This window comes from Pseudophryne corroboree, chromosome 2, assembly GCF_028390025.1.
Source record: "Pseudophryne corroboree isolate aPseCor3 chromosome 2, aPseCor3.hap2, whole genome shotgun sequence".
Taxonomy (NCBI): Eukaryota; Metazoa; Chordata; class Amphibia; order Anura; family Myobatrachidae; genus Pseudophryne; species Pseudophryne corroboree.
This window is the reverse complement of record NC_086445.1, coordinates 681,325,323-681,469,501: the sequence shown is the minus strand read 5'-3', so window position 1 is coordinate 681,469,501 and position 144,179 is coordinate 681,325,323.

The window sequence follows — 144,179 nt, the reverse complement described above, 5'->3', positions numbered from 1 at the left end:
CGTACGCATCCACACCAGTTCCTCTGTTCCATGACTAGGACATACGCATCCACACCAGTTCCTCTGTTCCATGACTAGGACATACGCATCCACACCAGTTCCTCTGTTCCATGACTAGGACATACGCATCCACACCAGTTCCTCTGTTCCATAACTAGGACATACGAATCCACGCCAGTTCCTCTGTTCCATGACTAGGACATACGCATCTACACCAGTTCCTCTGTTCCATGACTAGGACATACACATCCACACCAGTTCCTCTGTTCCATGACTAGGACATACGCATCCACACCAGTTCCTCTGTTCCATGACTAGGACGTACGCATCCACACCAGTTCCTCTGTTCCATGACTAGGACATACGCATCCACACCAGTTCCTCTGTTCCATGACTAGGACGTACGCATCCACACCAGTTCCTCTGTTCCATGACTAGGACGTACGCATCCACACCAGTTCCACTGTTCCATGACTAGGACATATGCATCCACACCAGTTTCTCTGTTCCATGACTAGGACGTACGCATCCACACTAGTTCCTCTGTTCCATGACTAGGACATACGCATCCACACCAGTTCCTCTGTTCTATGACTAGGACGTACGCATCCACACCAGTTCCTCTGTTCCATGACTAGGACATACGCATCCACACCAGTTCCTCTGTTCCATGACTAGGACATATGCATCCACACCAGTTCCTATGTTCCATGACTAGGACATACGCATCCACACCAGTTCCTCTGTTCCATGACTAGGACATTCGCATCCACACCAGTTCCTCTGCTCCATGACTAGGACGTACGCATCCACACCAGTTCCTCTGTTCCATGACTTGGACATACGCATCCACACCAGTTCCTTTTTCCTGCTCTCTCTCTACTCACAGCTCCAAATTCCTTTCCCCTATCCACAACACCACAGACCCTCCCCCTCCGACAAACTGATTCCCCTTTCTGTCTCTCCTCCCCTTTCCCCACAGGCTCCTCCCCCCACCCCGGATTCCCTTTCTTGCACTCTCACTAACCCACCCCAATCCACTGCATCCCCAAACCAACACTACCCACCACTGGATCCCCTGTCCTGCTGTCTCTCCCCTCACACCACCACCCCACCCACATCTGCAGCGGCCCTGACAACCCCCCTCACTCTCCCACGCCAGTTTTCCTTGAGTGCTCTCTCCTCTCACTGCTCCAAACTCCCACCCCACATCCGCTGCTACTGTGTGTTTTGGCCCTGGCTGTGGAGGTTGAGTATGCAGGGCTTTTCAGGTCTGTGCATTTCCCTGTATCTATTTATATGTGCATCTATTTATATGTGATGTAGAGCATTTATGTGTAGGGTGCAGACCATTTTTATTTAAAGTGCACAGTATTTACATGTGAAGTACAGAGGCTAACAATATAAGGTGCAGAGTATTTATGTCTGGGGTGGAGAACATATCTAAATGAAGTACATAGCATTTTTGTATGGGGCACAGAGAGGTTATGTGTGGGTGCAGAACATTTATATATAGGGTACAGAACACAGTATTCTGTCATACAAAACAATTATGTGTTTGGTGCAGACAACTCATCGTTATATTATTGTACTGTATGGTCATATTGGGGGTGCAGTGAATTAATAAGTATAGTTCATGGTACATTTATACACTATGTAGACAAAAGTGATTGGACACCCCACGCCAGCAAAATGGTGTTCTACTGCAGCAGACATTTGTTCGTGAAGGTATAAAATGGGTAGAGGGGCACTGATTAGATCATTTGCAAATTAAATTGCTTGCCAGTAGGAGCAATGCTGATGTTAGGAAATCCAATGTGTCTTTTGTCATTAGTTCATGGAAGATGAACGGTTATTGCAGGAATGCACCTCGCCCTTGAAGACCCCCAAAACTGCAACCTAGGGACTGGAGAGTGCTAACCAGGGAGCTGCAAAGGAACAGGTGTCTTCCCATGCATACTTTACCATTGCACACAAATTCCAAATGGCCACTAATAATGTGCTGGTTTCGGCAAGAACAGTTTGTAGGGAGACCCATGCACATGGATATTATGGGCGAGCAGCTGCTCATTAACCTCTAATCACAAAGAAGAATGCAGCCCAGCGCTTATGATGGTGTAAAGAGGCCAAAAACTGGACAGTGGAACAATGGCAGCGAGTGTTATAGAGTGGTGAATCACTGGCCCTCATTCCGAGTTGATCGGTCGCAAGGCGAATTTAGCAGAGTTACACACGCTAAGCCGCCGCCTACTGGGAGTGAATCTTAGCTTCTTAAAATTGCGACCGATGTATGCGCAATATTGCGATTACTAACTACTTAGCAGTTTCAGAGTAGCTTCAGACTTACTCTGCCTGTGCGATCAGTTCAGTGCTTGTCGTTCCTGGTTGACGTCACAAACACACCCAGCGTTCGCCCAGGCACTCCCACCGTTTCTCCAGCCACTCCTGCGTTTTTTCCGGAAACGGTAGCGTTTTCAGCCACACGCCCCTGAAACGCCGTGTTTCCGCCCAGTAACACCCATTTCCTGTCAATCACATTACGATCGCCGGAGCGAAGAAAAAGCCGTGAGTAAAAATACTTTCTTCATAGTAAAGTTACTTGGCGCAGTCGCAGTGCGAACTTTGCGCATGCGTACTAAGCGGATTTTCACTGCGATGCGATGAAAAATACCGAGCGAACAACTCGGAATGAGGGCCACTATTTACTCTTTTCAGATCAGATGGATGTGTTTGGGTTTGGCAATTGCCAGGATAATGTCTAATGCCGAGTCTACAGTATCTACAATAGAGCATGGAGGTGGTGGCGTTATGCTGTGGGACTATTTCAGCTAGTTTGGCATGGGTGCACTAGTTGTAATTCATGGTCACATTAACTCTGAGAGATGTTGTCAACTCTGATCTCCCTACATTGTGGCAGGTCCACAGAAACATCAAATGTTTTTATGAGGACGACAATGCCACCTGTCATGTTTCCAAGGTGACGCTGGACTGGTATACAGAAAGAAAAAAAAATCCTGTTTATATTCATATATTTTTTCTTATCAGTCTACAAAATTAACCTGAAATTTTGCCATGTAAATGATTAGCACCTTAAAAAAACAGGAAAATTGTCACAAAATCTCCCACTTCTTGATTTTCACAGCCTAATACCCCCCCCCCCCCCACACACACACACACACACACACACACACACACACACCCCACACCCCCACTCCTCCTATTATATGATTACACATATGTACTCTCTGTGGAAGTAGGGAGAATTCAATATCTAAGCAGTGGGTTGGGTAAAAGAAGATATCATAGGAGGAAACAGAAGGGATTTGGTAGCAATGCAGATGTATTTATTGCAAATAGAAAATAAAATATCTACCTATATACAAAACAGAGATAAGAGAGCAGGACTACAAATATAGACATGAAAACATAACTTAGCGGCGTCACTTATCTTATCAGCCTGCTGAAGATTATTGATATAATTCTATAACACCTTGGGCTCTATTTAGTAAACATAAAAAACCTATTTTCTCCAGCACATTTTTTCTTTTCTCCCTATTTATATATTAGAGAAAACTAAAGTGAAGTTGACGATTTAACTGAGTTTTCTCTTCTCTTCTACCCCATTTCCATTGCCTTGTAAAACCTGGGTATTTCCACATAAATGCACATCAACCTGAGATTTTGCTTAGTGGAAAAGAGTAAAAAAAAAAAAACGGGTCCAGTTATCTGGGAATCCGACCCACGTAGGACCCGGGTTAAGGGGCAGTGTAAACAGGTTTCCCGGGTTATCCGACATGGAACCCATATATAGCATGCTGAAAGTCCATACCTCTCGAACCGCAGTGTCCCACAGGCGGTCGGGAGGTGTTTGCCAGAAGCTTCTAAAGTGCTGGGTTTTCCCCCAGCATGACGTGTGCAACTTCCATTAGGGGTGTGGCCTTATGGGAATGAGGCCACATCCCTGGCGCCCCAATCTGCCAGTTTTGTAGGAGTAAGTCCTGGGCCGCGCACATACTGCAGACAGTAGAAAAATCATTCACTGGTGAGCGAGGTGTGAACAGATTTGTAGCTGTCGGCTGACTGAGGGATTTTTTAGCCGCTCGGCATACACATGTGATCGCACACTTACACGGCGAATATACACTCCCCTTGGGGGTCAATCCGACCCGATCGCTCGCTGCAGTTTATCGCAACGCAGCTATCGAGTCGGAACTGAGCGTGCGCCGGTGCCGCAGTGCGCCAGTGCCACAGTGCTCCGGCACATGCTGGACAGCCGAAGGCCGTCGTTCCCTAGCGATCGACTGATTAACAGGCAGAGGCGGTCGCTGGGCGGGAAGGGGCGGCACGACAGCGTTTGGCTGTCATTATGGGGGCGTGGTCCGGCCAATGCAGGCGTGGCCGGACTGTCCGGGGGCGGGCCACATCGGCTGCGTGACATCACATGCAGCCGCTGCGACCAGGGGCAGCGACGTTCAACTCCCAACCAGCCGCAGGAGCTGCGCTGGCCGGGAGTTACTCCACAAGTACAAAAGCATCCCCCTGAATGTCTGGGAACATGATCGTAGCTGTGCTAAATTTAGCACAGCTACGATCAACTCGGAATGACCCCCTAAGCCCAGTAAAATCAGAGAAATCAGCTAAACTATTTATTGAGAATAGAAACTTTTCTCTTCTTCAAATTTTTGTCCAAAAGTTAAAACCATTTTTATATGATGTTATAGAACAGGGGTGGGGAACCTTTTTTCTACCAAGGGCCACATGGATATTTATAAAATCCTTCGGGGGCCATACAAAAATTCTCACCTTAAAAATTACCCTGCCCCCCAGTAGGTCCGCCCCTTAGAGGTACTGAGTGCACGCGCCGAAGGCGCGCATGCCAAAAAATGGGTGTGGCCAATTAAAATGGGACGTGATACACATATGCCCCTAACAGTGCAGTGCCAGATACACATGTCAGTGCAGTGCCAGATACACAATTGCCCCCAGAGTGCCTGATCCGCAATTGCCCCCACAGTGCCAGATGCACAATTGCCCCCACAGTACCAGATCCACAATTGCCCCCACAGTGCCAAATCCACAATTGCCCCCACAGTGCCAGATCCACAGTTTCCCCCACAGTGCCAGATCCACAAATGCCTCTACAGTGCCAGATCCACAAATGCCCCCACAGTGCGAGGTATACAAATACCCGCACAGTGCCAGGTATACAAATGCCCCCACAGTGCCAGATCCACATTGCCCCCACAGTGCCAGATCCACAAATGCCCCCACAGTTCCAGGTATACAAATGCCCCCACAGTGCCAGGTATACAAATGCCCGCACAGTGCCAGATCCACAAATGCCCCCACAGTGCCAGGTATACAAATGCCCGCACAGTGTCAGGTATACAAATGCCCCCACAGTGCCAGGTATACAAATGCCCCCACAGTGCCAGGTATACAAATGCCCACACAGTGCCAGATCCACAAATGCCCCCACAGTGCCATATTTACAAATGCCCCCACAGTGCCAGGTACACAAATACCCCCACAGTGCCAGGTATACAAATGCCCCCACAGTGCCATGTACACAAATGCCCCCACAGTGCCAGGTATACAAATGCCCCCACACTGCCAGATACACATTGCCCCCACAGTGCCAGATACACAAATGCCCCCACAGTGCCAGGTATACAAATTCCCCCACAGTGCCAGATCCACATTGCCCCCACAGTGCCAGATCCACAAATGCCCCCACAGTTCCAGGTATACAAATGCCCCCACAGTGCCAGGTATACAAATGCCCGCACAGTGCCAGATCCACAAATGCCCCCACAGTGCCAGGTATACAAATGCCCGCACAGTGGCAGGTATACAAATGCCCCCACAGTGCCAGGTATACAAATGCCCCCACAGTGCCAGGTATACAAATGCCCGCACAGTGCCAGATCCACAAATGCCCCACAAGTGCCAGGTATACAAATGCCCCCACAGTGCCAGGTATACAAATGCCCCCACAGTGTCAGGTATACAAATGCCCCCACATTGCCAGATACACAAATTCCCCCGCAGTGCCCTCCCACCCCACTGTGCTGCTCACCGCTGCTGCTCCATTCGGCGGCATGTCTCGGGTGTCAGGGGGTCAGGGCAGGTGCCGGTGTGTAGGACCTCAAACCAGCCACCGGTTCGTGAGCCAATCAGAGCCCGCGGACCGCAGCAGTGGCTCCTGATTGGCTGCCGGTCTGCGAGCTCTGATTGGCTCACAAACCGGCGGCTGGTTTCAGATCTTACCTGCCGCTGCTGCCGGACATGTAGCTGCGCTCTCCTCCCTGCCCTGTCAGCTGAGACACGCTGCCGCCGGACTGAGCAGCGGCGTGTCTCACTGACACAAGCGGGTGGGCCGGAACAAACGGCTTTGCATGCCTTATACGGCCCACGAACAGGAGGTTCCCCACCCCTGTTATAGTAGAAGAAAGCAGAGAAGCACACAATTAATTGTGCAGACAGATATAGAAAAAATATCTGAATAAAAATAAACAGGATACTGTATTAAAAAAGGATTTTTAAGTGTAATATATATTTTAGAGATGAGCGGGTTTGGTTCTTAGAGAACCGAACTGTATCGAACTCCACCATTCGAGTCCGGTTCCGAGCCAGGCTCGGGTTTTCCCGCCTGAAACCAGAACGAGGCAAAATGTTATCATCCCGCTGTCGGATTCTCGCTAGGTTTGGATTCCATATAAGGAGCCTCGCTTCCCTGCCATTTTCACTCCGGCATTGGAGAGTGTAGAGAGAGGACGTGTCTCCATCCTCAGTGTCCTCAGTGTCCTCCGTGGTAGTGTCTTGTGCTGTATTTGTCCAGTCACAGTGTTTGTGTACTCTTGCTGCCATATGTCCATTGCTGCTGTGTTTTGCTGCATCAGTCCAGTGGTAGTGTCCTGTGCATCAGCCATCAGTCATTCCAGTGACCAGGCAGTCACAGTGTTTGTGTCCTCTTGCTTCCATATGTCCATTGCTGCTGTGTTGTGCTGCATCAGTTCAGTGTTGCTGTGTTGTGCTGCATCAGACCAGTGGTAGTGTCCTGGCCATCAATCATTCCAGTGTCCAGGCAGTAACAGTGGTATACGCTGCTGCTATATGTCCACTGCTGCCATATTATAATAATAATAATAATAATAATAATATTAACAACAACAACAACAACAACAGTTCCCTTACAGTGTTGCTGAGTTGTGCTGCATCAGACCAGTGGTAGTGTCCTGGCCATCAGACATTCCAGTGACCAGGCAGTCACAGTGGTATATGCTGCTGCTATATGTCCACTGTTGCCGTATTATAATAATAATAATAATAATAATAATAATAATAATAATAACAATAATAACAACAACAACAACAACAACAACAACAACAAGTCCCTTACAGTGTTGCTGTGTTGTGCTGCATCAGACCAGTGGTAGTGTCCTAGCCATCAGTCATTCCAGTGACCAGGCAGTCACAGTGGTATATGCTGCTGCTGTATGTCCACTGCTGCCATATTATAATAATAATAATAATAATAATAATAACAACAACAACAAGTCCCTTACAGTGTTGCTGTGTTGTGCTGCATCAGACCAGTGGTAGTGTCCTGTGCATCAGCCATCAGTCATTCTTGTGCCGCATATTGTGTTATATAACTCCAGAAACATAATGGAGAACAAAAATTTGGATGATAAAATAGGGAAAGATTAAGAACCACTTCCTCCTAGTGCTAAAGCTGCTGCCACTAGTCATGACATAGACGATGAAATGCCATCGTCGTCTGCCAAGGCCGATGCCCAATGTGACAGTAGAGGGCATGTAGAAATCCAAAAAGCCATAGTTCAGTAAAAAGATCCCCCCCCAAAAAATGTAAATGGTCTGAGGAGCAATGTAAACTTGCCAATATGCCATTTACGACACGGAGTGGCAAGGAATGGCTGAGGCCCTGGCCTATGTTCATGACTAGTGGTTCAGCTTCACATGACGATGGAAGCCCTAATCCTCCCGCTAGAAAAATTAATAGAGTTAAGCTGGAAAGAGCACAGAAAAGAACTGTGCGTTCTGAGATGATATCACAAATCCCCAAGGAGAGTCCAAGTGTGTCAGCGGTTGCGATGCCTGACCTTTCCAACACTAGACAGGAAGAGGTGGCACCTTCCACCATTTGCATGCCCCCTACAAGTGCTGGAAGGAGCACCCACAGTCCAGTTCCTGATATTGAAATTGAAGATGTCACTGTTGAAGTACACCAGGATGAGGATAAGGGTGTTGCTGGCACTGAGGAGGAAGTTGACGATGAGGATTCTGATGGTGATGTGGTTTGTTTAAGTCAGGCAGCGGGGGAGACACCTGTTGTCCTTGGGATGAAGAAGCTTATTGTGATGCCAGTATACATACGGACTGTCTGACATGCCTACTTGGATGCTGTCACTCATATAATCCTCCACCATTCTTTCAATGGTGACAGAATCATATGCAGTGACAGTAGACGACATGTCAGTAATCTACCAAAAAAGCCACCTCTCCGGTGTGGAATTATTTCTCCACATATCCGGACAGGTGTCAAGCCTGTGTGTTGCCTCCGTCAATCTGTAATAAGTAGGGGTAAGGATGTTAACCACCTAGGAACATTCTCCCTTATACGTCACCTGCAGCGCATTCATCATAAGTCAGTGTCAAGTTGTGAAACTTTGGGTAAGAGCGTAAGCAGTCCACTGACACCTAAATCCCTTCTTCCTCCTGTACCGAAGCTCCTTCAAGCCACACCACCAACTCCCTCAACGTCAACTTCCTCCTCAGCTAGGAATGTCAGTAGTCCTGCAGGATATGTCACTGTCAAGACTGAGGAGGCCTCTCCTAACCTAACATTCTGTTGCAAAGCAGATAACTGAAGCCTTGACACTTTTGTTGGTGTCAGACGTGCGTCCGGTATCCGCCATTAGTGCAGTGGGATTTAGACAATTGATGGAGGTATTGTGTCCCCGGTACAAAATCCTATCTAGGTTCCACTTTACTAAGCAGGCGATCCCGAGAATGTACAAAGACGTCAGAAAAAGAGTCACCAGTGTCCTACAAAATGCTGTTGTATCCAGTGTCCACTTAACCACGGACATGTGGACAAGTGGAACAGGGCAGACTAAGGACTATATGACTGTGACAGCCCACTGGGTTTGATGTATGGCCTCACGCAGCAACAACAGCAGCGGCACCAGTAGCAGCATCTCACAAACGCCAACTCGTTCCTAGGCAGGCTACGCTATGTATCACAGCTTTCCTTAAGAGGCACACAGCTGACAACCTCTTACGGAAACTGAGGGACATCATTGCACAATGGCTTACCCCAATTAGACTCTCCTGGGGATTTGTGATATCGGACAATGCCACCAATATTGTGCGTGCATTACATCTGAGCAAACTCCAGCACGTCCCATGTTTTGCACAAACAATTAATTTGATGGTGCAGAATTTTTTTAAAAATGACAGGGGTGTACAGGAGATGCTGTCGGTGGCCCGAAAAGTTGCGGGCCACTTTCTACATTATGCCACCGCATGCCGAAGACTGGATCGACAGCAAACACTCCTGAACCTGCCCTGCCATCAACTGAAGCAAGAGGTGGTAACGAGGTGGAATTCAACACTCTATATGCTTCAGAGGATGGAGGAGCAGCAAAAGGCCATTCAAGCCTATACAATTGAGCACGATATAGGAGGTGGAATGCACCTGTCTCAAGCGCAGTGGAGAATGATTTCAACGTTGTGCAAGGTTCTGATGCCCTTTGAACTTGCCACACGTGAAGTCAGTTCAGACACTGCCAGCCTGAGTCAGGTCATTCCCCTCATCAGGCTTTTGCAGAAGAAGCTGGAGACATTATTATTATTATTATTATTACATTTTATTTATAAGGCGCCACATGTGTTTCGCAGCGCCGTACAAAGGACAGTACAGGGGACAAAACATTGCATTACAGTAAATAAATAACAGAAGTAGAGTACAGGTAACAGAGCACCACACATTCTCAAGACATAGTACAGCTAAGATGTAAGTATTGAGGGAGTGATCATCGTACTACTAGAGGCTGGTGGTCATAGATGAAGATGAGCCTTTACTAGCAGGATAAAAATGGTCGTTGAGTAGGGGAGAGCTGTGAGTGAAATGTGTTGAGACTAGGGCTTAGATAACAAGAGGAAAGAGGGCCCTGCTCTGAAGAGCTAACAATCTATTGGGGAGGGGCGACAGACAGATGACAAGAGGTGCAGGCAAGCGGGAGGTAGCCTGATGGCAGTATGCAAGCAAAGCTGAGATGTTCACGGCATGAGGCAGGGGGTGGAGGCGCGGCTTCAGCTCTGGGTTATGCATTAGAAGGGTACGCTTTGATGAATAGGTGGGTTTTTAGAGCCCGTTTGAAGCTTTGCAAGGTTGGGGAGAGTCTAATGGAGCGGGGGAGTGCATTCCACTGAAGGGGTGCAGCACGTGCAAAATCCTGAACTCGTGCATGGGAAGCAGTGACCAGGGCGGTGGAGAGGCGACGGTCATTGAAGGAGGAGCTAAAACAGAGCGATTCCGCTAGGCATGTGGGACTTGTGGATGGAGCCCTTCATTCGCTTAACCAGGATTCACGGGTGGTCAATCTGTTGAAATCAGAGCACTACATTTTGGCCACCGTGCTCAATCCTAGATTTAAAACCTACGTTGTATCTCTCTTTCCGGCAGACACAGGTCTGCTGGGGTTGAAAGACCTGCTGGTGACAAAATTGTCAAGTCAAGCGGAACGCGACCTGTCAACATCTCCTCCTTCACATTCTCCCGCAACTGGGGGTGCGAGGAAAAGGCTCAGAATTCCGAGCCCACCCGCTGGCGGTGATGCAGGGCAGTCTGGAGCGAGTGCTGACATCTGGTCTGGACTGAAGGACCTGCCAACGATTACTGACATGTCGTCTACTGTCACTGCATATGATTCTGTCACCATTGAAAGAATGGTGGAGGATTATATGAGTGACAGCATCCAAGTAGGCATGTCAGACAGTCCGTATGTATACTGGCAGAAAAAAGAGGCAATTTTGAGCGCCTGAAATTTTTCGGGTTTTGTGTTTTGGTTTTGGGTTCGGTTCCGCGGCCGTGTTTTGGGTTCGAACGCGTTTTGGCAAAACCTCACCGAATTTTTTTTGTCGGATTCGGGTGTGTTTTGGATTCGGGTGTTTTTTTCAAAAAACACTAAAAAACAGCTTAAATCATAGAATTTGGGGGTCATTTTGATCCCAAAGTATTATTAACCTCAAAAACCATAATTTACACTCATTTTCAGTCTATTCTGAATACCTCACACCTCACAATATTATTTTTAGTCCTAAAATTTGCACCGAGGTCGCTGTGTGAGTAAGATAAGCGACCCTAGTGGCCGACACAAACACCGGGCCCATCTAGGAGTGGCACTGCAGTGTCACGCAGGATGTCCCTTCCAAAAAACCCTCCCCAAACAGCACATGACGCAAAGAAAAAAAGAGGCGCAATGAGGTAGCTGTGTGAGTAAGATTAGCGACCCTAGTGGCCGACACAAACACCGGGCCCATCTAGGAGTGGCACTGCAGTGTCACGCAGGATGTCCCTTCCAAAAAACCCTCCCCAAACAGCACATGACGCAAAGAAAAAAAGAGGCGCAATGAGGTAGCTGTGTGAGTAAGATTAGCGACCCTAGTGGCCGACACAAACACCGGGCCCATCTAGGAGTGGCACTGCAGTGTCACGCAGGATGTCCCTTCCAAAAAACCCTCCCCAAACAGCACATGACGCAAAGAAAAAAAGAGGCGCAATGAGGTAGCTGTGTGAGTAAGATTAGCGACCCTAGTGGCCGACACAAACACCGGGCCCATCTAGGAGTGGCACTGCAGTGTCACGCAGGATGTCCCTTCCAAAAAACCCTCCCCAAACAGCACATGACGCAAAGAAAAAAAGAGGCACAATGAGGTAGCTGTGTGAGTAAGATTAGCGACCCTAGTGGCCGACACAAACACCGGGCCCATCTAGGAGTGGCACTGCAGTGTCACGCAGGATGTCCCTTCCAAAAAACCCTCCCCAAACAGCACATGACGCAAAGAAAAAAAGAGGCGCAATGAGGTAGCTGTGTGAGTAAGATTAGCGACCCTAGTGGCCGACACAAACACCGGGCCTATCTAGGAGTGGCACTGCAGTGTCACGCAGGATGTCCCTTCCAAAAAACCCTCCCCAAACAGCACATGACGCAAAGAAAAAAGAGGCGCAATGAGGTAGCTGACTGTGTGAGTAAGATTAGCGACCCTAGTGGCCGACACAAACACCGGGCCCATCTAGGAGTGGCACTGCAGTGTCACGCAGGATGTCCCTTCCAAAAAACCCTCCCCAATCAGCACATGATGCAAAGAAAAAGAAAAGAAAAAAGAGGTGCAAGATGGAATTGTCCTTGGGCCCTCCCACCCACCCTTATGTTGTATAAACAAAACAGGACATGCACACTTTAACCAACCCATCATTTCAGTGACAGGGTCTGCCACACGACTGTGACTGATATGACGGGTTGGTTTGGACCCCCCCCAAAAAAGAAGCAATTAATCTCTCCTTGCACAAACTGGCTCTACAGAGGCAAGATGTCCACCTCATCTTCACCCTCCGATATATCACCGTGTACATCCCCCTCCTCACAGATTATCAATTCGTCCCCACTGGAATCCACCATCTCAGCTCCCTGTGTACTTTGTGGAGGCAATTGCTGCTGGTCAATGTCTCCGCGGAGGAATTGATTATAATTCATTTTAATGAACATCATCTTCTCCACATTTTCTGGATGTAACCTCGTACGCCGATTGCTGACAAGGTGAGCGGCGGCACTAAACACTCTTTCGGAGTACACACTTGTGGGAGGGCAACTTAGGTAGAATAAAGCCAGTTTGTGCAAGGGCCTCCAAATTGCCTCTTTTTCCTGCCAGTATAAGTACGGACTGTGTGACGTGCCTACTTGGATGCGGTCACTCATATAATCCTCCACCATTCTATCAATGTTGAGAGAATCATATGCAGTGACAGTAGACGACATGTCCGTAATCGTTGTCAGGTCCTTCAGTCCGGACCAGATGTCAGCATCAGCAGTCGCTCCAGACTGCCCTGCATCACCGCCAGCGGGTGGGCTCGGAATTCTGAGCCTTTTCCTCGCACCCCCAGTTGCGGGAGAATGTGAAGGAGGAGATGTTGACAGGTCGCGTTCCGCTTGACTTGACAATTTTGTCACCAGCAGGTCTTTCAACCCCAGCAGACCTGTGTCTGCCGGAAAGAGAGATCCAAGGTAGGCTTTAAATCTAGGATCGAGCACGGTGGCCAAAATGTAGTGCTCTGATTTCAACAGATTGACCACCCGTGAATCCTTGTTAAGCGAATTAAGGGCTGCATCCACAAGTCCCACATGCCTAGCGGAATCGCTCCCTTTTAGCTCCTTCTTCAATGCCTCCAGCTTCTTCTGCAAAAGCCTGATGAGGGGAATGTCAAAGTCAGAAAAATATCCCTATACACGCTGCCATATTTGCACCTCATGCTGGTCCGTGCTGCGCATGCGTGCGCTTTCCCGTGATAGCGCATACCCGCTGATGCGTGCACCCGCTCGCATCGGTATGCGTATTTACGGTAAAGAGTATGTAGTCGTAGCGAGCGACCCAATCGTTACATATTTTCACAATTAATGTAGTTTGTAGATCATGGTCCCTTTGATAGTTTCTGAAAGTTTAGTTAATATAGAATGTCCCTGAGCTGAGGAATCCCTCTTTGTATTGTGGGAAGGGTCTAACAAGAGTCATGCAGCAGTGTTTGGTACCCATCGGAAGAGTATTTAATTAGCAATATTCCGGTGTTGGTTTGGAGCGTATTAATCGCTCGTGCGAATAGTTATGGACATAAGAAGTTTATGTCCATTTCTATTATTTACTCATACTCAGGTATGCGGCGGGAAACCTAGTTTCCCACCCACCTGAGCTGTTTGAAATCGTCACAGCCCACCTGTATGAATCAACCTATGACCTTTTGTTATGATACAGGGCCGAATTCCGACGTCCAATGGACAATGGGATTGTAGGGACTATGAGATTGCATTGTGTGTGGGGCATAAATAGGCAGGCCGACCACATCCAGCCCTCACACTTCAACGGTTCTCATTGCTGAAAATCGGGTGCTGGATGTCCAGGCGCATGCGATCGTTTACCCTTGTGCGTAAGTTTCTCTCCGAAATCATTGTCTTACTGTGAGCCAATTTCTCTCATCTCTCTCCATTTCTCTCTCTCTCTCTCCTTTCTCTTTTCTCTCACATCTCCCCTAGACTAGTATTGAATTGTATTAGATAGTATTGTATTTTGGTTAGGAAGTCTCTGTTATATTGTAGTGTATCATTTGTACTGTTATCCCCTTTTACAAGTATATTAGATATAATACAGTTAATAGGCTTTGGACCCTAAACCAGTATCTGTGTATTTTCTATAGTGTTAAGTGTTCACTTGAGCGTCGGTGACGCTCAAGCAGCTTTGTAGTTAGTCAGGTTACACAAGGTTGCACTTACACCCTGTACTCACATTAAGGTATTCTGTGCATTTCATTGGTATAAGGTTTAGACATAAAGGTATAGCGTTGTGAGCGTCTGCGCCGCTGGTGATCTCCTCGTGGTCTCGAGCGTCCGCTACGCCATAGCGAATCATTACTCTAGTCATAACCAATAACGTGTTGTCCTGTGATCACTGGGCCGTGAGCGAACGTGACGCTTGAGCGTCTCGCCTACGGCTGAGCGATCGTTACGCAAATAGCGTACCCTTACGGTACTTCTTAAGTAAGCAGCGTACAGTGTTCTTAGACTTCATAAAGGGTTGTTTATACGACAAAGGAATTTAGCATTGTCAATTGGGGACTCGTCCTATCCTTCTCATATCTGCACTAGGTAGATCAGCAGACATTATCCCCCAGCAAAGGGTGGGAGGTTGTCTCGCAGTGCTGACGGGATAAGCGTCTGCTTCGCTTAGATAAAGAGTGCTGAAGGAATCCGGGAACCGGAAGTAAGAACAAAACGCTTGTGTCTTTTAAAACTGTTTTATTTCTCTTCTGTCTTGCGTATACACGCACGCATACATATATATCTGCATTTCTTTTTCAATTTCGTATATCACTATTCCTGTTTGCCAATTTTTATAGTTGATAGAAAGTGCTAAAAGAGATTTGCTGTTATTTCATAGTAGAGGTAATAGTTAAAGTATAGACCAACACACGGCTTGTCTGGGAGATAAGGCAGTCAGTGTGGTGTGCGGTAGATGATCAGGGATCATCTACATTGATAAAAGTAGAAATTGTGTTACGGTGGATCTTTGTTTTGTGTACACGTGTCCCTAACAAAAGACTTGCGTACGCAATCCAAAGGCAGACGCACGCAGCGTACGTTACGCAACGTAGCGTCCGGTTACGCCCACGTAGCTCAAGTCGCGAAAAGTTGAATTAGCGCAAAGCGATAATTAGCGCAAAGGCGATAAGTAACGCACAGCGGTAAATAACGCGACGCGGTAAATAACGCAAATCTATTTTTGGAAAAATCTGAAATTTAGTTTAACAGATCCTGCTCCTAATTGGTAACACAGCTGGGCTGAAGAAAATTTCTGCGCAGAAATAGATATAGAAACAAAAGTGTACATGTGTTGAGTGAGTGTGTTTTTATCACATAAGTTTATATAACTTAGAGGTTGAACCAAAAGGAAAGTCGGGTACTCGTCAAAGGACATACGTGTAAGTGACATATACGGTGGCTAGGGAGGCATCCCTGGTTAAATAATATTTGAGCATTAGAGTATAGCGGACCATAAGGTAACAGACCAGGAGGTCATAAGGTAACAGACCAGGAGGTCATTAACAGACGGTAACAGACCAGGAGGTCATAAGGTAACAGGTTAAATAGACAAAGAGGTCCGCTATAAAGGTACAAGAGGCACAACGCCTGGGGTGTTGGTGCAGAACCCATATAGGCCATACAAGCTCTTGCTGAAGGAATCGCGGCCGGAAACATCGATTCCATTGATCTTTCAGTACATGACAAGTAGTGCTTATGTACTGAACGATTGGACCGCACGTAATTGTGTGCAGTAGTTAGTAATCTGACCTAATACCATTAGAGTAAAGTGGTCACAAACGCTATTTGTACATTCTGACGTGATTTGTGTAATTTTTTATTTTTAAAGGGAAGTTCGCTGGTCACTCAGGAACTATCTAACAACCCCACCTTTACTGGAAAGAGTAAGTGTCCTGCGGGTAACCCTCATATGTTCCAGTAAACACAGGTTCACAGGGGCCCTGAGTTGGGTACAGCAGCTCTGGTTACAGTGATTGCAGTACTGGCCAACGTGGGCGAGAAGTGAGTGGGGTACTTGGTAAACCGCCACCGCCAGCCTGCCCAGGACATCTTGGTTTGTTTGTAAGGGTTCGCTGAAAACCTTGATATAAAGATCAAAGGAGTAGTAAGCAACACCTGCAGATTATGGGGGCCAGTTGTTCAGGTAGGGGGCGATCAACCTCGGTTCGGGTTGATTTAGGGAACCGGCCAGTCGGGTCGGCAATGTGTGAGAAATATGGAAATCACGCTGAAGTTTTATGTGATGAATGGGAGAGAATGACTGTACATGATGGGGAGAAGTTCCCAAGAATAGGTAGCTTCAGCCCAAAAGTGTTACAAAATTTAAGGAGGAGGATATGTCTCATTGAACCAACAAAGAGACGAAGTAAACATTATGATTATTTGCAGTTATGGCAACAGGAAGGTGAATTACAAAGAGATTCAATTGACTTTTCTGACTCTTATCTTGAGGGGAGAGATATGGCAGCAGGGAGGATTGTGGTTGCGGAGAAAAGCACAAGGTGGAACAATAAAAACGCTCTTAGCAACTGTAATAAAGATTATAAGAATAAGTGTAATAAATGTAACAATGATTATTGTAATACTGTTGAATGTACAACTATTAACCTATGCAAGTTGCACCCCATGTCAAACTTCCCTCAGGAATACAAACAAGAAAGTGAGCCCAGAACGATGTCAGCACCTCTTCCAGCAACCATCACAAAAGCCATCCAGGTGGACGCGACCAAATTGGTAAAGGCAATAATCAAACCCCCTAACGAAGGGTCAGGTGAGGTCGTGTCCACAGGTACGTACAATGTTTCATATCACGCACAAACAGATGTACCCCAAAATGTAAGACCAACACAAGATGATGTAACTGAGTTCGATCTGGCCAGGGTGATCTCAGTCCCCAATGGGAAGACTGACGATCAGGGAATCATTCCCGTCAAGGACAGCGCAATGCACTGTCTCTGGTCCCGGACCGAATTGAGATCAATTATGTCTGAATTTCCTGATCCTAGGAAAAATCTAGCCAAATGTCAAAGGTTTATTAAAGAACTAGGAAACGCCACAGGACCCACCAACCAAGAGTGGCGGACAGTGCTGAGGGCATGTTTGCCCTCCAGTGTTGACCCTGCAAAATTCATTGCTGATTGTAAATTAGACACGGAGGTACCTTGTATGGAGGAACACAATCAGGAATGTATTAGGCAGATTAACCGACAGTTAGGAATATATTTCCCAGCCGCTGTCAAGTGGAATGACATTTTCTCCATAAGGCAAAACGAAAGGGAAAATGTTTCTAATTATTTCAATCGAGCACTGCAAATAATGGCTAGAAACACTGGGATCGCAGACATCAAGACAAATGCACAACATAAAGGAATAGCGGTTAAGGTATTAATGAATGGTTTAAAGGATGAATTAAAAACAAAGGTACAGACCACCAACCCAAACTGGAGAGATATCTCGGTGACCGCACTAAGAGAGGCCGTCATTAATCATGATCAGAATATCACCAGATACAGAGAGTCACTAAGAGATAAGTTAATGGCAGCAAATATACAGGCCCTAACCACAAGACCACCCCAACAAAAGCCCCACACCCCTGCGAGAAATCCAGATATGGAAGTCTGTTACAATTGTCATAAAAAGGGACACTTTGCAAGAGATTGTAGATCAAGAGAAAGACAACACCATAATCATGAAATCCAAGGAATCAGGGAAGAACAGGGGAAACGGTTGATGATGATGAGCATCCGAGCGTTTGAGGAGGCATCAAATCAGCCAAGACCCCAGTTCACTGACACTCGGAGAAAGCCAAGGATCTGTTACCATTGTAGAAGAGAAGGGCATTATGCCAACAACTGTAATAACCCACATAAAGTTAGACCCCTAGACCAAGAAATGAGCAAAATTACAACACACACCATTATAATCAGAGATCAGATAGGAGGAATTTTGAGCCACACCCATGATAGGTAGTCAAGAAAGGTGATCATACGACGGATGGTAAGCCTGAGGTAACGGTTAATAAAGTGGGAGGTCATTCACTGAAGACACAGGAATGACCAGGTGAAACGTTGTAAATGTATCAGTGAAATGTTTTTTTTCTCTCTCTCTCTCTATCCCCATCTCTGACGAGTATTGGTAAGAATTCACACATTGCATACCCACTTGGTCCTTGCAGAAGTCTACCAAACCCCAGCATGACCTCCGCCACAATGTATTTCTGGCCAGATACAGACAGTGGAGTAATGCAGGTGCTGGTGGGGAGGGACTGCTCAAGGAGACCATTAGACACGTAGCTATGACAGCCTGATAATCTGACAATGTTTTTCTAATGCTAACAATGTTTTCTTAATGTTGACAATGTTTAAAAATGCTTTGTTTCTCTTTTCTTATTGATGGTTATTGTCGAGTTATGTAATGCATATATGCACATGAATTGTTCTCTATCTCTTTTGTTTTTTTTTGTGTTTTCTCTCTCTTCCCACTCATGTTTCCATGGTTTAAAGATGCTATGTCACCCCTCAGTTGGACCAATGGTAATGCCAGATTTTTGATCCTTACAGAAAGATCGTCGGTTGGGAAGGAATATTGCATCACCAGAATGTTCGTTTGGAAGACTGAGAGACAGCACCTTTGAGAGGACAGCAGAACAAGAAGAACAACAAGACGAGAGAACTTATTATCGTAACAAGTTCTCTCCCCCCTCAAACTGTTTTCTTATGCCCCCTTTACAAATTTCTTCTTTTCTCCTCCTGTAAGATGGACTTGCCCCAAGAGACTGTGATATGGATTTTCCCGTTAACCATGATGTTGACCAGAGCAGTCTGTTTCGGTGAGAGTACCAGTGAGGTCGAGAAAGGATCCAGAAAGGTCCTGATGACTGAGACGGAGGTGTAAATTTCCAATAGCAACCCAATCACCAAGCAAAGGCGAGTACCGGGCACGATCTAACAACCATGTTATCTGTAAACATTTTCTTTGACGGATTGTTAGCTGAAGAAAACTGTATCTGTAGGCTCTGTGATAATCTGGTTGAAGATGGATGCATAAAGAAATGCCAATCCAGTTTTAATATCCATATAGACCGGCATCCATTGAGTGACTATCACTCTTTAGTGGGTAACGTATTAAACCAAACAGATTGTTGGGTATGCTCTCAAGTACCTCAGGGTCATAGCAAATCAGGGCTAGTGCCATTTCCCTTAACGTTAGGGGAGGTACTTGAGCTAAGTGGTGGGAGACCGGTGGACCGGAGGTTTAATATCTCCAGCCCTCCTAGTTTGAAGCTCCACCAATACCATGTGGATAGGTCCCTCTTATGTTTCAACATCTCCAATCCCAGAAAACCGGGAAATTGGGAAGTGTCGTGGAGCAATTTAACCATGACCTTTTCACACAGAGCAGATAGAATGCCTACAGATACAGAGCTGGTACGCCACATAGCCAGTAGAGGAAAATCTTTCCGGTATCGATATACCTTAGGAAATAGGATTACTAGAGTTGGAGAAGTATCACCAGGATACTGTGCACATATCGTACAAACTGATACGTGCCTTAAACAGATGGAAGAATTAGGGTCAGGAGATTTCACCTGGAAGGTTTGTAACATGGTAATGTCCTTCTCCGTCCCATATGTTCTCCCCGATGATGCATATTTCATATGCGGGAGAAAGGCGTACAAGTGGCTTGCCCCAAACTCTGAAGGATTGTGTTATATTGGAAAGGTATTGCCTGAAGTGATGACTGTTACACATGACAAAATGAAGGACATACACCGTGGTGCCCAAGCTCCTTATACTCACACTCATTACGAGCACCGAGTTAAAAGACAACTGTCAGAAAGGTTAGAGCATCCGGCCTCCGATCTTATCCATGAATCCACCGGGATTCAGGTTCTGGTAGCGTTAGATTTCACTCGCACCGCTCGGGGAGTGATGAATTATAGATACATTTCCGCACTCGCCAATTTGTTAGATAATATCACTGAAATGTATGATGACACGTTTAGATACACTGGAAGAGAACTTCAAGCTTATAAAACAGAACTAGTTCAGCATAGGATGGTTCTTAATTATCTTACAGCAGTAACAGGCGGATATTGAGTTACATTGGCAACACAGTACGGCATAAAGTGTTGCACGTATATCACAAATAGCACCGAGGATCCGGTAGAGGTCATAGACCAAAAGATGGACGATATTCTCCAATTGAAGTGGGAATTTCGTCGAAAACACAATCTCACCCTTGCTGCTGTAGGTAATGAGCTGACTGGTTGGGTGTCATGGTTGAACCCGCGAAATTGGTTCTCCGGTTTGGGAGACTGGGCTCAAGGAGTCATAATGGATGTTGGAAAGTTTCTACTATGTATCTTGGGTGTCGTTATATCGATTGGATTGATATTTAGATGCGGGCAGGCTTTAATGAGGTGCAAACAAAGTACAAAAGTGATGAGCTTGAGGAGTGAGGAAACTGTAATTAACCTGGATTTGATTTATGACCCAATGATAGAAACCAGAATGTGATGAAAATGCGATTATACGGTCCGTTTCTTTCACCTGTTTTTCTGCTTTTCTCCAAGATACAAAGACCCCCTTGGACGAGGAAGTTGACGAGACGCTATACAGACAACAGACAAGCACCAAAGATGAAGTTTTGACAACCTATGATATGGACACTTGATGAACTTTGCCATGGATCCCCAGTTTCCCTAGTATTTTTAAACTCACGCTAGCCCAACATTTTTTGTAAATCCGATGGCTCTGACAAAGCTATTTGCTCATGCCCAAGGAGCAATACAGCGCAAAGAAGACGACTCTCAACTGATACCGAACACAACTTCAACGACAGATGTACATTTCCCTGACATAGAATATCATTGCATTTTCCATAAGTGTTCTTTATCTTCATCTCTACAACCCTCAGGTAAATGACACACATAGACGATAGGGAATACAGGCACAGATATCAGCAACCACATACCTCCCCCATTCATGTATCACCAACTAAAATGTGCATCCCCATTTTGTTACAACTGAAAGCCGAAATGAGCTCGGTAGAGTTTGACAGCCCATCCACAGATCCTTAGTACGGGATAAGAAGGAATTCAAATGTATACTTCGCAATACCTCGAAGCTTGATTTACCACACGTACGGCACGATGATACATGACCCTCCAAACATGGACTCATACACACATGCTTCTGCTATCTCACTAGGTCATACCCTCTTCACACCTTCTCCTCTCTCCTCCCTTACCCAACCATGGAAATGAATTAACCCCTGACATATATTTTTCTCCTTTTGAAATGTTTTCAGGAAGTGGCAGTTATTATTGACTGCCAAAGGGTGGACTGTCAAAGTCAGAAAAATATCCCTATACACGCTGCCATATTTGCACCTCATGCTGGTCCGTGCTGCGCATGCGTGCGCTTTCCCGTGATAGCGCATACCCGCTGATGCGTGCACCCGCTCGCATCGGTATGCGTATTTACGGTAAAGAGTATGTAGTCGTAGCGAGCGACCCAATCGTTACATATTTTCACAATTAATGTAGTTTGTAGATCATGGTCCCTTTGATAGTTTCTGAAAGTTTAGTTAATATAGAATGTCCCTGAGCTGAGGAATCCCTCTTTGTATTGTGGGAAGGGTCTAACAAGAGTCATGCAGCAGTGTTTGGTACCCATCGGAAGAGTATTTAATTAGCAATATTCCGGTGTTGGTTTGGAGCGTATTAATCGCTCGTGCGAATAGTTATGGACATAAGAAGTTTATGCCCATTTCTATTATTTACTCATACTCAGGTATGCGGCGGGAAACCTAGTTTCCCACCCACCTGAGCTGTTTGAAATCGTCACAGCCCACCTGTATGAATCAACCTATGACCTTTTGTTATGATACAGGGCCGAATTCCGACGTCCAATGGACAATGGGATTGTAGGGACTATGAGATTGCATTGTGTGTGGGGCATAAATAGGCAGGCCGACCACATCCAGCCCTCACTCTTCAACGGTTCTCATTGCTGAAAATCGGGTGCTGGATGTCCAGGCGCATGCGATCGTTTACCCTTGTGCGTAAGTTTCTCTCCGAAATCATTGTCTTACTGTGAGCCAATTTCTCTCATCTCTCTCCATTTCTCTCTCTCTCTCTCCTTTCTCTTTTCTCTCACATCTCCCCTAGACTAGTATTGAATTGTATTAGATAGTATTGTATTTTGGTTAGGAATTCTCTGTTATATTGTAGTGTATCATTTGTACTGTTATCCCCTTTTACAAGTATATTAGATATAATACAGTTAATAGGCTTTGGACCCTAAACCAGTATCTGTGTATTTTCTATAGTGTTAAGTGTTCACTTGAGCGTCGGTGACGCTCAAGCAGCTTTGTAGTTAGTCAGGTTACACAAGGTTGCACTTACACCCTGTACTCACATTAAGGTATTCTGTGCATTTCATTGGTATAAGGTTTAGACATAAAGGTATAGCGTTGTGAGCGTCTGCGCCGCTGGTGATCTCCTCGTGGTCTCGAGCGTCCGCTACGCCATAGCGAATCATTACTCTAGTCATAACCAATAACGTGTTGTCCTGTGATCACTGGGCCGTGAGCGAACGTGACGCTTGAGCGTCTCGCCTACGGCTGAGCGATCGTTACGCAAATAGCGTACCCTTACGGTACTTCTTAAGTAAGCAGCGTACAGTGTTCTTAGACTTCATAAAGGGTTGTTTATACGACAAAGGAATTTAGCATTGTCAGGAATGACCTGACTCAGGCTGGCAGTGTCTGAACTGACTTCACGTGTGGCAAGTTCAAAGGGCATCAGAACCTTGCACAACGTTGAAATCATTCTCCACTGCACTTGAGACAGGTGCATTCCACCTACTATATCGTGCTCAATTGTATAGGCTTGAATGGCCTTTTGCTGCTCCTCCAACCTCTGAAGCATATAGAGGGTTGAATTCCACCTCGTTACCACTTCTTGCTTCAGATGATGGCAGGGCAGGTTCAGTAGTTTTTGGTGGTGCTCCAGTCTTCTGTACGTGGTGCCTGTACGCCGAAAGTGTCCCGCAATTTTTCTGGCCACCGACAGCATCTCTTGCACGCCCCTGTCGTTTTTTAAAAAATTCTGCACCACCAAATTCAAGGTATGTGCAAAACATGGGACGTGCTGGAATTTGCCCATATTTAATGCACACACAATATTGCTGGCGTTGTCCGATGCCACAAATCCACAGGAGAGTCCAATTGGGGTAAGCCATTCCGCGATGATCTTCCTCAGTTGCCGTAAGAGGTTTTCAGCTGTGTGCGTATTCTGGAAAGCGGTGATACAAAGCGTAGCCTGCCTAGGAAAGAGTTGGCGTTTGCGAGATGCTGCTACTGGTGCCGCCGCTGCTGTTCTTGCGGCGGGAGTCCATACATCTACCCAGTGGGCTGTCACAGTCATATAGTCCTGACCCTGCCCTGCTCCACTTGTCCACATGTCCGTGGTTAAGTGGACATTGGGTACAACTGCATTTTTTAGGACACTGGTGAGTCTTTTTCTGACGTCCGTGTACATTCTCGGTATCGCCTGCCTAGAGAAGTGGAACCTAGATGGTATTTGGTAACGGGGGCACACTGCCTCAATAAATTGTCTAGTTCCCTGTGAACTAACGGCGGATACCGGACGCACGTCTAACACCAACATAGTTGTCAAGGACTCAGTTATCCGCTTTGCAGTAGGATGACTGCTGTGATATTTCATCTTCCTCGCAAAGGACTGTTGAACAGTCAATTGCTTACTGGAAGTAGTACAAGTGGGCTTACGACTTCCCCTCTGGGATGACCATCGACTCCCAGCGGCAACAACAGCAGCGCCAGCAGCAGTAGGCGTTACACGCAAGGATGCATCGGAGGAATCCCAGGCAGGAGAGGACTCGTCAGAATTGCCAGTGACATGGCCTGCAGGACTATTGGCATTCCTGGGGAAGGAGGAAATTGACACTGAGGGAGTTGGTGGGGTGGTTTGCGTGAGCTTGGTTACAAGAGGAAGGGATTTACTGGTCAGTGGACTGCTTCCGCTGTCACCCAAAGTTTTTGAACTTGTCACTGACTTATTATGAATGCGCTGCAGGTGACGTATAAGGGAGGATGTTCCGAGGTGGTTAACGTCCTTACCCCTACTTATTACAGCTTGACAAAGGGAACACACGGCTTGACACCTGTTGTCCGCATTTCTGGTGAAATACCTCCACACCGAAGAGCTGATTTTTTTGGTATTTTCACCTGGCATGTCAACGGCCATATTCCTCCCACGGACAACAGGTGTCTCCCCGGGTGCCTGACTTAAACAAACCACCTCACCATCAGAATCCTCCTGGTCAATTTCCTCCCCAGCGCCAGCAACACCCATATCCTCCTCATCCTGGTGTACTTCAACACTGACATCTTCAATCTGACTATCAGGAACTGGACTGCGGGTGCTCCTTCCAGCACTTGCAGGGGGCGTGCAAATGGTGGAAGGCGCATGCTCTTCACGTCCAGTGTTGGGAAGGTCAGGCATCGCAACCGACACAATTGGACTCTCCTTGTGGATTTGGGATTTCAAAGAACGCACAGTTCTTTGCGGTGCATTTGCCAGCTTGAGTCTTTTCAGTTTTCTAGCGAGAGGCTAAGTGCTTCCATCCTCATGTGAAGCTGAACCACTAGCCATGAACATAGGCCAGGGCCTCAGCCGTTCCTTGCCACTCCGTGTGGTAAATGGCATATTGGCAAGTTTACGCTTCTCCTCCGACAATTTTATTTTAGGTTTTGGAGTCCTTTTTTTACTGATATTTGGTGTTTTGGTTTTGACATGCTCTGTACTATGCCATTGGGCATCGGCCTTGGCAGACGACGTTGCTGGCATTTCATCGTCTCGGCCATGACTAGTGGCAGCAGCTTCAGCACGAGGTGGAAGTGGATCTTGATCTTTCCCTAATTTTGGAACCTCAACATTTTTGTTCTCCATATTTTAATAGGCACAACTAAAAGGCACCTCAGGTAAACAATGGAGATGGATGGATTGGATACTAGTATACAATTATGGACGGGCTGCCGAGTGCCGACACAGAGGTAGCCACAGCCGTGAACTACCGCACTGTACTGTGTCTGCTGCTAATATATAGACTGGTTGATAAAGAGATAGTATACTCGTAACTAGTATGTATGTATAAAGAAAGAAAAAAAAACCACGGTTAGGTGGTATATACAATTATGGACGGGCTGCCGAGTGCCGACACAGAGGTAGCCACAGCCGTGAACTACCGCACTGTACTGTGTCTGCTGCTAATATATAGACTGGTTGATAAAGAGATAGTATACTCGTAACTAGTATGTATGTATAAAGAAAGAAAAAAAAACCACGGTTAGGTGGTATATACAATTATGGACGGGCTGCCGAGTGCCGACACAGAGGTAGCCACAGCCGTGAACTACCGCACTGTACTGTGTCTGCTGCTAATATATAGACTGGTTGATAAAGAGATAGTATACTCGTAACTAGTATGTATGTATAAAGAAAGAAAAAAAAACCACGGTTAGGTGGTATATACAATTATGGACGGGCTGCCGAGTGCCGACACAGAGGTAGCCACAGCCGTGAACTACCGCACTGTACTGTGTCTGCTGCTAATATATAGACTGGTTGATAAAAAGATAGTATACTCGTAACTAGTATGTATGTATAAAGAAAGAAAAAAAAACCACGGTTAGGTGGTATATACAATTATGGACGGGCTGCCGAGTGCCGACACAGAGGTAGCCACAGCCGTGAACTACCGCACTGTACTGTGTCTGCTGCTAATATATAGACTGGTTGATAAAGAGATAGTATACTCGTAACTAGTATGTATGTATAAAGAAAGAAAAAAAAACCACGGTTAGGTGGTATATACAATTATGGACGGGCTGCCGAGTGCCGACACAGAGGTAGCCACAGCCGTGAACTACCGCACTGTACTGTGTCTGCTGCTAATATATAGACTGGTTGATAAAGAGATAGTATACTCGTAACTAGTATGTATGTATAAAGAAAGAAAAAAAAACCACGGTTAGGTGGTATATACAATTATGGACGGGCTGCCGAGTGCCGACACAGAGGTAGCCACAGCCGTGAACTACCGCACTGTACTGTGTCTGCTGCTAATATATAGACTGGTTGATAAAGAGATAGTATACTCGTAACTAGTATGTATGTATAAAGAAAGAAAAAAAAACCACGGTTAGGTGGTATATACAATTATGGACGGGCTGCCGAGTGCCGACACAGAGGTAGCCACAGCCGTGAACTACCGCACTGTACTGTGTCTGCTGCTAATATATAGACTGGTTGATAAAGAGATAGTATACTCGTAACTAGTATGTATGTATAAAGAAAGAAAAAAAAACCACGGTTAGGTGGTATATACAATTATGGACGGGCTGCCGAGTGCCGACACAGAGGTAGCCACAGCCGTAAACTATCGCACTGTACTGTGTCTGCTGCTAATATATAGACTGGTTGATAAAGAGATAGTATACTCGTAACTAGTATGTATGTATAAAGAAAGAAAAAAAAACCACGGTTAGGTGGTATATACAATTATGGACGGGCTGCCGAGTGCCGACACAGAGGTAGCCACAGCCGTGAACTACCGCACTGTACTGTGTCTGCTGCTAATATATAGACTGGTTGATAAAGAGATAGTATACTCGTAACTAGTATGTATGTATAAAGAAAGAAAAAAAAACCATGGTTAGGTGGTATATACAATTATGGACGGGCTGCCGAGTGCCGACACAGAGGTAGCCACAGCCGTGAACTACCGCACTGTACTGTGTCTGCTGCTAATATATAGACTGGTTGATAAAGAGATAGTATACTCGTAACTAGTATGTATGTATAAAGAAAGAAAAAAAAACCACGGTTAGGTGGTATATACAATTATGGACGGGCTGCCGAGTGCCGACACAGAGGTAGCCACAGCCGTGAACTACCGCACTGTACTGTGTCTGCTGCTAATATATAGACTGGTTGATAAAGAGATAGTATACTCGTAACTAGTATGTATGTATAAAGAAAGAAAAAAAAACCACGGTTAGGTGGTATATACAATTATGGACGGGCTGCCGAGTGCCGACACAGAGGTAGCCACAGCCGTGAACTACCGCACTGTACTGTGTCTGCTGCTAATATAGACTGGTTGATAAAGAGATAGTATACTCGTAACTAGTATGTATGTATAAAGAAAGAAAAAAAAAACCACGGTTAGGTGGTATATACAATTATGGACGGGCTGCCGAGTGCCGACACAGAGGTAGCCACAGCCGTGAACTACCGCACTGTACTGTGTCTGCTGCTAATATAGACTGGTTGATAAAGAGATAGTATACTACTAATATTATATATACTGGTGGTCAGGTCACTGGTCACTAGTCACACTGGCAGTGGCACTCCTGCAGCAAAAGTGTGCACTGTTTTAATATAATATTATGTACTCCTGGCTCCTGCTATAACCTATAACTGGCACTGCAGTAGTGCTCCCCAGTCTCCCCCACAATTATAAGCTGTGTGAGCTGAGCAGTCAGACAGATATATAATATATATAGATGATGCAGCACACTGGCCTGAGCCTGAGCAGTGCACACAGATATGGTATGTGACTGACTGAGTCACTGTGTGTATCGCTTTTTTCAGGCAGAGAACGGATATATTAAATAAACTGCACTGTGTGTCTGGTGGTCACTCACTATATAATATATTATGTACTCCTGGCTCCTGCTATAACCTATAACTGGCACTGCAGTAGTGCTCCCCAGTCTCCCCCACAATTATAAGCTGTGTGAGCTGAGCAGTCAGACAGATAATCAGATATATATAATATTATATATAGATAATAGATGATGCAGCACACTGGCCTGAGCCTGAGCAGTGCACACAGATATGGTATGTGACTGAGTCACTGTGTGCTGTGTATCGCTTTTTTCAGGCAGAGAACGGATTATAAATAAAACTGGTGGTCACTATCAGCAAAACTCTGCACTGTACTGAGTACTCCTAATGCTCCCCAAAATTAGTAAATCAAGTGTCTCTCTAATCTATTCTAAACGGAGAGGACGCCAGCCACGTCCTCTCCCTATCAATCTCAATGCACGTGTGAAAATGGCGGCGACGCGCGGCTCCTTATATAGAATCCGAGTCTCGCGATAGAATCCGAGCCTCGCGAGAATCCGACAGCGTCATGATGACGTTCGGGCGCGCTCGGGTTAACCGAGCAAGGCGGGAAGATCCGAGTCGCTCGGACCCGTGAAAAAAAACATGAAGTTCGTGCGGGTTCGGATTCAGAGAAACCGAACCCGCTCATCTCTAATTTGGATGCCCTTGCACAAACTGCCTTTATTTTACCTAAGTTGTCCCCCCCCTCCCCCCCTCCTCCAGTGTGTACTCCGAAACAGTGTTTAGTGCAGCAGGTAACCTTGTCAGCGATCGGCGTAGGAGGTTACTTCCACAAAATGTGGAGAAGATAATGTTCATTAAAATTAATTGTAAATTCCTCCAGGAATACCTTTACCAGCAATTGCCTCTAGAAAGTACAGAGGGACCTATGATGGTGGATTCCAGTGGAGACGAATTAATACTCTGTGAGGAGGAGGAGGATGTACAGTACACAGTGAAAGGGGTGAGGAATCGGAGGATGAGGTCGACATCTTGCCTCTGTAGAGCCAGTTTGTGCAAGGAGAGATTGATTGTTTCTTTTTTGGTGGGGGCCCAAACAAACCACTAATTTCAGCCACAGTCGTGTGGCAGACCCTGTCGCTGAAATGATTGGTTTGTTAAAGTGTGCATGTCCTGTTTATACAAGATAAGGGTGGGTGGGAGGGCCCAAGGACAATTCCATCTTGCACCTCTTTTTTCTTCTTATCATCATGTGCTGTTTGGGGACTATTTTTTTTAAAAGCGCCGTCCTGTCTGACACTTCTGTATATGTCCAGTGGTACTGCCATTTAATTCCAGTGATTTTGACATATAATTCCAGTGATTTGGACGTATAATTCCAGTGATTTGGACGTATAATTGCATTGATTTGGACGTATCATTTCAGTGATTTTGCCATTTAATTCCAGTAATTTGGACGTATAATTCCAGTGATTTGAGCGTATAATTCCAGTGATTTGGACGTATAATTCCAGTGATTTGGACATATAATTCCAGTGATTTTGCAGTATAATTCCAGTGATTTGGACGTATAATTCCAGTGATTTGTACTTATAATTCCAGTGATTTTATCATTTCATTCCAGTGATTTGGACGTAAAATTCCAGTGGGAATTGTTTGTGTCACTTGGCTTAGTCATACAGCTACCTCATTGCACCTCTTCAACATCTTTGCATGAGGTGCTGTATGGGGCCTAGTTTTTGAAAAGTGCCATCCTGTCTGACACTGCCGTATGAGTCCAGGGGTACTGCTGTATTAGTCCTGGGGTAGTGCCGTATAAATCCACCAATTGCAGATTTTTTTTTAAATGACAGGGTCATGCTGGACATGCTGTCAGTGGACCGAACAATTGCGGCCCACTCTCGACATTCAGCCACTGCGTGACACTACTAGATGGGCCAGGTGGTTGTGTCGCTTAGCTTAGTCATCCAGCTACTTCATTGCACCTCTTTTTCTTCTTTGAATCATGTGCTGTTTGGGGCCTAGTTTTTAAATCTGCCATCCTGTCTGACACTGCAGTGCCACTCCTAGATGGGCCAGGTGTTTGTGCCGCACACTTAGCTTAGTCATACAGCCACCTCGGTGCAACCTTTTGGCCTAAATACAATATTTTGAGGTGTGAGGTGTTCAGAATAGACTGGAAATGAGTGGAAATGAATGTTATTGAGGTTAATAATATCGTAGGAGCAAAATTACACCCAAATTCTGTGATTTTAGCTGTTTTTATGTTTTTTTTCCAAAAATCACTCAGATCCAAAACCCGAAAGGGTGGTTTTGCAAAACCAATCCAGATCTAAAACACGAGCGGGGATCCAGATCAAAAACCAAACCACAAAACAATATATATAGATTGCATGGAGGTTTGGACAATCACTGACTTGCTGTTGGAAGGTTCTTTTGGGTTGGAATTAGCCGACTTCATTATCATCTTGAACCTCATTCTACTGATAGTTAGAATTTGGGTAGTCGACTCTAGAGGTTGGAGTGACATTACCACAATGGTGGTTATCGAATTTTCCTTATGAATATCCTTGATTGATTGTCTGGGTCCATCAAAATAGTTCTTTTTGTCATTATTTATCAAAAATCAGAGGTTGACCCACTACTGAGCGGTCTCACCCTCATCAGGGACTGGTTTATAGAGTCAGTGGTAGACTTTAAACCACATTGTTTTCGGGTCACCCATTTGTCCATTTGTTATCTGGACTCTGTGTGACTGGGGGCTTCATAATATTGAACTGCTTTCCCAGTCATTTTGGTCCTTTGCCTGCTTTTATATTCAGTGAGCTTTTTACACAATTTTGGGATTATCTGTAAAAAACATCTGGCACTCGATATTACCCCTGAGGAAGTCCCAGTTAGGGACGAAATGCGTTGGGTTGTGTTCGAGTACTGTATTCCATCTGTATTCTATACTACTAAGGAAGATTTACCACGAATCTCAAGTTTCACTTGAATTTTCCATCTGACAGAAACTGTTTGTATACATTGTCTATACATTCTGTAAAGAGATGTTTATATGCTCACAGATGTTTTATGCTATTGTGGCTTTTATGTATTAAAAACTGAAAGTTGAATCTTTTAAATCTGTTTATTTATGATATACAGTACTATCCATTAGCGCACTTAGACTCTAGTTTGTTGATATATATATATATATATATATATATATATATACACACACATATATATATATATACATATATATATATATATATACAGACCAGAGGAATTACAGCGGCACTCCAGGATTTAGTAAGACGAACAATAATTATATTGTGAAAAAATTATTACAGGAAGCCAATGTTTCGGGGCCCGTAGCCCCTTTGTCAAGGCATGAGTGGCCTTGAAACGTTGGCTTCATGTGATAATTTTTTCACAATATAATTATTGTTCATCTTACTAAATCCTGGAGGGTTGCTGTCATTCTTCTGGTTTGTCTTCATACTTCTTACAGAGGGCACCCAGGTCTACTAACTATTTATAGTGAGTGCCGAGCACCTACATATCATTATATATACATATACAGGTTGAGTATCCCATATCCAAATATTCAGAAATATGGAATATTCCGAAATACAGACTTTTTTGAGTGAGATTGAGATAAAAAAACCTTTGTTTTTGTTGTTTTTTGATGGCTCAATGTACACAAACTTTGTTTAATACACAAAGTTATTAAAAATATTGTATTAAATGACCTTCAGGCTGTGTGTATAAGGTGTATATGAAACATAACTGAATTGTGTGAATGCAGGCACACTTTGTTTAATGCACAAAGTTATAAAAAATAGTGGCTAAAATTACCTTCAGGCTGTGTAAATAAGGTGTATATGAAACATAAATGTATTCTGTGCTTAGATTTAGGTCCCATCACCATGATATCTCATTATGGTATGCAATTATTCCAAAATACAGAAAAATCCCATATCCAAAATACCTCTGGTCCCAAGCATTTTGGATAAGGGATACTCAACCTGTATATATATATATATATATATATATATATATACATATTAGAGATGTGCACCAAAATTTTTCGGGTTTTGTGTTTTGGTTTTGGATTCGGTTTCGCGGCCGTGTTTTGGATTCGGACGCGTTTTGGCAAAACCTCCATGAAATTTATTTGTCAGATTCGGGTGTGTTTTGGATTCGGGTGTTTTTTTTTTAACAAAAACCCCTCAAATACAGCTTAAATCATAGAATTTGGGGGTAATTTTGATCCCATAGTAGTATTAACCTCAGTGACCATAATTTCCACTCATTTCCAGTCTATTCTGAACACCTCACACCTCACAATATTACTTATAGTCCTAAAATTTGCACCAAGGTCGCTGGATGACTAAGCTAAGCGACCCAAGTGGGCGGCACAAACACCTGGCTCATCTAGGAGTGGCACTGCAGTGTCAGACAGGATGGCACTTAAAAAAATTAGCCCCAAACATCACATGATGCAAAGATAAAATAAGAATTTACTTACCGATAATTCTATTTCTCGTAGTCCGTAGTGGATGCTGGGGACTCCGTAAGGACCATGGGGAATAGCGGCTCCGCAGGAGACTGGGCACAAAAGTAAAGCTTTAGAATTACCTGGTGTGCACTGGCTCCTCCCCCTATGACCCTCCTCCAAGCCTCAGTTAGGATACTGTGCCCGGACGAGCGTACACAATAAGGAAGGATTTTGAATCCCGGGTAAGACTCATACCAGCCACACCAATCACACCATATAACTTGTGATCTAAACCCAGTTAACAGCATGATAACAGAGGAGCCTCTAGAAAAGATGGCTCACTACAGCAATAACCCGATTTTTTGGTAACAATAACTATGTACCAGTATTGCAGACAATCCGCACTTGGGATGGGCGCCCAGCATCCACTACGGACTACGAGAAATAGAATGATCAGTAAGTAAATTCTTATTTTCTCTAACGTCCTAAGTGGATGCTGGGGACTCCGTAAGGACCATGGGGATTATACCAAAGCTCCCAAACGGGCGGGAGAGTGCGGATGACTCTGCAGCACCAAATGAGAGAACTCCAGGTCCTCCTCAGCCAGGGTATCAAATTTGTAGAATTTTACAAACGTATTTGCTCCTGACCAAGTAGCTGCTCGGCAAAGTTGTAAAGCCGAGACCCCTCGGGCAGCCGCCCAAGATGAGCCCACCTTCCTTGTGGAATGGGCTTTTACAGATTTTGGCTGTGGCAGGCCTGCCACAGAATGTGCAAGCTGAATTGTACTACAAATCCAACGAGCAATAGTCTGCTTAGAAGCAGGAGCACCCAGCTTGTTGGGTGCATACAGAATAAACAACGAGTCAGATTTTCTGACTCCAGCCGTCCTGGAAACCTATATTTCCAGGGCTCTGACAACGTCTAGCAACTTGGAGTCCTCCAAGTCCCTAGTAGCCGCAGGCACCACAATAGGTTGATTCAGGTGAAACGCTGAAAACCACCTTAGGGAGAAACTGAGGACAAGTCCTCAATTCCGCCCTGTCCGAATGGAAAATCAGATGAGGGCTTTTACAGGATAAAGCCGCCAATTCTGACACGCACCTGGCCCAGGCCAGGGCCAACAGCATGACCACTTTCCATGTGAGATATTTTAACTCCACATATTTAAGTGGTTCAAACCAATGTGACTTTTGGAACCCAAAAACTACATTTAGATCCCAAGGTGCCACTGGAGGCACAAAAGGAGGCTGTATATACAGTACCCCTTTCACAAACGTCTGAACTTCAGGGACTGAAGCTAGTTCTTTTTGGAAGAAAATTGACAGGGCCGAAATTTGAACCTTAATGGACCCCCATTTCAGGCCCATAGACACTCCTGTTTGCAGGAAATGTAGGAATCGACCTAGTTGAAAATTCCTCCGTCGGGGCCTTACTGGCCTCGCACCACGCAACATATTTTCGCCAAATGCGGTGATAATGTTTTGCGGTTATATCTTTCCTGGCTTTGATCAGGATAGGAATGACTTCATTCGGAATGCCTTTCTCCTTCAGGATCCGGCGTTCAACCGCCATGCCGTCAAACGCAGCCGCGGTAAGTCTTGGAACAGACAGGGTCCTTGCTGGAGCAGGTCCCTTCTTAGAGGTAGAGGCCCCGGATCCTCCGTGAGCATCTCTTGAAGTTCCGGTTACCAAGTCCTTCTTGGCCAATCCGGAGCCACGAATATAGTGCTTACTCCTCTCCATCTTATAATTCTCAGTACCTTGGGTATGAGAGGCAGAGGAGGGAACACATACACTGACTGGTACACCCACTGTGTTACCAGAGCGTCTACAGCTATTGCCTGAGGGTCCCTTGACCTGGCGCAATACTTGTCGAGTTTTATAAACATGTGGAAGACTTCTGGGTGAAGTCCCCACTCTCCCGGGTGGAGGTCGTGTCTGCTGAGGAAGTCTGCTTCCCAGTTGTCCACTCCCGGAATGAATACTGCTGACAGTGCTATCACATGATTTTCGGCCCAGCGAAGAATCCTTGCAGCTTCTGCCATTGCCCTCCTGCTTCTTGTGTCACCCTGTCTGTTTACGTGGGTGACTGCCGTGATGTTGTCCGAATGGATCAACTCCGGGTGACCTTGAAGCAGAGGTCTTGTTGAGCTTAGAGCATTGTAAATGGCCCTTAGCTTCAGGATATTTATGTGAAGTGATGTCTCCAGGCTTGACCATAAGCTCTGGAAATTCCTTCCCTGTGTGACTGCTCCCCAGCCTCGCAGGCTGGCATCCGTGGTCACCAGGACCCAGTCCTGAATGTGCGGTCCTCTAGAAGATGAGCACTCTGCAACCACCACAGGAGAGACACCCTTGTGCTTGGTGACAGGGTTATCCGCTGATGCATCTGAAGATGTGACCCGTACCATTTGTCCAGCAGGTCCCACTGGAAAGTTCTTGCGTGGAATCTGCCGAATGGGATTGCTTCGTAGGAAGCCACCATTTTTCCCAGAACCATTTCATTGATGTACTGAGACTTGGCTCGGTTATAGGAGGTTCCCGACTAGCTCGGATAACTCCCTGACTTTCTCCTCCGGGAGAAACACCTTTTTCTGGACTGTGTCCAGGATCATCCCTAAGAACAGAAGACGAGTCGTCGGAATCAGCTGCGATTTTGGAATATTGAGAATCCAAACGTGCTGCCGCAACACTACCTGAGATAGTGCTACACCGACCTCCAACTGTTCCCTGGATCTTACCCTTATCAGGGAATCGTCCAAGTAAGGGATAACTAAAATTCCCTTCCTTCGAAGGAGTATCATCATTTCGGCCATTACCTTGGTAAAGACCCGGGGTGCCGTGGACCATCCATACGGCAGCGTCTGAAACTGATAGTGACAGTTCTGTACCATAAACCTGAGGTACCCTTGGTGAGAAGGGTAAATTGGGACATGAAGGTAAGCATCCTTGATGTCCCGAGACATCATGTAGTCCCCTTCTTCCAGGTTCGCAATCACTGCTCTGAGTGACTCAATCTTGAATTTGAACCTCCGTATGTAAGTGTTCAAGATTTTAGATTTAGAATCGGTCTCACCGAGCCGTCCGGCTTCGGTACCACAACAGTGTGGAATAATACCCCGTTCCCTGTTGCAGGAGGGGTACCTTGATTATCACCTGCTGGGAATACAGCTTGTGAATGGCTTCCAAAACTGCCTCCCTGTCAGAAGGAGACATCGTTAAAGCCGACTTTAGGAAACGGCGAGGGGGAGACGTCTCGAATTCCAATTTGTACCCCTGAGATATCACCTGAAGGATCCAGGGGTCTACTTGCGAGTGAGCCCACTGCGCGCTGAAATACATTGAGACGGGCCCCCACCGTGCCTGATTCTGCTTGTAAAGCCCCAGCGTCATACTGAGGGCTTGGCAGAGGCGGGAGAGGGTTTCTGTTCCTGGGAACTGGCTGATTTCTGCAGCCTTTTTCCTCTCCCTCTGTCACGGGGCAGAAATGAGGAACCTTTTGCCCGCTTGCCTACGAAAAGACTGCGCCTGATAATACGGCGTCTTCTTATGTTGAGAGGCGACCTGGGGTACAAACGTGGATTTCCCAGCTGTTGCCGTGGCCACCAGGTCTGAAAGACCGACCCCAAATAACTCCTCCCCTTAATAAGGCAATACTTCCAAATGCCGATTGGAATCCGCATCACCTGACCACTGTCGTGTCCATAACCCTCTACTGGCAGAAATGGACAACGCACTTAGACTTGATGCCAGTCGGCAAATATTCCGCTGTGCATCACGCATATATAGAAATGCATCTTTTAAATGCTCTATAGGCAATAATATACTGTCCCTATCTAGGGTATCAATATTTTCAGTCAGGGAATCCGACCACGCCAACCCAGCACTGCACATCCAGGCTGAGTCGATTGCTGGTCGCAGTATAACACCAGTATGTGTGTAAATAAATTTTAGGATACCCTCCTGCTTTCTATCAGCAGGATCCTTAAGGGCGGCCATCTCAGGAGAGGGTAGAGCCCTTGTTCTTACAAGCGTGAGCGCTTTATCCACCCTAGGGGGTGTTTCCCAACGCACCCTAACCTCTGGTGGGAAAGGATATAATGCCAATAACATTTTAGAAATTATCAGTTGTTATCGGGGGAAACCCACGCATCATCACACACCTCATTTAATTTCTCAGATTCAGGAAAACTACAGGTAGTTTTTCCTCACCGAACATAATACCCCTTTTTGGTGGTACTCGTATTATCAGAAATGTGTAAAACATTTTTCATTGCCTCAATCATGTAACGTGTGGCCCTACTGGAAGTCACATTTGTCTCTTCACCGTCGACACTGGAGTCAGTATCCGTGTCGGCGTCTATATCTGCCATCTGAGGTAACGGGCGCTTTAGAGCCCCTGACGGCCTATGAGACGTCTGGACAGGCACAAGCTGAGTAGCCGGCTGTCTCATGTCAACCACTGTCTTTTATACAGAGCTGACACTGTTACGTAATTCCTTCCAACAGTTCATCCACTCAGGTGTCGACCCACTAGGGGGTGACATCACTATTACAGGCAATCTGCTCCGTCTCCACATCATTTTTCTCCTCATACATGTCGACACAAATGTACCGACACACAGCACACACACAGGGAATGATCTGATAGAGGACAGGACCCCACTAGCCCTTTGGGGAGACAGAGGGAGAGTTTGCCAGCACACACCAGAGCGCTATATATATACAGGGATAACCTTATATAAGTGTTTTTCCCCTTATAGCTGCTGTATTTTTAATACTGCGCGTAATTAGTGCCCCCCTCTCTTTTTTAACCCTTTCTGTAGTGTAGTGACTGCAGGGGAGAGCCAGGGAGCTTCCCTCCAACGGAGCTGTGAGGGAAAATGGTGCCAGTGTGCTGAGGAGATAGGCTCCGCCCCCTTCTCGGCGGCCTTATCACCCGTTTTTCTGTGTATTCTGGCAGGGGTTAAATTCATCCATATAGCCCAGGAGCTATATGTGATGCATTTTTTTTGCCATCCAAGGTGTTTTTATTGCGTCTCAGGGCGCCCCCCCCCCCCAGCGCCCTGCACCCTCAGTGACCGGAGTGTGAAGTGTGCTGAGAGCAATGGCGCACAGCTGCAGTGCTGTGCGCTACCTTGTTGAAGACAGGACGTCTTCTGCACCCGATTTTCCGGACCTCTTCTGTCTTCTGGCTCTGTAAGGGGGCCGGCGGCGCGGCTCTGGGACCTATCCATGGCTGGGCCTGTGATCGGTCCCTCTGGAGCTAATGTCCAGTAGCCTAAGAAGCCCAATCCACTCTGCACGCAGGTGAGTTCGCTTCTTCTCCCCTTAGTCCCTCGATGCAGTGAGCCTGTTGCCTGCAGGTCTCACTGAACATAAAAAAACTAAAACTAAACTTTTCACTAAGCAGCTCAGGAGAGCCACCTAGTGTGCACCCTTCTCGTTCGGGCACAAAAATCTAACTGAGGCTTGGAGGAGGGTCATAGGGGGAGGAGCCAGTGCACACCAGGTAGTTCTAAAGCTTTACTTTTGTGCCCAGTCTCCTGCGGAGCCGCTATTCCCCATGGTCCTTACGGAGTCCCCAGCATCCACTTAGGACGTTAGAGAAATAAAAATTAAATTAGAGGTGCAAGATGGAATTGTCCTTGGGCCCTCCCACCCACCCTTATGTTGTATAAACGGGACATGCACACTTTAACAAACCCATCATTTCAGCCACAGGGTCTGCCACACGACTGTGACTGAAATGACTGGTTGGTTTGGACCCCCACCAAAAAAGAAGCAATCTCTACTTGCACAAACTGGCTCTACAGAGGCAAGATGTCCACCTCCTCCTCATCGTCCGATTCCTCACCCCTTCCACTGTGTACATCCCCCTCCTCACAGATTATTAATTCGTCCCCACTGGAATCCACCATCTCAGGTCCCTGTGTACTTTCTGGAGGCAATTGCTGGTGAATGTCTCCACGGAGGAATTGATTATAATTCATTTTGATGAACATCATCTTCTCCACATTTTCTGGAAGTAACCTGACCGCGGGTAACCCCACCGCTGACCGCAAAGTTCCCACCATTGAAACTAATGGAGGGAGCTGTGCGATGCGTTGTCTGCCAGCTCAGACGCGCATACAGCAATCAGTAGAGTGCCACGAAGTGGCGCTTCCTGATTGGCTGAAGGGACCTTTCTGTGACAGCAGTCACGGGGGGGTCTCTGCATTCGGGGAAAGGGGTCCTATGTGTAAACATGGGACCCCTTTCAGTCCGCCTGGTCCGGGTGTTCGTTTTTTTTTTTTTTGCCAAGTACGTGGATTATAATAAAAGACCACAGGACACTGGATCAGGTGAGTATAATTTTATTTTCAGGTACACCGTGGATTCTACTTGGACAAGTGGACAGAGGTCGGCGTGTGAACATAGGTAAGTATGTGTGTGTCAACATGTGTGAAATAAAGTTTTACTCTCACGGTGTGCGTGTCCTGTTTTTATTTGGGTATTTTTTTTCCAGTAGAACTACAGGTACCAGCGGGCCCGATTTTCTCCCACATGCTGGTACTTGTGGTTCTCCAAGTACCAGTTTGCGGGGAGGCTTGCTGGGACTTGAAGTACTACTGGAAAAAACAATATTCTTTCATTTTTCAAAAGGCTATCAGCCCCCCATCAGCAGCCCTTGGATGGGGGGACAGCCTCGGGCTTCACCCCTGGCCCTTGGGTGGCTTGAGGGAGGGGACCACTTGATTGAAGGGGTCCCCACTCCTCCAGGGTACCCCGGCCAGGGGTGACTAGTTGCGTATTTAATGCCACGGCCGCAGGGCGCTGTATAAAAGTGACCCCCGGCTGTGGCATTATCTACCCAGCTAGTGGAGCCCGATGCTGGTGTAAAAAATACGGGGGACCCCTACGCTTTTTGTCCCCCATATTTTTTGCACCAGCACCAGGCGCAGAGCCCGGTGCTGGTTTTAAAAATACGGGGGATCCCAAGTCAGTTTTCCCCCCGGATTTTTAGAACCAGGACCGGCTCGAAGAGCCCGAGGCTGGTTATGCTTAGGAGTGCGGACCCCACGCATTTTTTTTCCTGATTTTTACCATTCCATTAAAAAAATATATATATATTTTTAAAAATATATAAATAATACTTGTGCCTCCAAAATAGACAAACCAAGTACCTAATCCCTTCTAATATAAATAGATATGCTATTACCAATTAAAAAAACACAAAAAGAAACATGTTTTTAAATTTTTTTATTAGATTCCGCCAGCAAAGTGTGGCGGATTGAAAATGACGAATTTACTAAAAGCACTGTTGTCGAATTTACAATCTTTAATTGAATATACTTTTGTCGAATTGCCGCATTTGTACCATTGCATAAATGTCGAATTTGACAAATGTCGAATTTCAAAAAGTCGAATTTTGAAAGTCCGTTTTTTTGATGAAAAGTACTGAATTGCATTGTCACATTTTTTTTTTTTGGCGAAAATGTCACGTTTTTCGACATTTTCAGGGAATTCGACCGCAATTGCATATACCCCTCTGTCTCTCACAGTTGAAGTGTACCTATGATGGAAATTACAGAACTCTCTCATCTTTTTAAGTGGGTCAACTTGCACAATCGGTGGCTGTCCAAATACTTTGTATATATTCAAACAGTATATTAGAGATGTGCACAGGACACTTTTGGGGTTTTGTGTTTTGGTTGTGGATCTGGATCTCCGTTCATGTTTTAAATTCGGGTTGGCAAAAACACCCTTTTCGGGGTTTTGGTTTTGTACCTGTTTTTTTTTTTTAAACCCCCATAAACGACTAAAATCACAAAATTTGGGTTTTTGTTTTGAGCCTCCAGTATTATTAACCTCAATAATATTCATATCCACTCATGTCCAGTCTATTCTGAACACCTCACACCTCACAATATTGTTTTTAGGTTAAAAGGTTGCACCAAGGTATCTGGATGACCTATGGGCCAATATTTACTAATATTCGTGTTTGAGTCGGTTTGTGTAGTGTTTAAACTCGTTTTGTATCGGGTGCATTTTCATGCAACTTTTTGAATCCATGGCCCTCATTCCGAGTTGTTCGCTCGGTATTTTTCATCGCATCGCAGTGAGAATTCTCTTAGTGCGCATGCGTAATGTTCGCACTGCGCATGCGTCAAGTAACTTTACTAAGAAGAAAGTAATTTTACTCACGGCTTTTTCGTCGCTCCGGAGAACGCATTGTGATTGACAGGAAATGGGTGTTACTGGGCGGATGTACGGCGTTTTAGGGGCGTGTGGCAGGAAACGCTACCGTTTCCGGAAAAAACGCAGGCGTGTCTGGAGAAACGGTGGGAGTGCTTGGGCGAACGCTGGGTGTGTTTATGACGTCAGCCGGGACCGAAAAGCACTGAATTGATCGCACAGGCAGAGTAAGTCTGGAGTTACTCAGAAACTGCTAACTCGGTTTTGATCGCAATATTGCGAATACATCGGTCGCACATTTAAGATGTTTAGATTCACTCCCAGTAGGCGGCGGCTTAGCGTGTGTAACTCTGCTATAATCGCCTTGCGAGCGAACAACTCGGAATGAGGGCCCATATACGCAAAGTTACGAAGCAGTCGACTTTATGGTTTTCGTGTTTTCCGATGTCGATGCCAGTCATTTTTTTTGGCACATTTACGGCCGTCATTGTCGTTTGCGTTCGTGATTTTGTTTTTTTTCCTGTTTTTTTTTTCTAAGTTAAACGCGGCAGGTTTTTTTTTCCCGTGGCCGCATTTTCACTTTCAGTTTCGTTTTTCATCCCCGTTCGTGATTGGTTGTGTTTCAGATGGCAGGAGTGTCTGTGCGCAACCATACAAATACGCCCCAAACCGTCCGCACCTCATGGGTTTAGTTAGTGGTGAGGAGGAGGGAGGTTGTGCTGTGGAGGTAGGTGAATTTGTGGTTTGGTGAGGAGTGTTGTTAGCAATTTCTGAGTGTGGTATTGTGTTTGAAAGTCGTCTTGTCATTCTTGCAGTCTTGTATTTTGTGGTTTTGTCTCATTTTTAGTCCAAGTTATTTTTCTTTATAGTCCCTTGTCAGTGTTTGTGTGTGTGTGTTGTGCAGTGGTAGTGGAGGAGTGTGCTGTTTGTCTATTTTTTTTCTGTGTTAACTGTTTAGACACACAATTATGTGTGACTCAGAGGTGGGTGAGGTGGAGGGTGTGAGTGAGGGGGAGGAGGTCGGTCAGGTGGAGGAGGTGAGTGTTAGTGAGGTTAGTGAGGTGGAGGAGGTGGGTGAGGTTGCTGCAGCAGCCTCAAGTGATAGTGACAGTCAGAGTGCTCCGCAGCCACGCACCACTACTAAGACTGGGCGGAATGTAAAGTTTAGTTTTGCTGAAAATGTGGCATTGGTGCGTGAGCTGATGAAGTATCAGAGGCAGCTATTTGGCTCTGAGTCCGCCAAGGTGCCAACACGGATGAAGGAAGACGGTGTTGTGGGCGAAAGTTGTTGCTGATGTCAATAGTGAGGGGGTGGTCAAGCGGACGGAGGACACGTGCCGCAAACGGTACTATGACATAAAGCGACGTGGCAGGGTCCAAAATGGCCAAGGAGGCGAAGTCGGCTCGAAAAACGGTGGTGGGCAGCCCTATATTGCAAGATATCTGGAGTATGAGGAGCCCATGTGGAGTGTCATACCTTCGGAAGTAGTCTCTGCAACCCATGTCCGGGATTCCGATAGGCCCAGGAAGAATGGTGAGCATTAGAGATGAGCGCCTGAAATTTTTCGGGTTTTGTGTTTTGGTTTTGGGTTCGGTTCCGCGGCCGTGTTTTGGGTTCGAACGCGTTTTGGCAAAACCTCACCGAATTTTTTTTGTCGGATTCGGGTGTGTTTTGGATTCGGGTGTTTTTTTCAAAAAACACTAAAAAACAGCTTAAATCATAGAATTTGGGGGTCATTTTGATCCCAAAGTATTATTAACCTCAAAAACCATAATTTACACTCATTTTCAGTCTATTCTGAATACCTCACACCTCACAATATTATTTTTAGTCCTAAAATTTGCACCGAGGTCGCTGTGTGAGTAAGATAAGCGACCCTAGTGGCCGACACAAACACCGGGCCCATCTAGGAGTGGCACTGCAGTGTCACGCAGGATGTCCCTTCCAAAAAACCCTCCCCAAACAGCACATGACGCAAAGAAAAAAAGAGGCGCAATGAGGTAGCTGTGTGAGTAAGATTAGCGACCCTAGTGGCCGACACAAACACCGGGCCCATCTAGGAGTGGCACTGCAGTGTCACGCAGGATGGCCCTTCCAAAAAACCCTCCCCAAACAGCACATGACGCAAAGAAAAAAAGAGGCGCAATGAGGTAGCTGTGTGAGTAAGATTAGCGACCCTAGTGGCCGACACAAACACCGGGCCCATCTAGGAGTGGCACTGCAGTGTCACGCAGGATGTCCCTTCCAAAAAACCCTCCCCAAACAGCACATGACGCAAAGAAAAAAAGAGGCGCAATGAGGTAGCTGTGTGAGTAAGATTAGCGACCCTAGTGGCCGACACAAACACCGGGCCCATCTAGGAGTGGCACTGCAGTGTCACGCAGGATGGCCCTTCCAAAAAACCCTCCCCAAACAGCACATGACGCAAAGAAAAAAAGAGGCGCAATGAGGTAGCTGTGTGAGTAAGATTAGCGACCCTAGTGGCCGACACAAACACCGGGCCCATCTAGGAGTGGCACTGCAGTGTCACGCAGGATGTCCCTTCCAAAAAACCCTCCCCAAACAGCACATGACGCAAAGAAAAAAAGAGGCTTTTTACTGATATTTGGTGTTTTGGATTTGACATGCTCTGTACTATGACATTGGGCATCGGCCTTGGCAGACGACGTTGCTGGCATTTCATCGTCTCGGCCATGACTAGTGGCAGCAGCTTCAGCACGAGGTGGAAGTGGATCTTGATCTTTCCCTAATTTTGGAACCTCAACATTTTTGTTCTCCATATTTTAATAGGCACAACTAAAAGGCACCTCAGGTAAACAATGGAGATGGATGGATTGGATACTAGTATACAATTATGGACGGGCTGCCGAGTGCCGACACAGAGGTAGCCACAGCCGTGAACTACCGCACTGTACTGTGTCTGCTGCTAATATATAGACTGGTTGATAAAGAGATAGTATACTCGTAACTAGTATGTATGTATAAAGAAAGAAAAAAAAACCACGGTTAGGTGGTATATACAATTATGGACGGGCTGCCGAGTGCCGACACAGAGGTAGCCACAGCCGTGAACTACCGCACTGTACTGTGTCTGCTGCTAATATATAGACTGGTTGATAAAGATATAGTATACTCGTAACTAGTATGTATGTATAAAGAAAGAAAAAAAAACCACGGTTAGGTGGTATATACAATTATGGACGGGCTGCCGAGTGCCGACACAGAGGTAGCCACAGCCGTGAACTACCGCACTGTACTGTGTCTGCTGCTAATATATAGACTGGTTGATAAAGAGATAGTATACTCGTAACTAGTATGTATGTATAAAGAAAGAAAAAAAAACCACGGTTAGGTGGTATATACAATTATGGACGGGCTGCCGAGTGCCGACACAGAGGTAGCCACAGCCGTGAACTACCGCACTGTACTGTGTCTGCTGCTAATATATAGACTGGTTGATAAAGAGATAGTATACTCGTAACTAGTATGTATGTATAAAGAAAGAAAAAAAAAACACGGTTAGGTGGTATATACAATTATGGACGGGCTGCCGAGTGCCGACACAGAGGTAGCCACAGCCGTGAACTACCGCACTGTACTGTGTCTGCTGCTAATATAGACTGGTTGATAAAGAGATAGTATACTACTAATATTATATATACTGGTGGTCAGGTCACTGGTCACTAGTCACACTGGCAGTGACACTCCTGCAGCAAAAGTGTGCACTGTTTAATTTTAATATAATATTATGTACTCCTGGCTCCTGCTATAACCTATAACTGGCACTGCAGTAGTGCTCCCCAGTCTCCCCCACAATTATAAGCTGTGTGAGCTGAGCAGTCAGACAGATATATAATATATATAGATGATGCAGCACACTGGCCTGAGCCTGAGCAGTGCACACAGATATGGTATGTGACTGACTGAGTCACTGTGTGTATCGCTTTTTTCAGGCAGAGAACGGATATATTAAATAAACTGCACTGTGTGTCTGGTGGTCACTCACTATATAATATATTATGTACTCCTGGCTCCTGCTATAACCTATAACTGGCACTGCAGTAGTGCTCCCCAGTCTCCCCCACAATTATAAGCTGTGTGAGCTGAGCAGTCAGACAGATATATATAATATTATATATAGATAATAGATGATGCAGCACACTGGCCTGAGCCTGAGCAGTGCACACAGATATGGTATGTGACTGAGTCACTGTGTGCTGTGTATCGCTTTTTTCAGGCAGAGAACGGATTATAAAGTAAACTGCACTGTCCTCACTAGTAAACTCTCTCCACTCAGTCTCTACACTTCTACAGTAACAGTACTCCTCCTAGTCAGCTCCAGTAAATCTCTCTCAGTCTCTTATAATCTAAATGGAGAGGACGCCAGCCACGTCCTCTCCCTATCAATCTCAATGCACGTGTGAAAATGGCGGCGACGCGCGGCTCCTTATATAGAATCCGAGTCTCGCGATAGAATCCGAGCCTCGCGAGAATCCGACAGCGTCATGATGACGTTCGGGCGCGCTCGGGTTAACCGAGCAAGGCGGGAAGATCCGAGTCGCTCGGACCCGTGAAAAAAAACATGAAGTTCGTGCGGGTTCGGATTCAGAGAAACCGAACCCGCTCATCTCTAATTTGGATGCCCTTGCACAAACTGCCTTTATTTTACCTAAGTTGTCCCCCCCCTCCCCCCCTCCTCCAGTGTGTACTCCGAAACAGTGTTTAGTGCAGCAGGTAACCTTGTCAGCGATCGGCGTAGGAGGTTACTTCCACAAAATGTGGAGAAGATAATGTTCATTAAAATTAATTGTAAATTCCTCCAGGAATACCTTTACCAGCAATTGCCTCTAGAAAGTACAGAGGGACCTATGATGGTGGATTCCAGTGGAGACGAATTAATACTCTGTGAGGAGGAGGAGGAGGATGTACAGTACAGTACACAGTGAAAGGGGTGAGGAATCGGAGGATGAGGTCGACATCTTGCCTCTGTAGAGCCAGTTTGTGCAAGGAGAGATTGATTGTTTCTTTTTTGGTGGGGGCCCAAACAAACCACTAATTTCAGCCACAGTCGTGTGGCAGACCCTGTCGCTGAAATGAATGACTCTGCACTGTACTGAGTACTCCTAATGCTCCCCAAAATTAGTAAATCAAGTGTCTCTCTAATCTATTCTAAACGGAGAGGACGCCAGCCACGTCCTCTCCCTATCAATCTCAATGCACGTGTGAAAATGGCGGCGACGCGCGGCTCCTTATATAGAATCCGAGTCTCGCGATAGAATCCGAGCCTCGCGAGAATCCGACAGCGTCATGATGACGTTCGGGCGCGCTCGGGTTAACCGAGCAAGGCGGGAAGATCCGAGTCGCTCGGACCCGTGAAAAAAAACATGAAGTTCTGGCGGGTTCGGATTCAGAGAAACCGAACCCGCTCATCTCTAGTGAGCATGTGTATTTGCATTTACATTCTATGACCTTATTTATTTAGTTTTTCTTAAATGTGTGTCATGTGACGTTGCATATTACTCCCATCTTCAAGTGTGTGTCAGCAAATACATTGTTTTGGGTAATGTTTTATACAAAAGCCAATGTAACATCTTACTTTATTGTATGTCATGTGTTTTTATGAAAGATATTTTGCATGTGTAGTTTGGACTTGGTGTGTCTCTGAATTGTCCTGCAATAATGTTTTCCTTTTGGGCCTTTTTTTTTTTTTTATAATTGTGACTATGTTTTATATTTATGTGATCCATGTGCAATGTTTCAAAAACAGTGGTTGTCATGTTAGAGGCTGGAGTAGAGGAAAGTGGTTTGGAAACCACTTACATGTGTAATGTCATTATTAGATAATGTCATATTTTTTAACAAAATACCACTATTTCTTTGATAATTTTTAGTTTGTATTTGTATCGTGACACCACACTGCAGTGTAATTTTTTAAATATTTATACATTTTGGTTTGGCTCATATAGTGGTAATGTGTGTTTGGAGTGCCACATCACAGAGCAATTTTTATATTGCATCTGTAATATTTTTGCTTACAATACAAAATGAAGATGTGTGTGTTTTTGGTTGGTAATCTTTTTTTTTTTACATGTGGCCTATGTCAGTGTCCTGTACATGTTTTCCTGTGTTGATTTTTCCATAGTGCATATGTCTATTGGACAATGTTTATAGTTTTATGTATTGTATTTTTTGTTTCCGGTCCTTATGTTTCTATTAAAAATAAAGCAAGCATTTCTTAAAGAATAAATGTTTATAAGCATAATGGGTGGATGTATCAACAATAGCATGAATTTTTTTTTTTTTTTTTATACAGTGTTTGAAAAAAGCAGTACTACTCGTCGGCCAGTAACTCCTATCACATCTGATGATGATGACGCTGCGGAAGCAGGTAAAGTGTCCATTGTAGTATAGGGTATGTTTGTAAAGGAATGGCCATAACAAAATTGCACTTTCATTAATAGGTCCATCAACAGAAGTATGGAGCAGCAGAAGTGGGACTTCTGTAAGACATCACCACAAAAAACCTGTGGCCGAAAAGAAAGCAAGGTCGTATGTCCAGGGCCAACCACAGCAGGTTACCCCGCCACGAAGATTATCGTCCGTATGTTCTGTCCCCCCACTCCAAATTTTGGACACACCTTCCCTCATCTTGATTGTGAGTATCAAACTGAAATAAATGTAAACAATTTCTGAACATAATCCAACTTTTTCTTAACCGCATTAAGAGAAAATACATCAAAAACTTAGATACTTACTGCAGTAAGTAAAACCTGAAATGGAATCCAAGCTAAATGGCCTTGTCCACATCCAGTAAAGATATGTATGTCCACTTGAGCCATACAGTATCACATTGTGTGTAAGATGCTGCAACAAAAAATCATGTTTTTTTTTTTAGAAAAAAGTAAGTTTGTTTTCCAAATTTCACATGTGTCTTTGAGGTAACATTGCAAAATACATATAAAAACATTACTATGTTTGTTTGTTCAAAGCTATAAGGTAACACATTATGGATTCCAATGTGTTTTTATGGTGGAGTATGTGTGAGCTACAATAAAACTAAAGTGTTTGCTTTCACAATTAAGTAACCAGACACATTTGCCACAAACAGGCATATGTATGTATTTAAGTTATGAGTGATGATGTTGCTAGGCAGAATATTTGAAAGCAACAGTGAATGACATGTGTTCCATGTGTAGTGATTTGTTTACATTTCTCAAACATATGGATAGCTAACGGAGATTTGATTAACATTTCAGCTTCTAGTCCTGGGAACAGCATCCGTCCGCAACAACAGCAACACAGTGACATGGAGAAGACAAACATCTTAGAAATGCAGCCATTAAGCAAAGGAATTAGCCCCCCAGCACCTGTGAGTACACCACCACAGCAAAGCACACCACCACCACAACACAGCCCAACAACACCAGTAACACAAGGCCCTGATCAGGTGTTTTGGACCATTTGGGCTAGACAGCAGGCCACTAATGAAGATTGCCTGCGTAGGCAGACACAAATGTTTGCAAGCCTACCATGTCACCTCAGAAGAATATTAAGAAATCTGAGTCGACAAAATGAACAAACAACCAGATATGGCAATACCATGGAACTCATGCGTACAGACATTACACAGGTCATGGGCAACTTACAGCGCATAATGGAAGAACATCACAGACTAATGGAAGAACAGCACAGACAACAGCAAAGTTATATGAACATTTTTCAAAACAATCAAAAGATTAATGAAAGTTTATTCCGAATTGTAGACAATCAAAATGCTGCTACACGTGAACTCAATGCCACCCTCACTAACCTGAATGAAACACTCAGATCCATGCACCAACAGCAAACAAGCAGCAGTTCTGGTACGACTACACCAAATATCACGCCAGTCTCATCACCACCAAGACGCTCCACCAGAGCACGACAACATGACAGTGCTAAAGGCAAAGGGCAGGACAAGCAGCCACCCAAAAAAAGTGAAAAAAAAACAAACTAGACATTTCTGATAACTAACTCTAAATAGTTAGTAAGTGTATGTTTGGCAAAATATATATAACACTTAGCTCCTTGACAATTTATACAACATCATTAATTATAAGTGGTACAAACAACAACATAAAATTTGTACGCACATTTATTCTTTACAAAAAAAATTGTATTGGAGGAGGGAAATGTTGATGGAGCTGCACATACATGTTAGCAGGAAGTAACCAGACCACTTGATTTTTTTCTAATCATTACTCTTTCTAGATTCCAATCATTCTCCTCTCCTGCACACACAATCATTGCCAGGCAGCCACATAAATGTTAGCAGGAAGTAACCAGACCACTTGATTTTTTTCTAATCATTACTCTTTCTAGATTCCAATCATTCTCCTCTCCTGCACACACAATCATTGCCAGGCAGCCACATACATGTTAGCAGGAAGTAACCAGACCACTCGATTTTTTTCTAATCATTACTCTTTCTATATTCCAATCATTCTCATATCCTGCACACACAATCATTGCCAGGCAGCCACATACATGTTAGCAGGAAGTAACCAGACCACTTGATTTTTTTCTAATCATTACTCTTTCTAGATTCCAATCATTCTCATATCCTGCAGACAATCCAAATTACAATGTTATTGATAACTATTTTACCTTTCTTCTCTATACAACATTACAAGAAGAACACAATTGAGTTGCGTAAAAAGCTTTTAATATGTTGGCATTGAATTTTTTTTAAAACATTGACAAAATGAATGTCATTATTGTTGGGACATGTTTGTGTGTGTTAAAAATTAGTAAGAATGTTATTACACATGATGCAGAAACCAACAAATAAGAACTTTTTAACCAAAAAACAAAGAATGTGTATAATAATGTATATATGTGGCAAACTGTGTATTTACTTACACATCAGCAAGTTTACTGCAGAAAACATTAGGAAATAAATGATTTTTGATTACAGTAAGTTTGTGTCCCTTAAATATGATGGAGCATCACACATAGGGACACATGTATTCCTCAAGGCTAACATATTATATGTTGAGTAGTGTTTTTTTGGAACACAGGTTGTCAAACTTGGCCCTCAGGACCCCACACAGTGCATGTTTTGCAGGTCTACTCACAGAATCACAAGTGACATCATTAGCTCCACCTGTGAACCTTTTAACATATGTCTGTGAGTAATTCATACACCAGTGCTTCTACTGGGTTACATGAAAAACATGCACTGTGTGTGGTCCTGAGGGCCGTGTTTGTGAACCTGTGCATTAGGACGTTACACACAATGATAAAGTAAAATACTAAATGGATTATGTGTGCTTGTAATAAATTAGCACTGCAAGTTTACGAACACTTATCCAGACTTAATGCATGCCACTCATAATCTGTTGTTTTGAGTTTTAAAATACACACAATACACATGCGACATTTGTTTTGCATAAAGCAAGGGTATGTTTGTATGTGTCAAGGAGACAGACACATTCTGAGTAATGGTTTTGCCAATAAAAATGGCAAAACATCTATTTATGATTAGACAACAAATGAAATAAGCAAACCAAACTTACCTTAGAAATAGCGAGTGATGAGCTCTTGCCTAACCTGCCTCCCTACATCTGTACTCCAAGTATCACCAGATGTCTCTAATTCCTCTGCTTGCTGGCTGCTTTCTTCTTCCTCCTCCTCCTCAACATGTGGCAGATGTTGTTGCAAACACATGTTATGAAGAAAGCAGCAGCAGAACACAGTTTGCGTCACCTTGGAGGGACTATACAACAAAAGGCCACCAGACTTATCCAGACACCGAAACTTAGATTTCAGCACACCAAAACATCTTTCTATCACATTCCGCGTAGACTTATGAGCATGATTGTAATTGTGTTCAGCATGGGTATCAGGTCGGGACAATGGAGTTAGAAGCCAAGAGAAACAGCCATATCCTCCATCACCTAAAAGACAGATATAGTAACGTGATTCATGTTAAGATACAGCAACACATAAGTAACACACTGTGGGGCAGATGTATTAACCTGTAGAAGGCATAAGGAAGTGATAAACCAGTGATATGTGCAAGGTAATAAAGGCAGCAGACAATCTGTTCCTAAATGTTCATTTACATATTGGAGCAGATTGGCTGGTGCCTTAATCACCTTGCACAGATCACTGGTTTCTCACTTCCTTATGCCTTCTACAGGTTAATACATCTGCACCTGTATTTGGACAAAGTATACGCAGGCCTACACATATCAAATTACATACCCAGCAGCCATCCATCTGGCATTTGTCCGTCTTCAAACTTATCAAAGAGGGATGACTGACTAAGGATGAAGGAGTCATGGCAGCCCCCAGGGTAACCAGCAACAACACTCATTATTTTGAGATTTGCATCACAAACCACCTGCACATTTGTGGAGTGTTCGAAATGGCGATTAGTATATATGTGCTGCCTGCCCCTAGGTGGTCTCAGCTGAATGTGTGTGCAATCTATGGCTCCAATCACATTGGGCATGCCAGCCAGCTCATAGAAATCTATCCTGACGGCATGCCACTGAGACTCCTGGGTAGGGAAGCAGATTGAGGCCTCGATGTGGGGCTGCAAAACAGCCAACACCTGTGTGTATATTTTAAAGAACAATAAACATGAGATTTTAGGACAGAACTGGCCACCGAGAAATTACAACAAACACAAAACAGAAGAGGTAGTTAGGTATACATCACCTGTGTTAAGATTCTGGAAAATGAGGGCTGTGAGATTCCTATGACATCCCCAGACACAGCCTGAAAGCTGCCAGTAGCCATAAAGTGCAACACAGCCAGGAGTTTGTGCAGGCCTGAGACAGAGCGAGAGCGTGCTGTCTCAGGGTCTAGGCCCAGTTTGACAAGGTCATACAGACGGAAAATGTTGTTACGATTTAGACGGAACATCTGTATGACCTTATCATCGGACAATGCGTTCAAGTTTAAATGCCCCCTAAAAAAACGAGGCCTGCGCAGCCTCCGCGGAACCTGTACAACCTGCTGACCATGTTCAGTTTCTTGGCCCTGGGTACTTACAGGCTTATGTCTGAGTCTGAGGAATCCCACAGCACACAAAAGATCACTGGCCCACAGTCCTGCTGCCATTTCTGAGTGTAGGTGTATTGAAATGGGCCTAACATCCTTTTATAGGCATCCTAATTCAGGTGTGATTGATTTTTGAGTTGCAACACATGTAAACACGATTGAAAAAAGCAGGTCTATTTTTTTGCCGCTTTTTTTACCGATTCGCAAAAAAATACGATAGCAATTGAGCACTCAGAAACTAACACCCAAATACGAATGAATAGTGAATTCCCGTATTGTATGAAATAACAGCCGCGTTTGACCGATGGTCTATTCATTCATGTTTCGGAACTTTGCAAATCAAACCATTACGAATAGTCCAAACACTGCCGAGATTGGTGCTTAGTGAATTCCCGGATTGGGAAATCGGTCAAACTCGAATTCTTAGTAAATATTGGCCATGGTACCCATACACTTGTGCGATGCCCCACAACGCGACATCGCGGGGCATCACACTGGCAGTTCAGGTGCGATGAAAACCTGAACTGCCAAAGTGATTACCATGCTATCATGCGATAGATCACAAGGTAATCTCGTGATGGGCATGTAACCGCCGAGTGGTAGCGGCCTCCCGGCGGGTGCCCATCGCACATCGCAGTGCGATATATTGCATGTGTTTAAAAACACATGCGATCACACCGCGATTTGATAAATATTAAGTGCAGCACATACTATCTTAAGACGCGAGATTCGAACGGCGTGCCCGCGTATCGCATCGCAAGGTACCTTAAATGTGCATACAAACCTTTGATTTCTATCACAGATGCCGTCGAAATCAAAGGTTAAAACCAATTATCTCACAATTGTATGGGCACCATAAGCTAAGCGACACAAGTGGGCGGCACAAACACGTGGCCCATCTAGAAGTTGCACAGCAGTGGCAGACAGGATGTCAGTTTCAAAAACTAGGCCCCAAAGAGCACATTATGCAAAGAAAAAAAGTAGGTGCAAGATGGAAATGTCCTTGGGCTTTCCCACCCACCCTTGTGTTATATAAACAGGACATGCACACTTTAACAAACCAATCATTTCAGTGACAGGGTCTGCCACACGACTGTGGCTGAAATGACTGGTTGGTTTGGGCCCCCACCAAAAAAAGAAGCAATCAATCTCTCCTTGCACAAACTGGCTCTACAGAGGCAAGATTTCGACCTCATCCTCCGATTCCTCACCCCTTTCACCGTGTACATCCTCCTCCTCCTCACAGAGTATTAATTCGTCCTCACTGGAATCCACCATCACAGGTCCCTCTGTACTTTCTAGAGGCAATTGCTGGTAAAGGTATTCCCGGATTAATTTATAATTAATTTTGATGAACATCATCTTCTCCACATTTTGTGGAAGTAACCTCCTACGCAGTGATGTGTGGTATGGTGAGGCAGAGCCTTTCCTGTCATACTTACGTTTAAACCAGAGTTTTGACTGAATAAAATATATGAAAAATACTAGTGATGTGCACCGGAAATTTTTCGGGTTTTGTGTTTTGGTTTTGGGTTCGGTTCCGCGGCCGTGTTTTGGGTTCGAACGCGTTTTGGCAAAACCTCACTGAATTTTTTTTGTAGGATTCGGGTGTGTTTTGGATTCGGGTGTTTTTTTTTAAAAAACCCTAAAAAACAGCTTAAATCATAGAATTTGGGGGTCATTTTGATCCCATAGTATTATTAACCTCAATAACCATAATTTCCACTCATTTCCAGTCTATTCTGAACACCTCACACCTCACAATATTATTTTTAGTCCTAAAATTTGCACAGAGGTCGCTGGGTGGCTAAGCTAAGCGACACAAGTGGCCGACACAAACACCTGGCCCATCTAGGAGTGGCACTGCAGTGTCAGGCAGGATGGCCCTTCAAAAAAATACTCCCCAAACAGCACATGACACAAAGATAAAAAGAGGCGCAATGAGGTAGCTGTGTGACTAAGCTAAGCGACTCTAGTGGCCGACACAAACACCTGGCCCATCTAGGAGTGGCACTGCAGTGTCAGACAGGATGGCCCTTCAAAAAAATACTCCCCAAACAGCACATGACGCAAAGAAAAAAAGAGGCGCACTTGCAGGGGGCGTGCAAATGGTGGAAGGCGCAAGCTCTTCCCGTCCAGTGTTGGGAAGGTCAGGCATCGCAACCGACACAATTGGACTCTCCTTGGGGATTTGTGATTTCGATGTCGTAAATGGCATATTGGCAAGTTTACGCTTCTCCTCAGACGCTTTTAATTTTGATTTTTGGGTCATTTTACTGATCTTTTGTGTTTTGGATTTTACATGCTCTGTACTATGACATTGGGCATCGGCCTTGGCAGACGACGTTGATGGCATTTCATCGTCTCGGCCATGACTAGTGGCAGCAGCTTCAGCACGAGGTGGAAGTGGATCTTGATCTTTCCCTATTTTTTTAACCTCCACATTTTTGTTCTCCATATTTTAATGCGCACAACTAAAAGCAACCACAGGTATACAATGTAGATGGATGGATAGTATAGTATTATATTACTTATGGACGACGAGTGCACTGATGACACAGAGGTAGGTACAGCCGTGGCCTACCGTACTGCTATATATATATATATATATATATATATATATATAATATACTGTATAAAAATAATAACGGACCTGGTGGACACTGTCAGCAGACTGCTAAACTAGTATGAAGAAAAAAAAACCCACCACAGGTATACAATGTAGATGGATGGATAGTATAGTATTATATTACTTATGGACGACGAGTGCACTGACGACACAGAGGTAGGTACAGCCGTGGCCTACCGTACTGCTATATATATATATAATATACTGTATAATAATAATAACGGACCTGGTGGACACTGTCAGCAGACTGCTAAACTAGTATGAAGAAAAAAAAAGCCACCACAGGTATAAAATGTAGATGGATGGATAGTATAGTATTATATTACTTATGGACGACGAGTGCACTGACGACACAGAGGTAGGTACAGCCGTGGCCTACCGTACTGCTATATATATATATATATATATATATATATATATAATATACTGTATAATAATAATAACGGACCTGGTGGACACTGTCAGCAGACTGCTAAACTAGTATGAAGAAAAAAAAACCCACCACAGGTATACAATGTAGATGGATGGATAGTATAGTATTATATTACTTATGGACGACGAGTGCACTGACGACACAGAGGTAGGTACAGCCGTGGCCTACCGTACTGCTATATATATATATATATATATATAATATACTGTATAATAATAATAATGGACCTGGTGGACACTGTCAGCAGACTGCTAAACTAGTATGAAGAAAAAAAAAGCCACCACAGGTATACAATGTAGATGGATGAATACTATAGTATAGTATTATATTACTTATGGACGACGAGTGCACTGACGACACAGAGGTAGGTACAGCCGTGGCCTACTGTACTGCTATATATATATATAATATACTGTATAATAATAACGGACCTGGTGGACACTGTCAGCAGACTGCTAAACTAGTATGAAGGAAAAAAAAGCCACCACAGGAGTGTTTTTCAGGCAGACAAACGTATACTGGACTGGTGGTCACTGTCAGCAAAACTGTGCACTGTACTCCTGCTATAACTGCTCCCCAGTCCCCACAATTAGGCAGTGTGAGCAGTGCACTCAGCACAGATATATGCAGCAGTGCAGCACACTGAGTGAGCACAGATATGGTGGAGCGTTTTTTTTCAGGCAGAGAAACAACGGATTAAACTCACTGGTGGTATAATCAAAACCCTGCACTGTACTCCCTAACAGCTGCTCCCCGTCCCCAATCCTCCCCACAATTATAACTAAGTCACTCAGTCTTTTCTACTATAACGGAGAGGACGCCAGCCACGTCCTCTCCCTATCAATCTCAATGCACGTGTGAAAATGGCGGCGACGCGTGGCTCCTTATATAGAATTCGAATCTCGCGAGAATCCGACAGCGGGATGATGACGTTCGGGCGCGCTCGGGTTAACCGAGCAAGGCGGGAGGATCCGAGTCGCTCGGACCCGTGAAAAAAAAGGTGAAGTTCGGGCGGGTTCGGATCCCGAGGATCCGAACCCGCTCATCACTAAAAAATACTGATAATTTGTTTGAAATATCTTCTTTGCATTAATCTAATAATTTTTATAGCCCAAACTCTGGAGTAAAATGTCTATGGCAGGTGAGGCAGTGCCTCACCTGTGTATCCTTTCCACACATCTCTAATCAAAACTCACCAGATTTCCAGGAGTTTATAATGCTGCACCTGTGTGTAATGCCCAGATGTACCCTTTGGCTCATATATGGCATGTAAATCTGGCTCTGGGGTCAGCCAGTGCCTCCTGAGCCATTTAGCTCACTGCACGTCCCTGCTCCTACGCCATTTGCTGACAAGGTTAATTGCTGCACTAGACACTCTTTCGGAGTACACACTGGAGGGGGGGGGGGTGGGGGGGGTTTGCAATTTAGGTAAAATAAAGCCAGTTTGTGCAAGGGTATCCAAATTGCCTCTTTTTCCTGCCAGTATACATACGGACTGTCTAACATGCCTACTTGGATGCTGTCACTCATATAATCTCAATGGTGACAGAATCATATGCAGGACATGAGGAGTTTAATAAATCCATCATTTCAGTGACAGGTGGTCCCTCTAGAAAAAGCTTGCCAAGTTCTCGGAATCATAGTTAGCTACAAACATACCCCCTCCATATTTGATAACTTTTTACATTATGAGGAGAGGCAAGAGAAAGAGGACAATGTCAAGAAGCTGATTAAAAACTAGAGAAGCACACGCAATTAGGAACAACACATAGACTTTCACCTCCACTCCTATCTTGGTGTGGAACAGAAAGGTCTTTAACCAAGCAAATATATAATTACCACATTACTGGACAAACTGAAAAACTAGGGGCCAAAGCTTTCGAATTTGTACCCCCTTTTCCATTTTCAGTGATTACGATAATCTCAGATTTAATGCTGGGATGCAAAAAAACTGGTGTATACCACAGAATCAAGATTGGATATTTTCCCCTCCATGGAGTCTGGAGACATAATTTTGTGAAAATCTCATGGGTTTCTTTTTTTCTATTTGTAATTGCATTTTTATTTACATATTTTGTGGCAGATGCCTTATTTTCGTTTTTCACAGCTCCAAGTTATACATATGTGAGCATACCAGTGTGTCCCAGTTACACGCATGTGAGTATACCTGTGTGTCTTGTTTATTTTATTCATGTTTTATATTTAAATAAAGCAGTCCCTTAGATGTTTTAGCAGCCCCTCCTGAGCACCCACAGCAGCCCCAGATCGAGCAAGATGTGTTTGGTACAGTACTAAACAGGACTGTGCAGTGAATTTTTTGTTGTTGAGCCCCTGCCCCAGTGGAGCTTACCACTCTAGTCCAAACTCATTTCATATTACAAGTAGGACTGTGGGAGTGTTATGCACACCAGTGCCAGCAGGAATGTACTGGTGTCTGAACGGTGAGGGATGCAAAACAAATGAACTCACAGACAGACTGGGGAATATGACATTACATACACAGAAGGTGATAGGGTAACAAAATAAACACAAAGTGAACAGAGAAGCCCAAAGGCTAAGAAACTGGGTGTCTCCCTAGTATTAGGAATGCTCAGATGGAAAGAAGCGAGATGTAGTGATTTAATACGTAGAGAACCCGAAATGCTGTTGCTAAGGGCAACAGCAAAACCCTAAAGGGTTACCAACGGGTGTGGCAGTAAACTCCTTGGTCAGAGATGGAATAATAGACACAAGGAGAGTCTCCACAATCCTAGTCCTCACTTGCAGTGCACTGGTTCAGCTTACTGCCACTAAACTGACACCTGAACACCTTGCACAGTGAGAAAGGATTTTGGCAGGCAAGTCTGAGAATACAGCCGCAAACTTGCTAGGTTCACAGAGTAGCAAAAGAACCCCAGCAGGTTAAATGACTGACTCCAGTATGACTGCTAGGTCTGGATTGGCAGAGTGTAATACCAAATCCCAAGGCCTATTTGCAGTAAGCAACAAACAAATACAAAGTTTACACAGTACTAGCTAGCTTTCAGGAACTGACTAACCAACAAAGATTCAGCAGCATCTGCCTAACCTGAGAAGAGGGTTTATATAGCAGGTGCTGTCCACGCCCCACTCAGACCTCACAGACTGTGAGCACAAAAACCAGCACCGGATCCCCTGCCGTGCACAGAGCATGTAACCACTTCACAGCAAAAGACCCGAACCGGAGTATCAGCTACGCTCAGGTTACTCCGCTAGCACTTGTCTCCCGGTTGCCATGACGAAGTGGCAGCACAGAGCAGGAGACCCTAACAGTACCCCCCCTCTGACGAGGGGTCAAAGAACCCCTACCACCGGGTTTATCGGGGAACTGCGAGAAGAAAGAGCGTAACAGTCTGGGGGCATGAAGATCACAACTGCGCACCCACGACCGCTTCTCCGGGCCATACCCCTTCCAGTGCACCAAAAATGACAGCCGACCCTGAACCATCTTGAAGTCAAGAATCCATTCAACAACAAACTCCCTCTGGCCACGTATCAGAAGAGGGGAAGGTCTTCCACTGGAAGAAGGATTACTAATCGCCCGTTTTAAAAGGGAACAATGAAATGTTTTATTGATACCCAAAGAACGGGGTAGATCTAACTGAAATGCCACCGGATTGATGACCCTAGTGATCTTATAAGGACCGATGAACCGGGGGCCTAACTTATGAGATGGCTGTCTCAACTTCAAATTCTTGGTAGACAACCAGACGAAGTCTCCTAATTTGAAGCTGCAGGGTCTTTTCCGCTTATCAAAAACCCTTTTGGTCACTAATGACACAGACACAAGGGCTTTCTTCACTTTCCTCCAAATACCTCTAAGGACCGAAACCACAGAGGAACCACCAGGCGTGGAATCCAGGGGGTCAAAAGAATTGGCCTTAGGATGATGCCCATACACACAAAGGAAGGGAGAGATCCCTGTAGCAGAGTGAGCCGCGTTGTTATAGGCAAACTCCGCCATGGACAGATGAGCAACTCAGTCAGTCTGACACTTGGAGACATAACACCTGAGGAACTGCTCCAAGGACTGGTTCACCCTTTCAGTCTGCCCATTAGACTGCGGATGGTAGCCTGACGACAAGCTGACAGAAATCTGGAGATTGAAACAAAATGCCCTCCAGAATTTGGCCACAAACTGGGATCCGCGGTCAGAGACCACATCAAGTGGCAACCCGTGGAGGCGCACAACATGCAGCATAAATAATTCAGACAGGCGTCTGGCCGATGGCAGCCCAACCAATGGAACGAAGTGCGCCATCTTCGAAAACCTGTCAACGACAACCCAGATGGCTGTCATCCCCGAGGATTTGGGCAAGTCCACCACAAAATCCATTGAAATGTGGGTCCATGGCTTAGATGGAATAGAGAGTGGATGTAATGGGCCAACAGGAACTCTTATTTCGGGCACAGATGTCACATGCCCGAACCCACTGATCCTCATCCCTAGCCACCGAGGGCCACCACACCGCCCTAGATAGCAACTCCCGAGTTCTGGCACTACCCGGGTGACCTGCCGACTTCTTGGCATGGAATTCCAGGAACACTCGCTGTCTTAACCTAGGAGGCACAAACAAAAGACCTACCGGAAGGTCTGGAGGAGCCTGCTCCTGTGCTCTAAGGACTAATGACAAGAGGTCCTGGGTAATGCCCACTTTAATACATGATGGGGACACAATGGGCAATGGCTCCTCGGTGGTCTCCTGGATTAGAGCAAAACTCTGCGAGAGCGCATCAGCCTTGATGTTTTTTGACCCAGGGCGATATGTTATCAAAAAATTAAAGCGAGCAAAAAACTAAGCCCATCGTGCCTGCCTGGCATTGAGGCGCTTCGCTGACTCTAAATATGCCAAATTCTTATGGTCGGTGAGAATTGAGACCACAAACTTAGCCCCCTCAAGCCAGTGTCTCCACTCCTCGAGTGCATCCTTAATAGCCAACAATTCCCGGTTACCCACGTCATAATTCATCTCGGCAGGCGAAAATTTACGGGAAAAGTAAGCACAGGGATGAAGGCGATTATCGGACACCCCCATCTGAGAGAGCACTGCCCCAATACCCATCTCAGAGGCATCCACCTCCACCACAAAAGGACGCTCTGGATCTGGGTGTCGCAGCACCTTGGCCGAGACAAATGCCCTTTTGAGACGGGCAAAAGCCGCTTTGGCCTCACAAGACCAGTGAGCAACATCCGCCCCTTTCTTAGTGAGTGCCACCAAGGGCGCCAGTATAGACGAAAATCCAGCGATAAATCGTCTATAAAAATTTGCATAGCCCAGAAAACGCTGAAGCACCTTCAAACTAGTGGGCTGCACCCAATCCAGGACTGCCTGTACCTTGGAACCCTCCATTTGGAAACCTTCTGGGGAGATAATATATCCTAGAAATGCGATTTGCTGAACTTCAAATTCGCACTTCTCCAGCTTCGCCCCAAGCCGGTGGTCTCTGAGTTTCTGGAGGACTAAGCGTACGTGCTTCCGATGTTCCTCCAGGAAATGGGAGAAGATTAGGATGTCATCTAAGTATACAACTAAGAATCTATCCAAATATTCCCTGAGCACATCGTTCATGAAGTCCTGGAAGACTGCCGGGACATTACAGAGCCCAAAAGGCATCACCAAATATTCATAATGCCCTGAGTGGGTATTAAAGGCAGTCTTCCATTCATCCCCCTCTCTTATTTGGATTAGATTGTACGCACCGCGTAGGTCAATCTTAGAAAAAATGGTGGCAGTACGAAGCTGGTCAAACAAGACCGAAATGAGAGGCAGTGGGTATGAGTTTTTAATCGTGATACGGTTCAATTCCCTGAAGTCGATGCAGGGTCGCAACGAACCGTCCTTTTTACCTACGAAGAAGAGCCCCGACCCAACTGGAGACTGTGAAGGTCTGATAAATCCCTTAGCCAAGTTCTCCTGAATGTACTCTGCCATAGCCTGAGTCTCAGGATGTGACAGGGAGTACAACCTGCTCTTGGGAAGCTTAGCATTCGGCAACAAATCAATGGCACAGTCATAGGGGCGATGGGGAGGTAGTACCTCTGCAACTCTTTTGGAGAACACGTCCGCAAAATCTGCATAACATCCTGGCAATCCTGGCACACTTAGCTGCGAAAGCCTGACTGGAAGGCTCAAGCAACTCCTGAAACAATCAGTACCCCAACTAAGAATCTCCCCAGAGACCCAGTCAAATTGAGGATTGTGGGCCCTTAACCAAGGTAACCCCAACACCAATGGGGCAAAAGTACAGACAGTCACATAAAAGGACAATTTTTCAGAGTGTGTGGCTCCAATAAACAAAGAAATCTGGCTAGTGCAAGAGGTAATTTTACCCTGGGATAATGGTTCCCCGTTTAACCCACAAATCTCAATTTCCGATGCCAAGGGTACTAAGGGAACAGAGTGTTTCAGGGCGAATTGGCGGTCCATAAAAACCCCGTCGGCCCCACTGTCCACAAAGGCCTCAGTCTTGACAGTTTGACCGAGGATCTTCAAGGTCACCGGAATGATAAAAGTCTTCTTGGGAAATTCTGACTTCTAGCCTGACAGGATATTTCCCATCACCCTCAGGCCCTGAAGTTTTCCGGCTTTTCTGGGCATGATACTACCACATGACCTTTATTCCCACAGTACAAACATAACCCCTGCTGTCTCCTCCGCGTCTTCTCACGCGAGGAGAGGCGGGTAGCCCCAATCTGCATAGGCTCCTCGGAAAATTCCTCAGAGTCTGAGGTTCCCTTGGGAAAGAAGGAAACCTCGGTCTCCCTTTCAAGCCTGCGCTCTCTCAGCCGTCTATCCACCCGAATGGATAACTGCATGAGCTGATCCAAGCTATCAGGCAAGGGATATTGTACCAGTTGGTCTTTTAACTGGTTAGAAAGACCTCTTCGGTACTGGTGTCTCAGGGCTGGGTCATTCCACTGGGTATCATGGGCCAACCTCCGAAACTCCGTACAATAAACCTCAACTGGCCTTCGCCCTTGCTTAAGGATCGAAATCTGAGCCTCGGCTGAGGCCGTCTTGTCAGGGTCATCATACAACATGCCCAGTGCCATAAAAAAAGCATCAACACTTTTAAGCGACTGACAGTCAGGCTGCAACCCATATGCCCAGACCTGTGGGTCTCCTTGTAGCAAGGAAATCACTATGCCGACCCGCTGAATCTCCGACCCAGAAGACTGAGGCCTAAGCTGGAAATATAGTTTGCAGCTCTCCTTGAAACAAAAGAACTGCGAGCGATCTCCAGAAAAACGATCCGGGAGATTTACTTTCGGCTCTTTAACACCTGAAGGTACTGCTGCTGCGTGAGCTCCGCCAGCGGCCTGTGAGGTGTGCATTTTAATGGACAAATCATTAAATTGTCGAGTCAGGACCTGCACCTGATCGACCACTTGTTGCAAAGTATTTTGAGGGGTATGCTCCATATTCCCACAAAATTTCAACAGGAGTATTGGGCTGCTGAATATGTTATGCACACCAGTGCCAGCAGGAATGTACTGGTGTCTGAACGGTGAGGGATGCAAAACAAATGAACTCACAGACAGACTGGGGAATATGACATTACATACACAGAATGTGATAGGGTAACAAAATAAACACAAAGTGAACAGAGAAGCCCAAAGGCTAAGAAACTGGGTGTCTCCCTAGTATTAGGACTGCTCAGATGGAAAGAAGCGAGATGTAGTGATTTAATACGTAGAGAACCCGAAATGCTGTTGCTAAGGGCAACAGCAAAACCCTAAAGGGTTACCAATGGGTGTGGCAGTAAACTCCTTGGTCAGAGATGGAATAATAGACACAAGGAGAGTCTCCACAATCCTAGTCCTCACTTGCAGTGCACTGGTTCAGCTTACTGCCACTAAACTGACACCTGAACACCTTGCACAGTGAGAAAGGATTTTGGCAGGCAAGTCTGAGAATACAGCCGCAAACTTGCTAGGTTCACAGAGTAGCAAAAGAACCCCAGCAGGTTAAACGACTGACTCCAGTCTTACTGCTAGGTCTGGATTGGCAGAGTGTAATACCAAATCCCAAGGCCTATTTGCAGTAAGCAACAAACAAATACAAAGTTTACACAGTACTAGCTAGCTTTCAGGAACTGACTAACCAACAAAGATTCAGCAGCATCTGCCTAACCTGAGAAGAGGGTTTATATAGCAGGTGCTGTCCACGCCCCACTCAGACCTCACAGACTGTGAGCACAAAAACCAGCACCGGATCCCCTGCCGTGCACAGAGCCTGTAACCACTGCACAGCAAAAGACCCGAACCGGAGTATCAGCTACGCTCAGGTTACTCCGCTAGCATTTGTCTCCCGGTTGCCATGACGACGTGGCAGCACAGAGCAGGAGACCCTAACAGGGAGGAAGCAATGCTAACCTCTGTGCCACCAGCATGCCTCAGCCTGGCAAGCCAGACAGCTTCCTGGCTGTAAGCCACCATGAGACTCCATACTTGGCCCTTATTCAATAACTGTTTGTGTCTACAGGAGCTTCTAGCCCATCTAGTGCTGCTGTACAATGGAGAGCTAATGCAATATAAGATCACTGAAACTATGTTCTTCTAACAGCGCAAGGTCTTGCGATAACCCTACGCAGCCCTTACATTGTACAGTTATTAAGGAGAAAACAATTACAAAATAAAGGAAAAGAACCCTGTACAACAAATGCACATTTTGTTAATAATCCCAAAATGTGGAATATTAATAAATCAAAATTAAGGTTGACTAATTGGAGCCATTCATTTGAGTCCCTAACATGAAATAATTGAGAAGAACCTTTCTCTAATGATAGGTACACAGTGCACACTAGAAGATATATCTACTTGAGATGAGCGGGTTCAGACAGGGCACCCCTGGAATTATATTGCAAATTTATAGACATACTGTAGGTGTGTTAGGAAAATCTTGTTTTCTCTGGCAGTTGCCAGAGAAAATGAAGTAGAAGATGTTGCTATGTCATGTTCCGCTGGATTATGATTCTGTCTCTTCTGAGTTTGACTGACTTTAGCCACAAATGTGGTCTCTCCCCACTTTATTGGAAAACACTTCGTCAAACTTGGAATTTCCATTTCCACCTTTGCGGCTATATGTTTTCACAAATCCAGTTGTGATGTTGAAGCTTGTTTCATATTCTGCTCTAGGCTTTAGATTAAACTTTAAACCTAGGATCAAGTACAGCAGCATACCTGGAATTATACGGCAGTGCCTCTGGAGTTATACAGCAGATAGGCAGCACCCCTGGATGTATACAGCAGATAGGCAATACCCCTGGACTTATACAGCATAGGCAGCACCCCTGGAGAATTACACAGCACAGCAGACATGCAGCAACACCCGTGGACTTAAACAGCAGTGGGGCAGCACCCCTGGACTGATAGGGCAGAGGGGCAGCATCCAATATATGGCAGCACCCCTGGAATGATGTGGCAGACACTGAAAAGATGTGCAAGATGGAATTGTCCAACCACCCTTATATTGTATAAACAGGACATGCACACTGCAATAAACCAATCATTTCAGCGGCAGGGTCTGCCACACGACTGTGGCTGAAATGATTGTTTTGTTTGGGCCCCCACAAAAAAATAAGCAACTAATCTCTCCTTGCACAGACTGGCTCTACAGAGGCAAAATGTCATCCTCATCCTCTGATTCCTCACCCCCTTCATCGTCAGCTTCCTCCTCAGCACCAGCTACACTAATATCTTCCTCATCCTGGTGTACTTCTACAGTGACTTCCTCAATCTCAATATCAGCAACTGGACTGGCGGTGCTCTTCCCAGCACTTGCAGGGGGCGTGCAAATGGTGGTAGGAGCCTCCTCTTCCCATACAATGTTGTGAAGGTCAGGCCTAGACCTCGCAACTGCGGACACACTTGAGGGTAAATTTACTAAGATGGGAGTTCTATTTAAGATGGGATGTTGCCTATAGCAACCAATCATATTCCAGGTAATATCTTCTAGAAGGTGCTAGATAAATGAGAAGTAGAATCTGATTGGTTGCCATGGGCAACATCCCATCTTAAATAGAACTCCCATCTTAGTAAATTTACCCCTTGGACTCTCCTTGGGAATTTGTGATATCTCTGAACACACAGTTGTTTCCTGTGCTTTGACAAGCTTTATTTTTTTAATGTTTTGAGAGGGAGGAGGGCTTCCATCTTCATGAGAAGCTGAACCACCATTCATGAACATTAGCCTTTCCTTGCCACTTTGTGTTGTGAATGGCATATTGCCAATTTTATGTTTCTCATCAGATAATCTCTTTTTTTTTTTTGGTTATTAATTTTTTGCTTCTTAGATTTTACATGCTATCTATGACATTGCGCATCGGCCTTAGCAGACGAGATTGATGGAATTGCATCGTCAGTGTCATGACTGGTGGCAGCAGCTTCAGCACTAGTACTAGGAACTGGTTCCTTATCTTTCACAATTTTTTCCTCCAAATTTTTGTTCTCCATTTCACAGGACAGCGTCATTTTATTGTTACAGCACACAGAACAGTGCCCCTTTATTTTTACAGCACCACTGTATTTTTACAGCATGCAGAACAGGTCCACAGCAGTCCTTTATTTTTACAGCCCCCCCTGTATTTTACAACATACAGGACAGGGCCACAGCGTTCCTTTATTTTTACAGAACCCAACAGGGACACAGCGTTCCTTTATTTTTACAGCACCGCTATATTTTTACAGTATACAGGACAGGGTCACAGCATTCCTTTATTTTGACAGCACCTCTGTATTTTTACAGCATACAGGACAGGGACACAGCGTTCCTTTTTTTTTACAGCACCCCTTTATTTTTACTGCACACAGGACAGTACCCCTTTATTTTTACAGTACACAGGACAGTGCCCCTAACAGCACAGGACAGCACCACTGTACAGCACAGGACAGCAGTACCCCTGTACAGCACCCCTAATAGCACATGACACCACAGGATGGCAACACAGGACAGCACCCCTGTACAGCACAGGACAGCAACACCCCTGTACAGCACCCCTAACAGCACAGGACACCCCAGGACAGCACCTCTGTACAACACAGGACTGCACAGGACACCAACACCCTGTACAGCACCCCAAATGGCACAAGACAGCACCCCTGTACTGCACCCCTAACAGCACACAGAACAACACCCCTAAAGAGCACACACTGACCCCACCCAACGCCACCACCCACAGAGAGAGAGAGAGAGGTCTGTCTCCCTCACTCTCCAAGTCCGGAGTGAATATGGCAGTGACACATGTTGCTCCTTATATAGAATCCAAAACCCACGAGAATCTGACAGCGGTATGATGACGTTTTGCCTCATTCTGGGATCCGAGTCTGGCGAGAAGTCCCATTTTTGGAGATCTGAACCCACTCATCCCTAATATATATATATATATATATATATATAGTACTGTGCAAAATTATTAGGGAGAAGTGTTAATAGTTTATTTTTATCAATTAATGAGATGCAAAGTGAATGAACAGAGGAGAAATGTAAATCAATCAGTGTGGCAGATGTATTAAGCCTGGAGAAGTGATAAAGCAGTTATAAAGAGGTGATAAGTGGAAGGTGATAATGCACCTTCCTTTTTTGCTTTTTGAGACTACCCTCAGAAAAATTCTAAGTCAAACAGAACCCGAGATTCCTGGACGGTAAGAGGGATTTGGTATCAGGTATTATAGTAGGGGAACCCATAGGAAACAGCGACCACAATATGGTCACATTCAATATCAGTTTCCATAAACAGCCCTATACTGGCTCAACTAGGACTCTAAACTTTAGCAAAGCAAATTTTGAAAAGATAAGGGTATTTTTCAGGGATATTGAATGGGAAGGTTTGTTTTTAGAAAAAAATACTACGGAGAAATGGGAGACACTAAAATTCCTGCTAGCTAAAAATACACTCAAATTTATTCCTACGAGCAGCAAAAAAAGGAATAAAAATCATAAACCGATGTGGCTTAACAAAAAGATTAAGGAACTTATGGGCAAGAAAAGGCGAGCATTTAAAAAATACAAATCTGAAGGGGAAGCAGAGTCATTTCAGCACTATAAGGAATGTAACAAAATTTGCAAAAAGGAAATAAGAGCGGCTTGTTATGATTCCCGTACTCCAGACCAGAGGAGATCTTAATGACAGAGGTCTGAGTACTGGAAAGATATGCTGGTACGGGAGCAGGAAAGCCTAGTAACCCCTGGCGCCCTAACTCCGTTGTCTCGCCCGTGTTATCAGAAATCCCCTGCGAGACTATGGTTGCTTGAGCCCATGGCAGCCGCGTTCGAAGGGCGGATTATGTCTGCCCAACCCCGATGCCCCCTCAGGTCTTAATGGGAGACAAAGGGAAATCCGAGACAGGGTGATAACAAGGGGCCCTCTGACTAAGCAACCAGGCCAGCGGTTACAAGCTATCTAACTTAAACCAAAAGTATGTGCGGACAAACCGCCAGGGAAAAGGACAACCAAAGATCCACTGATCCGTTACTCCTATCCAGCACCGCTGGATACCAGAGTGGATTTGTGGGAGCGGAATCCTCCGCAAAAGCTCCAGAACACAATAAACCAAATAATAAATAGTAAGCGGTCAAGCCGCAACACACGGCTACGCCGCGACTCACGAACACCACAGGATGTCAAAGGTGCTCGGTCGGACTCCAGGAATAGATGACAAATTCCGAGTACTGGATCACTGAGGACAGGAACAACCGGGTTGAGCAGGACTGGAAACTCTCAGTAACTGACACAGCCAACAGGAAGCTATCACCGGCGTCTGTGATAAGTCCTGGGAGTGCTTATATTTGGGAGCCCTCCAATCATGATCCAGACAGGGTAATTATAAAGTGATGCCGTGCAGCTGCATGCTGCACGGCCGGAATACACAAGCACTGATAATTAATACCCAGCAACGGGGAACGCGGCCTGAACGTGGCGTCCCCGTTGCTAGGGTCTGAGAGGCTCCGTGCGCCCGGCGTCTAGCGTTGCTAGGGAGCCGGCGGCTGTCTGCCTGCGGCGTCCCTAGTTGCTAGGCGCCGGGCCGCACTGACGGGCGGACCCTCGGCGCCTAACAGTACCCCCCCCTTGAGGAGGGGTCAAGGAACCCCTACGGCCAGGTTTCTGAGGAAATTCTCGAAAAAATGCCCTTTTGAGCCTCGGGGCATGGAGATCCTCATCCAGGACCCAAGACCTTTCTTCTGGACCATAACCTCTCCAATGTACCAAAAAATAAAGCCGACCCCGGGACAACTTGGAATCGAGAACCTTCTCCACTAAGAACTCCTGCTGACCCTGTACATCTATTGGTGATTTCCCCTGAGAGATCTTGCGAGGAAATCTACTGGACGAAACATATGGTTTTAACAAGGAGCAATGGAAGGTATTTCCGATCCGTAAAGTTTTTGGTAAACGTAACCGGAAAGCCACTGGATTGACTTTTTTGATAATATGAAATGGTCCAATAAATTTAGGACCCAATCTGGCTGAGGTTTGTCGAAGTTTAATGTTGCGAGTCGACAACCAAACCCTATCTCCAACTTTAAAAGTGCACGGCCGCCGGAGCCTGTCAGAAAAATTTTTCTCCCGAAATGCCGCTTTTCTGAGAGCCAGGTGCACTTTTCTCCAAATGAGTTTGAGATGAGAGGTCAAGGTCAGTGAGGAGACAGAGGAATGTTGAAAAAAGGAATTAGCTCTGGGGTGAAAACCAAAAACTGTAAAAAATGGAGATACATTGGTGGAGGAATGACAGGCATTGTTGTAAGCAAACTCTGCAAACGGAAGAAACTCAGACCAGTCATTTTGGAGTTTGGCCGAGTACAAACGCAAATATTGTTTTAATGATTGATTAACTCTCTCAGTCTGCCCGTTGGATTGGGGATGGTAGCCAGACGTTAAAGATAATTTCATCTTTAATGAGGCACAAAAAGACTTCCAAAATTGTGCAATGAATTGTGGACCCCGATCAGAAACGATATCAGTGGGTAACCCATGGAGTCTGAAAACATGGCGGAGGAACAAGACTGCCAATCCCTGGGCAGATGGCAATCGGGGAAGAGCAATGAAATGGGCCATTTTGCTAAAACGGTCCACTACCACCCATATGACTCGGCATCCGGCTGACAGAGGGAGGTCCACCACAAAATCCATGGAAATATGAGACCATGGCCTAAGAGGAACATTCAAGGGCATAAGTTGACCGATAGGCAAGGAACGGGGAACCTTATGCTGTGCACAGACCTGACAAGAAAAAACAAACTCCTTAATGTCTTTGGAAAGACCAGGCCACCATACCGAGCGGGAAACTAATTCAAAAGTTTTAGCGATCCCCGGATGCCCGGCAACCTTGCTATCATGAAACTCCGTCAAAACCGTTGCTCTCAAAAACTCGGGGACATAAAGACGACCAGCAGGAGTATTTCCAGGAGCTTGATGTTGAAGCTGCTTTAACTGGGTAAATAAATCTTGTGTGAGACCTGCCCGAATGACTGAAGACGGAAGTATGGGAGTAACAGGACTGTTGTCTTGAACTGGAAGAAAACTGCGTGACAGGGCATCTGCCTTGGTATTCTTGGAACCTGGCCTGAAGGTGATAAAGAACTTGAAACGAGTAAAAAATAAAGCCCACCGAGCTTGCCGGGCATTCAGCCGTTTAGCTGATTCAATGTATTGAAGATTTTTGTGATCAGTCAAAACTGAAATGGTATGAGTGGCTCCTTCAAGCCAATGCCTCCACTCCTCGAAAGCCCATTTAATAGCCAGTAATTCCCGGTTACCAACATCGTAGTTGGATTCAGCAGATGAGAATTTCCTGGACATAAAGGCACAAGGATGTAATTCCAGGGAATCCGGATCCTTCTGAGATAGGATAGCCCCTACTCCAACCTCCGAGGCATCAACCTCAACAAGGAAAGGCAATTCTGGGTTGGGATGTCTGAGGACCGGGGCTGAGACAAAGGCTTGTTTCAAGGCCTGAAAAGATAACTCCGCTTCACGTGACCAGTTGGTAGGATCTGCTCCCTTTTTAGTCAGTGCCACAATGGGAGCAACTAGGTCAGAGAAAGAGTGAATAAATCTTCTATAGTAATTCGCAAACCCTAAAAAGCGCTGAATTGCTTTTAAATTGGTGGGTTGCGCCCAACTAAGGATGGCTTGGAGCTTCTTTGGTTCCATACAGAATCCCCGAGGGGAAATAATGTACCCTAAAAAGGATACCTCCGTGACATGAAATTCACACTTCTCCAGCTTGGCATATAGGTGATTTTCACGTAATTTTTTTAGAACCTGACGCACCTGGGTAACATGTTGTTCAATGGAGTCAGAATATATCAAAATATCGTCTAAGTAGACTACAACGAATCTTCCAAGAAATTCACGGAGCACATCGTTAATGAGATCCTGGAAAACTGCCGGAGCGTTGGACAGGCCGAATGGCATAACCAGATACTCATAGTGGCCTGATTGAGTACTGTATGCCGTTTTCCACTCATCCCCTGACTTGATTCTGATGAGGTTATATGCTCCTCTTAGGTCAATCTTAGAAAAAATCACAGCCGAACGTAGCTGATCAAAGAGGACAGAAATCAGCGGCAAAGGGTAAGTATTCTTCACTGAGATTTTATTCAAGGCTCTAAAGTCAATGCAAGGTCTGAGTGATCCATCCTTCTTCTCCACGAAGAAGAAGCCTGCACTTAAAGGGGATTTAGATGGCCTGATAAATCCTTTCCCTAGGCTTTCTTTAACATACTCATTCATGGCCACAGTTTCAGGTCCGGACAATGCATATAACCTTCCCTTAGGCAAAGTGGCACCAGGAATTAACTCGATAGCACAATCATAAGGCCTATGGGGAGGCAGAATATCCGCATTGCCCTTGGAAAATACATCAACAAAATCCTGGTATTCCACAGGAATGGGTGCGGGAATGACAGCAGCTATTCTGATGGGAAGCGTAACACATTCCTTATTACAGATGGTACCCCATTGTAAGATCTCCCCTGACTGCCAATCAATGATGGGATTATGAAAGGCCAGCCAGGGGTGACCCAGAACCACAGGAACTGCTGGGCAATGGGTAAGGAAAAACTCAATCTTTTCAGAATGCAGAGCTCCTACTGAAAGAAGAACAGAAGGGGTACAGAGAGAAATAACCCCATTGGACAAGGGACTCCCATCTAAACCATGCATGGTGATACACCTACCCAAGGCTAACTGAGGAATACCTAAGGCCTTAGCCCATGTTAAATCCATAAAGTTCCCTGCAGCTCCACTGTCCACAAAAGCCGAGACCGAGGAACAGAGGCTGCCAAAGGAAACTTTAGCTGGAACCAACAGTGAATTATTTGAGGAGATAAGCTGCAGACCAAAGTGAACCCCTTCACAACTCACTTGGTCGAGGCGTTTCCCGACTTGTTCGGACAACTACGGGCAAAATGTCCCTTACCCCCACAGTATAAACAAAGACCAGAATTTTGCCTTCTGGTTCTTTCTTCAGGAGACAGTTTGGAGAGGCCTATCTGCATGGGCTCCTCTATGTCCACAGGAATGGAAACAACACAAGGAGAAGACCCGACAGATGCTCCTTTTTCAGCCCTCCGCTCTCTGAGACGACGATCAATCTTAATAGAGAGCTCCATGAGTTTATCGAGAGTCTCAGGAGCGGGATACTGAAGGAGACTGTCTTTTATAGACTCGGATAAGCCGAGGCGAAACTGACTGCGCAGGGCTGGGTCATTCCATCCACAGTCGTTCGACCAACGGCGAAACTCCGTACAATACATCTCTGCGGGATTCCTACCCTGTCTGAGAGCACGCAACTGACTCTCGGCGGATGCCTCTCTATCAGGGTCGTCATATAATAGCCCTAAAGACCCCAGAAAGGCGTCTACAGACAATAAAGCCGGATCGTCTGTCTTTAAGCCAAAAGCCCAGGTCTGAGGATCCCCCTGTAGCAAAGAAATAATAATTCCTACCCGCTGAGATTCCGTACCTGAGGAGACTGGTCTTAAACGAAAATACAGTTTACAAGACTCTTTAAAATTAAAAAACTGCTTTCTATCCCCAGAAAAACGGTCAGGCAGATGCATTTTTGGTTCAGGAATGACCCTCGGGGAAGTCCGTAACAGATCTTCCTGAGACCTCACCCGAAGGGACAGATCCTGAACCATCTGAGTAAGCTCTTGAATCTGGCTAACTAAAAGCTGGCCAGGATTTGGCCCAACACCGGAGGGATTCATGAGGCTGACAAATCTCCCAACAGAATAAGGGAAAAAATTAACTCCTGTTTAATTTTAAATTTTAGTCTGGCCGGTGATAATGTTATGATTCCCGTACTCCAGACCAGAGGAGATCTTAATGACAGAGGTCTGAGTACTGGAAAGATATGCTGGTACGGGAGCAGGAAAGCCTAGTAACCCCTGGCGCCCTAACTCCGTTGTCTCGCCCGTGTTATCAGAAATCCCCTGCGAGACTATGGTTGCTTGAGCCCATGGCAGCCGCGTTCGAAGGGCGGATTATGTCTGCCCAACCCCGATGCCCCCTCAGGTCTTAATGGGAGACAAAGGGAAATCCGAGACAGGGTGATAACAAGGGGCCCTCTGACTAAGCAACCAGGCCAGGGGTTACAAGCTATCTAACTTAAACCAAAAGTATGTGCGGACAAACCGCCAGGGAAAAGGACAACCAAAGATCCACTGATCCGTTACTCCTACCCAGCACCGCTGGATACCAGAGTGGATTTGTGGGAGCGGAATCCTCCGCAAAAGCTCCAGAACACAATAAACCAAATAATAAATAGTAAGCGGTCAAGCCGCAACACACGGCTACGCCGCGACTCACGAACACCACAGGATGTCAAAGGTGCTCGGTCGGACTCCAGGAATAGATGACAAATTCCGAGTACTGGATCACTGAGGACAGGAACAACCGGGTTGAGCAGGACTGGAAACTCTCAGTAACTGACACAGCCAACAGGAAGCTATCACCGGCGTCTGTGATAAGTCCTGGGAGTGCTTATATTTGGGAGCCCTCCAATCATGATCCAGACAGGGTAATTATAAAGTGATGCCGTGCAGCTGCATGCTGCACGGCCGGAATACACAAGCACTGATAATTAATACCCAGCAACGGGGAACGCGGCCTGAACGTGGCGTCCCCGTTGCTAGGGTCTGAGCGGCTCCGTGCGCCCGGCGTCTAGCGTTGCTAGGGAGCCGGCGGCTGTCTGCCTGCGGCGTCCCTAGTTGCTAGGCGCCGGGCCGCACTGACGGGCGGACCCTCGGCGCCTAACACGGCTAAAGTAGAAACTGAAAAACTAGTAGCAAAGGAAAGCAAAGCGAATCCCAAAAAATGATTTAAATACATTAATAGCAAGAGATTAAAGAAGGAGAGTATAGGCCCTTTAAAAGACAAGTTGTGAGTGTTAAGCAAAAATGATAATGACATAGCGGACACACTAAATGAGTTTTTTTCAACAGTATTCACTAGAGAGGACCCAATTCAGGGACTGACACACAATCTCAATAATGAGAATATCCCACTGATAGGTACTTATTTAAGCGAGGAAGTAGTCTGTGACCGATTAAAACATTTAAAGATTAATAAATCACGAGGGCCCGATGGTATTCACCCAAGGGTTCTAATGGAGCTTCACTCTGAACTGGCAAAACCGCTATCTTTGATCTTTTAAGGATTCAGTTATATCAGGTATGGTTCCCAAAGACTGGCGTATAGCGGAAGTAGTGCCTATATTCAAAAAGGGAAGTAAAGCTGAACCAGGTAATTATAAACCAGTTAGTCTTACATCTATAGTTGGGAAAGTATTGGAAGGTATTCTAAGAGATAGTATTCAGAAGTTCCTTGAAGTCAATAAGGTCATTAAAAGGAATCAACATGGGTTTATGAAGGACAGATCCTGTCAAACCAACTTACTTGGCTTTTATGAAACAGTAAGCGCAAACCTAGATCAGGGTAAAGACGTGGATGTAATCTTTTTAGACTTTGCCAAAGCGTTCGATACTGTACCACACATGAGACTTATCTACAAGCTACAAGAATCAGGGCTAGGAAGCACAATATGCACTTGGGTCAAAAACTGGTTAGATAATAGGGAGCAGCGCGTTGTGGTTAATGGATCTTTTTCAACTTGGACTGAAGTGCTAAGTGGTGTGCGCAAGGCTCAGTATTAGGACCGCTATTGTTCAATATTTTCATTAACGACCCAACAGAATGTCTAGAGAGCATGGTGTCAATTTTTGCAGATGATACCAAATTGTGTAAGGCTATAAATACAGAGGAGGATGCCGAGTCTCTTCAGAACGACAGTTAAATTAGAAGCATGGGCAGCCAAATGGAGAATGCGCTTCAACACAGACAAGTGTAAGGTAATGCACTGTGGTAACAAGAACAAAAATTACACCTACCTGCTAAATGGGGTAAAATTAGGGGATTCTGTACTGGAAAAGGACTTAAGTGTCCTCATAGATAGCAAACTAAGCAGTAGTACCCAAAGTAGGACTGCAGCAAAGAAGGCTAATAAGATATTAGCATGCATAAAACGGGGTATTGATGCTAGGGACGAGAGTATTATACTCCCGTTATATAAATCACTAGTGAGGCCACAACTTGAATATTGTGTACAATTCTGGGCACCGTACTACAAAAAGGATATCCTGGAGCTAGAAAAGGTTCAGAGGAGGGCGACCAAACTAATTAAGGGCATGGAGACGATTGAATACAAGGAAAGGCTTGAAAGACTAGGTATATTTACATTGGAAAAGCGGAGACTAAGAGGGGATATGATCAACATCTACAAATATATAAGGGGACAATATACAGATCTTGCGTGGGACCTGTTTTTGGTTAGATCAACACAAAGGACTCGTGGACACTCGCTCAGGTTAGAGGAGAGGAGATTCCGCACAATACGGCGTAAAGGCTTTTTCACGGTAAGGACAATACGTGTTTGGAATTCCCTGCCTGAGGAAGTTGTAATGGCGGATCTTTGTCAACACCTTTAAGAATCGGTTAGATAAATTCCTAATGGATAAGGATATCCAGGGGTATGGTGCATAGTCATGCATTATAGTTACTATAAATAGGGATAAAATGCAATGGCTGACAGCAGCATCAGTCAGAAATTTTAGTCAAATCATCATGCATAGGAGACCACAAATAGGTTAAACTCGATGGACAATTGTCTTTTTTCAACCTCAGATACTATGTTACTATGTAATTAACAGGCTCGAATGGGGACCACTGCTTTGATATCGGATATCTCCAGTTGCCCAGAGCCGATTTTCAAAAATCTGGTACCCATGGAAAAAGGGACCCTCAGCTATCTCTCTAGGACCCTTATACTCCTGGAGCTCTTGGGAATCTGCCCATTGAGTCCATACAAATAGACGGCCCTGGATGCAGGGAGTGAGAGGGAAGTTGGAACATGGGTGTGCTACATAACTACTCAGATCTTCAGTTGCATAGACGGCATGTTTGTATTTCAGTAAACACACAAGTCTGTAAATTAGCAACTCCACCATAGTGTGAGTAACAGCAATCTCACTGCATGAGAACCACAGGGTGTGATGGCATACTGTATCTATATTGCACAAAGAACATGTCCATTAAGGCATCAGCCTTAATGATTGGAATTTCTTTGCTTTTTCGAGTTTAAGTGGTAGAGATTGTGTAGGTATGAAAATTCAGATCATGTGTAAGAAGCCTTAATGGGACATGTGAAGCCGCTAGGTTTTTGATTTATGGTATTTCATAGCTTTTTTTAAAGTTAATATATTTATGGTTTCAAATTTAGAAATAAAGAATTTGACAAGCCCAGGCCCACCAGCTTGTCCCTCACATGTTTCCCTCTGTCTACCTGCATTCCCCTCACATGACAACCTCTGCTTATCTGCTATCTCCTCACACCCCAACCTGGTGAGGAGATTCTAAATATATTTTGCAACAGCAAAAGATGTTTGAATTCTCTGCACATGCGCTGATCAGATTTGGTGATGTCCCTGATGCTGATCAGGAAGCTGACTAGGGGAGCAGAGAAAAGAGTGTAAGCAGGCTGGGGGAATTACAAGATGGAGCTCGCCCAGGTAGCGGAGAAAAGCAAAAAGAGAACGCTTCTTCTTGCTCCATTTCTAGTGGTAAGAAGGCACAGTGGTATATTTATTAATGTTAGATTTTGTGGGGGGGGGGTTTTGGTGATTTTGCATTTTGTTTTTTCAATGTGGAGATTTACTAAAGGCAAAAACGAATGTAAAATTGAATATAAAACCAAATCCCATTCAAAATTGAATATCTGCAAAACATTGGTACTTTTACGTAGACGAATATAGGATCCCTTGATTTACTATCAATCGATTTAAAATCGAGCACAAAATCAACAAACAGTACAAAGACCCCAAAATTATAGATTGATAGCAGACAGGCGCTTTAATTTCTAAACAACAGATGCTATGCTGATGTTTTGCAATTGAACGATTATTGGTAAATTGCTCACGCATCTGTTTCGCACTGCGCTTGCAGCAAAGTATAAATGTGATGCTGCTCACAGTGATCACCTTTACACAGTGTGATTGACAGTCAGGCACTATTTGTGGTTTATAAAGTCTCTATGTGACAGGTTGAAATTGTATGATTTCAGGTGTTTTTATCTCTGTCTCTCTCTCTCTCTCTCTCTCTCTCTAAATACATATATATATATATATATATATATATATAAATATATATATTTATATATATATATATATATTTATTAGTGATGTGCGCCGGAAATTTTTCGGGTTCTGTGTTTTGGTTTTGGATTCGGTTCCACGGCCGTGTTTTGGATTCGGACGCGTTTTGGCAAAACCTCCCTGAAATTTTTTTAGAATTTGGGGGTCATTTTGATCCCATAGTATTATTAACCTCAATAACCATAATTTACACTCATTTCCAGTAGAGATGAGCGGGTTCGGTTCCTCGGAATCCGAACCCCCCCGAACTTCAGCCTTTTTACACGGGTCCGAGGCAGACTCGGATCTTCCCGCCTTGCTCGGCTAACCCGAGCGCGCCCGAACGTCATCATCCCGCTGTCGGATTCTCGCGAGGCTCGTATTCTATCGCGAGACTCGGATTCTATATAAGGAGCCGCGCGTCGCCGCCATTTTCACACGTGCATTGAGATTGATAGGGAGAGGACGTGGCTGGCGTCCTCTCCGTTTAGATAGAGAGTGAGACACTTGATTTACTAGTAATTTAATTTTAGTAATTTTAGGGAGCATTAGGAGTACTCAGAGAGTGCAGAGTTTTGCTGATAGTTATACTAGTGACCACCAGTTTTATTTATTATTTAAAATCCGTTCTCTGCCTGAAAAAAAACGATACACAGTCACATACCATATCTGTGCTCAGTCTCAGTGTGCTGCATGATAATATCATCTATGTATATCTGACTGTGCTGAGTGCTCACTGCTCACACAGCTTAATTGTGGGGGAGACTGGGGAGCAGTTATAGCAGGAGTACATAACAGTGCACACTTTTGCTGCCAGTGTGACTGACCAGTGACCACCAGTATATTGTCTGCCTGAAAAAGTTAAACACTCGTGTGGTGTTTTTTTTTTTTATTCTATAAACGCATTCTGCTGACAGACAGTGTCCAGCAGGTCCGTCATTCATTATATTATAATATATATCTGCAGTAGTGATATATATATATATTTTATATCATTATCATCCAGTCTATACTAGCAGACGCAGTACGGTAGTCCACGGCTGTAGCTACCTCTGTGTCGGCAGTGCTCGTCCATAATTGTATACCTACCTGTGGTGGGTTTTTTTTTCTATCTTCTTCATACTAGTAGTTTAGGAGTCTGCTGCTGACAGTGTCCAGCAGGTCCGTCATTATATAATATATACCTGTCCTGCAGTAGTGATATATATATATTTTTTATATCATTATCATCCAGTCTATACTAGCAGACGCAGTACGGTAGTCCACGGCTGTAGCTACCTCTGTGTCGGCAGTGCTCGTCCATAATTGAATACCTACCTGTGGTGGGTTTTTTGTTTTCTATCTTCTTCTTTATACTAGTAGTTTAGGAGTCTGCTGCTGACAGTGTCCAGCAGGTCCGTCATTATATAATATATACCTGTCCTGCAGTAGTGATATATATATATTTTTTATATCATTATCATCCAGTCTATACTAGCAGACGCAGTACGGTAGTCCATGGCTGTAGCTACCTCTGTGTCGGCAGTGCTCGTCCATAATTGTATACCTACCTGTGGTGGTTTTTTTTTTCTATCTTCTTCATACTAGTAGTTTAGGAGTCTGCTGCTGACAGTGTCCAGCAGGTCCGTCATTATATAATATATACCTGTCCTGCAGTAGTGATATATATATATTTTTTATATCATTATCATCCAGTCTATACTAGCAGACGCAGTACGGTAGTCCACGGCTGTAGCTACCTCTGTGTCGGCAGTGCTCGTCCATAATTGTATACCTACCTGTGGTGGGTTTTTTTTTCTATCTTCTTCATACTAGTAGTTTAGGAGTCTGCTGCTGACAGTGTCCAGCAGGTCCGTCATTATATAATATATACCTGTCCTGCAGTAGTGATATATATATATTTTTAATATCATTATCATCCAGTCTATACTAGCAGACGCAGTACGGTAGTCCACGGCTGTAGCTACCTCTGTGTCAGCAGTGCTCGTCCATAATTGTATACCTACCTGTGGTGGGTTTTTTTTTTCTATCTTCTTCATACTAGTAGTTTAGGAGTCTGCTGCTGACAGTGTCCAGCAGGTCCGTCATTATATAATATATACCTGTCCTGCAGTAGTGATATATATATTTTTTTTAGATCATTATCATCCAGTCTATACTAGCAGACGCAGTATGGTAGTCCACGGCTGTAGCTACCTCTGTGTCGGCAGTGCTCATCCATAATTGTATACCTACCTGTGGTGGTTTTTTTTTCTATCTTCTTCATACTAGTAGTTTAGGAGTCTGCTGCTGACAGTGTCCAGCAGGTCCGTCATTATATAATATATACCTGTCCTGCAGTAGTGATATATATATATTTTTTATATCATTATCATCCAGTCTATACTAGCAGACGCAGTACGGTAGTCCACGGCTGTAGCTACCTCTGTGTCGGCAGTGCTCGTCCATAATTGTATACCTACCTGTGGTGGTTTTTTTTTTTTCTATCTTCTTCATACTAGTAGTTTAGGTGTCTGCTGCTGACAGTGTCCAGCAGGTCCGTCATTATATAATATATACCTGTCCTGCAGTAGTGATATATATATATTTTTTATATCATTATCATCCAGTCTATACTAGCAGACGCAGTACGGTAGTCCACGGCTGTAGCTACCTCTGTGTCGGCAGTGCTCGTCCATAATTGTATGCCTACCTGTGGTGGGTTTTTTTTTTCTATCTTCTTCATACTAGTAGTTTAGGAGTCTGCTGCTGACAGTGTCCAGCAGGTCCGTCATTATATAATATATACCTGTCCTGCAGTAGTGATATATATATATATTTTTAATATCATTATCATCCAGTCTATACTAGCAGACGCAGTACGTTAGTCCACGGCTGTAGCTACCTCTGTGTCGGCAGTCACTCGTCATCCATAAGTATACTAGTATCCATCCATCTCCATTGTTTACCTGAGGTGCCTTTTAGTTGTGCCTATTAAAATATGGAGAACAAAAATGTTGAGGTTCCAAAAATAGGGAAAGATCAAGATCGACTTCCACCTCGTGCTGAAGCTGCTGCCACTAGTCATGGCCGAGACGATGAAATGCCATCAACGTCGTCTGCCAAGGCCGATGCCCAATGTCATAGTACAGAGCATGTAAAATCCAAAACACCAAATATCAGTAAAAAAAGGACTCAAAAATCTAAAATAAAATCGTCGGAGGAGAAGCGTAAACTTGCCAATATGCCATTTACCACACGGAGTGGCAAGAAACGGCTGAGGCCCTGGCCTATGTTCATGGCTAGTGGTTCAGCTTCACATGAGGATGGAAGCACTCAGCCTCTCGCTAGAAAAATGAAAAGACTTAAGCTGGCAAAAGCACAGCAAAGAACTGTGCGTTCTTCGAAATCACAAATCCACAAGGAGAGTCCAATTGTGTCGGTTGCGATGCCTGACCTTCCCAACACTGGACGTGAAGAGCATGCGCCTTCCACCATTTGCACGCCCCCTGCAAGTGCTGGAAGGAGCACCCGCAGTCCAGTTCCTGATAGTCAGATTGAAGATGTCAGTGTTGAAGTACACCAGGATGAGCAGGATATGGGTGTTGCTGGCGCTGGGGAGGAAATTGACCAGGAGGATTCTGATGGTGAGGTGGTTTGTTTAAGTCAGGCACCCGGGGAGACACCTGTTGTCCGTGGGAGGAATATGGCCATTGACATGCCTGGTGAAAATACCAAAAAAATCAGCTCTTCGGTGTGGAAGTATTTCAACAGAAATGCGGACAACATTTGTCAAGCCGTGTGTTGCCTTTGTCAAGCTGTAATAAGTAGGGGTAAGGACGTTAACCACCTCGGAACATCCTCCCTTATACGCCACCTGCAGCGCATTCATCATAAGTCAGTGACAAGTTCAAAAACTTTGGGCGACAGCGGAAGCAGTCCACTGACCAGTAAATCCCTTCCTCTTGTAACTAAGCTCACGCAAACCACCCCACCAACTCCCTCAGTGTCAATTTCCTCCTTCCCCAGGAATGCCAATAGTCCTGCAGGCCATGTCACTGGCAATTCTGACGAGTCCTCTCCTGCCTGGGATTCCTCCGATGCATCCTTGCGTGTAACGCCTACTGCTGCTGGCGCTGCTGTTGTTGCTGCTGGGAGTCGATGGTCATCCCAGAGGGGAAGTCGTAAGACCACTTTTACTACTTCCACCAAGCAATTGACTGTCCAACAGTCCTTTGCGAGGAAGATGAAATATCACAGCAGTCATCCTGCTGCAAAGCGGATAACTGAGGCCTTGGCATCCTGGGCGGTGAGAAACGTGGTTCCGGTATCCATCATTACTGCAGAGCCAACTATAGACTTGTTTGAGGTACTGTGTCCCCGGTACCAAATACCATCTAGGTTCCATTTCTCTAGGCAGGCGATACCGAAAATGTACACATACCTCAGAAAAAGACTCACCAGTGTCCTAAAAAATGCAGTTGTACCCAATGTCCACTTAACCACGGACATGTGGACAAGTGGAGCAGGGCAGACTCAGGACTATATGACTGTGACAGCTCACTGGGTAGATGTATGGACTCCCGCCGCAAGAACAGCAGCGGCGGCACCAGTAGCAGCATCTCGCAAACGCCAACATTTTCCTAGGCAGGCTACGCTTTGTATCACCGCTTTCCAGAATACGCACACAGCTAAAAACCTCTTACGGCAACTGAGGAAGATCATCGCAGAATGGCTTACCCCAATTGGACTCTCCTGTGGATTTGTGGCATCGGACAACGCCAGCAATATTGTGTGTGCATTAAATATGGGCAAATTCCAGCACGTCCCATGTTTTGCACATACCTTGAATTTGGTGGTGCAAAATTATTTAAAAAACGAGAGGGGCGTGCAAGAGATGCTGTCGGTGGCCAGAAGAATTGCGGGACACTTTCGGCGTACAGGCACCACGTACAGAAGACTGGAGCACCACCAAAAACGCCTGAACCTGCCCTGCCATCATCTGAAGCAAGAAGTGGTAACGAGGTGGAATTCAACCCTCTATATGCTTCAGAGGTTGGAGGAGCAGCAAAAGGCCATTCAAGCCTATACAACTGAGCACGATATAGGAGGTGGAATGCACCTGTCTCAAGCCCAGTGGAGAATGATTTCAACGTTGTGCAAGGTTCTGCAACCTTTTGAACTTGCCACACGTGAAGTCAGTTCAGACACTGCCAGCCTGAGTCAGGTCATTCCCCTCATCAGGCTTTTGCAGAAGAAGCTGGAGACATTGAAGGAGGAGCTAACACAGAGCGATTCCGCTAGGCATGTGGGACTTGTGGATGGAGCCCTTAATTCGCTTAACAAGGAATCACAGGTGGTCAATCTGTTGAAATCAGAGCACTACATTTTGGCCACCGTGCTCGATCCTAGATTTAAAACCTTCTTTGGATCTCTCTTTCCGGCAGACACAAGTCTGCAGGGGTTCAAAGAACTGCTGGTGAGAAAATTGTCAAGTCAAGCGGAACGCGACCTGTCAACATCTCCTCCTTCACATTCTCCCGCAACTGGGGGTGCGAGGAAAAGGCTCAGAATTCCGAGCCCACCCGCTGGCGGTGATGCAGGGCAGTCTGGAGCGACTGCTGATGCTGACATCTGGTCCGGACTGAAGGACCTGCCAACGATTACGGACATGTCGTCTACTGTCACTGCATATGATTCTCTCCCCATTGAAAGAATGGTGGAGGATTATATGAGTGACCGCATCCAAGTAGGCACGTCAGACAGTCCGTACGTATACTGGCAGGAAAAAGAGGCAATTTGGAGGCCCTTGCACAAACTGGCTTTATTCTACCTAAGTTGCCCTCCCACAAGTGTGTACTCCGAAAGAGTGTTTAGTGCCGCCGCTCACCTTGTCAGCAATCGGCGTACGAGGTTACTTCCAGAAAATGTGGAGAAGATGATGTTCATTAAAATTAATTATAATCAATTCCTCCATAGAGACATTCACCAGCAGCAATTGCCTCCACAAAGTACAAAGGGAGCTGTGATGGTGGATTCCAGTGGGGACGAATTGATAATCTGTGAGGAGGGGGATGTACACGGTGATGAATCGGAGGATGATGATGAGGTGGACATCTTGCCTCTGTAGAGCCAGTTTGTGCAAGGAGAGATTAATTGCTTCTTTTTTGGTGGGGGTCCAAACCAACCCGTCATTTCAGTCACAGTCGTGTGGCAGACCCTGTCACTGAAATGATGGGTTGGTTAAAGTGTGCATGTCCTGTTTATACAACATAAGGGTGGGTGGGAGGGCCCAAGGACAATTCCATCTTGCACCTCTTTTTTCTTTCATTTTTCTTTGCGTCATGTGCTGTTTGGGGAGTGTTTTTTGGAAGGGCCAGCCTGCGTGACACTGCAGTGCCACTCCTAGATGGGCCAGGTGTTTGTGTCGGCCACTTGGGTCGCTGAGCTTAGTCATCCAGCGACCTCAGTGCAAATTTTAGGACTAAAAATAATATTGTGAGGTGTGAGGTGTTCAGAATAGATTGAAAATGAGTGGAAATTATGGTTATTGAGGTTAATAATACTTTGGGATCAAAATGACCCCCAAATTCTATGATTTAAGCTGTTTTTTAGGGTTTTTTGGAAAAAAACACCCGAATCCAAAACACACCCGAATCCGACAAAAAAAATTCGGTGAGGTTTTGCCAAAACGCGTTCGAACCCAAAACACGGCCGCGGAACCGAACCCAAAACCAAAACACAAAACCCGAAAAATTTCCGGTGCACATCTCTAATTTCCAGTCTATTCTGAACACCTCACACCTCACAATATTATTTTTAGTCCTAAAATTTGCACCGAGGTCGCTGGATGGCTAAGCTAAGCGACCCAAGTGGCCGACACAAACACCTGGCCAATCTAGGAGTGGCACTGCAGTGTCAGACAGGATGACAGATTTAAAAAATAGTCCCCAAACAGCACATGATGCAAAGAAAAAAAGATTTGCAATGAGGTAGCTGTGTGACTAAGCTAAGCGACCCAAGTGGCCGACACAAACACCTGGCCCATCTAGAAGTGGCACTGCAGTGTCAGACAGGATGGCAGATTTAAAAAATAGTCCCCAAACAGCACATGATGCAAAGAAAAAAAGAGGTGCAATGAGGTAGCTGTGTGACTAAGCTAAGCGACCCAAGTGGCCGACACAAACACCTGGCCCATCTAGGAGTGGCACTGCAGTGACAGACAGGATGGCAGATTTAAAAAATAGTCCCCAAACAGCACATGATGCAAAGAAAAAAAGAGGTGCACCAAGGTCGCTGGATGGCTAAGCTAAGCGACCCAAGTGGCCGACACAAACACCTGGCCCATCTAGGAGTGGCACTGCAGTGTCAGACAGGATGGCAAATTTAAGAAATAGTCCCCAAACAGCACATGATGCAAAGAAAAAAAGAGGTGCAATGAGGTAGCTGTGTGACTAAGCTAAGCGACCCAAGTGGCCGACACAAACACCTGGCCCATCTAGGAGTGGCACTGCAGTGTCAGACAGGATGGCATATTTAAAAAATAGTCCCCAAACAGCACATGATGCAAAGAAAAAAAGAGGTGCACCAAGGTCGCTGGATGGCTAAGCTAAGCGACCCAAGTGGCCGACACAAACACCTGGCCCATCTAGGAGTGGCACTGCAGTGTCAGACAGGATGGCAGATTTAAAAAATAGTCCCCAAACAGCACATGATGCAAAGAAAAAAAGAGGTGCAATGAGGTAGCTGTGTTGCTAAGCTAAGCGACCCAAGTGGCCGACACAACACCTGGCCCATCTAGGAGTGGCACTGCAGTTTTCTAGCGAGAGGATGAGTGCTACCATCCTCATGTGAATCTGGGCCACTAGTCATGAACATAGGCCAGGGCCTCAGCCGTTCCTTGCCACTCCGTGTCGTAAATGGCATATTGGCAAGTTTACGCTTCTCATCAGACGCTTTTAATTTTGATTTTTGGGCCATTTTACTGAACTTTTGTAGTATACTTGACGACACAGAGGTAGAGCAATGGACTACTGTACCGTACTGCTATATATATACTGGTGGTCACAGCAACATTCTGCACTGTCCCCTCCTACTATATACTGCGCACAACTAAAATGCAGAACAGGTATGGATGCATAGTATACTTGACAACACAGAGGTAGAGCAGTGGACTACTGTACCGTACTGCTATATATATACTGGTGGTCACAGCAACATTCTGCACTGTCCCCTCCAACTATATACTGCGCACAACTAAAATGCAGCACAGGTATGGATGCATAGTATACTTGAAGACACAGAGGTAGAGCAGTGGACTACTGTACCGTACTGCTATATATATATATATATATATATATATATATATACTGGTGGTCACAGCAACATTCTGCACTGTCCCCTCCTACTATATACTACAATGCAGCACAGATATGGAGCGTTTTTTAGGCAGAGAGCGTAGATATTTTCAGCACACTGAGCACAGATATTTGCAAGCACACTGAGCACAGATATTTGCAGCACACTGAGCACAGATATTTGCAGCACACTGAACACAGAAAATGAGAGAACGTAGCCACGTCCTCTCGCTATCATCTCCAAAGCACGAGTGAAAATGGCGGCGACGCGCGGCTCCTTATATAGAATACGAATCTCGCGAGAATACGACAGCGGGATGATGAAGTTCGGGCACGCTCGGGTTAACCGAGCAAGGTGGGAAGATTCGAGTCTGCCTCAGAACCGTGTAAAATGGGTGAAGTTCGGCGGGGTTCGGATCCCGCGGAACCGAACCCGCTCATCACTAATATATATATCGTGGGTGCGGCACTCTCAAAAATAATCAGGATTACACTTGATGTCTTGAGCCCGTGTGGCCTTAACGAGATAATCTTGTGGTCAGTTTTTCTTTGATATAGATCTACAGTCAAGCTAATCCTCATTGAGAGTGTGATATTCTCCCTATTTGAGGGAATTAATTGTCGACATCTCTATTCCTGTGCAGAGGGTTTATTTATATGTGATATGTACTTATTATGCTGATACATTGCATTTATGTTATTTAAGATATATATATTTTGAATGTGGCAGTTTGTATCATATTTTTCTTTTCCCTTTCTGTGTCCTTCAGTATGAAACAATGTATGTTGACGCTGTTGTTGTTATGGTGATAGGTACACTGACGCCCTGCACTGAGGTGCAGGAATGTAACCTATGCGCGACATCTATGGGAATCGTGACACGCTTCCGGTGGGGCGGTGCACACTGTTCATTCACTGGGTGATATGCTTTATAAGATGAAGTATTTTATTGTACTGTTTTATATCTTGATCTTGTTCGCGCGCTAGCTGTTTTTAGCAGCCATGCAAACGCTATGCCGCATCCCACTGGGAGAGTATTTTAGCTTAGCAGAAGTGCGAACGAACGGATCGCAGAGCGGCGGCAATGTTTTTTTGTGCAGTTTTAGAGTAGCGCATTATCTACTCAGCGCTTGCGATGACTTCAGACTATTCAGTTCCTGTTTTGACGTCACAAACACGCCCTGCGTTCGCCCAGCCACGCCTGCATTTTTCCTGGCACGCCGGCGTTTTTTCGAGCACTCCCTGAAAACAGTCAGTTGACACCCAGAAACGCCCACTTCATGTCAATCACTCTGCAGCCAGCAGTGCGACTGAAAAGCTTCATTAGACCATGTGTGAAACTACATCGTTTGTTGTAATAGAACGTCACGCGTGCGCATTGCGCCACATATGCATGCGCAGAAGTGCCCTTTTTTTGCCTCATTGCTGCACAGCGAACGAATGCAGCTAGCGAACAACTCGGAATGACCACCATGGTTAGGCCCTTTAGAGAAAGATTTTGCTTTTGCGATCCATGCTGAATCAGGCCCTGAATCTTTTTGATTGCCAAACAGGGGTGAATCAAACGTCTGGTGGAATGAAAATTTGCACAGAGCCATGGTTACTTGCAATAATCACAATAATCACACAAGTATGGAGTAAGTAGTTTTGATCAGGACAAAACCTCTCTACCCCCAAGAACACCTTATTGCTATTGCCACAGAATTGTCAAAGCATGATTTAACAATAGAGAATAACAAAGAGGCTGATGTGTGCTAGCACCCTACTGTGGGAGAAGCGTGCACTGGGAAGATGCTATGGGGGAGCAGGGAGATTAAGGCTTGGCTGTGGGGATAGAGGACACAGTAGAGGCTGTGAGGGGAGTGTAGAGGAGCAGGGATACTGAATAGGTGCTGCTGATGGAGTGGGCACTGGGAAGATACTGGGGGGGGGGGTGCAGTGATACTGAGGAGAGGCTGTGATGGGAAAGAGCACTGGGGAGATACTGCAGGGGAAGTGGGAAGACTGAGAAGAGGCTGCAGGGGGAGCATCCACTGGGGAGATGCTGCAGGGGAGTGGGGAGACTGAGGAGAGGCTACGGGGAAAGAGGGCACTGGGATATACTGTGTGGGTGCGGTGGTGTGGTGGACAATTTGCGTAAACTTGAAGGTTATTCAGCTGGGCGATTGTCCCACAGAGTGATCCAATGCTACATCTTTGAACACAGCAGCTGATCCAACATGCGTGCAAAAGGCGTCTATTTACACCAGATGCCTCCTGCTGAAAGGACACAACAGCGACATGCTGACACCATGCAAATCAGAATAAGGCCCTTTGTGCATTCTAAGACTGATCACTGACTCTACCACAAACACATAGAATAGAGACTGTTTATTACTGTTGTGAATATGGATGATCTAAGGAGCACATTACCAGTATCAATCAGCTGCTTGGACAGATACTCAAGTTGAAAGATCCAGGCCCTGCACATCACTTGTTAGGTTTGAGTTTCTCACAAGACTTGGAGGCAGGAACTATAACATTGATGAGCAAACATATATTGAAGGCAGAGCTGGCGGAACCCGCTCAGCAAAGGGATGCAGAGCAGGTAGGCGCCAGGAGGAGAGACGCTCTCCCTGCTCTGCATCCCCGCTGCTGTACAGCTCACTATTGCTGCCAGCTGTCACTGCATGACAGGCAGCGGCGTCGGCAGTGGGAAGCTGGGACCTTGAAGTATATCTCCACTCGGCCTCACACTGTCCAGGGAGTCCCGGGGGCAGTAGTTTGTATGGCTGCAGCCGCAGCTGCGCTCCGACTTTCACTGTCGGGACATCCGCTTTCTTTAATGATGCGGCAGTTTGCAGGCACCTTCACGTAGAGCAGTGAGAGTCACTGCCGCAGCGCAGTTACAAGTGTTCAGAGCGGCTAACAGTCTCCTCCCTGTCTCCTAACAGTCTCCTTCCCGGAGCTCACTGTTGGCTGCCTCCAGCAAAGGTAAAGTGACCACGGGAATGCAGGCGCTGCTGTGCTGGGGGAGTGCTGGGCCTTCAGACCAGGAGACAGCAAGGTGCTGTCACGATCCGGGTATCTGGACGCCATTACCTGCCTTTCAGATGTCTCCTGAGGCTCGCTCAGCGTTCCAAGGCCGAATCTCATCTGTGTCCACATACTGCACATTCCTCCTGTCACGCTGAGATGCGGTCACAGCGGCGCCATGTTTGAATCCTGCATGGCGTCTCCCGTTCTCCGCGGCCTCCGCCGCCGCTCCTGTGTTATAGGTGCAGGTTGTCAGTGTGGTGTTCCATGCCTGCCGCGGCCTCCGTTGTCATCCACGAGTATCAGCATACATTTCTCAGTCTGGCGTCTCCTGTCCTCTGCGGCCGGCGCCGCCATTGCAGTTATGTTTCCACATGGTTTCCTAAACCAGTTTTCCCTCCAAGTTCTAACATGGGCACAGCCATGTTGGATTCAATCACATGCTTCAGTTCCTCCAATCCACTGCCTGGAAATCTGCATAATTGCCCAGCCAATACCTGCATTGCTGCAGGTATAAGTTTCCTGTGCCTGGGCCAGCAAATGGTCAGTGCTTTGTTTGTCATACCTTGTTCCAGTCTCTCTCCTGTGGTTGTGTTTCCAGGTTCCAGCTCCTGTCTCCAGCATCCACTAAAGAGACCCACACCTGCCTACCATCCTGCGGTGCAGCCTGACTCTGCAGTCCTCCGTGGCTGATCCAGTTTCCAGCTTCCAGCTATTTCATCTGCTTCCAGCAGTATCCACTACCACCGGTAATCATCCTTCAACTCCTCTGTTTCCACGCTCCCTAGCATCTTACTAAATTCACTCCGTGTTTCATCACCTGGCTGGTTCCACCCAGCATTCATTCAGTGACTTTATCATCTGGCTGATTCCATTCCGCATCCACTCCGTGTCTTACCACCTGGCTGGTTCCATCCAGCAACTACAACAGCTGATTCAAGTTACCAGCTTCATCTGTTCCATCTACTGGCATGTTCCTTGGATATCTTCACTACTACAGCCAGGCCTGGTAAGGATATTCCATCTAAGGACTTTAACAACTGTTCTTAACCTACCAGTGTCCTGTGAAACCATTTCATGGTCAGAGTGCTCCAGGAATCATATTATTTATCATTGCCATTTTTATTATTTGCTGTCTGTTGTTACACGGAGTTTGTCAATAAACTTTTAATTTACTTTTACCTGGTTGTCATGGTCACACCTTCGGGTTTCCTTTTAACACTTACATGTCCAGGGGTCTGATTAAACCTCCCCGGTTTAAGTTCCTCTCAGCCCCTACAACTGAGGCTTCCTCCTGTCAGCTAAAACCCTCAGTTGTGACAGGTAGGCCATGTGCCTCCAATCTCACTGCTGCTCGCTCCCCCTGTGTGACACATGGTATTGATATATAGATGGGTCCATGTTTTTCTTGACCTTTAATAGGATTAACTGAGACTGGGCAGTCGGACTTAACCCCCTGCTGTAATGACTTAATCCCCTGCTGTATTGTTCTCTGTATTGTATTGCAGCTGAGAACAATAGATAAAGGGTTTATGTTACTAAACCATGTTGTGCCTAGGCGCAGCAAACTAGCCAAGATAACCGTGACCCATCTGTGTATATATATATATATATATATATATATATATGTATTTCAAAATATAGGCACTCACCAATAAAGTCAACGTAATTTTATTGTAGGCACTTTATAGCAGCAACAAGCATATTGTCATATGGATGTTTCGGTCCCATTTGGACCTTTGTCAAGATCAGCAGCCAGTGGCGGATTGGGATCAAACACCAGCCCGGGAAATTTATGGAAGCAGCCATTATGGGGGCGGAGTCTGTTGAGAGGGAGGGGCCTGTCAAGAGGGCCTGGTCACTCCTCCGAGGTCCTGATTCTGAGATAGACACAGTTGGGGCCTCCTTTGCTTTACATTATGCTGTTTACCTGTGACTTTATACATATGCTGCTACAATGCCCTTCCCTGATGTACATCTGTACGTCTGAATATACAAAGACTGATATGCCCACTTTCAGTATCTACTGACATTGCAGTCATGCCTTTAATCTACTTCTGATTGTATGGATTTTTCTTTCTACAAACCCCTTTTTTTTTTACTTTATATGTTTCAAAGTACAGGGAGGGGAAGCACACACTACATACAGCACAGTACGGGGGGGGGAGCACACACTACATACAGCACAGTACAGGGAGGGAGCACATACTACATACAGCACAGTACAGGGAGGGGAAGCACACACTACATACAGCACAGTACGGGGGGGGGGAGCACACACTACATACAGCACAGTACAGGGAGGGAGCACATACAGTACAGGGAGGGGGAGCACACACTACATACAGTACAGGGATGGAGCACATACTACATACAGCACAGTACAGGGAGGGAGCACACACTACATATAGAACAGTACAGGGAAGGGGAGCACATACTACATACAGCACAGTACAGGGAGGGGGCACACACTACATACAGCACAGTACAGGGAGGGAGCACACACTACAAATAGCACAGTACAGGGAGAGAGCACACACAAGTAGTGAAACACAGACACGGGGGACCAGCGCAGGGGAATCTGTCCCAGTGGAGGGAGCACATACAGTACAGGGAGGGGGAGCACACACTACACACAGCACAGTACAGGGAGGGAGCACATACTACATACAGCACAGTACAGGGAGGGAGCACATACTACATACAGCACAGTACACGGAGGGAGCACATACTACATACAGCACAGTACAGGGAGGGAGCACACAAGTAGTGAAACACAGACACAGGGGACCAGCGCAGGGGAATCTGTCCCAGTGGAGGGAGCACATACAGTACAGGGAGGGGGAGCACACACTACACACAGCACAGTACAGGGAGGGAGCACATACTACATACAGCACAGTACAGGGAGGGAGCACATACTACATACAGCACAGTACAAGGAGGGGGAGCACACACTACATACAGCACAGTACAGGGAGGGAGAACACACAAGTAGTGAAACACAGACACAGGGGACCAGCGCAGGGGAATCTGTCCCAGTGGGGGGAGCACATACAGTACAGGGAGGGGGAGCACACACTACATACAGCACAGTACAGGGAGGGAGCACATACTACATACAGCACAGTACACGGAGGGAGCACATACTACATACAGCACAGTACAGGGAGGGAGCACACAATTAGTGAAACACAGACACAGGGGACCAGCGCAGGGGAATCTGTCCCAGTGGGGGGAGCACATACAGTACAGGGAGGGGGAGCACACACTACATACAGGACAGTACAGGGAGGGAGCACATACTACATACAGCACAGTACAGGGAGGGAGCACATACTACATACAGCACAGTACACAGAGGGAGCACATACTACATACTGCACAGTACAGGGAGGGAGCACACAAGTACTGAAACACAGACACAGGGGACCAGCGCAGGGGAATCTGTCCCAGTGGGGGGAGCACATACAGTACAGGGAGGGAGAGCACACACTACATACAGCACAGTACAGGGAGGGAGCACATACTACATACAGCACAGTACAGGGAGGGAGCACATACTACATACAGCACAGTACAAGGAGGGGGAGCACACACTACATACAGCACAGTACAGGGAGGGAGAACACACAAGTAGTGAAACACAGACACAGGGGACCAGCGCAGGGGAATCTGTCCCAGTTGGGGGAGCACATACAGTACAGGGAGGGGGAGCACACACTACATACAGCACAGTACAGGGAGGGAGCACATACTACATACAGCACAGTACACGGAGGGAGCACATACTACATACAGCACAGTACAGGGAGGGAGCACACAAGTAGTGAAACACAGACACAGGGGACCAGCGCAGGGGAATCTGTTCCAGTGGAGGGAGCACATACAGTACAGGGAGGGGGAGCACACACTACACACAGCACAGTACAGGGAGGGAGCACATACTACATACAGCACAGTACAGGGAGGGAGCACATACTACATAGTACATACAGCACAGTACACGGAGGGAGCACATACTACATACAGCACAGTACAGGGAGGGAGCACACAAGTACTGAAACACAGACACAGGGGACCAGCGCAGGGGAATCTGTCCCAGTGGAGGGAGCACATACAGTACAGGGAGGGGGAGCACACACTACACACAGCACAGTACAGGGAGGGAGCACATACTACATACAGCACAGTACAGGGAGGGAGCACATACTACATACAGCACAGTACAAGGAGGGGGAGCACACACTACATACAGCACAGTACAGGGAGGGAGAACACACAAGTAGTGAAACACAGACACAGGGGACCAGCGCAGGGGAATCTGTCCCAGTGGGGGGAGCACATACAGTACAGGGAGGGGGAGCACACACTACATACAGCACAGTACAGGGAGGGAGCACATACTACATACAGCACAGTACACGGAGGGAGCACATACTACATACAGCACAGTACAGGGAGGGAGCACACAAGTAGTGAAACACAGACACAGGGGACCAGCGCAGGGGAATCTGTCCCAGTGGGGGGAGCACATACAGTACAGGGAGGGGGAGCACACACTACATACAGCACAGTACAGGGAGGGAGCACATACTACATACAGCACAGTACACGGAGGGAGCACATACTACATACAGCACAGTACAGGGAGGGAGCACACAAGTAGTGAAACACAGACACAGGGGACCAGCGCAGGGGAATCTGTCCCAGTGGCCAATCCGCCCCTGATTACATACATAGCCACCACATTATTACATGAATAGCACCACAATACACGTATAGCACCACACTACACATATAGCACTGCATTACACAAATAGAATCACGTAACACGAATAGCACCACATTACAGGTATAGCACCGCACCACACGTATAGCACCACATTATACGACTAGCACCACAATACACGTATAGCACCTCATTACACAAATAGCACCACATTACATACACAGCCACCGCATTACGGGGGTCATTCCGAGTTGATCGCTCGCTAGCAGTTTTAGCAGCCGTGCAAACGCTTAGCTTAGCAGAAGTGCAAACGCTTGTGCAGCCGTGCTCTGCAAAAACAGTTTGTGCAATTTCAGAGTAGCTCAGATCTTTCTCAACGCTTGCGATCACTTCAGCCTATTCGTGTCTGGATTTGATGTCACACACCCACCCAGCATTCGCCCAGCCATGCCTGCATTTTTCCAAACACTCCCTGAAAATGGTCAGTTGACACCCAGAAATGCCCACTTCATGTCAATCACTCTGCAGTTGTCAGTGCGACTTAATTCTTCGCTAGAGCCTGTGCAAAATCTCATTGTTCGTTGTACCTGTACGTCACGCGTGCGCATTGCATAGCATACGCATGCGCAGAAATGTCATTTTTTGCCCTGATGGCTGAGCTGCGAAAATCGACAGCGGGCGATCAACTCAGAATGACCCCCTACATACGTAGCCACTGCATTAGATAAATAGGCCCATCATCATGGACAGACATTGGGCAGCTATAGGGCTGAAGGACTTTGCATTAGAGATTGTCCCAGGGCTGGCTGTGAGTGCAGCCTGATCAGCTGGCATCCTGAGAACAAGGTACGTCCTGCTCCTGTCCAGTCCCCAAACCATACATTGTGACCCTAACCCTTACACCATCATGATAATGGAAATAATGTTATTAAAAATAACCTCTCTGCGGAAGTTGTTATTGGCGGTGTCATTTGCTGCTCGTAAGACTATATTGCAATTGTGGACTCAAAATACTAGACCTTCCCTTACACTCTTCAAAGAGAAACTTTTCTTTATATTTCACATGAACTGGCTGGAGGCATCCTTGCAAAAGGAGTCTCGCATCAGGAAAAAATGTTGAATCATGGGAATCTTATATGGACCTTTGCCGACATCTACGAAGAACTCATTAGTAAAATGTTTCCAAGGAACATTGTGGTATGAAACACGGGTTGCATTGGAGGACCCTCCAATTCTTTAAAATAATCCTACATAATTGTTTTTGGTTTTGCTACCTGATACATACGGCACTTATTGTATACTGTTAAATATATTATATAAATTGTTCTGCCTATAGTATAGACTAGAGATGAGCGGGTTCGGTTTCTCTGAATCCGAACCCGCACGAACTTCATGTTTTTTTTCACGGGTCCGAGCGACTCGGATCTTCCCGCCTTGCTCGGTTAACCCGAGCGCGCCCGAACGTCATCATGACGCTGTCGGATTCTCGCGAGACTCGGATTCTATATAAGGAGCCGCGCGTCGCCGCCATTTTCACACGTGCATTGAGATTGATAGGGAGAGGACGTGGCTGGCGTCCTCTCCATTTAGATTAGGAGAGAGAGAGAGAGATTGACCTGAGGCTGATACTGTAGAAGAGAGTGCAGAGTTTAGTGACTGACCACAGTGACCACCAGCAGTGCAGTTGTTTTATTTAATATATCCGTTCTCTGCCTGAAAAAAACGGTACACACAGTGACTCAGTCACATACCATATCTGTGTGCACTGCTCAGCCCAGTGTGCTGCATGCCTGCATCATCTATGTATATATTATATATCTGACTGTGCTCAGCTCACACAGTGTTAGGGTCTCCTGCCCTGTGCTGCCACGTCGTCATGGCAACCGGGAGACAAGTGCTAGTGGAGTAACCTGAGCGCAGCTGATACTCCGGTTCGGGTCTTTTGCTGTGCAGTGGTTATAGGCTCTGTGCACGGCAGGGGATCCGGTGCTGGTTTTTGTGCTCACAGTCTGTGAGGTCTGAGTGGGGCGTGGACAGCACCTGCTTTATAAGGCCTCTTTTCAGGGTAAGCAGATGCTGCTGAATCTCTGTTGGTTAGTCAGTTCATGAAAGTTAGCCAGTACTGTGTAGCTTTGTATTTGTTTGTTGCTTACTGCAAATAGGCCTGGGGATTTGGTATTACACTCTGCCAATCCAGACCTAGCAGTAAGACTGGAGTCAGTCGTTTAGCTTGCTGGGGTTCTGTTATTACTCTGTGAACTTAGCAAGTTTGCGGCTGTATTCTAACACTTGCCTGTCTAATCCTGTCTCACTGTGCTAGGTGTCAGGGGTCAGTTTAGTGGCAGTAAGCTTAAACCTGTGCACTGCAAGTGAGAATCAGGATTGTGGAGGCTCTCCTTGTGTCTATCATTCCATCTCTGACCAAGGAGTTTACTGCCACACCCGTTGGTAACCCTTTAGGGTTTTGCTGTTGCCCTTAGCAACAGCATTTCGGGTTCTCTACGTATTAAAACACAACATCTTGCTTTTTACATCTGAGCAGTTCTAATACAAGGGAGATACCCAGTTCCTTAGCCTCTGGGCTTCTCTGTTCACTGTGTGTGTATTTTGTTACCCTATCACCTTCTGTGTACGTTATGTCATATTCCCCAGTTTGTCTGTGAGTCCATTTGTTTTGCATAACAGTTCAAACACCAGTACATTCCTGCAGACACTGGAGTGCATAACAGTTCTGACACTAGTACTTTCCTGCAGGCACTGGTGTGCATAACATATTCAGCAGCCTAATACTCCTGTTGAAATTTTGTGGGAATATGGAGCATACCCCTCAAAATACGTTGCAACAGGTGGTCGATCAGGTGCAGGTCCTGACTCGGCAATTTAATGATTTGTCCATTAAAATGCACACCTCCCAGGCTGCTGGCGGAGCTCCCGCAGCAGCAGCACCTGCAGGGGTTAAGGAGCCGAAAGTAAATCTCCCGGATCGTTTTTCTGGAGATCGCTCGCAGTTCTTTTGTTTCAAGGAGAGCTGCAAGCTATACTTCCGGCTTAGGCCTCAGTCTTCTGGGTCGGAGATTCAGCGGGTGGGCATAGTGATTTCCTTGCTACAAGGAGACCCACAGGTCTGGGCATATGGGTTGCAGCCTGACTGTCCGTCGCTTAAAAGTGTTGATGTTTTTTTTACGGCACTGGGCATGTTGTATGATGACCCTGACAAGACGGCCTCAGCCGAGGCTCAGATTTCGATCCTTAAGCAAGGGCGAAGGCCAGTTGAGGTTTACTGTACGGAGTTTCGGAGGTTGGCCCATGATACCCAGTGGAATGACCCAGCCCTGAGACACCAGTACCGAAGAGGTCTTTCTAACCAGATAAAGGACCAACTGGTACAATATCCCTTGCCTGATAGCTTGGATCAGCTCATGCAGTTATCCATCCGGGTGGATAGACAGCTGAGAGAGCGTAGGCTTGAAAGGGAGACTGAGATTTCCTTCCTTCCCAAGGGAACCTCAGACTCTGAGGAATTTTCTGAGGAGCCTATGCAGATTGGGGCTACCCGCCTCTCCTCGCGTGAGAAGACGCGGAGGAGACAGCAGGGGTTGTGTTTGTACTGTGGGAATAAAGGTCATGTGGTAGTATCATGCCCAGAAAAGCCGGAAAACTTCAGGGCCTGAGGGTGATGGGAAATATCCTGTCAGGCCAGAAGTCAGAATTTCCCAAGAAGACTTTTATCATTCCGGTGACCTTGAAGATCCTCGGTCAAACTGTCAAGACTGAGGCCTTTGTGGACAGTGGGGCCGACGGGGTTTTTATGGACCGCCAATTCGCCCTAAAACACTCTGTTCCCTTAGTACCCTTGGCATCGGAAATTGAGATTTGTGGGTTAAACGGGGAACCATTATCCCAAGGTAAAATTACCTCTTGCACTAGCCAGATTTCTTTGTTTATTGGAGCCACACACTCTGAAAAATTGTCCTTTTATGTGACTGTCTGTACTTTTGCCCCATTGGTGTTGGGGTTACCCTGGTTAAGGGCCCACAATCCTCAATTTGACTGGGTCTCTGGGGAGATTCTTAGTTGGGGTACTGATTGTTTCAGGAGTTGCTTGAGCCTTCCAGTCAGGCTCTCGCAGCTAAGTTTGCCAGGATTGCCAGGGTGTTATGCAGATTTTGCGGACGTGTTCTCCAAAAAAGTTGCAGAGGTACTACCTCCCCATCGCCCCTATGACTGTGCCATTGATTTGTTGCCAAATGCTAAGCTTCCCAAGAGCAGGTTGTACTCCCTGTCACGTCCTGAGACTCAGGCTATGGCAGAGTACATTCAGGAGAACTTGGCTAAGGGATTTATCAGACCTTCACAGTCTCCAGTTGGGTCGGGGTTCTTCTTCGTGGGTAAAAAGGACGGTTCGTTGCGACCCTGCATCGACTTCAGGGAATTGAACCGTATCACGATTAAAAACTCATACCCACTGCCTCTCATTTCGGTCTTGTTTGACCAGCTTCGTACTGCCACCATTTTTTCTAAGATTGACCTACGTGGTGCGTACAATCTAATCCGAATAAGAGAGGGGGATGAATGGAAGACTGCCTTTAATACCCACTCAGGGCATTATGAATATTTGGTGATGCCTTTTGGGCTCTGTAATGCCCCGGCAGTCTTCCAGGATTTCATGAATAATGTGCTCAGGGAATATTTGGATAGATTCTTAGTTGTATACTTAGATGACATCCTAATCTTCTCCCATTCCCTGGAGGAACATCGGAAGCATGTACGCTTAGTCCTCCAGAAACTCAGAGACCACCGGCTTGGGGCGAAGCTGGAGAAGTGCGAATTTGAAGTTCAGCAAATCGCATTTCTAGGATATATTATCTCCCCAGAAGGTTTCCAAATGGAGGGTTCCAAGGTACAGGCAGTCCTGGATTGGGTGCAGCCCACTAGTTTGAAGGCGCTTCAGCGTTTCCTGGGCTTTGCGAATTTTTATAGACGATTTATCGCTGGATTTTCGTCTATAGTGGCGCCCTTGGTGGCACTCACTAAGAAAGGGGCGGATGTTGCTCACTGGTCTTGTGAGGCTAAAGCGGCTTTTGCCCGTCTCAAAAGGGCATTTGTTTCGGCCAAGGTGCTGCGACACCCAGATCCAGAGCGTCCTTTTGTGGTGGAGGTGGATGCCTCTGAGATGGGTATTGGGGCAGTGCTTTCTCAGATGGGAGTGTCTGATAATCGCCTTCATCCCTGTGCTTACTTTTCCCGTAAATTTTCGCCTGCCGAGATGAATTATGACGTGGGTAACCGGGAATTGTTGGCTATTAAGGATGCACTCGAGGAGTGGAGACACTGGCTTGAGGGGGCTAAGTTTGTGGTCTCAATTCTCACTGACCATAAGAATCTGGCATATTTAGAGTCAGCGAAGCGTCTCAATGCCAGGCAGGCACGATGGGCTTTGTTTTTTGCTCGCTTTAATTTTTTGATAACATATCGCCCTGGGTCAAAAAACATCAAGGCTGATGCGCTCTCGCGGAGTTTTGCTCCAATCCAGGAGACCACCGAGGAGCCGTTGCCCATTGTTTCCCCATCATGTATTAAAGTGGGCATTACCCAGGACCTCTTATCATTAGTCCTTAGAGCACAGGAGCAGGCTCCTCCAGACCTTCCGGTAGGTCTTTTGTTTGTGCCTCCTAGGTTAAGACAGCGAGTGTTCCTGGAATTCCATGCCAAGAAGTCGGCAGGTCACCCGGGTATTGCCAGAACTCGGGAGTTGCTATCTAGGGCGGTGTGGTGGCCCTCGGTGGCTAAGGATGTGGATCAGTGGGTTCGGGCATGTGACATCTGTGCCCGAAATAAGACTCCTAGAGGGGTTCCTGTTGGCCCATTACATCCACTCTCTATCCCATCTAAGCCATGGACCCACATTTCAATGGATTTTGTGGTGGACTTGCCCAAATCCTCGGGGATGACAGCCATCTGGGTTGTCGTTGACAGGTTTTCGAAGATGGCGCACTTCGTTCCACTGGTTGGGCTGCCATCAGCCAGACGCCTGTCTGAATTATTTATGCTGCATGTTGTGCGTCTCCACGGGTTGCCACTTGATGTGGTCTCTGACCACGGATCCCAGTTTGTGGCCAAATTCTGGAGGGCATTTTGTTTCGATCTCCAGATTTCTGTCAGCTTGTCGTCAGGCTACCATCCGCAGTCTAATGGGCAGACTGAAAGGGTGAACCAGTCCTTGGAGCAGTTCCTCAGGTGTTATGTCTCCAAGTGTCAGACTGACTGGGTTGCTCATCTGTCCATGGCGGAGTTTGCCTATAACAACGCGGCTCACTCTGCTACAGGGATCTCTCCCTTCCTTTGTGTGTATGGGCATCATCCTAAGGCCAATTCTTTTGACCCCCTGGACTCCACGCCTGGTGGTTCCTCTGTGGTTTCGGTCCTTAGAGGTATTTGGCGGAAAGTGAAGAAAGCCCTTGTGTCTGTGTCATTAGTGACCAAAAGGGTTTTTGATAAGCGGAAAAGACCCTGCAGCTTCAAATTAGGAGACTTCGTCTGGTTGTCTACCAAGAATTTGAAGTTGAGACAGCCATCTCATAAGTTAGGGCCCCGGTTCATCGGCCCTTATAAGATCACCAGGGTTATCAATCCGGTGGCATTTCAGTTAGATCTGCCCCGTTCTTTGGGTATCAATAAAACATTTAATTGTTCCCTTTTAAAACGGGCGATTAGTAATCCTTCTTCCAGTGGAAGACCTTCCCCTCTTCTGATACGTGGCCAGAGGGAGTTTGTTGTTGAAAGGATTCTTGACTTCAAGGTGGTTTGGGGTCGGCTGTCATTTTTGGTGCACTGGAAGGGGTATGGCCCGGAGGAGCGGTCGTGGGTGCGCAGTTGTGATCTTCATGCCCCCAGACTGATACGCTCTTTCTTCTCGGAGTTCCCCGATAAACCCGGTGGTAGGGGTTCTTTGACCCCTCGTCAGAGGGGGGGTACTGTTAGGGTCTCCTGCCCTGTGCTGCCACGTCGTCATGGCAACCGGGAGACAAGTGCTAGTGGAGTAACCTGAGCGCAGCTGATACTCCGGTTCGGGTCTTTTGCTGTGCAGTGGTTATAGGCTCTGTGCACGGCAGGGGATCCGGTGCTGGTTTTTGTGCTCACAGTCTGTGAGGTCTGAGTGGGGCGTGGACAGCACCTGCTTTATAAGGCCTCTTTTCAGGGTAAGCAGATGCTGCTGAATCTCTGTTGGTTAGTCAGTTCATGAAAGTTAGCCAGTACTGTGTAGCTTTGTATTTGTTTGTTGCTTACTGCAAATAGGCCTGGGGATTTGGTATTACACTCTGCCAATCCAGACCTAGCAGTAAGACTGGAGTCAGTCGTTTAGCTTGCTGGGGTTCTGTTATTACTCTGTGAACTTAGCAAGTTTGCGGCTGTATTCTAACACTTGCCTGTCTAATCCTGTCTCACTGTGCTAGGTGTCAGGGGTCAGTTTAGTGGCAGTAAGCTTAAACCTGTGTACTGCAAGTGAGAATCAGGATTGTGGAGGCTCTCCTTGTGTCTATCATTCCATCTCTGACCAAGGAGTTTACTGCCACACCCGTTGGTAACCCTTTAGGGTTTTGCTGTTGCCCTTAGCAACAGCATTTCGGGTTCTCTACGTATTAAAACACAACATCTTGCTTTTTACATCTGAGCAGTTCTAATACAAGGGAGATACCCAGTTCCTTAGCCTCTGGGCTTCTCTGTTCACTGTGTGTGTATTTTGTTACCCTATCACCTTCTGTGTACGTTATGTCATATTCCCCAGTTTGTCTGTGAGTCCATTTGTTTTGCATAACAGTTCAAACACCAGTACATTCCTGCAGACACTGGAGTGCATAACAGTTCTGACACTAGTACTTTCCTGCAGGCACTGGTGTGCATAACACACAGCTTATAATTGTGGGGGAGACTGGGGAGCACTGCAGTGCCAGTTATAGGTTATAGCAGGAGCCAGGAGTACAAGACAGTCACATACCATATCTGTGTGCACTGCTCAGCCCAGTGTGCTGCATCATCTATGTATATATTATATATCTGGCTGTGCTCAGCTCACACAGCTTATAATTGTGGGGGAGACTGGGGAGCACTGCAGTGCCAGTTATAGGTTATAGCAGGAGCCAGGAGTACATATTATATTAAAATTAAACAGTGCACACTTTTGCTGCAGGAGTGCCACTGCCAGTGTGACTGACCAGTGACCTGACCACACTGACCACCAGTATAGTTAGTAGTATACTATATTGTGATTGCCTGAAAAAGTTAAACACTCGTCGTGTGACTTCACTTGTGTGGTGCTTTTTTTTTATTCTATAAAAAACTCATTCTGCTGACAGACAGTGTCCAGCAGGTCCGTCATTATATAATATATATACCTGTCCGGCTGCAGTAGTGATATATATATATTTTTTATATCATTATTTATCATCCAGTCGCAGCAGACACAGTACGGTAGTTCACGGCTGTAGCTACCTCTGTGTCGGCACTCGGCAGTCCATCCATAATTGTATACCACCTACCCGTGGTTTTTTTTTCTTTCTTCTTTATACATACATACTACTACATCTCTTTATCAACCAGTCTATATTAGCAGCAGACACAGTACAGTACGGTAGTTCACGGCTGTGGCTACCTCTGTGTCGGCACTCGGCAGTCCGTCCATAATTGTATACCACCTAACTGTTGTTTTTTTTTCTTTCTTCTTTATACATACATACTACGACATCTCTTTATCAACCAGTCTATATTAGCAGCAGACACAGTACAGTACGGTAGTTCACGGCTGTGGCTACCTCTGTGTCGGCACTCGGCAGTCCGTCCATAATTGTATACCACCTAACCGTGGTTTTTTTTTTCTTTCTTCTTCATACATACATACTACGACATCTCTTTATCAACCAGTCTATATTAGCAGCAGACACAGTACAGTACGGTAGTTCACGGCTGTGGCTACCTCTGTGTCGGCACTCGGCAGTCCGTCCATAATTGTATACCACCTAACCGTGGTTTTTTTTTCTTTCTTCTTTATACATACATACTACGACATCTCTTTATCAACCAGTCTATATTAGCAGCAGACACAGTACAGTACGGTAGTTCACGGCTGTGGCTACCTCTGTGTCGGCACTCGGCAGTCCGTCCATAATTGTATACCACCTACCCGTGGTTTTTTTTTCTTTCTTCTTTATACATACATACTACTACATCTCTTTATCAACCAGTCTATATTAGCAGCAGACACAGTACAGTACGGTAGTTCACGGCTGTGGCTACCTCTGTGTCGGCACTCGGCAGTCCGTCCATAATTGTATACCACCTAACCGTGGTTTTTTTTCTTTCTTCTTTATACATACATACTACGACATCTCTTTATCAACCAGTCTATATTAGCAGCAGACACAGTACAGTACGGTAGTTCACGGCTGTGGCTACCTCTGTGTCGGCACTCGGCAGTCCGTCCATAATTGTATACCACCTACCCGTGGTTTTTTTTTCTTTCTTCTTCATACATACATACTACGACATCTCTTTATCAACCAGTCTATATTAGCAGCAGACACAGTACAGTACGGTAGTTCACGGCTGTGGCTACCTCTGTGTCGGCACTCGGCAGTCCGTCCATAATTGTATACCACCTAACCGTGGTTTTTTTTTCTTTCTTCTTCATACATACATACTACGACATCTCTTTATCAACCAGTCTATATTAGCAGCAGACACAGTACAGTACGGTAGTTCACGGCTGTGGCTACCTCTGTGTCGGCACTCGGCAGTCCGTCCATAATTGTATACTAGTATCCATCCATCTCCATTGTTTACCTGAGGTGCCTTTTAGTTGTGCCTATTAAAATATGGAGAACAAAAATGTTGAGGTTCCAAAATTAGGGAAAGATCAAGATCCACTTCCACCTCGTGCTGAAGCTGCTGCCACTAGTCATGGCCGAGACGATGAAATGCCAGCAACGTCGTCTGCCAAGGCCGATGCCCAATGTCATAGTACAGAGCATGTCAAATCCAAAACACCAAATATCAGTAAAAAAAGGACTCCAAAACCTAAAATAAAATTGTCGGAGGAGAAGCGTAAACTTGCCAATATGCCATTTACCACACGGAGTGGCAAGGAACGGCTGAGGCCCTGGCCTATGTTCATGGCTAGTGGTTCAGCTTCACATGAGGATGGAAGCACTCAGCCTCTCGCTAGAAAAATGAAAAGACTCAAGCTGGCAAAAGCACAGCAAAGAACTGTGCATTCTTCGAAATCCCAAATCCACAAGGAGAGTCCAATTGTGTCGGTTGCGATGCCTGACCTTCCCAACACTGGACGTGAAGAGCATGCGCCTTCCACCATTTGCACGCCCCCTGCAAGTGCTGGAAGGAGCACCCGCAGTCCAGTTCCTGATAGTCAGATTGAAGATGTCAGTGTTGAAGTACACCAGGATGAGGAGGATATGGGTGTTGCTGGCGCTGGGGAGGAAATTGACCAGGAGGATTCTGATGGTGAGGTGGTTTGTTTAAGTCAGGCACCCGGGGAGACACCTGTTGTCGGTGGGAGGAATATGGCCGTTGACATGCCAGGTGAAAATACCAAAAAAATCAGCTCTTCGGTGTGGAGGTATTTCAACAGAAATGCGGACAACAGGTGTCAAGCCGTGTGTTCCCTTTGTCAAGCTGTAATAAGTAGGGGTAAGGACGTTAACCACCTCGGAACATCCTCCCTTATACGTCACCTGCAGCGCATTCATAATAAGACAGTGACAAGTTCAAAAACTTTGGGTGACAGCGGAAGCAGTCCACTGACCAGTAAATCCCTTCCTCTTGTAACCAAGCTCACGCAAACCACCCCACCAACTCCCTCAGTGTCAATTTCCTCCTTCCCCAGGAATGCCAATAGTCCTGCAGGCCATGTCACTGGCAATTCTGACGATTCCTCTCCTGCCTGGGATTCCTCCGATGCATCCTTGCGTGTAACGCCTACTGCTGCTGGCGCTGCTGTTGTTGCTGCTGGGAGTCGATGGTCATCCCAGAGGGGAAGTCGTAAGACCACTTTTACTACTTCCACCAAGCAATTGACTGTCCAACAGTCCTTTGCGAGGAAGATGAAATATCACAGCAGTCATCCTACTGCAAAGCGGATAACTGAGGCCTTGGCATCCTGGGTGGTGAGAACCGTGGTTCCGGTATCCATCATTACTGCAGAGCCAACTAGAGACTTGTTGGAGGTACTGTGTCCCCGGTACCAAATACCATCTAGGTTCCATTTCTCTAGGCAGGCGATACCGAAAATTTACACAGACCTCAGAAAAAGAGTCACCAGTGTCCTAAAAAATGCAGCTGTACCCAATGTCCACTTAACCACGGACATGTGGACAAGTGGAGCAGGGCAGGGTCAGGACTATATGACTGTGACAGCCCACTGGGTAGATGTATGGACTCCCGCCGCAAGAACAGCAGCGGCGGCACCAGTAGCAGCATATTGCAAACGCCAACTCTTTCCTAGGCAGGCTACGCTTTGTATCACCGGTTTCCAGAATACGCACACAGCTGAAAACCTCTTACGGCAACTGAGGAAGATCATCGCGGAATGGCTTACCCCAATTGGACTCTCCTGTGGATTTGTGGCATCGGACAACGCCAGCAATATTGTGTGTGCATTAAATATGGGCAAATTCCAGCACGTCCCATGTTTTGCACATACCTTGAATTTGGTGGTGCAGAATTATTTAAAAAACGACAGGGGCGTGCAAGAGATGCTGTCGGTGGCCAGAAAAATTGCGGGACACTTTCGGCGTACAGGCACCACGTACAGAAGACTGGAGCACCACCAAAAACTACTGAACCTGCCCTGCCATCATCTGAAGCAAGAAGTGGTAACGAGGTGGAATTCAACCCTCTATATGCTTCAGAGGTTGGAGGAGCAGCAAAAGGCCATTCAAGCCTATACAATTGAGCACGATATAGGAGGTGGAATGCACCTGTCTCAAGCGCAGTGGAGAATGATTTCAACGTTGTGCAAGGTTCTGATGCCCTTTGAACTTGCCACACGTGAAGTCAGTTCAGACACTGCCAGCCTGAGTCAGGTCATTCCCCTCATCAGGCTTTTGCAGAAGAAGCTGGAGACATTGAAGGAGGAGCTAACACGGAGCGATTCCGCTAGGCATGTGGGACTTGTGGATGGAGCCCTTAATTCGCTTAACAAGGATTCACGGGTGGTCAATCTGTTGAAATCAGAGCACTACATTTTGGCCACCGTGCTCGATCCTAGATTTAAAGCCTACCTTGGATCTCTCTTTCCGGCAGACACAAGTCTGCTGGGGTTGAAAGACCTGCTGGTGAGAAAATTGTCAAGTCAAGCGGAACGCGACCTGTCAACATCTCCTCCTTCACATTCTCCCGCAACTGGGGGTGCGAGGAAAAGGCTCAGAATTCCGAGCCCACCCGCTGGCGGTGATGCAGGGCAGTCTGGAGCGACTGCTGATGCTGACATCTGGTCCGGACTGAAGGACCTGACAACGATTACGGACATGTCGTCTACTGTCACTGCATATGATTCTCTCACCATTGAAAGAATGGTGGAGGATTATATGAGTGACCGCATCCAAGTAGGCACGTCACACAGTCCATACTTATACTGGCAGGAAAAAGAGGCAATTTGGAGGCCATTGCACAAACTGGCTTTATTCTACCTAAGTTGCCCTCCCACAAGTGTGTACTCCGAAAGAGTGTTTAGTGCCGCCGCTCACCTTGTCAGCAATCGGTGTACGAGGTTACATCCAGAAAATGTGGAGAAGATGATGTTCATTAAAATGAATTATAATCAATTCCTCCGCGGAGACATTGACCAGCAGCAATTGCCTCCACAAAGTACACAGGGAGCTGAGATGGTGGATTCCAGTGGGGACGAATTGATAATCTGTGAGGAGGGGGATGTACACGGTGATATATCGGAGGGTGATGATGAGGTGGACATCTTGCCTCTGTAGAGCCAGTTTGTGCAAGGAGAGATTAATTGCTTCTTTTTTGGGGGGGGGTCCAAACCAACCCGTCATATCAGTCACAGTCGTGTGGCAGACCCTGTCACTGAAATGATGGGTTGGTTAAAGTGTGCATGTCCTGTTTTGTTTATACAACATAAGGGTGGGTGGGAGGGCCCAAGGACAATTCCATCTTGCACCTCTTTTTTCTTTTATTTTTCTTTGCGTCATGTGCTGTTTGGGGAGGGTTTTTTGGAAGGGACATCCTGCGTGACACTGCAGTGCCACTCCTAAATGGGCCCGGTGTTTGTGTCGGCCACTAGGGTCGCTAATCTTACTCACACAGTCATCTACCTCATTGCGCCTCTTTTTTTCTTTGCGTCATGTGCTGATTGGGGAGGGTTTTTTGGAAGGGACATCCTGCGTGACACTGCAGTGCCACTCCTAAATGGGCCCGGTGTTTGTGTCGGCCACTAGGGTCGCTAATCTTACTCACACAGTCAGCTACCTCATTGCGCCTCTTTTTTTCTTTGCGTCATGTGCTGATTGGGGAGGGTTTTTTGGAAGGGACATCCTGCGTGACACTGCAGTGCCACTCCTAAATGGGCCCGGTGTTTGTGTCGGCCACTAGGGTCGCTAATCTTACTCACACAGTTAGCTACCTCATTGCGCCTCTTTTTTTCTTTGCGTCATGTGCTGATTGGGGAGGGTTTTTTGGAAGGGACATCCTGCGTGACACTGCAGTGCCACTCCTAAATGGGCCCGGTGTTTGTGTCGGCCACTAGGGTTGCTAATCTTACTCACACAGTCAGCTACCTCATTGCGCCTCTTTTTTTCTTTGCGTCATGTGCTGATTGGGGAGGGTTTTTTGGAAGGGACATCCTGCGTGACACTGCAGTGCCACTCCTAAATGGGCCCGGTGTTTGTGTCGGCCACTAGGGTCGCTAATCTTACTCACACAGTCAGCTACCTCATTGCGCCTCTTTTTTTCTTTGCGTCATGTGCTGATTGGGGAGGGTTTTTTGGAAGGGACATCCTGCGTGACACTGCAGTGCCACTCCTAAATGGGCCCGGTGTTTGTGTCGGCCACTAGGGTCGCTAATCTTACTCACACAGTCAGCTACCTCATTGCGCCTCTTTTTTTCTTTGCGTCATGTGCTGATTGGGGAGGGTTTTTTGGAAGGGACATCCTGCGTGACACTGCAGTGCCACTCCTAAATGGGCCCGGTGTTTGTGTCGGCCACTAGGGTCGCTAATCTTACTCACACAGTCAGCTACCTCATTGCGCCTCTTTTTTTCTTTGCGTCATGTGCTGATTGGGGAGGGTTTTTTGGAAGGGACATCCTGCGTGACACTGCAGTGCCACTCCTAAATGGGCCCGGTGTTTGTGTCGGCCACTAGGGTCGCTTATCTTACTCACACAGTCAGCTACCTCATTGCGCCTCTTTTTTTCTTTGCGTCATGTGCTGATTGGGGAGGGTTTTTTGGAAGGGACATCCTGCGTGACACTGCAGTGCCACTCCTAGATGGGCCAGGTGTTTGTGTCGGCCACTAGTGTCGCTTAGCTTAGTCATCCAGCGACCTTGGTGCAAATTTTAGGACTAAAAATAATATTGTGAGGTGTGAGGTATTCAGAATAGACTGAAAATGAGTGGAAATTATGGTTTTTGAGGTTAATAATAATATGGGATCAAAATGACCCCCAAATTCTATGATTTAAGCTGTTTTTTAGTGTTTTTTAAAAAAAACACCCGAATCCAAAACACACCCGAATCCGACAAAAAAAATTCGGTGAGGTTTTGCCAAAACGCGGTCGAACCCAAAACACGGCCGCGGAACCGAACCCAAAACCAAAACACAAAACCCGAAAAATTTCAGGCGCTCATCTCTAGTATAGACACAGACTAAATTGCTCAAAATAATTGTACACAATACAACTAATCCCTATTTCATGTATGTTTATTGAAATTTCAATAAAAGAACTTATATAAAAAAAAAATAAACTCTCTGTCGAATCCCCTTCAGTGCACAGTCGTCCCTCTGGCCAGTTCAGTGAGAGTGCGGGAGCTAGGGTGGCAGCAGGTGTAGTGTACCCAGCTCCGACCATCGCTATGCTGCTGCTTCTGGGCCGGGCTCATTGAGACCTTTGGCTGGGGCCAGAGAGAGGATGCTGCTGGTCTGCTTAACTTTCTCCAGGTCCCCCATTGGTAGAACAGCTTCACCACTTCTCACGGCTAGCGGCACCTGGAAGTGCCCACTAGACTAACTTCCGGAATGCGTTCCAATGAACCGCAAGTACTGGAAGCAGTGTGAGCCAGCCCAGCCTGAGTGTGAATTGGCCTGGCTGAGGGGGATATGGGACTGGCACATTGGAATATGTCATGGTGTCCTGGTTTGCCAATCTGCCATGTTGGTGGCTCCTGACCCAGTCCTTTAAAATCCGGGTCTGTAGAGATAATAGGCCAATTTCGTTGTATAATCCTCTGTGCTTGGGTAGAAGATACATCATATGTACTGGCAAAAATCATGCAATTAGCACTACCTTGTGTTGATTTACGTTGGCTGGGATGTAAGTGACTATACCTTGCCTCTTCAAGACAACTTTCTATTGTACATAAAGAATAGCCTTGATCAAGGAATCTTTCTTTCATCTGTATAAGATGCTCCTCTGTATTCTCAGTCAGAGTGTTATTGCGCAACACACGCAAAAACTGAGAGATCGGCAAGCTGTCCTTATGTCCTTATGTTTTTAATTTGGTTAGGCACTGACGTAGAGTTTCAGGAAATGGTAGAGTTTTTGAATACCTTCAACAGCCCTTTACGTTTCACCTATTAGATTGATAGGGAGACAGTCAATTTTTTTGATGTCACGGTCTTTCGACACAATTGTTGTCTAGCTTCTACTCTTTATACAAAAAGAGACTGACCGCAACACATTATTGCATGCTTCCAGCCACCATCCTATGCACCTTAAGGAGAGCTTGCCGATCTCTCAGTTTATGCGTGTGTTGCATAATAACACTCTGACTGAGAATACAGAGGAGCAGCTTATAAAGATGAAAGAAAGATTCCTTGATCGAGGGTATTCTTTATGTATAATAGAAAGATGTCTTGAAAAGGCAAATTATAGTCACTTACATCCCAGCCAATGTAAATCAACACAAGGTAGTGCTAATTGCATGATTTTTGCCAGTACATATGATGTATCTTCTACCCGAGCAAAGAGGATTATAAAACAAAATTGGCCTATTATAGCTACAGACCCAGTTTTCAAAGGACTGGGTCAGGAGCCACCGATGTGTGCCTATCAATGCAGTAAGAATCTGCGACAACTACTAATGCGACCTACTCTACAAAAATCTGGAACCAACACTTCCTGGCTGCCTAAAGCTAAAAAATGGCTGCTACTGTTGTCTCGATTGTACAACATGAAGGTCAATGTTATTTGGCCAATATCTTGTACATCCACATAGTGGGCGGAAAATTACAATTAGACACAGGTTACATTGCAAAATGGACCATGTCATCTATATTATAGTATGCCCTTGCGGGTATTACAATGTTGGTATGACAACATGGAATTTCCGAGACAGAATGGCAAATCATCTGACATTGATCCGTGCAGCTTTGGAAACAAACATGTTGTCATGGCCAGGGTTTTTGTAAACCCGGTGTTAGTGAAGTCTGTGCGGGTGACTGGAGGAATATGTGTATATTAGGCTGGTTTGTAGGAATCAGTGAGAAGAAGGAGCAGTCCCTGACCGGGGATCGAACCCGGGCCTCAGCAGAGGAAGCCGTATCCCCACCACTGGATCAGCAGGGGCTTGGTGTTGATAGCAGGATGGTGAATGTATTGGTGAGATTGAACTGGATATACTGTCACAGGAGTGGGTGCTTGTGTATTCAAGGTTACTATGAACTAGGTTCTCTGGAGTTGTGCAGAACTGGTCTGGTTACAGGCGAGATTGAGAACCGGACTGGTTACTGGTGAGACTGAGAACCGGGCTGGTTACCGGTGAGACTGGGAACCACACTGTGAACCGGCCTGTTGTACCGGTATACTGGAACGCAACTGTAATACGGGCTGGTACCGGATATAACTGGAAACGCAACTGAAAGTAAAATAATTACTGTGGCTGTGACTTTAAGAAAAGGTTGAAGAACACTGCGGCTGTGGCTTTAAGACGAGACTGGAGAATACTGCAGCTGTGACTTTAAGATGAGACTGAAGAATACTGCAGCTGTGGCTTTAAGATGAGACTGAAGAATGCTGCAGCTGTGGCTTTAAGATGAGACTGTAGAATACTGCAGCTGTGGTTTTAAGATGAGACTGTAGAATACTGCAGCTGTGGCTTTACGATTAGACTGTGGAAATACTGGATATCAATGGTAACACAACTGCAATCCAGACTGGGTAGCAAAAGAGCAGAGTTTTACAGGAACCGAAGTACAAGTGTTACCTTTAGGGAGCTTAGCTTCAAAGCTCACACAGAGCTGTGTGTGACACAAGGAACTGGCAGAGTCTCGAACTCAAGTCTCCTGACTTATACTTCCTGGTCCTTGGTGATTCGTGAGCAGTGTCAGGTGATTCAGAGAGTCTCAGGCTGGCACAGGATTGGAAAGCTCTAGGTCAGGTGAACAGTCACTGTCACGTTAGTGCTCTAGACTAGGCTCTGATGTGGAGTGAGGCCTAGCAGGCCGAAAGAACACTGAAGCCTGAACTTCTGCAAACAAACAGAGGATGCTGGCTTTTAGGCCTAAACTTCAGATTGCTCAATTCAGATTCACACAGAAGATTAATCACCGCAGGTGGAGCTCGTTAACTCTGCACTCAGGAAACTCATGGTACTGACAAGCTGTTTATCCCAGTGAGCAAAGAGACACGGCATCTGGGACAGATGGCAGGGGTAAGTCACCAAATATGAGAACTACAGTTTGGATTGTGACAGTACCCCACTTTTCAAGGGTGGACTCCAAACACCCATCTTGACACTTAGAGGAACAGAAGAACTTATGACCTTTGTTGATGCCTCTTCTTCTTATGGGAACATCTGGATTTATCCAGGGAGAGTGGAATTTCCTGTAAAGAAAAAACTTCCTAAGAAAACACAGGACCTCCAAGGGAAGGATTAGCATCATGAACTGGATCAAATTCAGAATCTGAGTCTAAGTCTAATGGAAAATACGAATCTCCCTTAGATACACAGTTTGAAGATGACAAAGAAGTGTACTGGAGTTTTAAATTCTTTGCCGGCGAACTTAGTATTGGGCTAGGAGAGACTCCTACATGACCAATTTTAATGGATGGATTCTTACAGAAGGAGATACTTAAATTATTCTTGGAAGGACAGGACAAACTTCCTTCTGCATCAGACTGTTGCAGGATGAATGAAGAAGCACCTGAATTCCCTTTTGAGCATGATTTTTTAACCGAGTCAGATTCCAAAGGTTTAGGACTAAATTCTTTAACCACAGCTTTAATAAAAGTCTGTAAATCATGAAACACAGGATCATTACTCTCAAAAAGCATGTTAGCCCACTCCAAAGCTCTTCCTCTGAATGCCAAGAACAGATGTCGAGTAATGTTGGAAGGAGTTACTGAACCCAAAGAATCCGACTCCATCAGAGAGAGAAATCGATCAACTAGAGTGGCATATTGCAATAAATCTCCATCAAATAAAATAGGTGCTAAAGCAGTGGATGAAAGATTAGAGTCTGAAACTGATGACACACCCTCAGAAGCTGGATTGGAGATAGTTTGAGGGTCATCAGACTGATGAAGAAATATCCTTTCTGAAGTTGTCTGGCTGAAATCCTAAACTGAGAAATCACTTGAAATGACCTCCTGGATGGAGACGCTAGTAATTCTCCCTGACAGTGCGACACTTGCGTCTGCGAGTAAATGACTCTGGGGACTGAACAGAGGAAGCAACATCAGTAAACTTCTCAGCAATATTAGCCTGACGTCCTTTAACCAAATCAACAGATGGAATAATAGATTGCTCAGAAACGCTTAGGGACAAAGCTGAGAAAACTGTACTCAGATTGGTATCCAGCTCTGTAGCACGTTCTGACTTTAAGTGAACAGCCTTGGGATTTTTCTTGACTTTAGCGGCTACAGCAGAATTATTCTAACATTGATGAGAAGAGGTATTAGAGTTCCCCGCAGAAGCTGTTGACTCAATGCTGGAAGACGAGGAAACAGAATCAGAGACAGACTGAAGTCTAATTTTAGAACTAAATGGTGGAAGTCCTTTACTGGGACTAACTGATAAAAGTTCTTTACTCTGACCAATGCTTTGAATCGGTTTGAGTCCAGATGAGCTTGAACTGACTTAAACTGGAGAAATATTTGGCTGGACGAGTAGAACTGGATTGGATCCGAGGATACTTGAATTGGCTGGAACCAAAGGAGACTGACCAGGCTGGTCCTGGAGTATTGCTGGACCGGCTGGAACCGGGATGGGCTGACCAGGCGGAGCCTGGAGTATTGCTGGACCGGCTGGAACTGGGACGGACTGACCAGGCTGGGCCTGGAGTATTGCTAGACTGGCTGGAACCGGAGGAGACGGATTCCGTCTGGAACTCGAGTGAGTAGAATCCAAGTGTTCAAATGGCCCATCCTGGACCTGAACCATGCTGGATGCCAACATGGTTGCACTCTCAGGAGACGGCAAACAGGAGTTCATAATTGCATCTGTAGCACAAAGATTCCCATCTGGAAACTTGACTCTGGGTACTTCCCTTCGGGCTGAAACTGTGGTGACCCCTCCTGGGGTTGACGAATCAGACACCTCTCTCAGGGTTGTTATTTCCAGCACCCCTCCTGGGGTTGACATATCAAATACTCCTTTTTGAGTAGAAGACTTATATGCCCCTACTAGAGCTTGAACATTGGATAACACTCCTTGGGCTGCACACTCAGAACCAGTTCCTGAGGATGGACACTTGGAGCCCCCTCCTAGGGCTGGATACTTGGAACCCCCTCCTGGGGCTGGACGCTCTGAACCCCCTCCTGGGGCTGGACGTTCTGAACCCCCTCCTGGGGCTGGATGCTCTGAAACCCCTCCTGGGGCTGGATGCTACGAACCCCCTCCTGGGGCTGGATGCTGTGAACCTCCTCCTTGGGCTGAAGGCACGGATGCCCCTCCTTGGGCTGAAGGCACAGACACCCCTCCTTGGGCTGAAGGCACGGACGCCCCTCCTTGGTCTGAAGGCACGGACGCCCCTCCTTGGGCTGAAGGCAAGGACGCCCCTCCTTGGGCTGAAGGCACAGATGCCCCTCCTTGGACTGAAGGCACAGACACCCCTCCTTGGGCTGAAGGCACGGACGCCCCTCCTTGGGCTGAAGGCAAGGACGCCCCTCCTTGGGCTGAAGGCACAGACGCCCCTCTTTGGGCTAAAGGCACGGACTCCTCTGTGACTTTAAATGGCTTGAACATTCTTTTCTGGACACCCAACTTGGGATAGGGTCTTTTACTCACAGGACTCCAGTCATAAATTGGAGTTTCTTTTAGAGTAGTCTTCTTGACAGTAGCAGTAGCAGGATCAGCTACTATGGATGACTGTAGACATGAGCGCTATGATACTGAGATTTGTCACCATTTCCTGGCTTGCGAAAAACGCAATCTGTTGAAGTCAAAAATAGAAAGAACATACAAACTCCACACATTATGAGTCGCTATGCTTGCGAATATGCACAGCATGCACAGCAATATTTGGTAACATACGCATTTACACAAACATGCCACAAAGATATATTCAACACATATTTCATACAGCACATAAATTAAACATATCAAGCACTAGACATTATAAGGTTTTAAATTATATAATGGAGTATAACGTCATGTATGTGTATTGTTGGAGCGGAGCAAGATAAACGTCATGCATGGTGTCAAAATGATCAGGAGAATGTGTGTGTCAATTTGATGCCTGTGGTTAAGTTGTAGCTCATTGCAACAATTAGTTATGATTGAATGTATGAATATGAAGCCACAATTCAACTGAGAACAATAGACAGCATGTGTGGGCGGAAACCAGAGGCCAACCCTTTTGATGTCTTCTTCAAGGCTTGCATATGAACTGACCAATGACTCATCATGAATGAGAAAGTTCCCTCCCCTGGACCAATAACAGAAGTCCTATACTACCCCAACATACACAGTGTATAGCTGATCCTACACACAAGAGTTCCTGTTGTTTGCTGGGTGCTGATTGAGATGCTGCTCTGTTCAGTTGCTGTTAGCTGGTATGCATGCAGATCCAAAGATTGAGGAGATGGAGCGTAGTGAGCATGAGACAGGGAGATGGTAATTGTATGCTAGCCGTGACTGTATGATTTCTTCTGTAGCAAATGCTTCCTATGAAAATGTACTCTGTAACCATATATATATATATATATATATATACAAAAAAGAAATATCCGGCACTCTGATAAGTAGAATAACGCCTGGGTGCCCTCCAAAAGATAATGCAGACAAACAGTCCCTTCCCACCTGTGGCTCAGGTGTTTGTGTAGAGGAGGAAACAGGCGGCACTCCAAGGACTTGTATAACAAACTTGTTTTTCTTTTCTTTTCTTTCACAGCACCAGGGTCACTTACCTGATGAAAAGGCTGCCATGCCTTGAAACGTTGTAAGATACCTGTACCTTTGTTTTGCTTTGTTTTTTTCACCATGTTTTGAATACAAGTTTGTTATACAAGTCCTTGGAGTGCCGCCTGTTTCCTCCTCTACACAAACACCTGAGCCACAGGTGGGAAGGGACTGTTTGTCTATATATATATATATATACACTGTACATGTGATAAATTGTATACATATCCATTTAATATTAAATATATACATCAATGAGCTCTGGAACTCAGAAATGTGTGCATGTATTTGTTTTCTCATAAGGGATGTAGTGTTTGCGATGTACAGCGCACTTTTATCGTATATGGTAATAAGATGCGCCTTGCGTCAACAATATATATTAGCGCTGGCATTCTAAATATTTATTAGAAAATAGATCTGACTTTATCAGATGGGAACGCGGCCGCGATATCACGTTCTTAATGATGCACTGTATAAGCGCCGCTGTGGTCTACCAGCTAACGATGGACGCATCGCGACATGCTGCTGAATCACTTGCTGTTTGTTTTTTGTGTTATCAGTAAGGCGCTGATATGAATTTCAAGGGACAATATATTTCTCACAATATTTAAAATGCTTCAGCGTATTTTTATTATTACAAAACAAAGTTCAAATAAGTCATATTGTGTTTGATTCAGACTGGATTGTTTATCTGTTAAGAAAATTTAAAAGAGCATTTAAAAGTTGGTGCATAGGTATAATATAGCTGTGTTAGCATGCTGAGGCCAATTCGCATACTTTTAAACCCAGGCCTAAAGTAACTCTTGGTGCTTGTATAGATTGTGAATTCTTTGTGACAAAGGGCTAGACACATGGGCCAAAATTTACTAATATTCGTGTTTGTGTCGGTTTAAACTCGTCTTGTATCGGATGCATTTTCATGCAACTTTTTGAAACTATATACGCCAAGTTACTAAGCATTAAAATTGATGGTTTTCGTGTTTTCCGATGTCGATGCCAGTCAGGTTTTTTTTGGCACATTTACGGCCGTCATTGTCGTTTGCGTACGTGTTTGTGTTGTTTTTGCTGGGTTTTTTTCTAAGTTGAACACGGCAGGGTTTTTTTTTCCCGCGGCCGCATTTTCACTTTTAGTTTCGGTTTTAATCCCTGTTCGTGATTGGTTGTGTTTCAGATGGTAGGAGTGTCTGTGCGCAACCATATAAATACGTCCCAAACCGTCCGCACCTCGTGGGTTTAGTTAGTGGTGAGGAGAGAGGTTGTGCAGTGGAGTTTGGTGAGTAGTGTTTGTTTGGAGGAGTATTTTTTGTGAGTTCTGAGTGTTGTATTGTGTTTGAAAGTAGTTTTGTCATTCTTGTTGTCTTGTATTTTTTGGTTTTGTCTCAATTTTTGTCCTAGTTTTTTTTATTTATAGTCCCTTGTCAGTGTGTGTGTGTGTGTGTGTGTGTGTGTGTGTGTGTGTGATTAGTGTAGTGGTAGCGGAGGAGTGTTTTGTTTTGTCTTTTTTTTTCTGTGTTAATTGTTTAGTCACACAATTATGTGTGACTCAGAGGTGGCTGAGGTGAGTGAGGTGGAGGGTGTTAGTCAGGGGGAGGAGGTCGGTCAGGTGGAGGAGGTGAGTGTTAGTGAGGTTAGTGAGGTGGAGGAGGTGGGTGAGGTTGCTGCAGCAGCCTCAAGTGACAGTGATAGTGACAGTCAGACAGCTCCGCAGCCACTCACCACTACTAAGACTGGGCGGAATGTCAAGTTTAGTTATGCAGAAAATGTGGCATTGGTGCGGGAGCTGATGAAGTATCAGCAGCAGCTATTTGGGCCTGAGTCCGCCAAGGTGCCAACACGGAAGAAGACGGTGTTGTGGGCGAAAGTAGTTGCTGCTGTAAATAGTGAGGGGGTGGTGAAGCGGACGGAGGACACGTGCCGCAAACGGTACTATGACATAAAGCGACGTGTCAAGTCCAAAATGGCCAAGGAGGCGAAGTCGGCTTGCAAAACCGGTGGTGGTCCGCCCTTTATTGCCACATATCTGGACTATGAGGAGCCCATGCGGACTATAATCCCTCCAGAAGTAGTGTCTGCAACCCATGTCCGGGATTCCGATCGCCCCAGGAAGGATGGTGAGCATGTGTATTTGCCTTAACATTCTATGACATTACTTCTGGCTTACTTAAATGTGTGTCATGTGACGTTGAATATTACTCCCATCTTCAAGTGTGCGTCATCAAATACATTGTTTTGGGTCATGTTTCATACAAAAGTCAATGTAACGTCTTACTTGCTTGTATGTCATGTGGTTTTTGGACAGTACATTTTCCATGTGTAGTTTGGACTTGGTGTGTCATTGAATTGTCCAGCAATAATGTTTTACTTTTCCACATTGTACATTTTGAAAGTTGGACTATGTTTTTTTATTCTGTTATCCATGTGCAATGTTTCCAAATCAGTGGTCGATATGTTAGAGGCTGGAGTAGTGCAAAGTGTTTTTGAAGGCAGTTACATGTGTAATTTCAGTAGTACTCAATGTAATATTGTTTAAGTCAAGGCCACTATTTGCTGGTTCATTTTGAGTCTGTATTTGTACACTGACACAACAACTGCAGACTTAGTTACCTTACTGTTTTTTTTTGTTTACATTTTTTTAATTTTTGTTGGCCTCATATTGTGTTAATGTGTGTTTGGAGTGCCACATCACAGACCTATTTCTATATCGCATCTGTATTTTTTTATTTTTATTTATTTTTTTTATTTGAAAATGAAGCTGTGTGTGTTTTGGCTTGTTAGTGTATGTTTTTGGAATTGTGTCCTATGTCTGTGTCCTGTATATGATTCCCTGTGTTGCACTTTCCATAGTGCATATGGCTATTGGACAATGTTTTGGGTTTGTTGTTGTGCTTTTTGTGTTTAATGTCCTTATTTTTAGATTCATAATAAAACATCCATTTTTTAAAGATGTAATGTTTATAAGCATAATGGGTGGACGTATTAACAATAGCATGAATCATTTTGTTTGGGGATTTACAGTGTTGAAAAAAAGCAGTACCGGTCGTCCTACAGTCACTCCCATCACATCTGATGATGATGACGCTGCGGAAGCAGGTAAAGTGTCCATTGTAGTATAGGTTAGGTTTGTAAATGAATGGCCATAACAAAATGGCACTTTCAATACTAGGTCCATCCAAAGAAGTCTTAAGCAGCAGAAGGCGCACTTCTGGAACACACCACACAAAACATCTGCCAGCAAAGAAAGCAAGGTCTGATGTCCAGGGCCAACCACAGCAGGCTACCCCGCCACGAAGATTATCTACTGTTTGTTCGGTGCCCCCACTCCAAATTTTGGACACACCTCCAAGACGACAACCACACTCCCCTCATCTTGATTGTGAGTAACAAACTGTGATAACAATTAAAAATGTCAGATCTTTAAAAAACCATTTACTTAAACTCATTAAGTCAATACCCATCAAAATCTGTTATACTTACCCAAGTCAGTAAAACATGAAATGGAAACCAAACAAAATGGCCTACACAACATCCAGTAAAGATATGTATGTCCACTTCAGCCATACAGTAGCACATTGTGTGGAAGATGCTGCAACAGAAACTCATGTGTAAGCTTTGCGAATAGTAAGGTTGTTAGAATCATTTACACATGTGTGCTTGTCCTAACATTGCCAACTGCATACAAAAACATTACTATGTTTTAGTTGGAGACACTATAAGGCAACACATTATGGATTACAATGTGTTTTTAGGCAGGAGTATGTCTGATGTACCATACAACTCATGTGTTTGCTTTCAGAATGAAGTAACCAGACACATTTGCCACAAACAGGCATATGTATGTATTTAAGTAATGAGTGATGATGTTGCTAGGCCGGATATCTGAAAGCACCAGTCCATTACATGTGTTCCATGTTTAGTGCTTTGTACCAATGTATTAAACATATGGATAAGTAACGGATAAATGTTTTTAATTTCAGCTTCTAGTCTTGGTACCAGCATCCCTCCGCAACAACAGCAACACAGTGACATGGATGACACAATCATGTTAGAAATGCATCCAGTAAGCGAAGGAATCAGCCCCCCAGCACCTGTGAGTACTCCCGCACAGCAAAGCACTCCACCAACCCAACACAGCCCAACAACACCAGTAACACAAGGTCCTGATCAAGTGTTCTGGACCATTTGGGCTAGACAGCAGGCCACTAATGAAGATTGCCTGCGTAGGCAGACCCAAATGTTTGCAAGCCTACCATCTCACCTCAGATGAATCAGCAGAAATCTGAGTAGACAAAATGAAACAAATACAAGAATTGAAAATACCATGGAAATCATACGTGCAGACATTACACATGTCATGGGCAACTTACAGCGCATAATGGAAGAACAGCAGAGACAACAGCAAAGCTATATAAACATTTTAGAAAGCAATCAAATGATCAATGAATCCATGTCCAGAATTGTAGACAATCAAAATGCTGCAACACGTGAACTCAATGCCACCCTCAGTAACCTCAATGAAACACTCAGATCCCTGCAACAACAGCAAACAAGCAGCAGTTCTGGTACGACTACTCCAAATGTAACGTCAGTGTCATCACCACCAAGGCGCTCCACCAGAGCACGCCAACACGACAGTGGTAAAGGCAAAGGCCAGGACAAGCAACCACCCAAATAAACATAAAAAAAAAACACACCCATTTCTTTAAAGTGAAGGAAAAAAAACACTTACCAAGTGTATGATTAATAGAATATATATAACACTTAGCTCCTTGACAATTTGTACAACATCATTAATTATAACTGGTACAAACAACAAAAGGAATTTTGTACACACATTTCTTCTTTATCATCTTTGTATTTTTTGTTAGCAATAAACTGTTGTTTGAGCTGCACATAGATGTTAGCATGCAGAAAGCAGACCACTTGATTTTTTTCTAATCATTACTCTTTCTAGATTCTAATCATTCTTTGAGACAGCAGACAGACTAATTGGCAGCTAGGCAGATTGTGTTAAGCAGGCAGAAAGCAGACAACTTGATTTTTTTCTAATCATTACTCTTTCTAGATTCTAATCATTCTTTGAGCCAGCAGACAGACTAATTGGCAGCCAGGCAGATTCATCCATGACCAATACAATTTACAATGTGAATTGTAACTGTTTTATATTTCTTCTCTAGACGAATTGACAAGAAAAACACAATTGAGTTGGCTAAAAGTGTCCTAATATGTTGGGAGTAATATTTAGATAATTCAGTCCGAAAATGACTGACATTATTGTTGTGCCATGTTTGTGTGTGTTAAAAAAAAGTAATCAGATTTAAAAACATGATGCAGAAACAACATTTGAAATATTTGAAAGCTGAACACAAATGTGTGTAATAATGGATATATGTTGTTAAATGTGTATTGCCTTACAAATCTACAATTTTTGGCCAGCAAACATAAGGAAATAAATTATTTTGCATGAGAGAAGTTTGTGTCCCTTTTATAGGCATCCTAATTCAGGTTAGAATGATTTGTAAGTGTCAACACATGTAAACACGGCTGAAAAAAGCAGGTCTATTTTTTGCTGCGTTTTTTTACGAATCGCAAACAAATCCGACCGCAATTGAGCACTCAGAGACTAACACCCAAATACGAATGAATAGTGAATTCCCGTATTGTATGAAATAACAGGCGCGTTTGACCAATGGTCTATTCATTTGTATTTGTGTACTTTGCCGTTCAAACCATTACGAATGTCCCAAACACTGCCGAGATTTGTGCTTAGTGAATTCCCGTGTTGGGACTTAGTAAAAAAAACACAAATCGGCAAAACTCAGATTTTTAGTAAATACTGGCCATGGTGTCCTCCATTTTGGGCTAGCCACATGGCCTGTCCACCATCTTGTTCATATACATGGATGGGAATGAAGGGGAGTAGCAGTGGCCATTTTAGGAAGGTCACTTTATCCAACTTAGCTAAATAGCTGACTTTCAGTCTGGTTAAAACAATCAGTTTCCTTTGTCACAGAGAAACAACATATATGTACAAATCCAACACCATTTATAAGCTACCAATGAATTTATTTAACCCATGCCATAGTCAATTACAAATAGTTTCAATTGGGCCTATTGAGAGTTAATAGTGAAATGAATACTTGATGTAAGAAATTACACACAGGAAAAAAAAAGTTTTTTTTTCTTTTTCTCTTTCCAGGACTCTCTGTTTGCTAGGGTAGGATAGCCATTGAAATTTTAATTAACTTGTTTAACCACTTTAGTCCCTGAAAGAAACTGTATTCATTCAGTGTGTTTACGAATACATATGAAGGGGTGAAGGGTCTTATAGGAGTGCAGTAAATGGTGTGTGTGTGTGTGTGTATATATTATATATATTATTATTATTATTATTATTATGTGTATATTTATATCAGCGTATGTTTTGCAAGATAGCTATCCAATCTGAATCATAGCATTTAAATTATAGTCAATAGTCATAGATCTGCAAAGAATCGGATACGTTTATTTGTTATATGTATTTGATATATTTTGTTAAGGGAGTAATTATAAATAACACGAAACACAGTTCCGGCCTAAACGTTTAGGTAAACACTTGAAGGAGGATTACCTTTGGGGGTAACTTCCGGCGAGTGTAAGGAACAATTGTGTATTGTGTAAGTGAGCAATAGCATTTTTGCTCACATTTGATCATGATAAGTGTGGTATATTAAGTTGCAAACGCAAGGTGTACACGTGGTATGGTATGTGAGGTAAGCATACAGGAACGTGCACGTGGAGCAGGGATGCACACGGTTGGGTGAAGTAGCGGGCGCAAGTTTAACCACACAATAGAAATAAATTTAAAGGCGGAGTAAAAGATATAGTTATACAATAGCAAGTAACTATCCGATTTTAAAAGCAGATTAATATAATATTTTGTTTAAAGTGTAATACCTATGGGGCAAGCTATCAATCAAAGGGAGTGATATTTTTCTGTACAGAAAACATTGTGTGTTAGCGTGAGTTGAAAGTTGGTGTTGATGTATTGAACCCCTGAGTTAGGAGAGGCTCAGTGGCGTGAATGGGTCTCAACCTAGCGCATTAACGAAGTTGGCACGTACTACAATGTGTTGGAGGAGCGTAATAGATTGTGATTTGTGAAGTGTTTTAGTGTTACGCTCCGGCTGAGGAGCGCGGCTTGAATTAGACTCCAGTGATCGTAGGGCTTAAAGATAATAAGTATCTATAGGCCATGCGATTGGACCGCGCGTCCGTGTGTTATACGCAGCGCAACGTGATATAATTTGTGTTATTTTGCGCAATTGTGTCATATGCGCTTTGTTAAGCATACGCAGATGTGATTTGTGTAAACAAAGGTATTTTTTGCTGAGTACTGTGTGAGCTCAGGAAATCTCCCTGGTGGACATTCACTGGAAAGGGTGATCGATAAGTTGTTTCTCATCCTACAAAAATTCCAGTGGATAGATACCGAAAAGAAAATTTTCGCTGGCTCTCTCAGGAAAATATTCCAACAGAACCTCCACTGAAAGAAATTACGGTGCTGAAGGGTCTAGTAGGAGCCCAAGGTTGGGTACATCGCGATCTCACTATTGACAGTGAGTTGTAGTACAGGCCAGCGAGGGCAGGAGCGAGTGAAAAGCGCTCAGAGGACTTTTCACCGTTTGCTCGCATTGTTCACTTGGTGCTCGTGTAAAAGACAGCCCACGATGGGAGCTAAGTGCACAAGCGAGAAGTGTTCAGCGGCCAGGGTTCAGGCTGACGAGCAGAGACCAAGAGGGTCCGCTCAGGTGATAATGTGTGGGAAGTATGGTCCACACGCAGAGGCTTTCTGTGATGAATGGGTGAGAATGACAGCGGATTATAGGAGACCATTTCCTAGAGTTGGTGGGTTTTGATCCTGAGGTATTGCAGGTAGTATGTCTAACTAAAGTCATATAAGACAAGAACGGAAATATAATAACTGATTGAACTTGTAGCAACAATAAATAAGTAGTAAAAAAAAGAGAAAGCAAGTACACCGCCAAATGTGGATGTGGAAGCAGTTACAGCCAGCATACAAACTATAGAAAATAATAAATATAAAAATATTAATGTAACCTATATATGTACTAATTAATGTCAAAGTTTTATTTAGGAGGAGAAGGCAACCTGACTGGTTTCAGCCATTTCTCTGGCATTCAGAGGAGTATCCAACCGGTAAAAGAGGAGCAGTAGCCTGCAGGGGAAGTGGCAGAGACCAGTGGAAATGGTAAGTATGGAGTAATTTGAGTTCATATATAGTAAAACCCAAAAATAAAATAAAAATCAAGTAAGTAATGACATAAATGGAGAATATCCTGTTCACACATTAGTATTTGCCAGTAGAAAAGTGGACAGAGATAGGGTAACCCCTGGGTATTTATTTTAAGTTATCATATAAGATGTATTCATTTCTAGTAATGCCACTAGTCAAGATGAGCTCAGAAATGTTTGTTGGACCATGTACAGACCATTAATACGGGATGAGAAGGATTGAATGAATACTTTGCATGACCTAGAAGCTTGTTGACTTTTTTTTTGTTTTGCAGTACTAGAAAAATTCTCCGTCTGGATAAGACCACTGGTAAACACTAAGTCAGCAAATGGGAGGAATGAGAGAAGTGCAACATTACCCTTTGACAAAACCTGCTGAAGTTACGATTGGGCCTCTATGATGCTAAACCCTTTTCTTTTTTTTTCCTAGCAGCAGTGGCCCCTGACTAACTTAATCGACAGAGATTTTGTAAAATGTGAAATACATATATTGTACTCCCGCTCAGGAAGTACAAGGTATGTTAGATACCCTCAAAGACTAATGTTGCATTCCACTGTTCTAGATTCATGTCCATCACAGGTAGAGGAAATTATCTCACAAGATACCGGGTTCCCTATGAACTTAGGATGGACAGGGCACTGGATTGATGGCTGAGGTAGTCCCAGTAGTGACCCTGCATGCACAAGCTTTAAGGGGGGTAGACCAAGTAGTTAATCAATTCCCTGTAGTGCCCAATCCAGTTGTCATTTTAATAAAATCCCCTCCACCTCTACAAACTTATCTGTCACCTACCTCTATTCTGTTTTCTTCACAGTTTTCCTCTTCATCTTTGCGTTCACACATGGTGGTACAATACATGGACCTGACTCTCCCAAGATTACGAGTGACAGCCTGAGTATTGTCTCCAAAGCCCTGCATGACTGTTTACAGTCCTTTCAGCCTGAGAATGGGTCGGTGTTGATACAATATGTTGATGACTTATTGTTGTGCGCTGATTCATTTGAGTCGTTCCTGGCAAATATGAAGCAATTTCTGTTTCGTCTCTTCCAAACAGGACAACAGGTATCAAGGGATAAACTACAGTTGTGTAGGATAAGGGTCAAATACCTGGGACATAGTACAGGTACATGATTTGACAGTTCATACACCACATGCCGTATTGGTCCTTCAAAGTTCTGCCCGAACCTGGTATGTCTCATCAGCACGATGGCACCAGTATATTACTGGAGTGTGCCTTGTCATGCACAAAGGGTGGAGGAAGGATGAGAATACTGGTGAAGGGAAATTTTGTATAGACACTGATATGCATGATGGTATGGAATATCTGAATCAGACCTTTACTATGAGACCAGACATAAGTGACAGCCCGTTGATGAACGCAGACCTGATATTTCTTCTGTTTCTCCTCTAGAGATGTTTTTCTTTTCTTTTTTTGAGTTATGCTCATGGTACTCTACATTTGCAAACACACAGCAATTAAATTAAGATGCAAATTTGTGTTCCCTACAGGAAAAGGAGGTCTGGAAGTCGAAGGGGTATGGTTAGGAGTCCTCAGGACTCTGGAGAGATGGACAAGGTAAGCCAGTGGCCCCCAGGACGTATCTCCCAAGCCTAGCTGAGGCGGCACATGGTCTGACTCACCTGGGGTAAGGAAGGTATGTGCAAATTGGTAAGAGCATACTGGCGTGCACCAGGGTTCTCTTTTCAGGCAAGCAGGAAAGCAATGACCTGTCTTACTTGCATGAGGAAGAACATTTGGTAAGGTAGTACTAACAGAGCCATCCCATATCCCTCCTGCAGACGGACTTTTTCAGGTAACACAAATCGACTTCGTACAGTTTACACCCTGTAGGAATTTGAATTATGTATTGGTGTGCACTGATGTTTTCTCAAACTGGGTAGAGGCATTTCCTGTCACCACGGATGCTGCTGTGTTTACCACAAAGAAAATTGTGCAGAAATTTGTGTGTAGATATGGTACCCCTAGGAGTAGGAGCAAAGTGATAGCTTGAAACTGGACTATTGTGGTCATAGACACTGCCACTAGTGTTACGTAGCATCAGAACCACTCACAGATCCTCGCTTAACGAATCACCAACTTTGGGGGAAAAAAATTGTTTTTGTTTTTGTTTTGTTTTTTGGAAGACAACCTCATGTCATGATTGATCTGCACAATGATCAGAAATACACCAATGAGGTGACAGTACAGTACCTTATTGAGATGAGCCAGCATTTGAGAACTTGACAAAAGAACTTGAAACTGTTGATTCCTGGTATGCCAAATACTAACTGTCTTGATTGTGAACCAAGAGACTGTGTGATTGTTCTTACGCTCAGATTGCCTAATAGACAGGTGGGAAGGACCTACCAAGTTTTGTTGACAGCACAATTCCAGTTAAAGTAGCCGAGAGAGAGATTTGGGTCCACGATTCCCATCGCAGGAAAGTCGGTAGTCCGGAAGGAACTCGTAAATGGAGTGAGATTGCAGAAGTATCACCAGAGAGTCTGTTCCGTGAAGACTGAGAGGCGGCACTGTTGAACACTACCTGAGCATACTAAAGTATTACAGAAAGACCAGTCATTGTAACTGATTTGCTATGGACAAGATTTGTTTTGTTCTATCTTTCTTTTTTCCCGTTGACAAACATTTTTTTTCAGGACATTCAATTTTTGTGTGGTTTTTCATGAGGAGTTGAGTGTGGGACTGGAACTGGTTCTGGAGAAAGGAGTGATGTCTTTATAGGATCCCAGGATCAACCTATCACTTTGTTAAAGCCAGATAAAATCAAAGGTCTAGTAGTTACGGAGTTCGGAGGTAACATGATAGGCTATTGTCTGAGGAATACTGTATTTTGTAGTTATTGTGACCCCATAATTGAAGATGAGTGCATCCAGAGAAGTCAGTCTAGCAATAAGGCAGCATTTGACAGACATACATTAAGTGATTACAACTCACTAGTGGGTAAGGTCTTAAACCAAACGGAATGTTGGATGTGCTCACAGTTACCTCTAAGACGAGTTAGCTGAGGTACTTGAAGACAGGGAGATGGTAATTGTATGCTAGCTGTGATGGTATGATTTCTTTTGTAACAATTGCTTCCTATGAAAATGTACTCTGTAACCATATATATACTGTACATGTGATAAATTGTATACATATCCTTTTAATATCAAATATGTACATCAATGAGTTTTGGTACTCAGAAATGTGTGCATGTACTTGTTTTCTCTTAAGGGATGTAGTGTTTGTGATGCACAGCGCACTTTTATCATATATGGTAATAAGATGCGCCTTCTGTCAACAATATATATTAGCACTGGCATTCTAAATATTTATTAGAAAATAGATCTGACTTTATCAAATCCTTAACAAAATGACCAGAATTTCCACAGTAAAGACAGAGGTGTAGCGCCCTATGCCGCTGACATTCAGCTTCAGAGAGCTTAGGCCGTGGGTAGCTCTGATGAACAACTTTTCCTTGCAAAGGGGAAGAGACTTTAGAAATTGGATGGAACAAAACAGGATCCACAATGTTGGTTGTATTCCTGAGGAGTTCAGGCATCACAGAAAGAATAATGGTCAAAAGTTCTTGTAACTGTATTAACATCTTGTAGAAAATAGCAGTTGGTCAGGAGTCTGAGTACAGAGAGTCCGAGAATCTCTGGAGAATGAGTTCCGCTGCAGACACTGTGCCAATTGATGCTGAGTCGACTCCAAACCCTCCAAGCATCCTCCAATATTACTTAGGAGGTCTTGCATCAGACAAACACCTTTGGCCGGGTCCACAGGGCCAGTTCCTACTGTCATGGCCATGGTTTTTGTGAACCCGGTGTTAGTGAAATCTGTGCGGGCAACTGGAGGACTATGTGTATATTAGGCTGGTCTGTAGGAATCAGTGAGAAGAAGGAGCAATCCCTGACTGGGGATCGAACCCGGGCCTCAGCAGAGGAAGCCGTATCCTGACCACTGGATCACCAGGGACTTGGTGTTGATAGCAGGATGGTGAATGTATTGGTGAGATTGAACTGGATATACTGTCACAGGAGTGGGTGCTTGTGTATTCAAGGTTACTATGAAATAGGTTCTCTGGAGCTGCGCAGAACTGGGCTGGTTACTGGCAAGACTGAGAACCGGACTGGTTACTGGTGAGACAGTGAACCGCACTGTGAACCGGGCTGATGTACCGGTATACTGGAACACAACTGTAATCTGGGCTGGTACCGGATGTAACTGGAAACGCAACTGAAATTAGAACTATGACTGTGGCTGTGACTTTAAGACAAGGCTGAAGAACACTGCAGCTGTGGCTTTAAGACGAGACTGAAGAATACTGCGGCTGTGGCTTTAAGACGAGACTGGAGAATACTGCAGCTGTGACTTTAAGATGAGACTATAGAATACTGCAGCTGTGGCTTTAAGATGAGACTGAAGAATACTGCAGCTGTGGCTTTAAGATGAGACTGTAGAATACTGCAGCTGTGGCTTTAAGATGAGAATGAAGAATGCTGCAGCTGTGGCTTCAAGATGAGACTGTAGAATGCTGCAGCTGTGGCTTTAAGATGAGCCTGTAGAAATACTGGATATCAATGGTAACACAACTGTAATCCAGACTGGGTAGCAAAAGAGCAGAGTTTTACAGGAACTGAAGTACAAGTGTTACCTTTAGGGAGCTCAGCTTCAAAGCTCACACAGAGCTGTGTGTGACACAAGGAATTGGCAGAGTCTCCCACTCATCTCCTGGCTTATACTTCCTGGTCCTTGGTGATCGGTGAACAGTGTCAGGTGATTCAGAAAGTCTCAGGCTGGCACAGGATTAAACAGCTCTGGGTCAGGTGAACAGTCACTGTCACGTGAGTACTCTAGACTAGGCTCTGATGTGGAGTGAGGCCTAGCAGGCCGAAAGAACACTGAAGCCTGAACTTCTGCAAACGAACAGAGGATGTTGGCTTTTAGGCTTAAACTTCAGATTCAGATTCACACAGAAGATTAATCACCGCAGGTGGAGCTCGTTAACTCTGCACTCAGGAAACTCATGGTACTGACAAGCTGTTTATCCCAGTGTCGAAGTCGAAAAATATTGCAATATACACATCACGTACAAACTACACACAGATGGCCTCCGTGCGTGTACTTGTTCTGCTGTGCGTGCGCATATTCGCAATTTGCGTATGGTCGCTCCCGCAGTCCTGCGCATTAGCGTGTGGTATGAGTATTTACGGTAGAGTTTGTGAACGCATGGAAATGCCATCAAAACACATTACATATTAATAGTGCACAATGTACACATAGTCTCCCTGCATCACACCAGCAAGTTACAACAGTTAAATTGGTATCAGAACAAAGGGATTCACCTTTACAGGATAGGAGGGGACAGAACAAGGTTATAAGGTGGTGTTTGGTATCCAGCTATAGGGTATTTTAAGGGTAATATTCCGGTGTTGGTTTGCAGAAGATCGCACGCTCCTGCGAATAGTTATGCGCAGGGGCAGAATATAAATATAAATTGTATTTACTGTACATTTGGTATGCGGCGGGAACCCAGAGGAGACCACCCACAAGTGCATCTGGAACAGACATCGTCCACCTATTCAAACCAACCTATGACCTCTCCTGTACTGTAAATGACCATCTCTGTGTCCAATGGACAAAGAAATTACAGTATCCATTGTGTTAAGTTTTGGAAGATTGTATAAAAGAGCCAGCTGCATGCCTGGTCAGACACAGACTCTAAAGGTCATCTACCCTGATGACTGAGAACCAGACTGGGAAGCACAGGCGAAATCAAACAAGTATGTACCATTGACTGTAGCCATTAATCTATTGTATTGTATTGTATTGTTATTGTAACCCCCTTTCAGTAATTATATGTTGGTGTGTCGGAACCCGACATTTTAAATACAATCTGGTGTCGTGTTTCCTTTCCCTGCTAAGGTTATTAAGTCTATTACAATCACATGTGTAGCTGCTAAGGGCTCACGGAGTATCTTTAGGTGTGTACGCACTGAGTGTACTTTGTACAGCTAGCGCAGCGTTTGTACGCAAAGTACGTACACGGTATGGGGCTCTGTACGCTAATGGTGTAATAAGTATGTAGGTTAAGAATTGAGTATAGCGGCCGCAGCGGCTCCATTTAGAGTGTATTAAATGTCTTTTTAAATTGTTGCTTTTAGTCCTGAAAGTAAACCAGCGTTTACAATTGGGGGCATTGTCTGGTTTTCACATGCTCACAGCCTAACAGGTCATAGCAGACTTAATCTATCAGCAATATCAGCAAAGAGCGGAGAGTTATCCTACGTAACCTTTTCCTGGTCGATGGATATGCTGAAAACCCTATTTGTGTGCTGTTAGATTGCGTCTGCTCTGTCTGGTCTGCAGAGGTGCTGATAGAACCCGTAAAACAGGAAAAAAGCTATTTAAAAATTCTGTTAATTTTTTTTTGGCGCCAAAAAGCGTACACAAAGGGCACCGATACTTTGCATACCCTCTCACATTGTTGCAGCAAGATTTAGATTGCTAGATTCATTTAGATCTGTGTGAAATCGTATACGATTGTTGCTATAGAGTTAAAATTGAAATAACAGTATTTAAGGAAGTAAGTGTAAAGACACAAAAGCAGGTCTGCATAAAAGTTTATACAGAACAAGTTGTGTCTAGTGGGCAATAGTAGTTAGTATTGTTCACATTTATAGAGTTGTGTGATTTGTTTTATTGTGGACGCACGGTTTTGTACACGTGTCTCGGACAAAGTACAGGACTGCGCACGCAGCGTAAAAGACACGCACGGTTGCGTGTTTATGCAAAGTGCGTAAGAGTGCGGACGATAAGTACAAATTACACAATAGATTTTCCAGTTAAAAGGTGTGACAGTAGCTATGCTACAATAGCACATAACTATCCGGTTTCTAAAGCAGATTAGTATAAAACTTTTGTTTAAACTGTATTGCCTCTGGGGGTAAAGCTGCCGATCAGAACGAGTGAAACATTTTCTGTACAGAAAAACAAAGTGTATTTGGATGAGTGAAAGCAGGAGCGAGTGAGTTGAACCCCGTGGAATTCGGGATCCCGTCGTTTGGTACACCAAGTAAGTGGAGGCTTGGTCGCTTGAGGCGGCTGACTCACGTTAGTATAGATTGAAATACGCAAATCGTGAGAAGATTTTGCAAAGGAGCGTAATAGGGAATTGTTCATTGTGTAGTATTGAAGTAAAAAGTTTTTTTTGTTACGCTCTGGCTGAGGGACGCAGTTTGTACATCGACTCGTGGTCGTACGGCAGCTAGGTAACAAGTACCTAGACGTCGTGCGATTGGACCGCATGTTTGTGGGTGCGATACATAGCGCAACTTGATATCCCTTTTACGAGCTTTTGCGTAAAATCGCGGTATCATTAGCGCCGTGTAGAGCATACGCAAGCGTGATTTGTGTATAAAAAGTGCATAGGGAGTTTTCGCTGGTCTCTCTCAGGAAAATCTCCAGTGGTGGATATATGCTGGAAAGGGTAAATCACTCCTAACACTTCCAGTAAATAGAAATCTTAGGTCCACCTCACTGGGTACACGGTGGTCACTATTGGAGTGAGTGGTGGTACTCGGCGGAGAAGGAATGGGTGAAAGCGCTCTAAGAACTTTCACCGTCTATTCGTGTAGTGCAATTGGGGATTGCGTAAAAGGAAAAAGTCCGCGATGGGATCCAATTGCACAAGCGGTGGACGTATGGTAGCCAGGGTTCAGGTTGAAGAGCCGTGGCCCAAGGGGTCAGCGAGGTTTGTTATGTGTGGAAAATATGGTCCACACGCTGAAGACTTTTTGTCTGAATGGGTACGTATGACTGACAACGATAGGGTATCATTCCCTAGGGTGGGCAGCTTTGAACCAGCGGTAATGCAGAACTTAAGGATGAGGATATGTCTGATAAAATCCTGAAAACTAAGGATTAGGCATATGGATTGTTTAAATCTATGGCAGCAAGAGGGGGATGTGCAAAGGGAATTAGCTCGCGCAGCAGGTTCCAAATCTAGTGGGAAAACAATGGCGACGCACCACCACCACCACCAAATATTGATGGGGAGAAAGTGGCTACAAGCAATGGTGCATTGGTACAGGATAGGAATGTGATTGATAAATGTACTAACGCTAACCCTTGCCAGCTGTATCCCGTTTTACATTTTCCCCAGGATTGTGAGCAGGAAGATGAGCCTAGCACGATATCGGCACTCTCTCTAGCAGCCACCATACAGGACACCCAGGTGGGCACGGCACAACCACCAAGAGTTGTAGCAAGGCCCCCTAGTGGAGGGATAAGTGAGGTCGTGTCCACAGGTAAGTACGTTACCATACACTATGCAGAAACAATAGCCCCTCACATTAGAGAGTCAAACCAGAATGACATAATTTAATTAAATCCTGTGAGGGTGATTGCAGTTCCCAACGGGAGAACTGACAATTAGGGAGTAACTCCCATCAGGAACATTGCCATGCATTGTCCTTGGTCCCGAGCAGAGTTAAGGTCAATTATGTCTGAATTTCCTGATCCCAGAAAAGATCTAGTCGGATGCCAGAGGTTCATTAAAGAGTTAGGTAACGCCCATGAGCCCACAAATAAAGATTGGTGAACAGTGCTATGAGTGTGTTTACCCTCAAATATTGACACCACAAAATTCATAACAGATTGTAAGTTAGACGCAGAGGTACCTCTCACTGATGAATACAATCAGGAGAACGTAAAGCAAATCAATCTGCAATTAGAAGTGTATTTCCCTACTGTTGTCAAATGGAATAAAATATTCTCCATAAAGCAAAAGGAAGGTGAAATGTCATCCGAATATTTCCACCGAGCACTGCAGGAAATGGCTAGATACACTGGGATTGAGGACATTCAAGATAATGCACACCACAGGGAAGTAGCTGTTACTGTATTAATGGACGGGTTAAGGGAGGCATTAAAAACCAGGGTACAAACCTCTCTACCTAACTAGAGAGGTATCTCGGTGGCTGCATTGAGAGAGTCCGCTATCGAGCACGACCGGAACATCAGTAAGTACAGGGAGTCTCAGGGTGATAAGCTGATGACAGTAAGTATAAATGCTCTTACAACAAAACCACATCAGCCAAAACCCCAGACCCCTGATGGTAAGCCACATGTAGTAATATGTTATAATTGTCAGAAGGTAGGACATTACTCAAGGGAATGTAAGAATAAAGGGACACATAATGTATACCGACCCACTAGACCAGGATACGAACCACACTACGATTCACATAATTGGGATCAGGGACCACATAGGAGGAATTACGAGCCATATGCAGGGGAAACAAGGAGGTACCCACCAAGGAGAGATTGGCAGACCTCCGAAAATTCTCAGCTACCCCCCTCACATAATGTAGCTGCCAGTGCGCTGCGGGAGGGTCCCAACACACAATAGGGGTTGGGCCACACCTGTAGTCTGCAGCCAGTAAAGTTGATTGCTAGCCTTGGTAGTGAACCTAAGGTCACGGTTGATGTAGCTGGTGTACCATTACCTTTCCTTGTAGATACAGGGGCGGCCAGGTCAGTGTTGAATTCCACATCAGATGTAAAGGCCACGGGAAAAATGATTTCGGCAATGGGAGTCACAGGAACGGTGCAACAATACCCTTTGAGTAGACCTGCAGAGATTACGATAGGGCCCTTGCAAACCAAACATTCTTTTTTGCTGGCTGCATCGGCTCTCACTAATCTACTCGGCAGGGATCTATTTTGTAAAATGCGGTGTGTCATATACTGTAATCCTGAGGGTGTCTTTTTAGATATACCTGAGAACCATGCTCAAGAAGTACAAGATATACTAGACACCCCTCAGAGGCTAATGTCGCATTCTACCGTTATAGACAAGTGTCCATCAAAGGTAGAGGAAATGATCTCGCAAATACCGGGTTCCCTTTGGACCAAAGATGGTCAGGACACTGGATTGATGGCGAATGTAGCTCCAGTAGCTGTACAAGTAAAAGACGGTAGGATAGCTCCAAAAATCCCTCAGTATCCTCTGAAGCCAGAGGTAGAGCTAGGACATACTTGCCTACCTGACCCTCTCCATGAGGGAGAAAATGCTCTGTTCCTGGACTCTCCTGGTAATGTATGATTGCCATCACCTGTGGTGAAACACCTTTCTTATCAATTCACTAGCTCACCACAGGTGATGGCAATCACACATTACCAGGAAAGTCCAGGAACAGAGCATTTTCTCCCTCATGGAGAGGGTCAGGTAGGCAAGTATGAGCTAGGAGTGTACCCTGTCATAGAGCGGCTGTTACAGCAGGGCATCCTAGTCAGGACGTCTAGCACCGCCAATAGTCCCATCTTCCCTGTCAAAAAGAGTGGGGGAGGGGTTACAGGCTAGTGCAAGATCTAAGGGGAATAAACAAGATAGTTGAGAGCCAATTCCCTGTAGTGCCCAATCCAGCTGTCATCCTCATGCAAATTCCCTCTACTGCAAAATTCTTCACTGCCATTGACCTCTGTTCTGCTTTCTTTTCTGTCCCTCTTCACCCTGACAGCCAATACCTTTTTGCTTTTACATACAGGGGAGTACAGTACACCTGGACTTGTCTCCCCCAAGATTTCATTGACAGCCCAAGTTTTTTCTCCCAGGCCTTGCATGACTGTTTACAATCCTTTCAACCTGAGTGTGGATCAGTACTAATACAGTATGTCGATGACTTATTGTGTTCTGACTCACTCGAATCGTCCTTGAAAGACACGAAACAGCTTCTGTTTCATCTTTCCCATACAGGACACAAGGTTTCAAAGGATAAGTTGCAGTTGTGCCGGACCAGGGTCAAATATTTGGGACATTGCTTGACTCAAGGACTTAGACACCTCACTGCTGATAGAATATAGGCGTTTCGCGACATGACTCTGCCACAAACTCAGCAACAGATTCGCACTTTCCTTGGAATGTGTGGGTACTGTCGAAACTGGATTCCAGGATTCTCTATACTGGCTTTACCTTTGCAAGAAATGGTCTCTTCGAATAAACCGGAATGGATCTCTCACACAGAGCTGGTGTTTGAGAGACTCAAACAGTGCCTATCACAGGCACCTGCTTTAGGTATGCCAGATTATGAGAAGCCCTTTGAATTGTACGGTACTGAAAGTGCTGGGTGTGTGGTAGGGGCTTAACACAGAGACATGGTGATGCCAGCAGAGCGGTAGCTTACTACAGTGCACAGTTGGACACTGTAGCGCGGTCTCTCCCCACTTGCTTGCGAATTGTTGCAGCAATAGCTTTGCTGGTAAGTAGAAGCGAGGATGTAGTGTTAGGACATGACCTGACCATTCATACACATCATGCAGTATCAGCCTTACTAAACTCAGCCCAAACCAGACATGTCTCGTCTGCTCGGTTTACAAAGTGGGAATTATCACTAATGGCCCCTGTAAACATCACCATTAAGAGATGCAGCTCACTAAATCCTGCAACTTACTTGCCAAGTGTGCCTGGACAGGCACAAAGGGTGCAGGATGAGAATGACGGTGAAGGAGGATTTAGTGCAGATACTGATACGCATGATTGTATGGAATACCTGAATCAGACTTTCACAGCGAGACCTGACATCAGTGACAACCCACTGGAAGGAGTAGACTTTACCTTCTACACTGACGGTAGTTGCCACAGACAGACAGAATCGGGAGACTTGTGCACTGGATATGCAGTTGTAGATGGTGAAGGTATCATAGAAGCTGAACCCCTGGGCCCACCGCACTCAGCACAAGTTGCTGAGTTGGTCGCCCTAACCAGAGCATGTGAATTGGCCAAGGGTAAGTCAGCTAATATATACACAGATTCTAGGTATGCCTTTGGAGTGGTGCATGATTTTGGGGCTCTATGGCGCCTCAGAAATTTCATGACGGCAGCTGGCACACCTGTAGCGCATGCGTCCCATATCAAAAGGCTTTTGACAGCAATACAGGAACCAGACAGAGTGGCTGTTATCAAGTGCAAAGCACACACTTACAACCAAGACCCAATTTCAATTGGTGACAGCCGGGCAGACAAAGCTGCTAAATCAGCAGCAAGCACCCCAATACAAACGAACATCACATCACTGATGACATTTAACACGATCAACACACAACAATTAATCGAAATGCAAAATTTGTGTTCCCTACAGGTAAAGGCATTCTGGAGGGCAAAGGGGTATGGCCAAGAGTCCTCAGGACTGTGGACAGGTGGACAAGGTAAGCCAGTGGCCCCCAGAGCATATTTTCCAAGTATAGCTGAGGCGGCACACGGTCTGACTCATCTGGGCAAAGAGGGTATGTGCAAGTTGATAAGAGCTTACTGGTGTGCGCCAGGATTCTCTTCTCATGCAGGTAAGAGAGCAATGACATGTTTTACTTGCTTGAGGAAGAATATTGGAAAGACAATACCAATAGAGCCATCCCATATCCCTCCGACAGACGGACCTTTTCAGGTAATACAAATCGATTTCATACAGTTACCACTCTGTAGGAATTTGAAATATGTGTTCGTTTGTATTGGTGTATTTTCCAACTGGGTAGAAGCGTTCCCTGCTGCCACAAATACTGCTATGTTCACTGCAAAGAAAATTGTGCAGGAATTTGTGTGTAGATATGGTATCCCTAGAGTAATTGAAAGTGATAGCTGTACCCATTTTACAGGTGAAGTCTTTCAGGTCATGTGCAAACTGATGGGAATTAACAGCAAGCTGCAGACTCTGTACCGTCCACAGGCGAGCGCAAAGGTAGAGAGAGTGAACAGCACTATTAAGAACAAGCTGAGCAAATGAATGGCTGAAACTGGATTGTTGTGGGCAGAAGCTTTGCCACTAGTGTTGTACAGCATCAGAACCACTCCCAGGTCTCCACTTAACTTATCACCCGTTGAAATTCTTTTTGGTCGACAACCTCATGTAATGATAGACCCCCCAGATGATTTGAAATGTAATAATGAAGTGACTGTGAAATATTTGGTTGGGATGAGCCAGCAGCTGATAAATCAACAAAGAAATTTAAAGCTGGTGATTCCTGACCTACCAAACAGTAATTGTCATGACATTGAGCCTGGGGATTATGTGATGATTCGAAATTTCTTACGCTCAGGTTGCCTCATAGACAGGTGGGAAGGACCATATCAAGTCTTGTTAACCAGCACGACAGCATTGAAGGTCGCCGAAAGAGAGACTTGGGTCCACTCGTCTCACTGCAAGAAGGTCGCTGACCCGGAGAGAACTCGTGACAAAGAGCAGAGTGTAGAGAATCTTGTATCACTGGAGTGTTTGTTTCGGGAAAGTTGAGAGGCAGGACTGTTGAAAGGCACCTGAGCACGGAGAGCAACAAGATCTAGAATGGTTGTCTAACCAATTTCTTTTTTCACCTCCCCCTGCATTTTTCCTTTCTTTTCTCCTTATTTTCCTTCTTTCCCCTAACGAAATGGATCGATCACAAGAGACTGCATTTCGGGTTCGACTAGTAATTATGTTTTTGATCAGGACAATTTGTGTTGGTGAGGGTCCCAGACAGGTCAAGCAGGGATCTGGAATGGGTTCTGATGGCAAGTATGAATTTGTAGGATCTCAGGAGCAGCACATCACTCGAGTAAAGGCTGGTATCAGTAAGCGCTCTGGTAGTCATGGAGCTCGGAGGCACTGTGAATGGTTATTGTCTGATGAATATTGTATTTGTAGGAATTGTGAGAATATAGTAGAGGATGGGTGCATCCAGAGATGTCAGTCCAACCTTAATATCGACATGGACCACCATCCGTTGAGTGATTACCACTCACTAGTGGATAAGGTCTTTAACCAGACAGAATGCTGGGTGTGCTCACAGGTACCTCAAGGTCAGAGTAAGTCAGGATTAGTACCATACCCTTTAGCAATAGATGAGGTACTCGATTTACGGGGTGGGAGACCGGTGGACAAGAAATTCAATATCTCTAGGCCCCCTAGTTTGAAGCTCCACCAGTATCATGTAGACAGGTCCTTACTGTGCTTTAATATTTCCAATTACCGAAAACCAGGAAATTTGGAAGTGACGTGGAATAACCAGACAATGACCTTTTCACACAGAGCTGATAGGATACCCTAGACTCTGAACTTGTACGCCAAATAGCCAGCAGTGGGAGGTATTTTCGGTATAGGTATACCCGTGGAAGCAAGACCATGTGGGTTGGAAAAGTATCGTCAGGGTATTGTGCTCATATCATCCAGCCCAATACTTGTACTGAGCAGATGGGAGAACTAGGGATTGGTTTCTTTACTTGGAAAATTTGTAATATATTTTGTCTCCTATGTTCTCCCAGATGATGCCTATTTCATATGTGGGAGGAAAGCGTACAAGTGGATTGTGTTATATTGGGAGAGTACTACTGGAGGTCATGACCATAACCCATGATAAAATGAAAGACATTCACCGCAGTGCTCAGGCTCCTTATACTCATACTCACAATGAACACATCATCAAGAGACACTTCATAGACAGGGAAGAGCACGCAGCCTCTGATTTGATCCACAAATCCACCGGGATTCAGATCCTTCTCACATTAGACATCACCCGTACTGCCAGAGGAACTATAAATTTTAAGTATATCCATGCGCTAGCGAACTTGATAGATAATATCACTGAACTGTATGATGACACCTTCAGGTATACGGGAAGGGAGTTACAAGCCTACAAGAAGGAACTGATTCAGCACAGGATGGTCCTTAATTATGTCATAGCCGTGACAGGTGGGTACTGTGTTACTCTGGCAAGTCAATATGGTGTGAAGTGCTGTATGTATATTACAAACAGCACTGATGATCCCATGGAGATAATCGATCAGTAGATGGACGAGATCTTGCAGTTGAAGTGGGAGATCAGGAGGAAACACAACCTTACCTTAGCGACTGTGAGTAATGAACTGACCGGCTGGGTCTCATGGTTGAACCCACGCAAATGGTTCTCAGGTTTAGGAGAGTGGGCTCAAAATGTCATTATGAGTGTGAGGAAGTTTCTCCTTTGTATCCTGGGAGTCATCATAATTATTGGTTTGATATTTAGGTGTGTTCAAATTCTAACGTGGTGCAAGCATGGCACAAATTTGATGAGTCTAAGGAGCGAGGGCGCTGTTATAGTAGCAGATTTAATCTATGATCCATCCATAGAGACAGCGTTATGATAAGGATTGCAAATGAATTTCATGGCTTGTTTCTTTCACCCGTTTTTCTTTGTCTCCCCCTCTGCCCAGATACATCCAACCGGAAAAGACGTCAGCCCTACCCAAAATGTTTATGTGAATGTATTTGTATATATGTGTCTTATCTTCATCTCTTCAACCTCCAGTTAATGGCACACATAGTCGACAGGTGATATCCACATATACTAGCACTCACATATGTTCCCCCTCCATGTATCATCAACTAAAGGTGCACCCCATTTGTTGGAACAGGAAGCCGAAAAGAGCTCGGTAGTGTTTGTTGGCCCATTTACAGACCCTTAGTACGGAATGAGAAGGATTTCATGTATACTTCTCAATACCTTGAAGCTTATTTAGAACATATACGGCACGATGATACATGCCCCTCAGACATGGATTCATACATACATGCTTTTACTATCCCACTAGGTCATACATTTCCCACCTACAACTCTCCCCAGATCAGCCAAGCTTCTGTATATATATTGTATAGATATTTTTCTGTTTATTGATTAGGTAGTGGCAGTTATTGGTGACTGCCAAAGGGTGGACTGTCGAAGTCGAAAAATATTGTAATACACACATCACGAACAAACTACACACAGATGGCCTCCGTGCGTTTACTTGTTCTACTGTGAATGTGCATATTCGCAATTTGCGTATGGTCGCTCCCGCGGTCCTGCGCATTAGCGCGTGGTATGAGTATTTACGGTAGAGTTTGTGAACGCATGGAAAAGCCATCAAAACACATTACATATTTAATCCAAATAGTGCACAATGTACACATAGTCTCCCTGCATCACACCAGCAAGTTACAACAGTTTAAATGGTATCAGAACAAAGGGATTCACCTTTACAGGATAGGAGGGGACAGAACAAGGTTATAAGGTGGTGTTTGGTATCCAGCTGTAGGGTATTTTAAGGGTAATGTTCCGGTGTTGGTTTGCAGAAGATCGCACGCTCCTTCGAATAGTTATGCGCAGGGGCAGAATATAAATATAAATTGTATTTACTGTAGGTATACGGCTGGATAGTCGTCGGCTGGTCGTGCTTCCATAGAAGTGCTGACATAAAAGTGTTATTATAAAAATAGCGTTATACCTGCGTCAAGTTATATCATCAGCTGTTGTCAATTGTGAACTTGTGAACCAACTCCTCATCACTCTTTGTGCTCAACAGGTATGATTCGTTGAACTACACATCCCAGCAAGTTGTACTGCATTTGCTGATTATGCCAAATGAATTTCATGTTTGAATAGTCTAGGTATGATTCGTTGAACTACACATCCCAGCAAGTTGTACTGCATTTGCTGATTATGCCAAATGAATTTCATGTTTGAATAGTCTAGGTATATTGAATATGGGTTTTTTTGTTTTTTTTTCTTGTATGTTTTTCTCTTTGTAGAGATATAGTTGGCTGCCTTATTGGCATGTAATGTCTGTTTTTCTAAGCTAATTTATGGCCTTAGTTTAAAGGGGGATGGTCTTGGGTGGAGTTTGCAATCATTGCATTCACATGGATATTGTTCCTATTTGAAGTCTAGTATACGGCTGGATAGTCGTCGGCTGGTCGTGCTTCCATAGAAGTGCTGACATAAAAGTGTTATTATAAAAATAGCGTTATACCTGCGTTAAACCGAAGGAAAACCAGAAGGAAAACATCAACACACCAACACTACCACAAAAGGACTGCCTTAATGCTCAAAAGTATGTAATTCATCTTATGCATATCATCCGTTTTTACAAAACCGAGGAAAAGGCATCCCCAATCTGCTCACTACAGTTCTCTCTTATGCAAACTTATGTATGTTTCTTTATGTAATGATTTCTTGAAAATGTCATTGCATGTGTGGGGAAGTTGCTCAGTGAAACAGTTTAGTATTGCATACTAACTGGTGATTACCTCTTTTGAACATTAACCCATTGTGGTCAGGTGTACTATGTCTTTATATTTAGTAAGGTATAGTCGTGGTGTAAAGGACAGAGTATGATTACTGATTAGTAAAAGAAAACAAATACTGAGCAACATCCCCAAACAGGTAATTTCAACTTTAAACTTGTCATTCATTTTGTACGCTCTGGACATGGCTACTACTAACAAATGCACAGAAACATTTTTTAAAGCTATGTCTGCAAATGCTAGGAGCTTAGGAGACAAAATTCCAGAGCTAATTGCGATAATGACAAGGGATAACCTGGATTTTGTGGCTATTACAGAGTCTTGGTGCAATGAGAATCATGACTGGGACTTAACTATACCAGGATACAATTTATTTAGGAAAGATAGAATAGGAAGAATAGGAGGAGGGGTAGCAATGTATGTGAAAAAAAGCATAAATGCCACTTTAATACAAAATATTGAAGCCAAAACTGAGGCCCTTTGGGTCACCAAAGAAACTGGGAAGAAGGACATTATTCGCATTGGGGTGATCTATAGACCACCAGGCCAGGGGCAGGATTTGGACAGGAACCTATTGTTGGACATCTCTAAAATGGCTTTTAAGGGAGAAGTCATAATCATGGGAGACTTTAATTTACCTGATGTAAATTGGGAGGGGTCTTTTGCAAGTTCAGCTACAAGTGGCAAATTTCTACATTCCTTACAGGGAGCATCTCTCAAGCAATTGGTGAGGGAGCCCACTCGCAAAGACTCAATATTAGATCTAATTCTTACAAATGGTGATAGAATATCTGATATATATGTGGGTGAGCACCTGGGATCCAGTGATCATCAAGCAGTATGGTTTAGTATAAAGACAGGATCCAACTCCTCTCACACAAAAACAAAGGTGTTGGATTTTAGAAATGCAGACTTTGCAAAAATGGGGAGATGTTTAAGTGATTCATTGGCAGACTGGAGGAACTTGGAAGGGGTGCAGGAGAGGTGGAAAAAAATTAAAAGTGCATTACTAAGTGTAACAGACCTTTGTATCAAAATGGTTAGGAAAAGCACCAGGAAAAGGAAGCCAGTGTGGTTCACAAAAGTAGTATCAACTAGTGTGAAAGCAAAAAAGATGGCTTTTAGGAAATACAAACAGACTCAAAATAATAACGACAAAGAGGAGTATCTGGACAGACGGAAGGATGCTAAGAAAGTGATCAGACGTGCAAAGGCAGAAGCTGAGGAGAAAATGGCCCAGTCAGTAGATAAAGGGGGCAAAACTTTTTTTAAGTATATAAGTGAAAGGAGAAAATCAAATGGAGGAATAATAAGACTTAAGACAGAGAGTGGGCATTTGGTGGAGGGAGACAAGGCAATAGCAGATCACCTAAATAATTATTTTTGCTCAGTATTTACTACAGAAGAAGGGATGGGGCCACAGTTAAATTGCAAGGACATTCATAAAAATAAGGTAGATGAAAATACATTTACAGAGGAGAAGGTCCTAACAGAACTTTCAAAACTAAAAGTGGATAAATCAATGGGACCAGATGGAATACACCCAAGGATACTCAAAGAGCTAAAAGATGTCCTGGTTACACCTTTAACAGAATTATTTAACCAGTCACTAAATACAGGTGATATTCCAGAGGACTGGAAAAGAGCAAATGTAGTTCCACTGCACAAAAGTGGAAGCAAGGAAGAAGCAAGTAACTACAGACCAGTAAGCCTTACATCAGTAGTAGGGAAAGTAATGGAAAAACTATTAAAAGAAAGAGTAGTGGAATATCTTAAATCGAACAACTTACAGGATCCAAAACAGCATGGATTTACTGGTGGGAGATCATGCCAAACAAATCTTATTGACTTTTTTGACTCTGTGATGAAAATAATAGATCAAGGGTGAGCTGTAGATGTAGCATATCTAGACTTTAGTAAGGCATTTGACACTGTCCCACATCACAGACTGCTAAATAAACTTGAAAGCCTGGGGGTGGATTATAAATTAGTGAAATGGATAAGAACCTGGTTGCAGGATAGGAAACAGACAGTTGTAGTTAATGGAGTGCAATCTATGGAGGGAAATGTTACCAGTGGAGTACCCCAGGGATCTGTACTAGGTCCAGTTCTCTTTAATATCTTTGTTGGTGACATTGCAGATGGTATTGAAGGGAAGATATGCCTTTTTGCAGATGATACAAAGATATGCAACAGGGTAGACACACCGGGAGGGGTCAAACAAATGATTGATGACCTAGGTAGGCTTGAGAAATGGTCAAGAACGTGGCAACTACAGTTTAATGCTAAAAAATGCAAAATCATGCACTTGGGTCTCAAAAACCCAAAGGCTAAGTATAGTATCAAGGGTACTATAATGGAAACTACTGAGGAGGAAAGAGATTTAGGAGTCACTATTTCAAGTGACTTGAAGGCAGGAAAGCAATGCAACAAAGCAATGAGAAAGGCAAGTCAGATGCTTGGTTGCATTGGGAGAGGAATCAGTAGCAGGAAAAAAGAAGTGATAATGCCACTGTATAGGTCATTGGTAAGGCCCCATCTGGAATACTGTGTCCAGTTCTGGAGACCCTATCTCCAGAAGGATATAAATACATTAGAGAGTGTACAAAGAAGGGCAACTAAAATGGTGCATGGCCTACATCACAAAACTTACCCGGAAAGGCTAAAAGATCTTAACATGTATAGTTTGGAGGAGAGAAGGGAAAGGGGAGACATGATAGAAACTTTCAAATATATAAAGGGTCTTAACAAAGTTCAGGAGGGAAACATTCGTCAAAGGAAAAGAAGTATTAGAACTCGAGGGCATACATTGAGACTGGAGGGGGGGAGGTTCAGGGGAAATTTAAGGAAAAATTACTTCACAGAAAGGGTAGTGGATAAGTGGAATAGCCTCCCATCAGAGGTGGTAGAGGCTAAGACTGTAGGGCAATTTAAACATGCTTGGGACAGGCATATGAATATCCTTACAAAGAATCAAGGTTAAAAAAGGGTTGAGATTGCCTAAAGGATAAAATAAAAAAGGGGCAGACTAGATGGGCCAAGTGGTTCTTATCTGCCGTCAAATTCTATGTTTCTATGTTACATTTGGTATGCGGCGGGAACCCAGAGGAGACCACCCACAAGTGCATCTGGAACAGACATCGCCCATCTATTCAAACCAACCTATGACCTCTCCTGTACTGTAAATGACCATCCCTGTGTCCAATGTACAAAGAGATTACAGTATCCATTGTGTTAAGTTTTGGAAGATTGTATAAAAGAGCCAGCTGCATGACTGGTCAGACACAGACTCTAAAGGTCATCTACTCTGATGACTGAGGACCAGACTGGGAAGCGCAGGTGAAATCAAACAAGTATGTACCATTGAATGTAGCCATTATTCTATTGTATTGTATTGTATTGTTATTGTAAGCTCCTTTCCGTAATTATATGTTGGTGTGTCGGAACCCGGCATTTTAAATACAATCTGGTGTCGTGTTTCCTTTCCCTGCTAAGGTTATTAAGTCTATTACAATCACATGTGTAGCTGCAAAGGGCTCACGGAGTATCTTTAGGTGTGTACGCACTGAGTGTACTTTGTACAGCCAGCGCAGCGTTTGTACGCAAAGTACGTACACGGTATGGGGCTCTGTACGCTAATGGTGTAATAAGTACGTAGTTTAAGAATTGAGTATAGCGGCCGCAGCGGCTCCATTTAAAGTGTATTAAATGTCTTTTTAAATTGTTGCTTTTAGTCCTGAAAATAAACCAGCGTTTACACCAGGATCCAGGACAGATGGCAAGGGTAAGTCACCAAATATGAGAACTACAGTCAGGATCGTGACACATGTCTGATAAACCAGTGGCCAAACATTTTTCTGCTAATGGCCATGCAATAGCAAGTTTAAAATGCATGTTAATTGATCATGTTCCAAAGTAACCATGTGGGGGTGATCGTGAAAAAATTCAGCGACAACGAGAGGTCAAATGGATTTATGAACTTGATACCATGGCACCTGGTGGTTTAAATGAATCAAATCCATATAATATTTTTGGAAATAGGGCTGTTGGGGTATGACAGAATTTGTTTTCTATAGATAGACTTTTTTTCTATTTCTAATTTTTCTATATCTGCTGTGGGGTACACTGGGCTCCACAAGGAATAAAATCGGGGGTGTAGAGAAGGATCTTGATCCGAGGCACCAACAGGCTCAAAGCTTTGACTGTTCCCAAGATGCACAGCGCCGCCTCCCCTATAACCCCGCCTCCGTGCACAGGAGCTCAACTCAGTTTGTAAGTTGGTGCCATGCAGTAAGCAGGCAATCAACAGGAGGGCTGCTATTGCAGCCCATATTATAGCTTATTTCAGAAGAAAAGTAGAAATTTTGAAGACTTCAGGGGCTGCAGCTTTTATGTATGTCAGAAAGACATCCCCTGCTGCAGCTCCATCACTCCCCCAGTGGCGCTGTATATTCCCGCACCCTGGTTGCCGGGTAACTACAGCGGAGGCTCCGGTGTCCTTCTGTTAGTCACACACGCTCGCCGCGGACCTCTGGGATCGCGTGGCTGCAGGTACAAGGAGATGTAAGCGGTCTCTTTGGCCCACTA